This window comes from Pongo pygmaeus, chromosome 1, assembly GCF_028885625.2.
Source record: "Pongo pygmaeus isolate AG05252 chromosome 1, NHGRI_mPonPyg2-v2.0_pri, whole genome shotgun sequence".
NCBI classification, from domain to species: Eukaryota; Metazoa; Chordata; class Mammalia; order Primates; family Hominidae; genus Pongo; species Pongo pygmaeus.
This window is the reverse complement of record NC_072373.2, coordinates 200,757,850-200,902,028: the sequence shown is the minus strand read 5'-3', so window position 1 is coordinate 200,902,028 and position 144,179 is coordinate 200,757,850.

The following is a 144,179-nucleotide window of genomic DNA, read 5'->3' as shown; positions in this document are numbered from 1 at the left end:
AGCAGAGTGGTAAACAGTGTGCCGGCTGGAGTCCGTCAGGCCAGGACCTAGGCACTCACCAGAGGAGGGCTTGGCTTATCTATGCCTCAGTATCCTCATCTGTCCAGTGGGGCTGCTGTGATAGCATCCACCACATGTGGTCGTTTGAGGATGATTTTCCTGATTAGGTTCAGGAAAAGCCTTTTTACTTCACCTCCACTGGAGATCTCCAAAGCTCTGCCTTGCTGGGGGAATTAGGAGCCCATCATCATTATTCCTTGTTACCTAGGAAGCCAAACTGCCTTTGATGTTTTATTGGCCTGACATTTTCCTTCAAAGGGTCTCTATCCACTGCTGTGAGAGTTTCTGGCTTCTACCAATTTGATGAGATGAGCATCTATCACCTCCCAAAGGGAAGTCTGACTCTAAAGGCTCTACAATAAAAGGGGAAAAGGTATGATTTCACTGGGGCTGGTCTTGGAGGGACTGGTCTTGGGGGCTGCTCCTGAAGAGTCTGTATGTAAATTCCCAGCAGAAGCAGTGGGAGGTCTGGGCTCTGCAGCCACATCTGGTGGGTGACAAAAGCTGGATGGGGAGGCTGTTCCTAGGAAAACTAATCCCCGTGCCTGGCTGTGTGTTTCTATGTGACACCACACAAGGAAGCCCAGGTTATGGCCCTGATCTCGCCGACCAGCTCTGGTCTCTGTGATCTGCCCCCAGCTTCTTCCCAGGATTTCATGAAACCTCAAATCTATTTGTGCAACCTCAATTCAAACAAGTCTATTAACTTTCACCCAGTGAAAGTCATTACTTGTTGCTGGCTTTGCTGGCTCACAGCATTTTCTTTTTTTTTCTTTTTTTTTTTTTAAATTCATTTATTTATTATTATTATACATTAGGTTTTAGGGTACATGTGCGCAACGTGCAGGTTAGTTACATACGTATACATGTGCCATGCTGGTGTGCTGCACCCACTAACTCGTCATCTAGCATTAGGTATATCTCCTAATGCTATCCCTCCCCCCTCCCCCCACCCCACAACAGTCCCCAGAATGTGATGTTCCCCTTCCTGTGTCCATGTGTTCTCATTGTTCAATTCCCACCTATGAGTGAGAATATGCAGTGTTTGGTTTTTTGTTCTTGCGATAGTTTACTGAGAATGATGATTTCCAATTTCATCCATGTCCCTATAAAGGACGTGAACTCATCATTTTTTATGGCTGCATAGTATTCCATGGTGTATATGTGCCACATTTTCTTAATCCAGTCTATCATTGTTGGACATTTGGGTTGGTTCCAAGTCTTTGCTATTGTGAATAATGCCGCAATAAACATATGTGTGCATGTGTCTTTATAGCAGCATGATTTATAGTCCTTTGAGTATATACCCAGTAATGGGATGGCTGGGTCAAATGGAATTTCTAAGCCAGAAAAGATTTTGGATGTTTTAGGACCCTACCTCCTTCAAAGACTATATGGCTCCTTCACTGCTTCAAGACTTCTAAAGGGCCCCCTGGCATTTAGACAGAGTCCGATATCCTTAGCACGGCATTTGATTACTTGCTGATCCAAGGGCACATCCAGCCTTGCCTCTGTCCTGGCTCCGCCTCTGCCCTGCATGGCTCCTCACCTCTGGCTGTGATAGAAATTGTCTCAGTATATCAGGCACCTCCTCAGGTCTGGGCGTTTGTACCTGTGTCTTCTCTGTCTGGAACACTCTTCCTCTCTCCCACCTGGTGAAATTTTCAGCACCCACCAGAGACAAGCTCAGGTGTCATCTCCTTCTTGAAGCTTTCCCTGATCCTACCAGGAAGAAGTAGCTGTTCTGCCTTCCATTCCCTAGACACCTCTGCCAGAATAGTGACTCCTGGCGCTTCGTTGGCTGCTTGTCTTAGTCAGCATAGACAGCCAGAACAAAATCCCATAGCAGAACAAAATCCCACAGCCTGTGTGGTTTAAACCACAGAAACTTATTTTTTCACAGTTCTGGAAGCTGGAAGTCCAAGATCAAGGTGCCAGCAGGATCAGTGTGTGGTGAGGGCTCTCAGCTTGGGTTGCAGACACCTGCCTATTTGCTATGTCCTCACAAGGCCTTTTCCAGGTGTCTACACGTGTAGAGAGAGGGGAAGATCTCACTCTTTTCTCTTCCTATAAGGCCAATCCAATAGGATTAGGGCCCTGCCCTTGTGACCTCATTTCACCCTAATTATCTCCTAAAAGCCTTAACTCCAAATACAATCACACTGGGGGTTAGGACTTCGATACATGAATTTTGGGAGGACACAATTCAGCCCACAGAAATAGCGGGCCCTTTAAATTGGGGGTTGCTTTTTAGTTTTGTGTTCCTAAGAGAAACTTCTATCCTAGGACAAGTAAAAGAGCCTAGCACAGGGAAGCATTGAGTAGCCAAGTCATTTGACAGCTGAGCTGAGTAGAGAACAACAGACTGAAGACTTTTGAAGACAGAAACTTCTATGAAAAGGAAGCTTTTCAGTTCCTAGAAACAGAAAACAAAACACAAACTCCCCAAAACAATAGAGGGAGTTTACTGGCCAATGGAACTAAAAAGTTCCAGAGGTGAGCTTCAGGACTGGTTTGATCAGGGTGTCAGGTTTACCTCTTGATAGTTTTCTCTACTATACCCACCTTCAAGTGTTGATTTTGGCCTCAGGCTGGCTTTATTCATGGTGATAAAGTGGCTGCATTAGGTTTCAGTTCAAGGTCCTTATCCCAACCATTCAGAAAGACAGAGACAACTACATCACAGAATTCTCAGCAAAAATCCTAGAGTTTGTACTGATTGAACCAGTTACTGTAGCAAGAGGAATGTGATTCCCTGAGTAGCTTAGACAAATTATGTCCCACCTAGTTTTTTGGATGGTCACTCTCAGTGAATCCTCAAGGCTGTACATAATGGAGTATTGAAAAACATGAATTTTAGTGTTCTTTCTTCCCTCCCTTCCTTCCTTTCCTTCCCTTCCCTTCCTTCCCTTCTTTCCTCCCTCCCCTCCCCTCCCCTTCCCCTTCCTTCTTTCCTTCTCCCTTTCTCTTCCCCTTCCTTCTTTCTCCCCTTCCACTTCCCCTTCCCCCTCCTCTCCCTTCCCCTCCCCTTCCCCTTCCTTTCTTCCTTCTCCCTTTCTCTTCTCCTTCCTTCTTTCTCCCCATTTTCCCTTCTCCTTCCTTCTTTCTCCCCTTCCCCTTCCCCCTCCCCTCCCCTCTCCTCCCCTCCCCTTCCTTCTTTCCTCTCTTCCTTTCACAAATTATATACAGTTATTATTATTATTATTATTTTTGAGACAGAGTCTCACTCTGTCGCCCAGGCTGGAGTGCTGTGGCACCATCTCAGCTCACTGCAAGCTCTGCCTCCCAAGTTCATACCATTCTCCTGCTTCAGCCTCCCGAGTAGCCGGGACTACAGAAGTCTGCCACCACGCCTGGCTAATTTTTTGTATTTTTAGTACAGACGAGGTTTCACCGTGTTAGCCAGGATGGTCTCGATCTCCTGACCTCATGATCTGCCTTGGCCTCCCAAAGTGCTGGGATTACAGAGGTGAGCCACCTCGCCCAGCCTATATACAGTTATTATAAGTCAGACTCTGTACTAGGTGTTGAATGCATATATGAGATTAGGACAAGATTGTAATCTCAAGCTGTTGAGAATCCTACTTAAAAGGATTTTGAAAATTATCCAGAAGGCAATGAGGAACCATAATGGGATTGTAAGAAGGTGAATGACTATATTAATTATCTATTGCCGCATAACACACAACCTCAAAATTTAACATCTTAAAACAACAAACATTATCTCACAGTCTCTGTGGTGCAGGGATCTGGGCAGAGCTTACCTGGGTGCCTGAAGCCCTAGGTCTCTCACATGGCTGCAATGGAGGCCGTGGCCAGGGCTCTGGTCATCTCAGGGCTGACTCTGTGAGCATCTACTTCCCAATCTACACAGGTGGTCTCTCCACAGTGCTGTCTTGCAACATGGCACCTGGCTGATCCCATGATGAGCAATTCAAGAGCTTGAGAAAGAGCACCCGAACAGAAGCTGCAGTCTTTTATAATCTAGTATTAGAAGGAAATCCCATCTTTTCTGGAATGTTCTATTTGACACAAGAGAGGCAACATGTCCAGCCTGCACTCAAGGAGAGGAAATTATCCAGAAGTATGCAAGCAGGAGGGGAGGATTGTTGGGACCATCAGAAAGTCTGCTTGAAAAGAAAATAAAGCAACGATTTACCCACAGCTCAACATTGCAGAGTGATGCCAGCACCAATGTCATAGCCTGCAATGGCATAGTAAGGGCAATGATTAGTAAGGGAGGGTTTAGGGGTTGAAAGGAGAAAATCGTGTTGGACTGGATGGACTCATTTATTCATTCAGCAAACATTTGCTGAGTTCCCACTGTGGGCCGGGACTGTGCTCGTTGCTGGGGATGCTGCCACGACTGAGACAGATCCCCCATGTCTCCTCTCATGAACATCAGTGTGTGGGAAGAAAGGTTGAATGAGTGGTCATGTACTCCTTGAATGTCAAAGAAAAGGGCAAGGGGTAAGTCTGTGAATAACATACCTCTACCCTTCCAAACAGGTCTGGGGGATTCAGGGAAGGCTTCCTGGAAGAAGGCACATTTCAACTGAGCCCTGATGGATGAGGAGGAGTCAGGGGAAGAGTTGGGCAGAGAGCATTCCGGGGGGAGTGTCAGTTTAGGCCCCCTTGGGGGTAGGTCTCCCTCCTCCACTTATCCACACCCCTTTCTCCATCTCTGTTTCTTCTCCTGGCTCAATCTTGGCCCCCACCACTGCCCATGTTTGGCCTGTGCATTAGTCCATTTTCACACTACTGATAAAGACACACCTGAGACTGGGCAATTTACAAAAGAAAGAGGCTTAATAAACTTGCAGTTCCACGTGGCTGAGGAGGCCTCACAATCATGATGAAAGATAAAAGGCACATCTCACATGGTGGCAGACAAGGGAAGAGAGCTTGGGCCGGGCACAGTGGCTCATGCCTGTAATCCCAGCACTTTGGGAGGATGAGGCAGGTGGATCACTTGGGGTCAGGAGTTCAAGACCACCCTGACCAACATGGTGAAACCCCATCTCTACCAAAAATACAAAATATTAGCCAGGCGTGGTGGTGGGCACCTGTAATCCCAGATACTTGGGAGGCTGAGGTGGAGAATTGCTTGAACCTGGGAGGCGGAGGTTGCCCTGAGCTGAGATCGAACCACTGCACTCCAGCCTGGATGACAGAGCAAGACTCCGTCTTAAAAAAAAAACGAAAGAAAGAAAGAAAAAAGAGCTTGTCAGGGAAACTCCACTTTTTAAAGCCATCAGATCTTGTGAGATTTATTCACTATCACGAGAACAGCACAGGAAAAGCCTGCCACCACGATTTAATTACCTCCCACTGGGTCCCTTCCACAACACGTAGGAATTCAAGATGAGATTTGGGTGGGGACACAGCCAAACAATATCATCCTGCCATGCCATCTGTCATTCAAATGCCTGTTCCTCTTTGTTCTTCAGATCTCAGCTTGAAGGTCACTTCTCAAAGAGAATTTCCCTGTCCCCACATTCTAAGGTGGTGTCTGTCTAACCCACACTGTGAGTCAATCTCCATAGTGTCACCCAGTTTTCCTTTCTTCCCTGAACCTGTCCCTACCCGGAACAGTCTTGCTGATGCATTGTTTACCTGTATCTTGCTCCCCACTCCATAATGTCTGCTCCTGAGGGCAAGAACCTTGTCTGTTCATTGCTGCACCTCTAGGCCTGCACACAGTAGGGCCTCAGTGAGCCTTGGTGGAATGAATGAGCCTTCCTGAAGATCCCAGCTTCTCTCTTTGAGGCCTCTGACAGGAGAGGCACTTGGGCGTGCCATGAATTCAATGCTTGTGTTCCCCCAAAATTCTTATGTTGAAACCTCATCCCCAAGGAGATGGTATTTGGATGTGGGACATTTGGGAAGTGACCCAAAGGTTGAATCCTCATGGAAGGGACTCGTGTCCTTATAAAAGTGGCTCTCATGAGCTCTCTGGACACTTCTGCCATGTGAGGACACAGGGAGAAGGGCCACCTCTGAACAAGAAGCAGGTCTTTACCAGACCCTGAGTCCCAACCCGCACTTTTCAGCCCCCAGAACTGTGAGAAGTGAATGTTTGTTGTTTAAGCCCTGGTCTATGGTAGTTTGTTATGGCAGCCCAAACAGGCTATGACAGGTGGCTACCCCCGGGTGGCCGGTGTCCCTGAACAGTTTTAAGCCCCCAGCAGGGTGACCCCACCCCACCCAGACCCTCCCCTTGGCTGCCTACGCCAGCCTTCCCCACAGGGCAGCACGAGGAGCTCAGAGCTCCAGGCTGGATCCAGCCAGGCCGCTCCTGTGTGATGCCTTATGGCTCCTCTCCGGGTTCCTGATATCAGACACATTTTGAGAGTTTGGAGAAGGAGCATTAAAGCCAGTCAAGTGTATAATTCATATTTTTTAAAAATGGGCCAAACATGGGTTTACACAACAGCCTATGACAAACGCAGCTTCAGGGGATGATCTTGCAGGAAACGTCCATTTTTCCAAAGGGCACCACTGCCCTGGGAGAAATAATGGCGCTTTTTTGGGATTCTGATCATTCCCAGGTGCTGACAGGCCAAAGCGCCGAGAACTGCTGAGGCTCAGTGCTCACGCGTGCACCCAGCAGAGCCTATTCTTGGGTGTCTCAGCTAAGCATCCAGCTCCCGGGTTGGCCTGTCCTGTCCAGAGTACAACTTTTCAGTTCCTGCCTCCCTCCTGCTGACATGTGCCCCATCTCCACTGAGGTATCTGTGACAGCTCCTAGGCGATCCCACCTCTTGTCACCCCTGGACGCTCAGCACCTGGTCTGCTGCCAGCTCAGAGGAGACAACAGAGGCTGTGGAGCCAGACAGACCAGGGTGTGGGACCCTGTTCAGGAAGAGGTGACGAAGGGCCAACTGCATTGCTGCTCGGCTCTGCAGTGATGCTACCAGGGGTATGTGTATGTGTGAAGCAATTAGATGGCTGCTGTTTTAGATACAGGCTTCATGGCTGGGGACTGTATGGCTTCCCAAAGTCCCCACTAAAGCAACAGTCCTCAGTCTTTTTGGCACCAGGGACCGGTTTGTGGCAGACAATTTTTCCACAGACCGGGGTGGGGAGTTAGGTTCTGGGATGATTCAAGTGCATTACATTTATTGTACACTTTATTTCTTCTATTATTACATTATAATATATAATGAAATAATTATATAACTCACAATAATGTAGAATCAGTGGGAGCCCTGAGCTTGTTTTTCTACAACAAGATGGCCCCATCTGGGAGTGATGGGAGACAGTGGCAGATCATCAGGCATTAGATTCTCATAAGGAGTGCACAACCTAGATTCCTCGCTCCTGTAGTTCACAGTAGGGTTTGCACTCCTATGAGAATCTAATGCCACCGTTAATCTAACAGGAGGTGGAGCTCAGGCAGTAATGTGAACAATGGGGAGTGGCTGTAAATACAGATGGAGCCTCTCTCACTCATGCTTGCCCGCCACTCACCTCCTGCTATGTGGCTGTTACTAATGTGGCCTGGGGTTTGGGGGCCCCTGCACTAAAGGACATCACAAGAGGCTCATGGCTCTCATTTGTGCCCCTGCCCTGATCCTGCCTTCCCAGCCCCTGGCAGGCCCAGTGCCCAGTGCTCCCTCTCCAGCATCCTGGCATGCTAGTCTCCTGGCATCCCATCACTAGCTCAGAGCTGGGATCTTGGCCCTACAGTCTCCCTGGTCTGGGGCCACAGGATCCTACACAAGCTCAGTTGTTCTGGCTGTTAGTCCTGCCTGACCTGGGCCCCATTCGTCTCCACTGCCTCCATCTTAAACCAAATCCCATCAAACTCTGTGGAACCCTGCAGTAGCCCCAATATGTTCCCCATTAATTCTCACCCCATTTCCTGTCCCTCCTCCATGGCAGGCAGGGACATCTTAGCAAACTTTGGATCCAAATTAAGCCCTGCTCCTGTTTTAAATTCCTAGTGTTTTAAAACAATATCTGAATTCCTCATCATGGAGTGAAAACCACGGTGCTGGCAGGGAGCAGATGGCCCACGTGGGAAGAACTGAAAGGAGTGGAATGGAGGGAGGGTTCTCCAAGGTGTGGCAGGCATACAGGAAGCCAGCAGGGGATGGTGAGACCCCTGGGGCCAGCAACAGTGGGAGGCTGTTTTCATCTTAGTACTGAAGGGACAAAGGAGGAAGCTGTCACCAGACCCCAGAGAGAACTGCAGCCTTGGGAAAGGAGCCGTGTGATGGAGCTGGGGCCGTGGGAGAGAAATGCAGCCATTGCTGCTGTAGCTCGGAGGGAGGGAGCTGGGAAATAAGCACTCGTCCTCTCTCTACTCCCGTCCTTGGTCTCCTCTGGTGCTTCCAGAACCCACAGAAGCTGGGGCACAAGAGGGCACGAGAGCCCTATTGATGCCATCCATGCAAGTCAGTCTCCTGGCAGGAGGCTGAGGATGGGTCTGGAGGGCACTCAGAGGATGGCAGCACATGTAGCCCCAAGGCCCACCGGATCTGTCCCTGCCTGCCCCTCTGACCTTATCTCATGCCCTCTGCCCTTCTTACTGTTTCCACTACACTGACCTCTGCTCAGTAATATGGTTTGGGTGTGTGACCCCACCCAAATCTCCTGTTGAATTGTAATCCTCAGTGTTGGAGGTGGTGCCTGGTGGGAGGTGATTGGATCATGAGGGTAGTTCTCATGAATGGTTTAGTACCACCCTCCTTGGTACTGTATAGTGAGTGAGTTCTCGGGAGCTCTGGTTGTTTGAAAGTGGGTAGCACCTCCCGCCTTGCCCTCTCTTCCTCCAGCTCTGGCCATGTAAGATGCGCCCGCTTCCGCTTTGCCTTCTGCCATGATTGTAAGTTTCCTGAGGCCTCCCCAGAAGCAGAAGCCTTCATGCTTCCTGTACAGCCTGTGGAACCGTGAGCCAATTAAACCTGTTTTCTTTATAAATTACCCAGCCTCAAGTATTTCTTTATAGCAATGTGAGAACAGGCTAACACACTCAGTTTCTCAAATACGTGGAATCCATTCCTGCCGCAGGGCCTTTGCACCTGCCCTTTCCTCTCCCTGGGAGGCTCTTCTTCCTCATCCTCTCATAGCATTGAGATCTCAGCACAAATGTCACTTCCTCCTAGTGGCTCTGCAGACACTCATCCAGCTCTGTCCCCACATCCCCCACTATCCCTTCTGTTGCATTGTGCTCCTTTATTTGCACGTAGTGTGGATCTCCATCTGACATTTGTGATTTACTTCTTTGTACAGGTTAGAATGTCAGCCTCCCCCTGTCCCCAGGGCAAGGACTGTGCCTTGATTATTCCCCTCTACATCCTCAGCACCAACAGCACACACCAGCTGCTTAAAGATTGCTTGTAGAGTGACTCTCTGATCACAGGCAGTAGGTCAGTGTGACAAGCCCAGCCTCTGAAGCAACACTGAGTTTGAAACCTGACTTTGACATTGGGCAGCTTACTCAACTCCTATGGGTCTCAGCTTCCTCTTCTTTGAAATGGGGACAATAACTATGGAATTAAATGAGTAAATGTGGGAAATATTTTCACACCTGGCTCCTAGCAGGTGCTAATGAAGCACTTACTATTATTCTTGTTGTTGATTTTGGGGAGCATCAAGCCCCCAGGAAGGCTCCCTCCTTTATTCCATGGGGGCTGAGCTGCTGCTTCTCTCCTGAGACTCTAGTCTGTGTCTCCTTCAGCCCCTCAAGCGTGGTCTGACCACCCACCATTCCCATCAATGCTTTCCCTTCCTCTCCCCTCCTTCACAAATGCCTTCTCAGTTCAACCATCACCTCCTCAGGGAAGCCTCCCAGGATCTCACCTGGGACCAGATCAAATCATGTTATCCATCTCCTCCCTGGCTGCCTGCTGGGATCATTCATTTCACTGTAATTAACAAGACAGTGTCTGACTCCCCTGCCAGGATCCGTTTGTCTGGTTTCCTGCTGTAGTCCCAATGCCTGGCTCTTTTTGGCATTCAATCAATATTGCAACCTCCTGGCCTCTGAGTCCTTCCAGGTCCCCACTCCCCCACTCCAGCCAGGTGTTCAGCTCCCTTTGTGGGTCAGGCTTATCTATGATGGAGGTGGAGGGGTTCCTGAGCAGGAGGGCTAGCAGGCTTTCAGCTCAGGGTCAAGATGCCTCCTCACAGCTGGTAACACTGCCTGGGCCTGGCCCTGCCTGGTCACTGGCCTGGCTCCCATCCCCTGGTTACGCTGACCTTTTTGTCCAAGCCTCAGTTCCTCCCTCCCTCCTTCCCTCCCTCCCTCCCTCCTTCCCTCAGCATTTACTGAGCCCCTCCTCTGGACTGGACACTGAGGCTGTAAGTTGCTGCTCTTGACCTCAGCGCCTCTCAGCCTCCTAGAGGTGGGAAGTGCTGTGAGAGCATTGAGAAGGGGACACAGAAGGAAAGCCAGGGAGGCCCTAACCCAGCCTGCTGGGTTTCTGGGGAGTGGTCAAGGAAGGCTTCCCAGGAGAGGCATCCCCTGAGCTGAGTTTTGAAGGATACAAAAGAGCGGGCCAGGGGAAGTTGAGGGAGAAGCATTCCTGGTGGGGAGCAGTGCACGCCTGCCTGTGTGTCCAGTGGTGAGAGAAAGGTGAGTACCTTCTGGGAGCCCCACAGCAAACAGGTGGGGAGAGGTGGAGGGAGGTGAAACTAGAGACTCAGTGTGGCAGATTGCAAAATGCAGCCACAAATTCCTCCCACCTCTGAAGCCATGCCCTTTGCTCTAGGATGTTGCTGTTTCTCCACACCTTGAATCTGGACTTGGCCTGGCTGACTTGCTTTTGCAAAAAGGGGCGTCAATAAACACAAACAGCAGGTTGAAAAGCCCTAGCCTTTTCCAGTACTGGGAACCCTGCAGGCACCACCACGTGGATAAGTCTGAGCTGGTCTCCTGGAGGATGAGAGACCATGTGGAGCGAGGCCCCAGTCATCGAGTCCTCCCCGCTGTCCCAGCTGAGACCCAGACAGGTGAATGAGGCCACCTGAGATCATCCAGCCCCAGTGGAGCCTGTCGAGACAGGAAGAACTGCCCAACCAACCCATGGAATCATGAGACATAATAAACGTTTGCTGGTTGAAGCCACTGTATTTTGGGATGGTCTGTTACACAGCAGAAACTAACTGATACATGGGAGGATGGACTCCATCAGTGGGGGGTCTTTTGTGCTTGGCTGGGGAGTCTGAAGTTGTTTATCACTGTGATTATGAGAATAGACTCTGGGACACAGGATCAAATCCTGGCTCTGCCACTTATTCACTGCGGGACCTTGGGAAGTTCACTTTACCTTTCTGTATCTCTCATTTTTCATAAGCTACAGAGGGACAAAAAATACCTCGAAGGACACTAAGAGTAGTGCACGTGTAAACAAACACAAAGTGCTGAGAATATTACCTGGCACATGGTAACAGCCCAGGAAATGCTGCCTTTTTATCATCAAATTCATATTGTGACTTACCCCCCTGGAGCTCAGCCTTCATCAGCTGACTCAGCACGCCGCTCTTGACTGACAGGACACCTGACCTGGGCTTTTGTCTCTACCGATAGGGTGTCCAACCACCCCAGTGTGCCCAGGACTGTCCTGGTTTTAGCACTCATAGTCCCCTGCCCCAGGAAGTCCCCCAGTAGTCCCAGGTACTTGGTCACTCTACCTGCCAGGCAACCCCTAGGTCTAAAGAAATGTCCAGTCCCAGCCCACCCAACTGCCCTAACATGGCAGAGTCTCCTCTCCCTCACACAGCTGAGACTCTCTTGGTTTTAAAATAAGAAACACGTGCAACATGCACAGGGCTCTGAGGGAACAGCATTCCGCATGCACATGAGGCAGTAGCCATATTGTTAGGTTATTCTCAAAATACCTGGGGGCCTTTGGGTAATGACTGTGTCTAAATGGGGCATTGGAGAAATTGTCAATGACACCAGTGTTTCTACGACAGGCTGTTTGGCTTTATGAGAAGTTAGTAAAGCATTAAGCCGACTGCTGCAATGAACAGCTCCTGGTCTGTTCTCAGACAGAGGCATCAAGACCCTTTGTTTTTGCCTCCCCCATGCCAGCTTCAGAGCTTGGGGATTCCAAGGCCTGGGGGCTGGTCCCTCTTGGGGACTTGAGAAAGGGGAAGGTAGGGGTTACCAGTGCCCCTGGGAGGAGTGAGGTGAGTGATGTGAGAATCAGGGGATGTGATTATCTCATTTCATCACATCTTTATAAAGGATTCCCCACTTCTCTCTAGTATTTGTGTTTAAAGGGGGTCAGAGACAGACCTGTTCTGACAGCCCAAAGGAAGTCTACCCCCAGAGGTTCAGGGGAGAACACAGAATAGGCTGCAGAGCCCACTCTGGTCTGAACTAAAAGGTAAAAGGGACTGAGAGGCTCAGAATGGACATGGCCCCCTTTTCCAGGGCAGGAGGCCCACCAGGCCACCTGGCTGGCCCCTGTGACCTCCTAGAAGATGAGCCTGGAATGACCTGTGTGTGCAGATGTCCTGAGGAGGCACACAGACCAGAAGCTGGGATGATAATAGCACACCAGGAGCACTAACAGCCAGACCCCTTCATTAGATGCCAGCCACGAGGGTGTGCCACACACAGCAGGCCACACTGGCAGTCTTCCCCTTCATCGGGGGCCCTTTGCCTGAAGCCCTGGGGGAGGGGCAACACTGCTCCCTAGGTGGCATCTTGCTGCTCCCAGCCCACCACCTGCACCAGGGCCAAGGGGGCACCATCTCTGCCTATGTGTGACCCATCCACAGCACCAGGGCTGGGCAGTGCTGGGGGCAGGGAGGTGAAGATGACAGGCAGGCCATGCGGCAGCCTGGCTGGGTGTGAATCCTGGTAATTTCCTGACCAGCTGTGTGGCCCCGGGGAAGTAACTCCATTTCTTGTTCTTCAGTTTCCTCATCTGTGAAATGGGAACAATCATGGTCCCACTCATCAAAGGATGCTGTGAGGATAAAATGTGTTGACACCAGTACGGAGCTATGAGCAGGTGCTTCCCCCTTAGCCCTTCAGATAAGAGGCTGGGAAGGAAAACGATCTGACAAAGTAATTCTCGCTGACAGACAGTGCAATAATAAACTTCATCTGTTGGTGTAAAGAGCTGGAAAGCCCTGTGTCCATTTTTGCCATGTGGCACTATCCTCCCTCTGGCCATAATCATTACATTACTTTCACATGCAAATATCCTCAGGATCTCCCAAATCTCACCCAATTACAGCATAAACCAGGATGTCCTGGATCTCATGATCAAATCAGGTCCTTGTGGCTGAGGATCCCTGAGCATGACTCTCTCAATCAAGAGATCCAGAAACTAAAATGACAAGAGAATGGTCCATATCATCTTAGAACCCTGGTGGGCAAATATTGCCAGGTTCTGCCACTGCAGAGGCAGGGATGCCCTTGACTGGGGCCCAGGTCTGCCTTCTGGGAGTGCATTGTTCTCCATGGTCTTGGCCCCCTCCTTGGGCTCTTGGCTCCACTTCCCCTCCCCACCCTCTGTAAATATAATAAAATTTCTTATAAGGAATTAGCTCAGGCCAGGCGCAGTGGCTCATGCCTGTAATCCCAGCACTTTGAGAGGCAGAGGCAGGTGGATCACTTGAGGTCAGGAGTTCAAGACCAGCCTGGCCAACATGGTAAACCCTGTCTCTACTAAAAATACAAAAATTAGCTGGACGTGGTGGTGCATGCCTGTAATCCCAGCTACTTGGGAGGCTGAGGCAGGAGGATAGTTTGAACCTGGGAGGCGGAAGTTGCAGTGAGCCAAGGTCATGCCACTGCACTCCAGCCTGGGTGACAGAGCAAGCCTCCATCTCAAAAAAATAAATACATAGTAAAGTAATTAGCTCAGATGATGATGATGATGAAGGCTGAGAAGTCCCCAAATTTGCTATCTACAAACTGGAGACCCAAGAAGCTGATGGCACAGTGTAAAGGCTTGAGAGCTAAAGTGGTAACAGTGTAGACTCTAGTCCAAGTCTGAAGGCCTGAGAACTAGAAATGCTAAGGGCAAGAGATTGATGTCCCATCATGGGCAGTCAGGCAGAGAGTGAATTCAACCTTCCTCTGCCTTTTTATCCTGTTCAGGCCCTAAAGGGATTAGATAATGCCCACCTACATCAAGGAGGGCCATCTACCTTATTCAGTTCACCAATTCAAATAGCAATCTCTCCCAGAAACACCCTCATGGGCACACCCGAGTATAACGTTTAAGCAGACATTTGGGCATCCCCTGGCCAGTCAAGCTGACACATAAAATTAACTATCACAGACACTTTGACCATTCTTTCTGGAAATTGTTTTGCCAAGGTCTGTGGGTTCATTCCATATACTTTCCATCTTCCAAAGCACTGTCCATTGCTCTGCAACTACATAACATGAGTCTTCATTTTTCAAACCTGCTGTAGGAGCTTCCTCTCTGCCTTTTCCACCTCCCCTAACAGTTTTCTTACCATTTTTTTTTCTAGACTTTGCTCACAGATTTCTTGCCATGTTTCTATCTGTGCACAGTGCCAATTTTACTTCATTCTATTGATCAACCGAGTCACAAGGTCAGCCTGTGTTTCAGGTGAGTGGCGGCTGCCACTTGGGGAGAAGAGCTGCCAATGACTGTGGTTGGATCTGCCCTTTTTCATACCCGAGGAATCCATGGTCAACACTGCTCAGCGCATTTTAAAAAAATTTGATGCATCAAGTGCTGATTGCCATCAATGTGTCTTGCAGCTCCTGAAACCACTGGAGGGCTTTGTTTGTTTTGTTTTGTTTCTTGTTTTTTTGTTTTTTTTTTTTGAGACAGAGTCTTGCTCCATCACTCAGGCTGGAGTGCAGTGGTACGATCTCGGCTCACTGAAACCTCTGCCTCCCAGGTTCAAGGAATTCTCCAGCCTCAGCCTCCTGAGTAGCTGGTATTATAGGCGTGAACCACCATGCCTGGCTAATTTTTGTATTTTTGGTAGAGGTGGGGTTTCACCATATTGATTAGGCTGGTCTTGAACTCCTGACCTTGTGATCCGCCCGTCTCTGCCTCCCAAAGCGCTGGGATTACACGTGTGAGCCACTGCACCCAGCCTGGAGGTTGTTTTTAGCCATGCGTGGCTAAAAATCACTGAGCTGCAGAGCCCTGGACACCAGGTTCCAGACCCCAGTCTCCTAGTGTGTCATGGGGTATTCCGACGGGAGTCACTGCTTTTCCCTGCTTCACCTTTGAGCACGCACTCATTGAATATTTACTTGGAGCCAGGAATCCTGTTAGTCGCAGGTGGAAAGAAAAACTAAGCTGTGGTTCCGACTTGCCAAAGATTGTGGCAGAAAGTGGTAGTTTCAATTCAATTGTAGCCTCGGGGACACAACCTATTTTTCCTCCCATGCCTGTTTTACTTTTAATTTTTAAATATAAGTGCTATCCATTATCCTACTCACTGAAATTAACAATAAGTCCTTGGGTATCTGCAAGTATGCAGACAATATTCAATTTTCCCATGGTTTCATAGATGTTTTGTTTTTGTCTTTGTTTCATAATTTGTTTGACTAAGGGTTCAAATGGATTTGACACATGTGATTGGTTGATAAATCTATGTCTTTTTAAATTGAGAGTTTCTCCTTCACGCTTTATGTGCTCTTACAATTTATTTGCGGAAGAAACTGGGTCGTTTATTCTATAATTTTCAGAACAACACTTTGAAGAAGCTACTTAAGGTCCACAATCCCTACCCTAACCCTGGGCAAACCCTAGCAATGGAACCCAGCAATACTTCTTCAGCATTGAGTGGTTTAAATATAGACTATAAATAGCCTCAGATCAGTGTTGGTCAGTTTTTGCCATCAAAGTAGTTCTAAAGACAAATTAAAGGAAAAAAAAACCCCAACTTTCTCTTGGGGGACTTTGGGGATTTGGGAGTTGCAGGTAAAGGACTGGGAACCCAAATTACCCAAATGTGCAGTTGAGAAGACTGAGGCACCAAGAAGAGAAGGGTTCTCTGAGGCTGAGGTCACCTGGCTAGCAAGGGCAAGATGTGGGATTCACAGCCAAGGATTCCGGTGCACATCCAGGTTCTAAACTCCTGTGCTGAACTGCCTCTCTGCCACCTGCTAGGTCCCGGGTATAGACAGATGGGGCTCTGATCCTGCCTGGGCCTCTTGTCAGCTGAATGTGATCTAGGCTGGGGATCCTGTTGAGCCCCCACTTTCCTTGTCTACAAGATGGGAGTAGGGCTGCCTGTCCCTGGACTGCTGTCAGGGAGGATGCTGTCGTGGAAGCAGTGGGAAAGGCGGATGCATGGTAGTTACCCTCCAGTTGGGCCCAATCCTATCACTTGTAGGGCAAGAATATGTGTGGGCCTCCTCGTTGCCCCCCTCCTCTGCCCATCCCGCACTCTGTCCTCAACCACTGGAGCCTGGCTCCCATGGGATGACACAACCTGCAGGTCTAAGAACTATCCATCCATTCCATGCTCTCCCTACAGCTGTCCCTGGGCCCGCCTTGTGGCCTAGGGCTGCTCACGCAGGCAGTGCAGGTTGTTCTTGGGAGAAGGAACGTGATAGAGGCTTGCATAGGATCTGAAGTGGGCTTGGAGCATCCAAGAATCCCAAGGCCCTGGGCAGGCAGAGCAGGGCATAGGAAGGGAGATGCAAGTTCCAAGCACTGTGTCCCCTGTGGAGTCCTCAGGTCAAGGGGCTGTAGGCAGCCAGGGGGTGGCTGGAGTGGGTCCCTCTAAGGTGGGAATTCAGGGCAGGGGCCCTTTTTAGAGGCAGTGGGGCTAAAGGCAGGGCCACTGTACATGCTTCTCCACCTCTATCCCCCTCCCCTCCCCTCGAGGCATCCAGAGCTGCCCATCTCCTCTCCCTCCTCACCCCATTGCCCAACTCAGCTCAACCCCACCCCAGTCCTTACCTGCCTGCCCCTGCCCCTCTCAGCCCCCAGGCCACTTGGCTCTGCTCAGTGGGTGCACGGCTGGGGGAACTTTATAGAAACTGCTAAAAATGAGTTTTCCCTGTGTGTCAATCCTTCATCTTCTCACTGCGCTACTCCCTGAGCATTTTATAGCATAGAAAAAGAGAAAGAAAAAGTCACTCTGGCATTTATTGAGATAAATAGCGAGAGTCTGCGAGGCTGAATTGTTAAAAATGCATCTTCACCTGTGCCGATGACAAGACTGCAGCTGATAAGTCCTGTCTCCTTTGTCTTCCCAAAGTGTCTCTGCACAGAGAGGGGGCTTTGTTCCCACCTCCTCCGACAATCTGGCATTCAGGCTGTGGGAATCTCTGAGACGCAGCAATTCCACAGGAACCAACCTCGAAACACCTTTCCCTTGTGGCTCTGTGAAGTGCACTGGAACCCTTCTGATTGATTTCTCATTGTTGTCTCTCCTGGGAGAGAGCGGAGGCGGTGATGCTTGCTGGCAGCCTGCTGCATTTCAGCATTTACCTGTTCAATGAGTTTGCTGCTATGGGGTCACACCTCCCCAATGCAGATTCGTCTAAAACAAGAAGCACTGATTTCACTCTCAAGTCTGGGAGCCCGGGACCCCCTTGCTCATGTACCTGCAGATGCTTAGTGGGTAGGCCTAGCTGGTTTGACTGGGCTTTCTCCTGAGTCTGGGGCCTTGGCTGTTACGGGTTGACCGGTATGGCTCTGGTCCTCATGGCCTGCCCTAGGCTGGCCATATTTGCATGAGATTACAAAGTGCTTGGAGGGTGAGGGGAAGGTACATAGCTTCTTGAGCTCTAGGTGCAGAACTGGCATGACGTCACTTTTGACACATTCTTTTGGCCAGAGCAAGCTACAAGACCAGCCCAGATTTAAGGAATAGAGAAAAAGACTCCAAATTCCAATGTGGGAGATGCGAAGTCACATTGTGAAGGGCCAGACAAGGGGGGTGGGTAATTACAGACATTTTTACAAACAATCTACCTAATTTGCTTTATTGCACTGAATCCTTGAAGCCACCCTGTGAGGGAGGAGTTATTAACACCATTTTTTCAGATGAGGAAACTGAGGCTGAGATAATTTCATTTGCTCATTCCTTTGTTTCTTCCCTCTTGATTGGGCATCTCAGGCACTGGGTACTGCTGGCACCGGTGACGTGGCTGTGACCCAGCTATGGTCAGCCTCACACTGGGGAAGACATAGGAAGGGGCAGACATGTGAACGGATGAGGACTATATGGGAAGATTCTTGCTAAAGGGGCACGGGGCTGGGGAGACTCAACATACACGAGGGTGAGGTGGGAGAGTCAGGGAAGTTTTCCCAGAGGAAGTTCTAGGCTGACCTCAGAGGAGTAGCTGGAATTAGGTAGGCAAAGAAGGGTGGGAAAAGTTTTACAGGTAGAGCGAACAGCAAGAAAAGTCAGAATTGTTCAGTGGACAGAAGGTCACAGGGCTAGACGAGCGAAGCTGGGATCCTAGCCCAGACACAGTGGCTGCTAGCATGGGACTCTCAGGACACTGTGAATGGGTGCTAGCGTGGGACTGTCAGGACACTGTGAATGGGTCAGCAGAAGGGTTCTCAGAAGGGCTGGCTGAGAAGGGTTCCTGGAAGTCCAGGGACACCGTGGGTTGTCAGGGAGTCCCCACCAAGCCTCCCTTCCCAGAGCCTGGAGGCCACATGAGAAGGTGGCAGCATCTCAGATGGAGAGAACCTGGATCCTTCATCTCTGCTGGAGGCGTTGTCTACCCACAGGGAGCCCCAGCCAGGACCTCCGCTTGGGCTTTGCTCAAGAGAAACCAACTTGCATTGAGTAAAGCCACTGGGATTTGGGGGCTCTTTGCCATTTCACCCACTCTGGCTGATGTAACCCAGTCCCACTCCTCATCAACCTTCATCAGCAAGTATTCATTGAGCTCCTCCGTGCGCCAGCTCTGTGTCACCAGGGCACAGCCATGGATGAGAACAACAGGAAGTCTCAGATGCATTTGGGGAAGCAGCCAAAAAAAATGACTAAATGAACAAATAAATAAAATCATCACCTAGACTGAAACTTGCTGTGAAAGAAATAAATAGGGTGTTAAGATAGCAAATGCCAGATGCAGGGAGGGTGTGTGGGAAGGGGAGGGGACTTCTGGAGGATGGTTGGGAAGTGCCCGAGGGAAGGAGGGAGCCGCAGGGCAAGAGGAAGTTCCTGGAGAGAGGACAGATGCCAGCTGCTCCCAGCTTTATGCAAATTACTTCTCTCCATCTTCCCAACAACCCTGGAAGGGGCTATTATTGGCCCTGTTTTACAGGGGAGGGAACCGTGGCTCCAGAGAGGTGGAGTGAAGGGGCCAGGTAGAGTTCAATCCCACTCTCAGGGAGCAGGGATGGGTCAGGGCAGGTGGGGTGGGGGTGGGGGAGTGAAGAACTTGACGGCCTTACTGGGCCAAGTACCGAGATCCTATGGGTGGCCCTGGGAGTCCCTGGGACCCCAGGGATATGACCCCAAGGGATGGAAAGGTGCCTTTGGAGCCAGAAATTCAACTGGGGGAGTCATGAGAAGAGCACAGGGCTGGGATCTGACCTACACTGTCCTGGTCTAGCTGTGTGCCCTTGGTCAATGTGCTTAACCTCTCTGAGTCTCCTGTACTCGTCTCTAACATGGGGAGCAACACCAACTCTCAGGGCTGGGGTGGGAGTGAGGGAGAGGAGGTAAGTCAGTGCCTCCAATCTCAGAGCCCAGGGCCTGGTTCTCTGCTGCTGTCTTTCATCCCATGGGGGTTTACTGAGCTCTGATGACACACAGGCTCTGTGTCCATGCCCATCATCCAGATCCCCCCAGGCACGGGACACAGGAGGATTGTTCACTAGATGGAGTGCCATGGGAGCAGGGTCCCTGTCTGTCTGCACTGCTCTATCCCTGGTACCTAGGACAGTGCTTGGCACACTCCGGGTACCTGATACATATTTGTTGAGTACCTGATACATATTTGTTGAATGAATGCAATATTCCCATTTTGTAGATGAGAAAACAGAGGCCTGCAGAGTTAAAGGGAAGCGCTCCAGTCACATAGCTTGTGGTCAGGGCAGCCAAGACTGATCCGGGTGTGGAGAGTCCCAGAGCCATGAGGACGCCCCAGTGAGTGTTTCTCTGGTGCTTGGGAAGTGAACCCTCAGGCTGGGCTTGAGTGTGATGTGCTCAGGAAACCACCAGGAGGCCGGTCCTGGTACTTCTCAGGGATTTGGGGCCCAGCCAGTCCCGGCTCAGCCCACACCCTTAGACAGGCAATGCAGATCTTGGGGGGACAAGTAGGGATCAGCCCCAGCTGGGCCCAGAGACAGCCTGTGGGCAGGGCTGGGAGGAGGGGGTGGCTGAGGGCCCCTCTGCTTCCTGGGGCCTGGGCAGGATTTTGGATAATCGTGACCCATTGCTGTAGTAGAAGTGGACCAGACATCCAGCCCAGGGCCTCTGTTCTCTACGACGCTGTGCTAGGATTTTCTCCTGCCTGTGGCATCTCTGATGTGTCCAGCTGAGCATGAAATGATGCTTATAAAGCGTGTTTCATTTCAGAAAGCTCTTCTGAGATGCAAACTCTGGCCAGTTCTCATATCCACCGAAGGTGCAGAGCAATTTGTCCTTGGTTAAGCAAAATGTTATAGGTCACAGTGTGACCATTTTAAAATCTTTCATCTCTTCTGCTTTTTCCACTTCACAAACCATTAATTTTCACTTGTCTTCTCTGCTTCCTACCCTCACTCTGTGCCTATGAAGCAAGGCCCTTTCTGTCTTTCTCCCTCTCTTTCTCCCTCCCTCCCTTCCTTCCATCCAGTATTTTTCATCCTGCAGTGTGTCCCACAGTGTTCCAGGCCCCAGGAAAACAACAGTGCATGAGATGCCTGCTCTTGTGCAGCTTCTAGTCTGAAAGGAGGACAACAGAGGAAGGAGATTAAAGCTAGACATCATCCCTGCCCTCCTGAGTCTCCTTCACGGGATGTGGCAAAGGCTGCTGGGGACCTGGGACCTCGTGATAGTCGATTTTGTGTCACTTAACTGAGCTAAGGGTGTCCAGGAATCTGGTAAAACCTTATTTGTGGGTGTGTCTGTGAGGGTGTTTCCTTTCCAGAAGAGAATGTGATCATGTTTCCAGAAAAGACCAGCATTTGAACGGGTAGACTGAGTCAAGAAAATCACCCTCACTGTTGTGAGAAAGGCACCGTACAATCTATTGAAGGCCTAAATAGAGCGAAAAGGCGGAGGAAGGGTGAATTCATTTTCTCTGTCGGAGGTGAACTGCCCGTCTTCTCCTGCCCTCGGATATTCAATACTTCTGGTTTTCTGGCCTTTGAATTTGGGGACTGAATGGGACTGAATTATACCACCGGCTTTCCTGGTTTTCCAGCTTGCAGACAGTGAATCGTGTGGGACCTCTCAGGTGAGAGGCAAGTCAATTCAAGATTGTGTGAGCCAATTCCTATCTGTCTATCATCTGTATCTATCTATCTATCTATCTATCTATCTATCTATCTATCTATCTATCATCTATCTATCGTCTATCAATCATCAATCTATCTTGTCTCCTAGTGGTTCTGTTTCTCTGGAGAATGCTAATGAATGCATGCATAAATCAGCGATGTTCCCAGGGTTCTATAGAAGCAAAAAATGGGAGGTAACTAATTGTGAGGATCAGGTAAGCTGTCACTTCAGGGCATCCCCTGATTAGTGCACTTCTCTCCCAAGATGACCTTCCCCCAAGGGCTAGAATTTGTCTCAATCATCCCCACAGTCTGGGGCCCCACTTCAGAGCCTATACTTAATAGGCAACAATAAATATCTATTGAAAGACTGTAGGGAGAGTGGGCAAGAGACAAAGGGGATTTGAGATTTTAAAGAATTGCAGACTCAGCTTCCTCGGTTTCTGTCTGAAAAGCTGATCTTGCAGAGAATCGATGTGTCTCCCACCCATAGAGGCAGCTGGCTCCCAAAATAGTAGCGATTTTGCCGGCCCCACCCGCACATCAAGAATATCTTTCAGCAGCTGAGCTGATGTGTATTTTCCTGCCTGCCTGATGTTGTTTAGTGTCTGCGGCCTCATTATGGGAAAATAGACTGTCAACATGGGCTTCAGAGGCAGAACAGGGAAGAGAAATGGACTAATTTTCCCAACTGTGGACATAATGGGGAGATTCTTACCTTCGAAGGACGCTGCCGGCATGGGGAATTTGCAAGGGAAATCACAGGGCTCATTGGCTATGCATTTCTCTGCTGATGAAACACTTTTCAGGGATGGTCTGCATGGCTGCTGGGGCTGACTGGCTGATGGAATGTCATCTAATAGCCTTATCAAAGGCATTTGAGAGACCATAGTCCCCCGCGCAGCAGATGGTCAAGGATGCTACTTTCATTCAGGCACACCTGGGCCCAAAACCAAGTGAACACATTCCCAGCAGCTCCTATTTCACTCTGCCACCACCTCCTACCTGGGGACTGCCTCCCCCCTGGGCCCAGGTGCAGCTCCATCTGCTCTGGGGAGAGGGTCCTGGGCAGACCTGCCCCAGGAAAAACTTGAGCCTCTTCATGGAGAATTCCAGACACAGAGGCCTAAAGATCTGAGAGCAGCAAACTGCAGGCTTCACCGCCCTCCCTGCATGCTCATCCCCTTCACTGTGTCCCTTAGGGCCCAGCTTGAGCTCCCCCTCCTCCAAGAATCCCTCCTTGATGCCTCCAGATCATGCTGGCCTCGTAATTCCAGTAGGGTAGCGTGGAGTTGGGGAAAGAGCATAGGACTTAGTGGCAGAGCTGGAGTTTGAGCCTCTTCTGCCGTCCTGGACTGTGTGAGCTTGGGCAAATCACTTGGCTTCTCTGGGACTGCATTTCCTTCATTAAAGTGTGGGCAGTAATAGCAGGGACAGCTGCCATGCTGCTTCCTCTTTGATTTCAGGTCAGCCTCCTTCATGGGATGGTGACGTTCTCCTCAGCAGGTACCGTATTTCCTTGGTCCAGCACTTTCTCATTCCAACACATTCTCATTCTAGAGAACTTTCTACCTTTTCTTTGTTCAGCTTCACTTAGTAGTATCTCAAGAGCTGGCCTGAAACATCAGAAATATGAGGAAATGCCATTTCAAAAGATCAAAAATAGATATCACTGGTAGCCACTGAATTAATCAGTCCAGCCAGCGTGAACACTTACTGTGTGCTAGCCCCTGGGCTTTACAAAGAGCCAGGAGAAGGAGGCTGGTGCATAGTAAGCTCATGATAATTCTTAGCTGTTATTCTAATCATGATGATGATGATGATGATGATGATGATGATGATGATGATGATGAATAATGGTGATGGTGACACTTGTTCCTCATTTCCACAACCACTTTCCAGTCATCAGTCTCAGCCCCTCCTCACTGGTGCATGTCCGTCCCCCAAGGCTCTGACATCAAAAAGGGTCTTCATTCCTTCTCACTAGCTTAGGTAATTCTATGACTCACATATAAGATGACGGGGCACATTTATTTTGGCTCAGGTCTTCATCTTGCTCAGGTCACAATGGGCATTAAAGCTCCCTGCAGCCAGGCCAGTGTTGACCAGGATGACACTGTGATTTTTGGTTTCTGGTCATGGTGTTGGTGACTTGTCATCAGGCTGATGTTTTTCCTCTGTCTCACTTCTCATAAAAGAGACCATCATAATAGAACTAATGCCTTTTTTTTCTATGAACATCTGGTCAAGATTTTCTTCTATAGAATCATAGAAGAAATATATGGTCCATTTCTTGAACCACCAAATCGAGGATGGTACTAGATCATCTGATCCAACTGTCTCATGGTACAATTGGGGAAACTCAGGCCCAGAGTGGGCCCAAAGGTCACACAGTAAGAGTTCATGCATCATTTTCCTGACTTTGTTTAGTTGCCTATCTGTATTCTCTCATAGCACATTGAGCTTCTTTAAGAAAATTATTTTTGAGCTGGGCACGATGGCTCACACCTGTAATCCCAGCGCTTTGGGAGGCCAAGGCGGGCAGATCCCCTGAGGTCAGGAGTTCGAGACCAGCCTGACCAACATGGTGAAACCCCGTCTCTACTAAAAATACAAAAAAAATTTAGCAGGGTGTGGTTGTGGATGCCTGTAATCCAGCTACTTGGGAAGCTGAGACAGGAGAATTGCTTGAACCTGGGAGGTGGAGGTTGCAGTGAGCCGAGATTGTACCATTGCACTCCAGTCTGGGTGACAAGAGCAAAACTCTATCTCAAAAAAATAAAAAAAAAGAAAAAGAAAATTATTTTTAATTCTTTTTTAGTTAATTAATAGATCTCCATTTCTTCAGGGTTGGTTTCTAAAGGTTTATTATTATTTGGTCATGTTTCTCTGTTTCTTTGTACGTCTTGTTATTTTTGTTGTTGTTGTTGAGATTTTTGCATTTGAAAAAACAGTCACCTCTAGTAGTTTTTATTGACTAGTTTTATACAGGAAAATCTTCACCAATCAGTTTGGCTAGAGATTCTGCGGGTCTCGTAAACTGATAACAACTTCAATTGCCTACAAAAGCTCTACCCCTTTACATATCCCTGCTTTTATGTTATTGATGTTACAAATTACACATTTCTACATTTTGAATACATTAGCATAGTTTTGTATTTATAGTCTTTATGATTTTATCTTTTTAAATTCTGTACCTAAGTTAAAAATGATTTATATACCACCACTACGATATTACAGAATTCTGTACTTGCCTATATATTTCCCTTTACCAAAGATCTTTATATTTTTATATGCCTTCATATTGCTATCTAGCATCCTTTTGACAAAGACCTGTCTTGAAGTTTTCTGTGGACCCCAACACCACCCCTCAGTGGCCCCTTTCTCTCCCTCTCTACCCCCAGTCACCCCTGAGCAAGTGGACATTTAGAAATGGAGCTAATGTGGACCTCAAACACAGGCCTAGCCTTTCATCTGCATTACCTCATGAACCCACAATGCAGTTCTAAAAGGCAGGTGCTGTCATACTTTTTATGTTGTACATGAGGGAAATGAAGCACAGAGAGGCTGAGTCACTGATCTGAGATCACCTTACGAGTGAGGAGCAGAAATGGAGCTTGAACCAAGATGTGTTTGACTCAAGCCCATGCTTGTGACTCTCCACATCACCAGGAGGAGGGAGCATGAGGGTACCAATGTGGGACGGGGATGAGGCAGGCACAGGCAGCCCCGACTCTAGGGTCCAGCCTTTTGCTCTTTTGCACCTCTCTTCTCAATCCTGCCTGGTTCTTCTGTCTGACTCTCTCTCCCAAGCCAGCCCACATCCTCTCTTGGTCTCTGGTCTCTGAAAGTGAAGGACAGAGACCCCCAGTGATGATGGCACTATCATTATCCCCATCCACGAATGAGGAAACTGAGGCACAGAGAGATTAAGTAACTTGCCCAACATCAGGCAATTGACTCCAAAAATCTGTGAACAAGTTCACAGTTTTTCTAAAATCCCTCCTATCTGGGTACCTAAGAATTGGCCACTTTTCAGCTCCACTACCCTAGAATCTGGCTCTTGATCTTCTGCTGTGACTGAAGCTCTGGGTCTGGTCAACCCTCAATGAAGGCGGTTCCTGCCTCCAGGCCTTTGCTCATGCTGTGCCCTCTCCCTTTCCCTGGAACACCCTTCTCCCTGCCTGTCCATCACTCTTACTTATACTGGGTCTATTCAAGACCCAGACCAGACATCATGTTCTGTGGACAGCCGCCACCCCACCTCCATGCATCCCTGCACCCAGTACATCCTTCATCACAGCACTTAGTGGGTGGGGCAGAGGGAACATGATTCTGTCCTCAAGACCTGCCTGTCCACTCAGTTCACTCATCCCTTCCTTCCAGCAAGATTCATAAAATGTGACTTCTGTCCTAAGACCTGCATTTCTAGAAGGATGACCAACCCCATGGTGATGGTATCATTACCTCCATTTTAGAAAATCCCCCACTCAGGTTTTGTAATTCCTGAGACCACAGGCCCCACTAGAAGTGAGTAGTCTGAGAACTCTGACTCTGCTCCAGGCTGCCAAGGTCACCTTGGAGTTAATGAACGAGCATGGAGGACATAAGAGCGCCCACTTTCTTCATCCATGTCAACTCCTTCTTCCCGCAGCTTTGAGCGCAGGAACCGTTCCTCCTTTGTGTCACTGGGCTGGGTGAGGACTGAACCCCTGTGCAGTGCTTCCAGCAACACCATTGCCATACGATCAGCAGTGCCATTAATTAAACATGAGTTGATTGTAAGAGCAGTACTTGAGATGTAAAAGTGATACACTTAGGCACCAGGTAATTAACCGAAAACAACAAGCAATAAGCATGGAGCCAGGTTACTACAACAACCTGGCAGACATCATTTAGATTCTTTTTACCCCTTGACTTTGAGGCTCACCTGTGGCTGCCCAGTTCTTATCGATTAGCAATCCGTTAAAAATGTATGACAAGTTGAAATTAATTGGCCCCAGTGAGGGGTGAGTTTGACCCAGGCCAAGGTTCTGTGGTCTGGCTGAGGCGAGACTGGAATGGAGAAAGCACTGTAAAGGAAACACCAACCACATGGACATTCTCAGGGGGCATCAACCCTCAAATGGCTCTCACAGGCTCTCCCTCCCAGCTGGGGTCCAGGCTGCCATTCTCACTCACCTTCACCATAGCCCCAGCCTCCAGTGTTACTGGCTTCAACCCAAGCATCCCTCCAATGGCAAACCTGGCTGGAAGCCAGCCATGGCCCCTTCTCCCCAGGTAGCCTTACCCCAGCATTCAAGGTCCTTCTTGATATACCCACCTTTTTCCGTCTCCATCTTTCTCCAAGCACCTACCTTGTATCAGTCCACACTCCATGATTCCTGGCACTTTTCCTGAACTGTTTTTCAGGACTCCGAGCCTTTGAATGTGCTGGTTCTTTTGTTCTCCTTTGTTACGCCTCTGACCGTTTCCCTCTCCCTTAGCTGTCATCTTGCTTCACTCCACTGAGGTGGGACAGCTCTCTGCCCTGAGTCTTCCCTTTCCCCCAGCCCCTGACTTCTCTGGGGCTCTGAGCTTCTCCCCTGCCATCAGATGACTCCCTCCCACAGGAATCAGAAACAGAATGAGGCCCAGACATTTGGCAAAAGCTAGAGACAAGGCTTCCTGGCTGCAGGAAGGAGATCCATTCTGGGCCCACAGTCCTGCTCCCAGGCCCTTCCAGTAACAATAACAATAATAACAGCCTTGAGTGTCCTCTGCAGCCGAGTAGCCCCATTATTGTTAGAGTTCTTGGGCTGCTGGGGTCAGAGTTCTCAGACTGCTCCCTTCAAGCAGGCCCTGTGGTCTCAGGAATTACAAAACCTGAGTGGAAGATTTCCTAAGGAGGTAATGATACCGTCACCATGGAGTTGGTCATCCCTCTAGAAATGCAGGTCTTAGAACAGAAGTCAAACTCTAGGAATGTCGCTGGAAGGAAGGGGTGAGTGAACGGAGAGGACAGGCAGATCCTGAGGACAGAATCCTGTCCCCTCTGCCCCACCCACTAAGTGCTATGATGAAGGTTGTGCTGGGTGCAGGGATGTGTGGACGTGGGGGTGGGGGCTGGCCACAGAACATAATGTCTTGCCTGGGTCTTGAAGTATAAGTAGGACTGAAGGACAGATGGGGGAAGGGTGTTTCAGGGAGAGAGCACAGCATGAGCAAAGGCCTGGAGACAGGAACTGCATTCGTCAAGGGCTGGCCAAACCCAGAACTTCAGTCACAGCAGAAGATTGAGAGTCAGATTCCAGGGTACTGGAACTGAAATGTGGCCAATTCTTAGGTACCCATATAGGAGGGGTTTTGGAAAACTTATATTAAGTGTTTGAACTTGTTCACAGATTTTTGGAGCCAACTGCTTGATGTTGGACAAGTTACTTAACCTCTTCATGCCTCAGTTTCCTCATCTGTGGGTTGGCATAATGGCAGCACCCCCTCACTGGGCTGGGGTGAGGACTGAACCCTTGGGCAGTGCTTCCAGCAGTGCCCGGCTCCCCGCAGGTGTCATGAGGGCCATTGCTGGGATCAATGATCATGAGGTGCCCAACACTGGTGTTTCTCTCCAATCCTCAGAACCACTAGGCAGGTGGGTGGATAGGAACATGGGTCACACTGAAGAAGCTGAATCCCAGGGAGGTGAAGTGGCTTTTTCAAGGTCACATAGGAAGGTGCCAAGATCTGCCCCCATCTGACACTGGAGCCCAATCAGTGCCCAGCACAGTGTCTGACTGCTGGTGGGGGCTGGCTTGCTCCCTCCAACCCTCTTGGGGCGGTGCCCATAGCCCCAGTCCTGACTGAGCCAGACAAGGTGGTTCACACACAGACCTCCAGCCTGTCAGCTGAGAATAGCCCCACCAATGCACACAGCCAGCCGGGACTTTCTAGAGTGCTTTCACTCCCATCCCTCCATCTCAGCCCCCTAGCTCTGCTCACAAAGGCCCCTTCTCAGGAGATGGGGGCCTCCTCCCTTCTCTGAGCTTGCTGTGAATGCAGGAATAGTGCCTGTGTTAAAAATCCGTGTCTAAATGTGCCCCTGTAGGAGGAATTAGCTCATGTATACACAGAAAATCTCTGCAGACTGGTCTTCTAATATTTATTCTGGAAACTGAAACATGCAGATAAGACAAACACCTGATGCTAAAACTGCAGAATAAATTTACATTGTCTCAGCCACAGAGAGCTGCATCATATGCACCCACTTCATGAGCCACGAAGAGGGAGGGACCCACTCCTGGGGATGGAGGGTTTCGGTAGGTGCTTCTCCAGCAGCAAAGGCCACCACTGTGGAATCCTGGCCTCTCAGGACCTAACAGCCCTCAAATCCCAGAGTTTTAAATTTCCAAGTCTTAGAATCTTTACTTAATAGAACCTTAAAACTACAATTTCTTGAGGTGGAACCCAGGATCTCAAATTCTCAAGTCTTAAGTTTTTGACTTAATGGAATCTTAAAAACTATAAAACATTGGGTCAGAACCTCAGAACCCGAGGCTCATGGCAATTCTCAGAATCTTAGAATTTCCAGGTCTTTAACTATCGGCTTGCCAGTTGCTCAGCCCACAGCCAAGTTCCTTCCACACTATACCAAATAGCCTCCTGGCCTCAGAGTTTCCTCTGGTGCCCCCTCCTTCAGGAAGCCCTCCCTGATCTCTAAGTAGATCAGAGTCCCCATTACAGGTCCCATGACTTCATCTGCATTGCCTTGTTAGAACCCCTACAGGTTCCAGGTTACATTTATTTTCACGATTATGTCATTGAGTTTGTCTCTTCCCATCTCCTGGACTGGGAGCCCCTTGGGCATGGGTTTGGTTTCCTTTGCTCCTGCTGCATCCCTAGCACAGGATCTGGCATGTAGCAGGTGCTCAATCAGTATTTGTCAAATGAATAACCAAAGTAATGAATGACTTCAATGAACGAGTCGATGACTGGCTACCAAAGCCTATGCTCTTCTTACAAGGCTATAGGGAAACCCCCAATTGCCACGTATCTGCCCCAAAAGGCTGGGTTAGTGTAAGCAGCATGCTTAGGTAACTGGGACCCTACTGAGCTCACATGGGTGAGGGTGTGATTAACCCTCCCCCAGGCCTATTCTCATCCACTGAGAAACTTCTGGTCTCCAGTGTTAAGAGTGGCCACGTGGTCACCGTGGCTAAGAGCACAGGCCATGGTGTGAGAAGCCTGCATTCAAACCCGGCTCCTCCATCTAACAGCAGAGTAGCCTCAGACAAGTTACTTGACCACCCGTGCCTCAGTTTCCCCAGCTATAAAACTGGGATTGTGCAAGTTCCTATCTCTTTTTAAATGAACTCATTAAGCTCCTAGCACAACACTGAGTGCACAGTTGACACTCGGTGTGACTCTGCACATGCAGCCATGTTGGTGTTCCCAGCCGATTTGGAGGTAGAAGCTGCTTCACACGGGGCCCACATGGCAGGACCCCAGGGAGAGAGAAGCCAACCTCAGGGAGTCAAAGAGACAGACTCAGTCACAGGGTCTGGGGGCAGAGGGAAGCCTAGATCCCAACAGTATGGAGGTGGAGCCTGAACTGAGGCTGGCCCACCCCAGCAGAGCCTGTGTCTGCCCTTGGAAACCGGCCGCATAGGCTCACAGAGGCTGGGCCTTTAGAACCCAAGCTGCCCTGCTCTAGAACACATAAGGGACCTCGCAGTGAGGAAATACATTGAACCAGGGGTCAGGGAAGTCCTGTCTGAGGAGGGGAAATTTGAGCAAGGACCAGAGTGAGTGAAGAAGGAGTAAATCATCCCAAAAAGCCTTCCAGACAGAGAACAGAATGTGCAAAGGCCCTGAGGCAGGAATGTACTTGGTGTATTCAAACAGCAAGACCTGGTTTGACCTCCCTGGGCTGGGAAGACCCCAAGACTCTGGGGCACATCAAGAATAAGGGAGAGGACTCTTCCCCCAGCACAGTTGACTTTAGGGTGGATTCTGTACACACAGTGAATGCTTAAGAAAAGTATAAATGTGTTCAGTTCAGGACCCTACATGGCCAGGGAGATCCTGACACCAGATGCATTGAGAAAGAGGGCTGGGGTGTGAGGAGTCTGGAGCCCCTTTAAAAGACCTACCTCACTCAGTCCTCCAAAGCATGTACTTGTGAGAAAGTCCTAATATGAACCCATTTTACAGCTGAGAAAACTGAGGCCCAGAGAGGCGAGTACCTTGCTTTTATCACACAGCTAGAAAACAGCAGAGTCAGGATTCAAGCCTGTAACCAGTAGACACAACAGACTGGCTGATCAGCCCCACCTCACGCCTCTCCCTAAGGACAAAGTGTTCTCAGTGGGTGATGGGAACCCGCCATCCTCTATGGGGACAACAGAGCAGGTGTTTCTATGTCCAGAGGAAGCTTCAGGGTCAGGGAAACTGGGTCTGAATTCTGCCTCCTTTACTTGCTTTCTGTACGATTCTGAGTGTGTTTACTGTACTTTCCTGTGTCTCTGTTTCCTCCTCTGTAAAATGGGAATGACAGCCTCTACCTTGGCTGGCTGCTGCAGTGATTAAATAAGAGAAAAATGTAAGGTGGCCCTAGTCAGTGTTAAAAATGCTCTTCAGCGACTGGGTGCATTGGCTTATGCCTGTAATCACGGCACTTTGGGAGGTTGAGGCAGGTGAATCACTTGAGCTCAGGAGTTTGAGACCAGCCTGGCCAACATGGTGAAACCACGTCTCTACTAAACATACAAAAATTAGCAGGGTGTGGTGGCACATGCCTGTAATCCAAGCTGCTCGGGAGGCTGAAGCAGGAATCGCTTGAACCCAGGGGGCGGACGTTGCAGTGAGATGAGATCGCACCACTGCACTCCAGCCTGGGCAACAGAGTGAGACTTTGTCTCAAAGGAAAAAAAAAAAAAAACCCTTCAGGCACATAGTAGGTGTTAAAAAGTTTGTCCCTCTTTTTAGGGACCAAGAGCTTCAATATTCTCCTATCTCTCATTGATTTCAGAAGATGTTCCTTAACCATACATACAGGGTGAGAAACACACTGGCCAGAAGCCGCAGGATGCTGAGGCTCTAGTCCCCCTGCTGTGTGGGCTCCGTCAGGCCACTGCTCTTCTCTGACCCTCGGTTTCCTTTTTGGTGAAACTGGAACATGATACCCCCTGCAAGGCTGTTGTAGGTTGAATGTGGTAATGTAAATTGAGGGCCAGGCTTGGAGCTGGCACAGAGTGGACACTAACATATGCCAAGCTGCTTCCTTTGCTGAAAGGAGCTCCATTCTCTCTTCGAGCTGAGAGACTTTTCTGGCTTGAATGTGCAGTGGAACAGGAAGGGCAATGAGACCGGAAGTGGGAGGAGCCTGAGATGGACTCCTCTGCCCCAGCCTCACTGTGTCCCGTAGGAGGACACCACACTTCACTGACTCTGCATTTTCTTCTCTTTAAAACAGAGAAAATTATACTTGCCCCTAAACTTGAGCCAGGGGCCAGGTTTCAGCGATGCCTCGAGGTCCTTCCTGGACCCAGCAAACCGCATCAGAATCTGGAAAATGAGGCAGACGAGGATTGCCTCTGTCAAGCTGCGCAAGGGGCCCAGATTGATATACTGAGAGGCACCCCATTTGGAAGCAAACACTTCATTACTGAGCAAGTTTTAATAGAAGTGATTGCATCGCCTGTTCTCTCCGTTTTTAAATTGCAAAACCAATTAGCTTTCTGGCAAGGGGAAGGGAAGGCAGAGCCCCGAATGGCTTTGCCAGCTCTGCCTTTTACGATGGCCCGAGCAGGAAGCCAAGGACATGGCCATGGAGGGTGGCTGTGGCAGAGAGCTGCTCACCACAGTATCAGCAGCCCCTTTCACAGGACCAGAAGACCCTCTGAGACTCTGGGGGGCCTAAGGCTGGGGGAGATCCCTCAGAGCAGGCCGGTGGAGACTGGCTGGAGCTCCCTGGGGCAGGTGAGCTGAGCAGCCACAGATCAGATAAAAGAGTGTACACTCCCCAGTGGTGGTCAAAAGTAGCCCCAGGCGGGACGCAGTGGCTCATGCCTATAATCCCAACACTTTGGGAGGCTAAGGTGGGTGGATCATGAGGTCAGGAGTTTGAGACCAGCCTGGCCAACATGATGAAACCCCATCTCTACTAAAAATACAAAAATTAGCCAGGCATGGTGGCGCGCACCTGTAATCCCAGCTACTCAGGAGGCTGAGGCAGGAGGATGGCTTGAACCTGGGAGGCGGAGATTGCAGTGAGCCAAGATGATGCCACTGCACTCCAGCCTCGGTGACAGGGCGAGACTCTGTCTGAAAAAAAAAAAAAAAAAAAAAAGTGGCCCCACATCAACCCCGTCTCTGCCAGGACCTCTGGCTTTTTCCTCATCTGCCTCCATGTATATTTCTTTGAACACAGGCAGCTCCGTGACTGTTCCCTGCTGTATCTCTGGCACCCAGAACCTGGCACGTAATAGGTGTCAATATGAGTGATGGCTACACGAAGGAAGGAAGGGAGAGACTGCGGCTTATTGGAAGAGAGGGGTTATGTAATCAGAGCTGGTCTTGGTCGCGGGAGTCCTCGGGATGGGGAGTTTGCTCTGTCACTGGGAGTGTTGGGAGTGAGCTGGGAGATTCAGTGAAGAAGATCAGACGGAGGCAATTCCAGCACTGACCAAAGGATATGTTTGCACTTAGGATCCTTAGCCTGCCCAGCTCAGGACCCTCTCCTCCGCCCCTTTGCAGAGATTTTGGATTCCTTTCTCTGCGGGAGGCAGTAATTTGTTGTGAATCAAACATGAGTTTCATCCCAGCTGCCACAGCTAGCTAGGTGGAAACTCTGCAAGAAAGCAGTGTGTTTCATTTGTCTCATCTGTAAAATGGGACTCATACTTCATCCAGCCTCTCTGGTTTGTGGAGAATGGGTAGAAAAAAAAGTGTTTTGTAAAAGATTCAATGCATGCACGTGCACACACACACACAGCGTGAATTAAAGTGAATTAAAACCCTTCCAACTCCTCCCAGTGAATGCCCATGGTACAGGATGCAGCAGAGATTCCACTAAGAAGGAGCCTGAGCAGCCTGATTCCAGTGGCCAAGGCACAGCAAAGCCCTCATTAAACCTCAAGTCCAAATACCCCAGGAGAGGGAGTGGGAAGCAGAGAGATGGGGAGGGAATGGGTAAGGAGTAGGGAAATGTTAAGTGCCTCCTCCTCTGCAGAAGCCTCCCTGTCCTGCTGGAGCTGCTGCAGCATGTTTTAGAGCAGGCATCAGATTCATCAGCACAGCAGGGGATGAGAGGAGGAGGAGAGGATCAAGCCCCCAGGGCAGCTGGGGTGATGGGCAGGGTGGGGTTAGGTATGCCAGTCCTCCTAGGTGTGCCAGTCAACAGACAGGCCTGAGAGGTAGAGTTCTTGTTCCCGGGTTTCTTGAGAGCCTCTGACCAGGCAGGGAGAGGAGCTGGCGGTGGAAGAGGGAGAGGGTGAGAAGACATGGCGCTAGGAAAAGTCATTCATTTGTGAGGCAGGGAAGGCTTCTGCTTTTGAGGGTCCCTTGGGTTATAGTCTCTCCTGCCTCTTGTTTGCTTTTTGCAGAAGATGTTGGATGCAGAAGCAGCTCATGTGAGCCACAGGTTGGTTACCAGGCAGCCCTTAGGCTGTCCATCCCTAAGCTAAGCAGCCCCAGCTTTGAGAAGACACGTGGATTAACTCAGAGGACCTTGAGGCTGACCCAGTTGAATGGAGTCATATGGGGGTACCTGCAGGCAGACCCTGGGCTGGCTCAAGTGGAGAACACTTCTCCCCTCCCCACAAGCAGGCATGCAGAATCCCCACAGGCCTCAGGCAAGGACATTGCCGGGGAGATGCCAATAGCCTATGGCCCTGTCTGCATCTCTCCCCAGCCCCAGACCAGCCACTCAGAGTAGAGGTAAGAGGGTGGGGGATAGAACTAGCGCACCTGCATCCACCTCCACTATTATCTTGAAGAGACACTGCCAACCTCCTCCTCCTTCTCTTTCTCCTTCTTCTTTTTGAGACAGGGTCTTGCTCCATTGCTCAGGCTAGACTGCGGTGATGTAATCATGGCTCACTTCAGCCTCAGTCTCCTGGGCTCAAGTGATTCTTGCACCTCAGCCTCCTGAATAGCTGGGACCACAGCCATTTGCCACCCTGCCCGGCTAATTTTTACATTTTTTAGTAGAGCGCGGTCTTGCTATGCCACCCAGCTTCATCTTGAACTCCTGGGCTCAAGTGATCCTCCTGCCTCAGCCTCCAAGAGTATTGGGATACAGGCATGAGCCCCTGTGTCCAGCCTCAATCTTCTTATCTATAAAATGGGATTGATGATGACATCATCCTCATAGAGGTAACGTGATCTGCAACCACCACACCTCCTGTAAGACTCATGGGATTCCTTTTACAACCTGCCAAATCACCCTGAATCTGGAGGTTAAATGCCCACACTCAGCCCTGCCTCAGTTCCCCCAACTTAACAAATATAAAGAGTTGGGATCGGCCAGACCTGGGTTCACACTGTGGCTCAGTGGCTCAGCCCTGTGACACTGGACATGTCACTTAACATCTTTGTGCTTCATTTTCCTCATCTGTGGAATGAAGACAATGGAACCTCCGCAGGGGTTGGGGTGAATCACAGTATGGGGTAGTACGGAGCACGCAGTAAATGCTCAGTACAAAGCCACCATCTCCTTCCTCCTCTTCTTTTCCTTCTCCATCATCATCATCTCCTCCTCCTTCCTCTTCCCCTTTTCTCATCCTCTTCCATCTCCTCCTTGTTCCTCTCCCTCTTGTGGTTCTTTCCCTCTCCTCCTTTCCCTCCTCCTTCCCATCCTCTTATCTCTCACTGCACATATTGAATTTTATGTAATTGGGATCATACAATTTATTCAGCTATTCAGGTTTTTAAAAAAACTCACTGTATATCATCAGCATTTTCCCACATCATTGAAAATTCCTCAAAAGCATGATGTTAATAGCTTTGTAATTGTACCTCATTTAGATGCACCATCATTTACCTCACCATCCTCGACTGTCAGATGCTTGGAGGCTTCCGGGGCTGTTCTCAAACACATCAGGCTGCCATGAACATTTTGGGTACCTTTTGCCTGGCTCCCTGACCACTTCCTCAGGACAGATTCCTGCAGGTGGGATTTGGACATCCAGAAATGGGACACTTCCCAGGCTGGGGGGCTTTATCGCCCAGTCACTTTCCTCAAGTCACCCTGACTGGCATCTCCAGCAGCCCATGAGGGGTGCCTGTCCCCACTGCCAGAGCCTTGGCCTGGGGTGCTTGGCTCCCAGCGACATGATCATCATATCAAATCCCCACGTGCCCAGGAAGCCTTATGACAAAGACAAGAACTAGGCTGGGGTTGACAGCCCTGGCAGGGAGTCAGGGCAGCTGTCCTACCCCTACCCTCACCTGCTATGTGCCTGGGCATGTCTTTTATCCTTCCTGGGTCTCTGTGTAGCCACCTGTGCAAAGCCTCCTGCTGCTGTCCCGCCCTCCAGCCCATCTGGCACCAAGAACACTACATGGCACACAGTAGGTGTTCAGTAAATATTTGTTGAAGCCTGAACTGCCAAGTGCTCTTTAAACACACACACACACACACACATGCACACCCCTGCCTGTGCACACACACACATGCACATTCCTGCCTGTGCACACACACACATGCACATTCCTGCCTGTGCACACACACACACATATGCACATCACTGCCTGTGCACACACACACATGCACACCCCTGCCTGTGCACACACACATATGCACACCCCTGCCTGTGCACACACACACACATGCACACCCCTGCCTGTGCACACACACGCACGGCCACCACATCCTCCCCTTTTCCTTTGCCTGAACTCCCATGACTTGCATTTCCTTCTTCCTCCCTGTGCTCTGCTGAAGACAGCGTAGGATGGTAGTTGACAAGGCAGATTTTGGAGCCACATGGCCTAGGCTCGAAAGTTACTTAATCATTCTCTGTCTCGGTTTCCCCTCAGTAAAACTAGGCCTGTAATGCTTACTGCATAGAGTTATGGTAAGAATTAACTAAAGTGTCATAGAGGAAATTTTAGAATGATACTTGCAGATAGAAGCCCTAGGTAAGTGAATTTGAGATACTGCTTCCTGTATCAGGGTTACAGACTTAAAGTCTATAGGCATAGAGTAAAGATGTCCCCTGCCCACTCATATGTGGTTTTCCATGCCTACTTGGAGCAAGGAGGAGCCCACCTTTCTGATCCCCTTACATTATTTGGGTTCATGTGACCAGATCTCCATAATGAGTTGTAAGCAGAAGAGGCTTAGGATGCCTCCAGGCTGAAGCACTTAATTTCTAGTGTAAGACCCTTCAATGCTCTCTTTTCTTGGCCTGGGCATCTTGGAGGAAGACTTATGCTCTGGTGGTGGAACTGCAGAGGCAGCCCGAATTGCCAAATCTCCTGGACCTACAGTTTGAGCTGTGTGAAGACAGTGAGATTTGGAATTGTCACTGCAGCAGAGCCTCACTTATTCTATTTACAAGAAGCCAAGCAGGGACATTCATGTGTGGTGGCTTCCTCGCAGGTGGTTGCAACATGGAGAGCACCTGTCACCACTTGGCCTCAACTCCTGCAATAGGAAATAGGGTCCCAAATGATCACATATTCTCATTTTTCAGGAGAGACCAGAAGTGAAGATTTTTATTTCAAATCTGAAAGTTTTTCTTGGGAATTAAATCAAATGTTTTTAAAATTTTGAATGAGCTAAACAAATCCTGCTTGCAGACTAGATATGCCCAGAGGCCACCTCTGGCCTAAATGATCAAATCTAACCCCTCTATCCTGGCATTTAGAGCCTATCATGATTTGACTCTGACTGGCTCCTCCCACAGCTTCCAAACCCTGACCCTGAGCTCTGGCCATACTAGGCCAATGAAGGGCCACTTACCTGGACCTCTGTCCATGATGCTCTCAGGGCCAGTGTGGTGCCATGGACAAGGCATGGAATTTTCTATCAGTCCACTGGCTAGCAGCCGTGGCTCACTGCCATATGATAACGAGGTGGCCTCTCTGGGCATCAGCTTCCTCCTCAGTAAAATAAGGGCAATGTAACCACCTTACAAAGTGCCCTAGAGAGCTATATAAACACTGATATATAGGGCCTGGCTCAGAGTGGGTGTTTGGTAAATGTGAGCTCTTTTTTTACTCTCTCCTTGAAGAAGAAACTTTCTAAAAGCTGCTCACCTCACTCCCTTCACTACCATCTATGATACTCCACCCAACCTTCCCTTCCTTCTTTCTCCTTCACAAGCATCAGACCTGAATTGTAGCCTGATGGCTCTTTTAGGCTTCTTGGAATCCCTTTGCATTTGCTCCTCACAACGTTTGCTAGACTTAATCTTGTTTGTGTATAATTCCATTTTGCTGTCTGCTTCTTGGAAAACTCAGACTCACAAAAGTTAGTGGTCTGAGGGAAAAAGTGGTCCAAGAAAATAAGTGATGAGAAGGGGTTAAGAACTGGCTCACCCACCCTAGGCAAAGAACTCCAACATGGTGGAAATTTGGGCACAGATACTACTTGGCATAAAGTGGTGGCTTAACTGCTCAAGATTTTTATCTGTGGTTACCTGGGAAAATGTCCCAGTGGAGGACCACCCTGGCGTAGGTGCAATGATTCAGGCATTCAAAAGATGTGAGGTGGCAGGGACAATGCCTATAAAGGCAGCAGAGTTGGCTGGTTGCTTCCTCTACCTACCATCTGCTAAGACAATTCAAACATTTTTACTTTGTTGAGAATTGAGTCTAAGTTGTATTCATACCCTGTGGAAGGGTAATGAGAGACAGGAGGCTCTTAATAAGCCCTTAATGGCTAGGAGTGAGAGCCAGCCATTATGGTGGCTTACAAAGAGGCCTTTATCCCTTGCAGTGGAATGGCAGACTCTGCTGAAAATCAGATCAAGGATCTAATTGTCAGAGTCATGGCCTTCTAGACATATTTGAAGGCTGCTCAGCCAAGGAAGGTCTGTTATACAAAGGTCAGGGCCTTGATGGGAAACATCTGAAACTCTGAAACATAGGATAAGGATAGCAGAAGATATTAACCCTGTAACCCTCCTCAAAATCCTCTGGGCTCTCAGATATGGCTACCATTCCCTATAAAGGTCCAGAACTTCTACTTTGCTGAAAGATGCTGTAGAGGCCTCTCCTCCATAAGGTAGCAGGGGCCTCCTTCAGCACCTGACTCACCCCCTCTTCTGGCTGCCAGGCTGTTATATAGGGATTCAGTTCTAGCATAATCTAGCTTGGGAGCATTCTGGGCCTGATAAGAGAAGAAAGAAACTATCCACCAAGAGTAGCAAGAATTAGCTAACATGTACTATTGGAAGCAGGGGAGTAGATTTAATGTATGTTGATCAAGGAGCCATCATACAAGACTGCGTGAAGAGAACTTATTGACTTGAGGGCATGTTGGGTGTAGAGACAAAGTGACTCCATCTTGGATGCTAATCTGCCATGTTGACTTCTGATTAGCCCCAGTCCCGTGAATGTTTTCTGATCCCTACTTTATTTACTGTCCCCAGTGTAACAGCACGTCAACCTTGTTGATGTTATCAAGTATAGGCTATGATGCACACAGCATTGTTGCCTGTTCTAGAGGGCTGCCTTTAATTGTCTTGCACAGAGCACTCACCCTTTCCCTATGGCATATAAGCCCTAGATCTGGGGAGTAACAGCACAGAGATCTACTTGTCTTGTGGCCACCCAAGACCATGCTTCTGTCTGTAAGTTCCCCCAATAAAACTGAATCTGCCTGCCTTGTTCTTTGGTTTCTTGGCTCCTTCAGGATTTGGGAGTCATATTGCATATATGGCCCTCTCATGGAACATTGAGGGACACAGGATTTAATAATGCAGCAAGGCCCCCACAGTATGCCCTGGAAAAAAAGCGATTGCTGATTCTCAATGATGTGAAAATGCCTTGGCAGGTGGTAGAGGAAGGAATAGAGGCTGAGTGGAGAGAGGAGGCTGGAATGCCCACAGGAGGGCCCTGAGGACACGTCATTCACCAAAGCTATCAGGAATACACTGGGGAGAGGGGTATCCATGTCCCTGAGAAGTACAGTGGTGGCTCTCCTCTCATGTGGGATGAGGGGTCCCTGAGTAACAGAGGCTGGGTACCCTGAGTAATGGAGGCCAGCTGGTGGCTCTTACCACTGGAAGCAAGGGGGCTGCAGTTACTAAAATGAATGGTAAGATCAGTGGGAAAGCCACAGGAGCTGGACCTGTGGGAACGTGTAGAGAAAGATGGCCACAATTGTGTCACCTAGCATTGATGGCCAATAATAGACAAAGACAGACACTCGTACCACACAATACCACTCAGCAATAGAAAGGAGCACACTACTGATACCGGAAACAACTTGGATGGATTTCAAAGACACTATATCAAATAGAAAAAATGTCAGTCCTAAAAGGTTACATACTGCATGATTCCATTTATGTAAGTCTTAAACTGACAAAATGATAGAAATGGAGAACAGATTAGTAGTTGCTGGGGTTAGAAATGGTGGGAGTGGGAGGATGGTGGGAGTGACTTCAGAGGGGTAAATTGAGGAAGATCTTTGTGGTGATGAGATAGTTGATGCTGATTGGTGTGGTTACAAAAATCTACACATATGATAAGATGGATATATAGAACTATACATACAAATCGCACCCATGTCAATTTCCTGATTTTGATATCGTACTAGAGGTACATGAGTTGTGACTACTGGGGGAAACTGGGTGAAGGGTATGTGGGACCTCTCTGCTATTTTTGAAACTTCATGTGAATATGTAATCCTCACAAAATAAAAGCTTAATAAAAGACAAGAATGGTGAAGGGCTTACAGAAGCCACTCCATTAAAACATAACAATCAGTTGCTCAGTTATCAGACCATAGTCAATTTTCAGATCTGGAACCAGTTGAAGTTGTGGCCAGGTTCTCTTTAATATGGTAAGTATAGACCATGATGATTCCCCTAGTCCTTCTCCAAAGGGACTGACAGTGAGTGAGGCTGGTGACTGTGCGCTGGGGAAAGGAGAATAACCAGACATTTTGAGGACTGTTGGGCACAGAGTCTGAGATGGCATTGATTCCTGGAGATTCAGTGTCATCATGACTCCCTTGTTAGAGTAGGGGCATATAGGAGCTGGGTATTAAATAGAATCCTGGCTGAAGTCTATTTTACACTGGGCGCACTGGTTCTACAGAACCACCCAGTGGCCCATTCCCCAGTCTTACAGTGAATAATTGGAATTAATACACTTGGCAGTTTGGTTAACCCCACATTTGGGCTCCTGGCTTGTGAGGTAAGAACTATCACAGTGAAGAAGTGAAAGCCTCTGAAATTATCCCCTTCCTGGCCAAGATTACCATGAACACAATATCACATCTCAGGTAGGGGGTAGAGGATAGTGAAGATTAGTAACATCATTAAAAATCTAACAGAGACAGTGTTGTTATCATGTCTCCATTTGATCTGCAAGTCTGGCCCCTGCAGAAATAGAAAGAGCTTGGAAAATGATCTTAGACCACTGCAGGCTCCATCAGGTAGCAGCCTTGATTGGAGGCGACATGTGGACCACAGTACCATTGCTAGAACAGATTAAAGAGTTCTCAGGAAGAAAGTACACAACCGCAGACTTAGGAAATGTGTTCCTTTCCATTTCTATTAGGAAAGGGAATAAGAAACAGCTCACATTCACATGGAACAGACAGCAATACTTATTTACAGCTCTGCCACTGTTAGCTCTACAACTTTGGAGATCCTGGTCCCCAAAGACACATACTCTTGCTAGGACACACAGCAAGGGTCCCATTGAAACTACAAGTTATGGCTGCCCCAAAGGCAATCTCCAAAAAAATGGAGTCACAATAGTGGCTGGGGGGATGAATGTTGGTCTGTAGGAGAGGTAGGGCTACCTTTTTACAAGGGAGCAGGGAAGAAGGCTTGTAAACCCGGGTAATCCCTTGGGTGTCTGCTGGTACTCCCTGGCCCCATGGGCACTGTGAAGGAGTGTGAGCAGTACTCCTGGCTCGAGAAGGGTATGAATAGCAAGGGTTCATCAGCCTCCCTTCCCAGGAATACAGGTTTATTCTATGACATACTGGGCGAGAAGTGCTATCTGAGACTCAAGGCATTTCAGAAAGCAGAGGAGGAAGGTGGGAGGATGAGGTGGGGTGAGGTCAATACGGGAAATGGAGCTGTGTTTCCTGTGCTGAGCTGCCCTTCAGGAAGAGAGGCCATGGGGGCTCTGGAGGCATGCAGAGGTAAAGCAGTGCAGCACGCTGGGGAGCGGGGGGAATGGAGGGAGACTGGGCTGTACCGAAGAAGGAGGAAGAGGGGGAGGGGAAACAAGAACCTACAAGAGGAGGGGATGGGAACAGAATCCGTTTGAGGCCCACGTGGGCTGGACAGCAATGGTGTTTTCTCATCAGTCTCCAGTGACTTGCTGTGTAGCCTTGTTCACTTCTGCTCTCCAGGGCCTCAGTTTCTCTATCTGTTGGTTGGTCCTAAGTGTATTGTGAGAGATTGTCAGGCTAATATATGCAAAGCATCTAGAATAAGACAATGAGAGCTCAAAATACAGCAGTGATCATAGGGATTCTGAGCCCTGTGGACCTGGCTGAGCCTGGAGGTGGGGAAGCTCTTCATCCTGGAAAGCCCACCCTGGCCAGCAGTGAACTGTGGTTCCCACTGGATCTCCTCCCTGGGGGCTGCAGTGGCTCCACCTGCTCCTCCCCTTCCCACCCTGTCTCTGTTCTTCTCCCACTTAACAAACAGCTTCACTTAAAAAGCCATCTGGGAGGATGGATGGCACAAGGCACATTTTACAGAATAAGTTTCCAGGGAGAAAAGCCAAGAAATTAAAGGCATAGCACTTACGATTCCAATCTCATTAGGTGCCATAACTCTGACTGCTGGAGAATTGTATTTCTGAATTATGGATGCATCCCTCACCCCCCGCATGGCCCAGTGTTCTAGGCTTTGTCCCATTAGTCTTCCAGGGGGACTGCTCCCCATGCCTCCAGTTGCTTCCCTACTTCAGGGTAAACTCCCTCATCTTTCACCAGGTTGGGCTGCATCTGGGCTTTCCTCATCTGAGTCTCTTCTCCTGTGTAGTTGCTGCCCCACCTCCAATAGCTGCTCCGTCTCCCTACGAGAGTCCTGAGTGAAGGTTTGTCTTCTGTGGGGTTTCCCAGGGGAGGTTTGGGGACAATGAGTGGATGCTCTGAAAAGGAAAAAGGTGTTTAAAATTGGGAAGGATGGAAGACCCTGGGAAGGGGTAATGAGCTCCCCATCCCTGGAGGTGTGCACAGAGGACGGGTGAGCACTCAGTAGAGGGGCTTTGCAGGAGGCAAACAGCAGAGAGGCTGAGTGCATGGGCTTCAGAGACTGAGAGGTCTGGGCTGAACCCTGTCCATGTTGCCTACAAGGTGTCTGACCTTCTGCAACACACTTATCCTCACTGAGCCACAGTTTCTTCATCTGGAAAATCAGGCAGAATAATAGTTCCTGCTTCCTAGGATTGTCATGGAGACAAAAGGACAGACTGTGTGCAAAGCGCTGAGCACAGAGTACATTTTATCATACCCAGGAGGAGGAGGGGCTGGGTGTGACACCCTTGAGCAATCTAACATACAATATTTCTGTCGTTTTAAAAACCGAAGACTCTGAGATCCAATGATTCAACTATCCTAAGATTACAAGTCTTTAAAATTCTAAGGCTTTAAGAAATGATGATTTTGTGTTCTACTAATTCTACTCACCTAAGGCCTATTAGTAATCTGAAGCTGTGTGCTTCGAAGATACCTGCTCTGGTATCAGCCCACTGGCGGTGCTCATCTCAGTCCCACACTGTAGAATGTCTGGGGAATGTTTATCTCTGACCCTCTGTGACTTTAAGTCTTCCATCTTTATTCCTACCAGCTCTTCTGTTCTGCTGGAAACCACTTTTCCTAACCCCAGCCTTACCTATGGGATCCTTCGTCCTCAGCCACACCTGACCCCTCAGTGTTTCTGAACCTTCTGCACTCCTGCTTGATATGGTTTGGCTGTGTCCCCACCCAAATCTCATCTTGAAATGTAGCTCCCATAATCCCCATATGCCATGGGAGGGACCAGGTTCGAGGTAATTGGATCATGAGGGCAGGTTTTTCCCATGTTGTTTGTGTGAAGGTGATTAAGTCTCACGAGATCTGATGGTTTTATAAACGGCAGTTCCCCTGCACACACTCTCTTGCCTGCTGCCATGTAAGACATGCCTTTGCTTCTTCTTTGCCCTCCACCATGATTGTGAGGCCTCTGCAGCCATGTGGAACCGTGAGTCCATTAAACCTCTTTTTCCTTATAAATTACCCAGTCTCAGGTATTTCTTCATAGCAGTATGAAAATGGACTAATACAAGCTCCTTCTGCCCCCATCCCTCAACACTGAATCCATAGCTGCCCACTGAAATCACACCTCCAAGATCTAGGTTGAAAGCCGAACTTCTCAGAGGCTTAGTTCACCTCCCAGTTGAAATCAACAATAATTGATGTCCTGCTTGGTGTTTCAAGTAATCACTAATATAGCAACAACTATCACAGTGTGACTCATTATTATTGCTGGGGAGGAAACTTCTGACCTTCATTTTGTACCAGACCCACGTGTGGTGCCCTTCTAAGACCTTGTTCTACTCCCCAAGAAAGGAAGACATTGGTCAGAAGTGGACATTGATTGGGCCACCATCATAAGCAGGCAGGGTCAGTGCATGGAAGGTGATGGTGGCCAACCCAGCCCTCTCCCTTCCACACCTCCCTGTCCACCACCTGCAACCAGGAGGCAAGTCAGCTTTGCAGACCCAGCCACGGTGAAGCGAGGGTGGGGGGAAGCAGGAAGTCTCACTCAAGTCTCACTCGGACCTCTAGTCATGGTGCAGTTGGCAACAGAAAAACTGCACTAGAGATTCAGTGAAGCGTCCGATACAGGAAACTGGTTATAGGTAGGAGAGGGATGAGCTGTAGAGCCAGAAAAATGATGAGGCCACCCTAAACACAGCAGTAGTGAAAAGCAGCTGTCCTTCCTAGGACTGAAAGGACACAGAAACAAGGTGGCATGCCTGGGGCCCAGAAGCTGGGATGAGCAGCTGGAAGCCAGAGCCACGGTGGAGGGGGACTGTCAAGAGAGCTTGGAGCCACGGAGACAGGGGCTGTCCAATGGGAGCTGGATTCACAAAGGAGAGGCAGCTGCTGTGAAAATGCCACCTGAAGCAGAAAAGCAGCATACTACTCCAGTACCTCTTCCAGCTTAATCTATCAGGAGGCCAGAAGGCCAAGGGCCCTGGAACACCTAGATTCCTGAGACACGGGGCATGGAAAGGGGGAGAAATGAACAAATGAACTGGAGAGCAGATGGGCCATTGGTGGGTACAAGGTTTGAGCTGGGACCTACCAGAGGCCCCCAAATGGGGGTTGTGGCAGCTACATCAGGCATTTACATAGCTATTAATAAGACTTCTTAAAAATCAGTCAAGGATCAATCAGAGAAGCAGAAATGCTCTAAGTGCTATAGAAGAAAAGGTGAGCTTGCACAGGTGGCCCTTGCTTTGGTTGGGTGCCACCGAACGAAAACCATGAGAATGTGTAACAGGGGAAGAAAGAAGAACCAAAATTCCCAGGCCCTGTTTTTTCTCGTAAAACTACTTTAAAAATGAGATTCATTTGTATTTTTGATTTACATTTTATGTTTTTGTATAGATTGTTAGGGTCAGCCATTTCTAATGATCTGGAATGACCAAACCTGCCTTCAGAGCATTCTCTGTCCTGCTTCTGACTTTACTTGTGGTATGACCATGTTTATTATAATATCAAAGGTGGAAAAAAACTTGTAAAAAAAGTAGCAACAACAAAAACCCAAACTTACTTTGAGCATTCCAGTAACTGCTTTTGTGAATGTTCTTAGCCGTACCACAAGTAGTTGGCTTGTATGAGATGGTGAAAAAGGTCAAAGATAAAAACAAGTAGTTGGTTTGTATGAGGTGGTTACAAAGTCATTTTTTGTCGATACAGTTGCTGTTCATTTATGTATTTATTTTGGCCTGTTTGATGTATGTGTGAAACAATGTTGTTTCACAACATTAATAATAAACTGGAATTTTATTTTGCTGAGTTGCCGTCACAGAAAAAGAAAAGAAAAAGGTGGGTTTGTTTTTGTTTTAAGAGGGGCTAGATCTTATGCAATTGTGGGGCTGGAGGAGCAGCCTGTGGAGGCTGTTTGCTGCCTCTCACTCTAGTGCTGAGGCTGAAGTGCCTTTATGTCAGCTGGTCAGGGAGGCACAGATGACTTGGTATTTCTTGTGGACAGGGGACAGGGCCAACTGGAAACCATGTGGGGAAGATAATTTGGGAAACATGGTCCTGATGAGCTTAGCTGATGCAGTCTGAAGCCACCACAGGGTGATCCCCTGTGTCCACTCTGCTCTTTCTCCTTTGAGTAGAGCTGCTTCCCTGTGAAGCCCTGAAAGCAAGGGGAGGGCTGGGAGTGTGGATTGTCAAGTGGGATCCAGACATTTCTGAGATCCGGCTGGAATCCCCCACAATACCATGGAAACCAGTTGTTTACAGTGATGCTCAGCGTTCCAGCATTTGCACCATCTTGGGAGGTGCCTGGCATTGCTCAAGATGAACTAAGCTAACACTCGGCATGGGGAGGGGCACATGCTGCTCAGTCTTCCAAGCTCCCCTGGTGATTCTGATCCAAGGTGGAGAACCACAGGTCTAAAGACACCCATATTTCACCCAGGTCCCCTGACGGTTTATGGTTTATGGGGGAGTCTGTGATTATTTCACACCGAGATATGACAAAAGATCAAGTATGGGCATGCTTATACACTGAAAATGTGTTTTAAGATGGCAAGAGTCAATAGATCTTCATTTCTCAGGCAGCTACACGTATTTTGCAGTAACAAGAAGCATGAGCCAATGAGCCGTATGACCCTCTTGTGCTGCAACAGCCTTGCCTGTGCTACGACATCCTCAGAAGCTGTGGGGCCCTGGCTCTGAGGACAGGGCAGGAGGAAAACATCCTGAGGAGCCCTTAGGTGCTGAGTGGAGAGGGTGAGGGCGCAGTAGAGGCTGCCTGTGGCGTCACAGGAGGCTTCGAGATCCCCTATGGCCCCTCGGCATCCCCTAACAGAACTGCAAAGGAGGACCAGCAGCAGGCAGGCATCCAGGACCCATCTCCACCAGCCTCAGGTGGGCACCTAAGTCTGCCCCTTCTGGGAGCCGAGGCCAGCAGAGCAGGAGGGCCAGGCCCTGGGTCCACTGCCCTTGCTTCCCTCTGACCACAACACCCCATAATGGCCCTGCCTCTAGTGCAGTGATAGGGCTGGGCCAGGCCTGCAATGTGCCGTCTCAAAGCTCCTGGGTGCTCCTAGTGTGCCGCCTGCTGAGGACGCTGCTCTAAAGCCAGGGTTTGGGCTGTGTAAACTGGGGACCAGGGGTAGAGTGGTCCCCAGTATCCTCTCCCCTCCATGCCTCCAGGGGGTCAGTGGCTCTGCTAGAAACTCACTGTTGAATCCCCCACTGCTCCCAGCAGGATGTGCTCTTCAATGTGTTAGGGAGTGTTTGCTGAGCACCTGCTATGTGCTGGGCCATGCATAAGGGGGCTGTGTGTGTGTCTCTGTGTTTGCATCTCTGTGTGTGTGTCTCTCTCTCTCTCTGTGTGTGTGTGTGTGTGTGTGTATAAGAGAGATCCAGGTTTTTACCTGATTCCACAAGGACTCAGATGCCCAACTCCTCCCTGTGGGGTCCTCCAAGCCTCATCCCAACCACTCCATCTGCCCCAGAAGACCTAGAGGGCCTCCTTCCTCACCACCATAGCAGAAATCCCAGCAATGGGTTTCCCTGACTCAGCTCGGGTTGCCTGCCTGTCACGGATCCACTCACTGCATGGGGAATGGAAGGAAGACCCCACCTGGCTGTGCCTGGACCTGCCGCACAGAATCACATGAACTGAGTAGGGATGGGAGGGACCATTCCCAAAGAAGGATGGGGTCCTAACACCACAGAGGAATGGGGGCTGCTGGGCAGAAGGACAGCTGGGCCCTGGCAGGGCACTCAGGGTGGCCAGTGGTTCCAGGAAGCAGACAGGGCCAGGGAAGACTGGCTGGGCTCAAGTGCTGCAAGGGCAGCTTGGACACAAGGTGGGAGCTGGCGGCTGTGGGTTTCAGGATCCAGGACCAGCCTTGGCCATGTGGGCAGATGGTCCGGAAACTGGGGCCAGCCCTGCTGTGGTCTGCAGGCCAATGGGACACACAAGGGCCTGAAAAGCCTGGCTAGGGTTGGAGCTTTGTATGTCAGGGAAAGGCATCTGCAGGGAAGTTGGGGCTGAGCACGACGACCGTGGGTCTGCACTGCCCACCCCTCAGAGCCTCAGCTCTCTCCAAGAAAAGGAGCAGAGGTAGCTGAAGGCCTCTGGGCCATCACAAGCTCAGTCCTGGTTCTTTCCGGGCTCGTTCCAGTGGCCTCTGTTTTCAGCCACAGCAGCTTAGGTCTCTAAACCTGAAGGTGCCCAGCTGGACCTGGGCTCTGCTCATCTCTGTGGGCGGGATCTTGGTAGTGAACTTAGGCTGCTCTAGAAGGAGCCTGAGTCCTCTGCCCTGCGGGGTCTGAAGGGACAGGTGGCTTCCACCTGCACAAGGGGAATAAGGGTCACAGAACCCAGGGGCCAACACTCTACCCAGGCTCAGATCGACCAGGCTCCGGACACTGGAGCCTGGCTGAGGGGCCTCTGCTTAGGGCCAGCCTTCCCCAGCCACCCGTTTCCATGGCAACCAGAGCCCTCTGGCTGTGGCTGAGCCCCAGGCCCACCCTGGCCCTGCCACTGAAAAGGGACAGCCTGAGGGCTGGCTTTCCTGCCCAAGGCATGTACCTTGTCATAGGCCATGATAGGTGGGGGGCCAGGTCATTACAGCCAGGCCTGAGCAGATCAGATAGGCTGCGAGATCCGTAACCAGGTGATGTGTTGGCGCTCATTACAAATCCAAGCATCCCTCCTCTCCCCTGCTTGTTTTTAACGAAAATCAGGGAGGCGTTAGCACAGGGAGATGTGGGTGCGTTTTCTCAGCCTGTGGAGCAGAACGCACCGCCCTCCTCCAAGATGTCAGAACAGGGCTTAGGACAGTGCCAGGTGAGGCCTGTGCACTGGAGTGGATGGGCTCTAAAGGCTGCTGGGGCACCAGGGCCTGAAAGGGGAGCACTTCTGGGTGGGAGGGAGTCCCAGCATCAGAGGCATGGCTGCTCCCTGGCTCACCTCTGCTTCTGTTCTGGAGGCCAAACAGAGCCCTGCCCTGGCTCCTCCCCAACTGTGCCCTACTGATCCCTCCATAGGGTGGGTGGTCCTTGAGAGAGCGTCAGGTAAGACTCAGGCTTTGGGGGCAGCAGACCTGGGGTTGCTGCTGCCTCTCCCCGTTCCTCATGCTCTCCCCTCACCACACACTGCCCCAGGGCCTGCTTTATTCCTCCCAGCACACTCCTTCCCACCCCAGGGCCTTTGCACATGCTGTCCTGCTCCCTAGATCACTCTATCATGCCCCTACTCTTCACCTAGCTCTTCTTCAGGTCTCAACTTAAATATCTGCTCCTAACATCACCCCTATCTGAGTTAGTCTCCCTCATCTTCCCACAGCCTCTTGTATGTGGCATACTTGGAGACATCCGAGGTCTAAGTACACACTTGCCCGTGTGCCTCTTCCTTGAAAGTCCATGTCCCCTCCTGACTGTGAGCCCCAGGAGGGCGGCCCCTTGTCTGAGTTGTTTATTTCTCACTCCTGCCCCCAGCACATGCCTGGCACATAGTAGGTTAGAGCTCAGCAAATGCCCTGGGTGAATATGTGGAACTTTCAGAATGGAAAGAGTAAACCACACAAATGCCCGCATCTCTTTAAGTCGGGCAGAAATAACAGAGAGTGTTGTTAATTGTTTTTATTTGGGGGATGTTGGTTTTCATTTTATTTTCTTTTTTAATAACTCACACTGCATAATCAGCTGGTAATTACAGCTTCCATCTCTGGTTTCTGCCTCCCTGACTCGGGCTCCGAGGATGGGAAGCGTTTCATATCTAATCAGTATTTGAGCTGGAATGCTCTCAGGGGAGCCAGCTCATGGGGTGTGGAGTTTGATTCTCAGTCATGTTAATTAGAACAGGAAAACAACTTGAGCTCAGAGCGGAGCTTCTGTGGGTCTCAGTGACAAGATGAGAGGCCACACTCCTGCTCACTGCACCCCCTTAGCCCATCCCTGCCCAGGGCTGGGGCAGAACCGGCTGTCTCTCCTGCTCCTGGGGTGCCTCTGCCAACGTGCCCATGGAGGCAGGACAGCCACTGATGGCCAGAGGGGGAATCGGCTGCCTCACCTGCAAGTCCTCCTCAGGAGCTTTCTGGAAAGACCCAGGTGGTGAGAGGAGCAGGGAGAATTTCAGGGAGAGACTAGGGGCATTTCTAGACAGTTGGCCCTATCTCGTCTCCAGGGGGGACAGGATTTTCCTTAATCAACCACCACTGTCTGCTCTCATCTGCCTGCCTGCGTTGGCTCCAGCCACTGTCCTCCAGCCACTCCCAGGAAGGGATCCCTGTCCACCAGCCACTCCCAGGAAGGGAGCCCTGCCCACCAGCCACTCCCAGGAAGGGAGCCCTGTCCTCCACCCACTCCCAGGAAGGGATCTCTGTCCTCCAGCCACTCCCAGGAAGGGAACCCTGTCCTCCAGCCACTCCCAGGGACGGAGCCCTGCCCTCCTGCCACTCCCAGGGAGGGAGCCCTGCCCTCCTGCCACTCCCAGGGAGGGAGCATGTCCTCTAGCCATGTCCTAAAGAGATGCTTTGAGTTCAAAGCATCTGCACTGGGACCAGAGGAGCACAAGAGCTTGCTACAGAGCAGAGGTTAGAGCCTCATCTTCTTCATTTGTGGACCAGCGATCCTTCCCCGTCCCTGACTGGAGTTCCAAGGCTTCCTTTTTAATAATAGTTCTAAATTTATTCAAGGGAAGAGCAGGAATGATGACCTCAAATGGCTCCTGGGGACTTGGGTTGTGGTGCTTACCAGCTTGTCCTTCCAGAGAGGAGAAAAGCCCTTCTTTCTGCGGATTGGGGGCTGGACCCTGGTGCACGCTTGTCAGCTTTTCAACAATAGAGCCATGGTTGGGTGCACGCAGGTTGGGGGTACGCAGGAATGGGACAGAGGGAACAGCTGTACAAAGTGGGTCAGTGTGACCAAGGCAGGTAGTAGGGGAGGGGTGACTGCTGAGGGACCTTGGGGGCCACATGGAGAAGTTTGGGCTTGACCCTGAGTGCCGTGGGGAGCCCTGGAGGGCAGGAGGCCTTGGGGAGACTGGGTGAACGATGCCTATTAGAAAGATCAGAGCTGCTGCATGGAGGGTGGGCTGCAGCAGGAGAGATGGAGCAGGACCAGTCGCAGGAGGTTGTTGCCTCATCCAGGCCAGACATGATGGTCCCTGGAGCAAGGTAGGGACAGCTGGGATGCAGAGAGGGCCTTGTGAGCAGAGAGAATGGGGTTGGGAGGAGGGAGAGGCTGAGGAGACAGGATGTGGCCATCATTAGATGTGGATATGAGAGGGAGCGTGGCAGAGGGTGTGGTGACCAGATCTCCAGCCTGGGGAGACAGCAAGGTCATCAGCTGGGGCCACTTGGAGGCCTCTTAACTATCAACCCATTCATCTCCTAAAAGGCCCAGGCTAGAGCCCAGAAAACAAGAGTACCCTGAGGAATCACACTGATTCTCATTACCCTTGATGGGGGTATCCTAAGGTCCCTGCAAAACCTCCATGGCAGCCTGGAAACTGCTTAAGGGGCACCTAGGCTCCGTCCCTCCTCCCGCCCACATATGGCAAAGAAAAAACTCCTCTGAACGTAAAAGTTTGGCTGGAAGTAAACAGATTAGTGATGGTGATGTGCTAGCACTTTATTAATTACTTGCCGTAAATATGTTTAAACCCAGGCCTTTAATTTAGATTTATTGGGATAATTCAGATTTATAAGACTAGCTATTATGCATTAAGTACATAAAATGCCAATTGGTTTTCATAGGAGATATTTATTGAAGTATAAAAAGGAAAATATGTAAAATCTAATTGCCCTTGAGTTTTTGCTTCAGAGTTGATGGAGAAGTACAGGAGTGGGGCAGATTCACCTCACCTCACGAGACGGTCTCATCTCTGTGGATTGTAATTTGTCCTCCCCTTGCTGTTCATTTAAATAAAAACCAGACATCACACCATGAATGAGACACTCACCTGACCGCAATGGAAGCTGCTGTCTGGGGCTGTGTCTAAACCAGCGTGAGGGTGAAAGGACAAGTGGGGTCAGGGAAGCGTGGCGGAGCGAGCGCTGGATCGGGGGTCCGGAGCCCTGGGCTGTGGTCTCTGCTCTGATTCTGGCTCCTCTGGGCAGATCCATGAACTGGGAAGGGCTGCGACTCGGTGGTCTGGATGTCGTCTCCAGCTCTGGAGTGTGAAGGATCTGGAAAGGTGGTCCTAACCCTAATGGTGGATGGTCACTCATCCTCACCAGCTGTTGCATGACATGGCCAGAGCAGCTCAGGGGGCACTGTGCCGGGCAGGCCTCCCTCCAGTAGGATTAGCCCCCAGCCACAGGACTGTGTGGATGAAGAGAATGAGAGCTTGAAGGCCAGGCTCTGGGCTGGGGCTCATGGTCTGGTTGGTGAGACATGACTCCCAACCAATTAGGATCTGGCTCCCAAATCCAGGAACTGGATTTGGAAGAGGCTGGTAGGCTACGAAAATATCTGGGAGCCGCCATTAGGAAGGGCGTTGGTGGTCATTACTCCAACCTCCCTCTTTTCCAGGGGACTTTTGCACAAGTCCCCACGGCCTGGTAGTGACAGGTGGAGAAACCTGGGATCTCTGGCCAGCTCTGCTGTCAACCAGCAGTTTGACAAACCACTTCAGGGTGAATGTTGGCCTCTGCCAGCAGCTTCTCCCCAGGCTCTCTCCTGGAGCCCAGAAGAGTTACCTACACCCACCCCTGGCCCTTCTTTCTTTGGTCTCCAGGAATTGGCTCTGCTGAACCAGCCATTTCTCAGGACTCATGGACAGGAGCAGCCCCAGCAGGGGGGAGCTGCAGGGAGTGCCTGGGAGCTGAGGGAGGATGAGGAGGAGGAAGTCTTCCTCCCAGGACTGCTTCCATGATGACAGCAACAATGACAGCCACGGCCATTTTTGATATTCACTAAGAACCACTTTTCATACATTGTCTCCTCTAATCCTCCTGACAGCTGTCTGAGCAGGGTGCTATGGCCCCACCAAGCTGCCAAGGAGGGCTCAGAGAGGGTAAGTGCCCTGGCCAAGGTCACACAGCTAGAAAGAGGTACAGTGTGGCTGTGTTCCTGATCTGCTGGCCCCAGCTCTTTCCCCAGCCCAGGCTGCCTCTCTAACTGGTCTGCCTGCAGCATCTCTCTGCTACCCGCAAGAATGAGTCTTACCCCTACCTGTGGGTACTAATCACCTTTCCCAGTCTGGCTCTGACCCTTTCAGCCTCTTCACCTGCCTTCCTCTTCCATCACTCCCACACTCAATGACAAACCCTTCCCCAGACAAGCCCTGGGGTTTCAGTAAAGGAGTCATTAACACCACCATAATAGTTCAATGAGCAGCCCCATGGTCCACCAGAAATGTTGCCTTTAGTTGGCATTTCATCCCAGACAGCCACAGGCACTAATTTAAGAAATGTTGATGCCACTGCATCTCAGGCACTACCAGACTCCCATTTTCCACTGGTAATGAGATCCTCACTGTACGCCAGACAACTGACATCCAAATCCCATCCTTGATGGTTTGTTTCCTGGGATCACTCCTAGAGACAAGTGCTGTAGCCATCACGGTTCATTTAGGGAAAGCCTGGGAAAAATAAAGACTTTGAACTTGGGAGATTTGACTGAGGGAACTCCCTACAACTGTCTTAAAAGAGCTGAAAGAGGAAAGAAGGTGTGACAACCCCAAGATCAGTGACTTAGGAGGCACTGCCACCCCAGGGCTGGAGGCACAAATAGCAGGAGGTGGTGCCACAGGCTCAGGACTGCATGTCCCGCTGACTCTGGTCAGGCTTGTGCCATGCTGCTGCTGCTGGTGTAATCCATCACTGGGGCCACTACTGCCAGAGCCACCCACTTCCTGGGCAGCTGCAGTTGGCCCCTGTAGCTGCTGCCAGAGCCACCGAAGAAGCAGGAACTTCTTTCCTTTGCGTATGCCAGGAAAAAAGAGAGAAGGAACAGCCAGTGGCAACTCCTCTGCTCCTGCCTTCCTCTGGAAGCACCTATTGGCCAAAGTGAACTGCAAAGCAGGGGCCAGAGAGCCTGGGGAAAAGGCTGCAAGAAATGGCAAGTAGAATAATGAGGTGCACAGTGACTCAGGGTTTGGGCTTTTACAACAAAAATGCATGTGTTTGAAACTCAGCTCTGTGACTTACTAGCTGTGTGACCTTCAGCAAGCACTTGACCTCTCTGAGTCACGGTTTCTCCATAAGTAAACTGGGAGGTAATAGCATCCACTTCACAGTGTTCATATGAGGATGAGATGAGATCAGCTCTGCAGAAGTGTCTACCACAGAGCCTGGCATATAATGTGCTCATATTTTACTCCGTGCCCTTGAACAAGTGCCTGGGCCTTTCTGGGCTGTGTTTTCTCATCTATTAAATGAATGAGGTTGGACTACAGGCTCCCTAAGGTTTTTCCAGATTTGATGGCTATGAATCATCCCTAGGTGAAATGGACAAAGTCGGACTACCAGGAGAGCCAGAAGGAGGGTCTGGCTGCCTGAAAGTAGCCTGGGGGAAGAACCGAGAGGCAGGAAGCAATGGTCTGACTGTGTCTGGGTGTTCTGAGCTGGGCATTTTGCTGGAGAGTGTGTCCAAATGACAAACCGATTATACTTCAGTGCCCTCAATGCTTGTTCTAACTCTTGGCTAATGCTGCCCCTGGCAAGGGCACCTGTGCTCTCCATTCCCCTTGAGATGCTCACTGCCCAGACAACAGGAACTTGCCTGGAGCAGCATGTTCCACACACTATGCAAGGGGAAGAACAGTGGCCTCCTCTAAAATCCCTCGTGTAGATTTGGTTTGTAAACTCTCACACCTTCCAGGGATCTGGGCTCCTGAGCGTTGAGAGTCTGAGTCATGACTTGAGGCTCAGGTTTAGGAGCTGGTTGAGTGGTTAGGAGCCTCATGCCAAGGAGTATGGGGTTTTTTGAGTCAGGCAGAGGTGGGTTTGAGGTTCTTCTGACTATCATCATTTACTAACTTCTCTGAGACTCAGCTTTCTTATTTGTTAAATTGGAGGCTGGCTGTGGCAGCTCATGCCTGTAACCGCAGCACTTCGGGAAGCTGAGGTGGGAGCATCCCTTGAGGCCAGGGGTTTGAGACTAGCCTGGGCAACATAGTGAGACTGTCTCTACAAAAGATACAAAAATCAGTCAGGCGTGGTGGCTCACACTTGTACTACTGGGGAGGCTACTGGGGAGGCTGAGGCGGGAGGATTGCTCAAGCCCAGGAGTTGGAGATTGCAGTGAGCCGTGATCTCACCACTGCACTCCAGCCTGGGCAACACAGCAAGACTCAGTTTCAATAAATTAATAAATAAGAATAATAATATCTACAGTGTGTGTCCTCTCAGTATCTTCTTCATCCTTTTGATGCCTGGATACCCCGCTCCCTCCATGTCATTCTGTCTTTAGGGAAGCACTCACCACCTGCTCTTCAGACCACACAGTTCTGGCAGGATCACCAGTCACAGACCTGCCTTATCTCCTGAGATGAGAGTAAAGGGCCCAAGTTGGACCAGTCACAGTGTCTGTGCCCCATGCCTGTGATGGGTCTAAATGGCCAGCATGTGACTAACTTGATTCCTTTCTGGGATTATAGAGAGGAATATTGGGAAAGAATAACCCTGTCTTCCTTCTAGAGTCACTAAGTGAGATGATGTGAATTTGAAGTTGCCAATTGTTGTGATTCTCACTTCTCTCCCTGCCTCCTCTTGAAGAAGTTCAGGAAAAAATGGAGAGAAAGTGCCTCCCACCACAAGTCCAACAAGCAGAGGCAGCAGGAGGTGGGGAGGGGAGAAAGAGCAATCCAATGACCGAATTGGAGTTCCTGAATCCAGCTCTGTTTGAAGCTATTTGTCTCTATCTTTTCCACTTCTATAAGCCATTACCTTTCCTATTTGGTGAAGCCAGTTTGAGTTGGATCTTTGCATTTTCAACCAAGTACGTTCTAACTAATACATGTAATTCTTTATTATGTGATCAAGATTAAGTGAGATAATTTAAGTAAAGGGCTTAAAGTAGCTCATAGTCCTTGTCCCATAAACATTAGCTTCTACTAGGGTTGCTCTTATAGTTACTTGTCCATTCTATCCATCTCTGGCCTGTGAGTTTCTGTGACACAAGACCTTTGCACCTGCTGTTGCCTCTGCCCAAAACACTCTTCTCAGATCTTCACACAACTTCTCATCATTCAGGTCTTAGCACATCTGTTCCCTTTTTTGAGGGGCTCCTCCTGACCACCTACCTTTGACCTCCTCATCAATCACTCCCTGGGGCACGACCCAATATATTTCCCTCATCACAGGTTTCATACTCATTCATTGGTGGTTTGTTAATTGTCTGTCTCCTCTAACCAGGCTGTGAGCTCCAAGAGGGCAGGAGATATGTAGATGCTGTCACCTGCATGCCCCTGTGCTAAACACAATGCCTGACATCTGCTAGGCACTTGTATCAGTCAGCTATTGCTGTGTAACAAACCACCCCAAAACCTGGTGTTTATAATGACAATGTACTCTGACTCATGTAGCATGGCTTGGCTGTGGTCAGTGGCTGTAGGGGCTGGGTTTGGCTGGATGGATCTTCAAGGTGCAGGTTTGCCTGAGCTTGTCTCTTTGCTGTGTGCTGGGCTCACACCTCCCATGTATGTTGCTGAGCCAGTGCTCCTGTAAACTGCACAGCAGCACTAGCAAATCTCAGCCTGAATGACCTTAGCTACTTGAACCGCCTCTCAACCCTGAGCCAGGCTGTCTTCCCCATCCAGACTCTAGCCAGGCTCTAGGCCGGCCAGGCCCCATCATCAGCAGCCTCTCCATGTCCAGGGCTGGTATGAAACACTGCCTGATCATCCCAGTCTGCTGAATTATTCTCACGGCGAGGGTGGCCTGAGTCAGCAGGAGCCCAGGAACTGAGAACTTGTTTTAAGAGAAAGGAAACTTGTCTAAGCTCACCTCCTACTCTCTCCCTGGGGTGAGAAAAGGGAGCCTGCCCAGAAATGTCATTTTCTGCTAATTTCAAAGTGTACAATGCACTTTGCTGGGCTGTTTATTCTCTTAATGCATTCTGTCTGAAAATAGCTGGGGGCAGTCCCTTCCCTGAGACCCCAGACCACGTTCAGTCCTGGGCAGTCAGAGAAACCCCTGCTGCTCCAGCTTCTCCTTTGCAGAGTCCTTTGCTGTCCTCCATCCTCCCCAGCCCTCCCTGCCTGTGATGCTGTCTCTTCCGCCTCTCCTCCCATCTCAGTCCTCAGCTTCCTCTAGTTCCTCTCATCTTGGCCTCTCTCTTTGCCTCCTCCTCTTTCAGATCTATCTTGAGAATGATCTGATTGCTGTGCAGATAAGAATTTTTCTGAGAACTTGACCAAAACGAAGCACTGAAGAACCCCTGCTTTGATTCAACCAACCCCTCCAGGGGTGCTTTGTGAAGTGATGGCTTGGAAGCAGCCTACGGTATCTGGGATCTATGCCTCCCTCATTTTACAGATTAAAACCACTAACATCTGAGCTTCTCTAATCAGCTTCCAAAAAGTTTTTCCACCATTAGTACCCAGTATTTCTTGGGATCCTTTGAGAAGCCTGCGAGTTTGGTTGGACAAATTTTACTATCATTCGAATCGGTGGAGGCCCAGAGAGGGGAATTAACTAGCCCAGAATCAAGGAGAAAGTGAGAGGGAGAATTGCAACAAGAGCCCCTTAACTATGGCCCACACTTCCCATGATCTAATGGATGGAGAGAAGGTGGGAAGCTAGCAGGGTCCTGTCCCATTAGCCGACATTCTCCTCGTGCAACCCCTGAGCTTGGATCAGCTACGGGGATAACCGTATGTGTTGAGGACTGGTCCCTGTGTGTTGAGCAGTTTTCAGCACACAGTAGGGCTGCAGAAAACACTACTAAATGAATCAGTGCCTGATGAATCTACAAATGGTAGGGGTGGCCTGGGCTAGCAGAAGCTCAGGAGCTCAGAAAGCTTTGTCATGAAAAATAAAATGCATTGAAACTCTCCTCCCACCCTCGCCCTCTCTTTGGAGTGGGAAGAGGAACCTGCCCAGAAATGTCATTTTCTGCTCATTTGTAAACGGAACAGCCTCAGCTAGTACCGTATCACCCATCCCTCCTGTGTCTTTCCTATGGTCTCCCTCACCCTCAAGGATGATTCCCGGCTACTACCCTTCTCAAACCTCACCCCAACTTCCTGGGCTCTCCTTTGCTGCCAGTCATCTGCCTCCTCTGATATTGGGACAACGAGGCCATGAGGAATACACTCCTTTTCCCTTCATGTGCTTCTTCCCCCATCCCAGGGTCAGGGGTGCCTGTCCTGGTGGAAATTCATCCCTCCAGCCAGTCTCTGGAGCCTCTCCCCTTCCTCCTCTGCAGGCCCAGCTCTCTCCAGCATCCTACCTCTCTCCTCTGACCCTTTTCTTCTGTTCCTCCACCTCAGTTGCCCGAGGCTTCTCTCATCTAAGCTGCCCAAATCTCTCCCTTCCTCGGCCTTAAAACAAATCCTCCAGAGCTCTCCTGGCCCTCAAGATATTTCTCTCCTTCTTGTCATTGGCAACATCCTGCCTCCCATCCCCAGGAGACTCCAGCTGCCTGGATATGCCACTCCCACGCCTGCTTCAGCTGAAAACTCTTACTTATCCTTAGGTCCACTGAAAGGTCACCTGTTGGAGGAAACACTGCAGCAGATGCCGGTGCTACCCTACCCGTGTCCCTTTGACCATCCTCAGTTGTCCTGCAGCAGTGGGATGTTTCTTGTACACTGACAGCCATTTTCTTCAAACGCTCCCTTCTTTCTTCTCCTTTGCCTTTGGGCTTGCTCTGGCACCACAACATCAAAGTGCAGGGCACTAAATCCATCCTGGGGACAACTCTTGAACTGTGGGGGATGAGATTCAGTGGACAAAGGCCCTAGCCTCCCCAGCCACCAGGAGGACAGTCCTGAGGTGTGCTCCAGGGGGGTTCCTCAGGGGCCCCCAGTGGGAGGAGCCCAGCTGTCCACACAGCTAGCCAATTATGAAGACACCCTCTGTTGGCTTTTCTCCTTTCCCTGCACTCCTTTACTTGTGCTTCCTGGAGTCATAAAATCCCTCCCCAAACCTGCAAACCCAAGTCCTTGTCTCAGGTCTGTTTTGGGGCACTCACTCTAAGATAGATGTCTTTCTCATTTACCCCTGCCCAAGGGAGTTAAGGATTCCAATGTCTATTCGAGCACATGTCATGACAGTTTCCCTCCTGAACAAGACTGGTCTCCTCAAGACTAAGGGAGAGTTCCTATTTCTCTGTGTCCCCATCATCCAGCAAATAGATAGTGCATAAATGTTTCTTGAGTGAGTGAGAAAGTGAATGCATAAATGAATGAGTGAATAACAAGTTGTGTCTCTGGGGTACCTAAGCCCAGGTGAACAAGTCCTGCAAAACAATTATGGATTTATGCCAATGTGCCTGGCCCTTTCAAAGCCAGCCTTCTCCTCCCACATCAAAATGTCTATAAACTGTACACTCCATTCAACTCCAGGGGCCCTTCTCTTTGCCTTCCCATTCTATTATCCATAATGCAATCATCTGCATACTGCCAGGACAGCCTCCTGTTAGAAAAACTTTTCAGGCTCAGCTGGAAGTCCTGACTCTAGTTAAATAAAGGTTAAAGAACAGAGGGAATTTCTATGATAATATGACATAAGTCAATGTGACCTCCCAGAGAATGCCACTCCAGAGAGATAGATTTTTCCCAGTTGGACTCCAGGGCTTATTCAGAAGCGCTCAGACAACTGCCTGTTCAGAGCTGATGAGAGCAGCCTGGGGAAATAGTCATTGAGACACATGAATTTATTGAGCCCATATATGTGCATTGGGGTTTCCAGCAAAAGGAATCAAATCATCGTAGAGGAATTAAAGTGGCTGCTGCCTGGCTGACATCACCTGAGTTGCACAGACCATATAGGGCTTGGATCTCCCTGGGGAGATGAGATACTCTAAGCACATGTGGCATACCCTGGGAACTCTAACTCAATACCTGGTTCAGCAAAAATCATTCATCAAATGAGAAAACTGAGGCTACATACACTGAGTCCTGGGAATCTAAGCCTGAATCCAGACAGCTTCTGTTCCACCCATGGCTTCTCTAAACAGCAAGCAGGGTGGGAATCATGCTGCAAAGACAAACAAACAAAACCTTGGACCTATTCACAGGCAATGTTGCCCATGGGGAACTGGAAATGCAGAGCCCTGAGATCTAATGCTGGCCACCTTGCCAAGTTGCTTCCCTTCTCTTGGTCTCCTTCCTCATCTGTACAAGAAGAAGGTTCATAATCTCTAAGGTTTCTTCTACCTCCAAAAAAAAGTTACTCTGGGCCTCAGTTTCCCATCTTTCAGGTGAGCATAATATTCAACTTCCCCAAATGCTGTGAAGATCATATGAGGTCCAGAAGCTCCTTGGCAGAGATGTGTGAAATAAACCCTGGTACAGTATTATCATGGCTCACCATGTACAGCAAGGTGATGCGTGGAGCACAGCCAGGGTCACATCTGAACCACTGGAAAGAACCAAGGGGGAAACTGATGTTAGTTCTCAGAAAAGCAGCTCTAGAATCAGGGGAGAGGTTTCAGGCAGCACTATAGTGACTGGAATCTCTGGAATGCTCCTTGTAGAATGAGGGGAGACATCTTCAAGGCAAAATTTCCTTCACTGTCATGGCAATTTAGTTGGAAGCACAGATCTCAGGCTGCCTGTCCAAGGGAGAGTTGGAAGCTCTGAGCTGTGGACAGAGAACTGGTGGCAGTTGGGGGAATGAGGAAGAAAAATAAAGGAATATAAAGCAGGAGGCGCAGAAAGAGAATAGTACCCTCTCCATAGTACAAGATGCCAAAAGTATGTTTTCTAGGGTCAGAAACACCTGAAATCAAATACCCCCATCATTCATGAATTAAATTATTGAGGAGAACCCACTCAAGCTTTCTAGACTTCAATTTTCATATCTGTAAAATAGGGAAAAAATGGTACCTCTCTCATAGGAATAATGCTGGCAAATTACTTAGCATTATGTCTGGTCCAAGAAATTTCTAGCAGTGGTAGCAACAGAAGCAGGAATAGTTGCTTGAAATCTACAAAGCGATGTGTTTTTTAAAGAGGGGAGGAAGAATCCATATCACTGATGGGGGGACAGCAGGAGAAAGGGCCATGTTTTGGGGGAGAGGCGGATGGGTTGGCTCAAATGAATAAAACCTGAAGAGGCACAGATATCCAGGCCTTACAAATGAAAGAATGCAGCTAACAGCTTTTTATTATGTTAATGAGAGCAAAGATTATTCATGTCAGTCTAACAGCAATTATATTAGTGGGAGAACAGTTAAAAATCCATGTTCTAATGGTGGCTGTAATGAGTATTGTAATAAGAACCTCAAGGCAAATTTTATCTAGTAGATCAATCAAGAAGAAATTTAAATTGAGCATTATGAGTAAGTCATTGTCTTGTATGCAAAACAATGAGCGCAAATGTTAGAGCAACAGGAGAGGGGAATTCACATGACTCAGCCTGACTGTGAATGACTTCCCAATGAGGTAAGCATTCAATCTCAAATAATGCTTCGAAGATGAATGACATCTCTAAAATTCCACAGAGAGTGAGTAGTGGAGCCTGGGCCCAAATTAGATTCTGTCTGATACTAAAGCCCCACACACTTTTCAAAGCTGACTGACTTTGAGCCTTTGTCTATGACTGTCCCTGGCCTCCTTTGCCCAACAAGACTGGGTACCAGAATGGCTCAGAAAAAAGGAGTGTGGGCAACCATGACAGGGAAGGTTTCCTTCAGTGATGATAGGCTATACAGAACAAATAACCAGGAGCTATAGTTTGCAAAGTGTATCAGGATTATATTTAAGATGGAGGGGAAAACCCACACACACTGTAATATGGAAGTTGTAAAATCTTTGTATTAAAGAGATTGTTCCTGGAAAGGCCCTTAGAGATCATCTGGTGCAGGCTCTCATTTAAAGATGAAGAAAGTGAGGCCCAGATGATGAAGTGACTTGTCCAAGGTCATGGCATGAGTAACTGATAGGAGTCAAGGACCAGACCCAGATTTTTCTGATCCGTCCCTTGCACTTTCCCCACCATGGCCATGATGACAGTCTCTGGATGTTTGTAAATATGTGGCTGTCTAGATAACACGCTATGCAGAATAAATTAACTGGACCAGGTGACCTGTCATAACCTGTCATGAACTGGGTTCCCCACGTGTCTTGACACCCGTAGCCGGAAGACACCAGGTTCTTTCCTGGGCTTAAACAACGCAGACATCTCCCAACCCTTCTTCCCTGGGGAGGCCTCTGTCCATGGTACTGAAACAGGATTCTTGCTGATGCATTCTTGTCATAAGTTGTGTATTCTGTTCCCACCCTTTGAGAGATGAATGGAGACTAGATGAACCGGGTGCTACTGCGGGCTGGGGAGTACATTTTTTAAATCAATCTTATTACATTGTAATTTACAGGCAACAAAAAATTGACACATTTCTAATGTGTAGGTCAAGTACTTTTGACAAATTTATACTCGTATAGATATTATTCCAATCAAGATATGGAAAGTTCCTTCAAGCCTCTTAGCCATCAACTTCTCCCCACCGTTCTCTGTTCAGTATTGTAAGATATTATGGTATAGAACAAGCACAGTGGATGGTGAAACCATGGGAAGGAAACATGAGTGTCAGAGAAGTCTTCCTAGGGAGAATGAGCTTTAAGTTGAGACCAGATTGAATAGATGTCAGTCAGGCAAACAAGTGGTATAGAAGAGACTCTAGGTCTGTATTTTGGGTTGATACCACTTATGCATCTAGGTGTTTTTAGCCTTGCTGCTTTGGAGAATAAGAATACCTCTTTACCCCTCTGGAATCACATCTCACTCAGATGCTATATTTTCAAGTCATCCAAATTCACAACTAAGTCTGGGAAATATCAGCCAATCCTTCTTCCCAAGGACCATGGTTTTATTCTTAAGTGGCTACTCCAAATGAGAAAGGGGCAAAAGCAGCCCCATCCACCCTCCACCCTGGGACACACGGCATTGAGTTGGTCTGCTGAGAAGTGGAGAAAACCACATCTGCCACCATAGACACAAAAAGTCTTTTGGAAGAGCAGACCCAAAGTGGTTGCTGAGAAATTTAGAAGAAAGGTTGTAGATATATAATAACAAAATGTATGCATACACCAGAACATGCACATAGAAGCACATTGACATGGCTACCCATATGCAGGTATGCATTACCACATACACACACGTGTGTACACCCTTTGTCTCACATCAAGTGAATAAACAGACTAAACATTTCATGACGCAATCCAGCTCTCTAAACTCCATAAACTTAGCTCCAGGTACAAGTAAACCACAGAGACTCAATAAAGCCATAAATTGTGAGTCAGGGCAGCCACTTGTATTTTGGGGTCCTCAGGTTCCTCAGTTATAAAATAGGAGCTGGAGTGGGTGAGGATAGAAATTGAATTGGATTGATTCCCTAAGGCCTTTACTAGTATCACTATAGAGGTTGGGACTTCCTCACCAGTAAAAAGTGAGTAAAAATAGAATCTTTCTTGACAGGTTGCTGGAGGATTACATGTGAAATGTTTAGTGTCAGGCATGACAACTAAAAGGTGTTCAGCATGGGGGAGTTTATCATCATCAGCTAGGAAGTAGTTCTACCCTTCAACGGATGTGGTGATAGGGAGAAGACCAAGCTGCTGATACCAGTTCTGTTCTGATATGCTGTGTAGTTTAGAGAAAATCCCTTCCCCTCTCTGAACCTCAGTTTTCTCATCTGTAAAATGAAAGTGATTCGATAGGGTGATGGAAGGCCTATCCAATACGGACAGTTTTTTTTAAACTCAAACTCAGCTTGTACTCTTAAACCTGTACCTCTTTTTGCCTTGTGTAAATCTCACCTCCTTTTCTCTCTTTCCTCCCTATTTGCTTTATCCCAAACTAATAGTGCCATTCAGGGCTTCTGTCATCTGTGCTGGGAACAGGCCCCTTATCCCTGATGAGCTCTGGCTACTGCCTTGCCAGAGGCATCAGTGAAGGCTCCCAGGGCAACCAATTAAATGGTTGTTGTCATGGAAACCCTTGCAACTCTCCAGATATTTTTCCCCTCAACAACTTTGTTGAGGAATAATTGTTATACAAGCAACTGTGCATATTTAAGTGTAAAACTTAATAATAAAATAAGCACCTTAGACAAGTTAGTGAGCATATCTATCATCCACAACAATTATAGATGTAACCCTTTTTAATCACCCCCTCTCAACTACTCCCCTCTCCCTCACCATCATCCCAAGTCAACCACTGATCTACTTTCTGTCACAAGAGATTAGTTTGCATTTTCTAGAATTGGAATCATATAGTATGGCACTCATTATCTGGCTTCATTCATTCAGCATAATACTTTTGAAATGTATCCATATTGTTGAACATATCAATCCTTGATTATTTTTTATTGCTGAATAGTTCATTGTGTGAATATATCACAATTTGTTTGCCCATTTACCTGTTGAATTGATGGATGTTTGGAGTTTTCCAAGTTTTTTGTTTGTTGCTTTTATTATTGTAAATGAAGCTGCTATGAATATTTGTGTGTGAGTGTTTGTGTGAACATATGCTTTAATTTCCCTTGAGTAAATACCTAGGAGTGAAATAGCTGGATCACATAGTATGTGTATGTTTAATCACAAAAGAGCTGTATCACTTTATATTCCCATCAGAAGTGTAGAAGAATTCTAATTTTTCCATATTCTCACCAACACTTAGTGTGATCTGTCTTTTAAATTTTAACCATTAAAATAGGTGAATTTTAGCAGCTCACTGCAGTTTTAATATGCATTTTCCTAATGACTACAGTTGTTGAGCATATTTTCATGTGCTTATTTGCCATCCATATATCACTTTGATGATATTTGTTGAAAGCTTTTGCCTTTAAATTAAGTTGTCTGTTTTCTTATATCAGGTTTTGATTTATATATACGAATACATGTCTTTTAGCAGACATGTGATTTACAAATGTTTTCTTTCAGTCTATGGCTTATCTTTCCATTCTCTTTAAAAGTATCTTTCAAAGAGAAGAAATTTTTATTTCGATTATGTGTTTTATTGGTTTGTTCCTTTGTGAATTGTGTTTTTGATGTTATATCTAAGGAATCTTTGCATAAACCAATCTCATAAAAGTTTTTCTACTGTGCTTTCCTCAGATGCTTTATGGTTTTAGGTTTTACATTTAGTGTGGAACGAAGTTCATCTTTGTTTGTTGGAATATGGATATCCAATGGTCCCAGAGCCAGTTGTTGAAAAAAAGCCCTATCTCTTTTGAACAGAATTATTTTTACTTCATTGTAAAATGTCAGGTGTCTGTATATGTGTGGGTCTGTTTCTGGACTCTGTTCTATTTCACTGGTCTATTTGTCATTCTTGATGCCAGTAGCACATTGTCTTGATCATGCAGTTTTAGAATAAATCTTGAAATTAAGTACTGTTAGTCTTTCAACTTTGTCCTCGTGTTTAAAATTGTCTTAGCTATTCTAGGTCTTACATTCACATATAGATATTAGAATAGTTTTTTTCAATTTCTGCAAAGCAGACCACTGAGTTTCTGATTGAGATTGAAGTGAATCTATAGAACAATTAGGGGGAAACTGACAGTGTTTTGTAATTTCCAGTGTGTAGAATTTCTGTGATATTTTATGTTACTGTAAATGGTATTGTTTTTTAATTATTATTTCTGATTGTTTATTGCTAACATATAGAAATACACCTGATATTTGTATATTGTTTTATATCCTGCAGCTTACTAATCTCTTTCTGTAATTCTAGTAGCTTTGTTTGTATTATACATTCCATCAGATTTTCCACCTAGGTGTTCATGTTGTATGTGAATAAAGAGTATTATTTCTTTCTTTCTATACTGAATGACTTTAGTTTTATTCCTTGTCTAATGGACTGGTCAGAACTTCTAGTACAATGATGAATAAAAGTGATAAGAACAGACATCTTGTCTTTTTCCTGATTTTAGGGCAAAGCAGTTACTCTTTCACCATAAATAAATATAATGTAAGCTATAGTTTTTGTAAATACCCTTTATTATGTTGAGAAAAGTCACTTCTATTTCTAGCTTACAGATAGTTTTCATTAGGAATGAATGTTGGATTTTGTCAAATTCTTTTTCTGTAGATATACTGTAGGGTTTTTTTCTTTTTGAGTTCGTTAATATGATAAATCACATTGATCTTCAAATGTTAAACCAACCTTTTATTCCTGGAATAAGTTTCATTTAATTATGATGTATTACACACTTCATATATTGCTGTATTTGATTTGTTATAATTTTGTTTAGAATACTGTCATTTATTTTCATGATGAATATTGGTTAGAGTTTTCTTTTCTTGCTATGGCTTTGTCAAGTTTTGGTATAAGAGAAATACTGGCCACAAAGAAAGAGTTGGAAAGTATTTACTCATCTTTATTCTGGGGAAGATTTTTTAGTAGACTTGGTATTATTTATTCCTTAAATTCCTTTTATTCCTGGCCAACATGGTGAAACCCTGTCTCTACTAAAAATACAAAAATTAGCTGGGAGTGGTGGCTTATGCCTGTAATCCCAGCTACTAGAGGGGCTGAGGCACAAGAATTGCTTGAACCCAGGAGGTGGAGGTTGCAGTGAGCCAAGATCATGCCACTGCACTCCAGCCTGGCAACAGAGTGAGACTCCATTTCAAAAAAAAAAAAAGTCATTTTAGTAGATTTACTAAAGATTACTTTAGATTTAGATTTGCCAAATTTACTTGGGTTTTTAGTAGATTTACAACTATTCAAGTTATATATTTATTCCTGAGTGAGCTTCAGTAGTTTATATTTTTCAATGAATTGGTCCATTTCTTCTGACTTGTCAACCATATTGGCATAATGTTGTAAATAATATTCTCATATTATCATTTTAATATCTGTAGAATTTGTGCTAATGTCACCCCTCTCATTTCTGATATTTGTTCTCTGTGTCTTTTCTCTTTTTTTTCCTGATGGTCTGGCTAGAGGTTTATCAATTTTATTGATCTCCTCAAAGAACTGGCTTCTGGTTTTATTGGTTGTCTTTATCATTTTTCCTTTTTTATAGCATTGATTTCACTCTGATCTTTAATAGTCCCTCCCCTCCTTTATTCTGCATTTCATTTGCTCTTTCTTCACAAGTTTCATAAGATTGAATCTGAGATCACTGATTTGAGACTCTTCTTTTCTATTATAAGTCATTAATACTAAAATAAAGGCTCTAAGTACTGATTTAGTGGCATCTCACAATTTTTGATATGTTGTTTTTAATTTTCATTCAGTTCAAAACATTAATACTAAAATAAAGGCTCTAAGTACTGATTTAGTGGCATCTCACAATTTGTGATATGTTGTTTTTAATTTTCATTCGGTTCAATACACTATTTCCCATTTTTATTTTTGACCTATGGGTTATTTAAAAATGCGTTATTTAGTTTCAAATAGTTGGTGATTTTCCAGAGAGATCTTTCCATTATTAATTTCTAACTCAATTCCACTATGGTCAAAGAACATACTTGTGTTGTTCTTTATGGGACATCTTTATGTCCCATATTAATTGGGACATCTTTATGTCCCATATTAATTGGGACATCTTTATGGCCTAGAATGTGACCTATCCTGGTAGGAGATCAATGTGCATTTGAAAAGAATGTGTATTCTGTTATTGTTTGTAGCATTTTATAATTGTTGATTTGGTCGAGTTGATTGATTGTGCTGTTTAAAACTTCCTAATCCTTACTAATTTTTGTTGTTCTGAATTCTTTGCGAGTTTATCTGCTTCTTCTTGTCGCTCTATCAGTACTTTTTTTCATGTATTTTAGAATTCTGTTATTAGGTGCATACACATTTAAGATTGTATGTCCTCCTAATGAGTTGACTTCTTCATCATTAAGAAATTGCCTTCTTTATCCCTGGTAATATTATTTTCCCTGAAATATACTTTGTCCGATATTAATATAATCATTGATATGGTTAGGCTGTGTCCCCACCCAAATCTCATCTCGAATTATAATCCCCACGTGTCAAGGGAGGGACTTGTAATCCCCAGGTGTTGAGGAAGGGGAGTGATTGGATCATGGGGGTGGTTTCCCCCATGCTGTTCTCGTGATAGTGAGTGAATTCTCATGACATCTGAGGGTTTTAAAATTGGCAGTTTCTTCCTGAGCTCTCATTATTTCTCTCTTGCCATCTTGTGAAGAAGGTGCCTGCTTCTCCTTTGTCTTCTGCCATGATTTTAAGTTTCCTGAGGTCTCCCCAGCTATGTGGAACTGTAAGTCAATTAAACCTCTTCCTTTATAAATTACCCAGTCTAGGATATTTCTTTATAGTAGTGTGAAAATGGACTAATACAGTCACTCTGACTTTCTTTTGATTAATGCTTGTGTGGTATATCTTTTCTCAACCTTTTATTGTTAACCTATATGTGGCTTTATATTTAAAGTGTGTTTCTCGTGTAGATGGTATACAGTTGGGTCTTTTTCTTATCCAATCTGATAATCTCTGCCTTTTAATTGACACATTGGGTTATTATGAGGGTTAAGATATATGCAAAGATAAACATCAACTAACTCTTCCCCCTACCTCCTCACCCTCTCTGTTATACATCTTTTAATCATTTACAATTGACTTCTCATCATGTCTCCTGTTGTGGTCCTTATTGCAATACATACGTATATGTTTCCGTGTAATCCTCTGTTCATTGCCCATTTTCCATACTAGCAACTTGAAGTCCCAGGCTGGAAGATGCTAGTAAATGTATTAATGACTGAGCCTCCCTGCATGGGTGCCTCATCATTGTCTGTATGAGACTGAGGGGCGAATTCCTGACCTTGACTGCCCAGGTCAGCTGCAGCTAGAGAGTAAACGGTTGAGCTTTTTGGGGATTTCCCTCACTCTATAGCCTCACTGTGGTTCAGTGAGTCTTCAACAAAGATAGAGGTTGTGTGCAAGCTAAAGCCTCTGCCATGCAGCCTGCATACAAAATCTAGTCCTGTGAGACTTCCTCCTGCTGTAGCATTGGGCCAGGGGCTCCACGTGGCTCTCAGGGTGGACAAATGGAACTACAGCTGTCCCTGTCAGCATCACGCATGGCCTTGGTCCTGACAGGTTAGAGCAGGAATGTGCAGCTCCCACAGTGATCAGTTAACAGCCCCACTGACACATGCTCTGTGCCAGGCCTGTCCTGGGCTCAAGGGCCATAGGGATGGGTTGGACACCACCCCTTCCCTTTGGGAGATCACAGTTTAGGGGTTGATGGATGAATCACAGTCTAGACCCAGAGAGTGAGTATAACTCAGCACAGGCTCCATAGCCAGGTAGTGGGTGCGGTTGGGACAGAGCCCAGGGCTCCTGAAACCTGGGCTGCCCGACCAGGACTTGCTATGCAGTTGCCAGGCTAGCATTAAGGGCCAGGCAATGTTTTCTGTGGAAAGATCCTGACTTACAATTGTGTCCGGAGTTGGTTCCTTCCAGTGGGTTTGTGGTCTTGCAGACTTCAAGAATGGAGCTGCCGACCTTTGTGGTGAGTGTTACAGCTCTTAAAGATGGCACGGACCCAAAGAGTGAGCAGTAGCAAGGTTTATTGTGAAGAGCGAAAGAACAAAGCTTCCACAGCTTGGAAGGGGACCCGAGTGGGTTGCCCTGCTGGTTAGGGTGGCCAGCTGTTATTCCTTTATTTGTCTCCTCCCATATTCCGTTTCTGTCCTATCAGAGTGCCCTTTTTTCAATCCTCCCTGCAATTGGCTACTTTTAGGGTCCTGCTGATTGGTGCATTTTACAGAGCTTTGATTGGTGCGTTTTACAGAGCGCCGATTGGTGTGTTTTACAGAGCGCTGATTGGTACATTTTACAATCCTCTTGCTAGCTACAGAACACTGATTGGTGTGTTTTTACAGAGCACTGATTGGCGCATTTTACAATCCCCTTGCTAGCTACAGAACCCATATTGGTGTGTTTTACAATCCTCTGGTAAGACAGAAAAGTTCTCCAAGTCGCCACTTGGCCCAGGAAGTCCAGCTGGCTTCACCTCTCACAATGACAATTGTGAATGCAGATGAGATCAGGATAAAACAGACTTGACCAATAGCCATCCCTCACCAGGTTCTAGGCACCCGGTGGCTGTTCTCTTTGTCCAATGTTATCAAGTTTTGTCCTCAAGAAACGCCCTGGACCAATCAGGAATTTTTTAGTTGAAAGTAACAGAATACAAAACAAAACAAAAACCAATCAAACAAAACCAGCTTAAACAAATGTGGGAAGTCAGTGGCGCAGCTGACCAAGAACTACAGAGCTTTGACCCCGGGTTCAGGCCTGGGATCCAACTCTCTGGCATTCTCTCCTCTCTCCATGTGCTGCCGTCCTTGCTGGTCTGTCACACCCTCACTCTGCAATGACCAGAACAGAGAGTCTATTCTGGGAGCTCCCTCTGAAGAGAGGGGTGGCTCCTTTTTCCCAGAAACCCCAGCAAACGTCTCCTCCTCTTTCATTGGTCTGAACTGGGTCATGTGCCATTCCCTTAACCAATCACTGTACAGCAGGATAAGATAGAATGACGGCTTAGACCAATCAGAATCCATCCCTGGAGCTGAGGGTAGGTCGTTCAGGCCACAGAGGGAGAGCACAGGGTTGGTCTGGAGGACTTAGTGGAAAGCCGTGAAATGGAAGCTGGGGAGAAAACAAAGCCCTAAGACAGACGCCATCGCCTGAGATCATGAATATGATCCAGTCAATCAGAACCCCCCCACGCTGTTCCAGCCCTGTCTCCATGTCCTGCCTTATGGCAAGGCCTGCTGCTTAGTGGTGTGGAGTTACCCTCCTCAGTACTGGCTCATGACTCCATTCATTTGCCCTTGCTGTACCCTCCATTTGGTATTTCTCTCTTCCCTGACACATTAGATTCATAGTATGATGTCAAGTCACACATAATTGGGTCCTTGTTGGGAGTTCCCAAGGCTTCTTGTACCCACCACCATCACGTCACTTGCAACAGTTACAGTTATGTTTCTAGGTCATGTCTGCTCTCTTCCAGCCCCCAAATAAGCACACAGAGACACACACACACACAGCTGGTGAGTTCCTTGAAACTATGGGCCAAGTCTTAATTAATCTCTTTACTCCCAGCCTCTAACTACTATCTAGTTTACCGAAGAGACTCAGTAAATATTTGTAGAATGAATGAACATAAGTTATTTTTGTTGAATACATGGTTGTTGTGAGGTATTTGCATTTTATGAGGAAAAAGCCGTAAGCCAAAGCTCCAGCGGAGGGATTTCAGGCACCAGTGAGCTAGTCCTGGAAGTCTATTCTATTGTTTAGTGCCTGGGGAAGGATATGACTGTCACAGCAGGTGGAGTCTTCCATTCATTGCTTTCCAGTGCAAAAGTGGGAAAACAATCACATTGTCTCCTGAAAACAAAAGTGTGTCATGGAAACAAACGTTTCCGTTTGTCTTTCTTGCGGGGAGGAAAGTTCTCTAGTCTTACCAGGTTTTGCTGCCATAATTTGTGGACAGAACGCTCCTTCCTGACACCCCTGTGGGGTGTGAAGGCAATGAATGCCCTGGCTGACTCTCCAGTCATCTTAGCTCTCCAACCTCTCATCCACTGAGCCCCGTCTGCAAGCAGAGCCCTGCCTAGGTGGGAGGAGTCTGACGTTAGCTACAGGTTGAAAGAGCCACACTCAGTATCCAGGACATTTCAGCATCACATCCACAAACTTGGCTGCTTCTCCTGAGCTGATTGTGGCCTAACTTGATCACCAGGCCCCTTCCTGGTCCTCCAGCTGAGCCCTCCCGGCACCAAATCTCCATGACCCGACCAGCCTCTCTACCCTCAAGCTTGTATCTTCCAGCCTCCCCTCTGTTTGGCCCAAGAGTGCTCCTCAGCAGCACAAAGGGGCCCTCTCAGCTGCAAACCCTTACCAAGCCCCATGGTGCTCCTTGAGTCACAGTTCATGCAGAGGCACAAACATCAGCCAGGTACACAGCGGGCAAGCAACCACCCCTGCTTTTGCACCTGCCCTTCTCTCCTTATCAGACTGGTGAGCCCTTACATCTCAGAACCCAGCCCCCATGGAACTGTCCCTGTAAAGTTTATAAAATTAATCAGGAAAAAGGGGAAGAGGAGAGATGAAAATAAACCAAGCTCGCAGCACATTCAGCATTAATCATTAGGTCAGCGTCCTCTCTGACCTACTCCCTCCTAGTTGTTTGCTGCCTATTGCCCAGAATCCCATAGAACCTAGATTATAGTTCCCCTTAACTTCTCTGTAGATAACAACTTGAGCATTTTGAAATGTTAAGTTTACCATTTGAGATATTCTTTCAGGACCTGCTTGCTGATGAAACTACTGACGTCAGCTGGTCTAAAGAACCCCACAAGGAGCTGACTGTGGAGAAAAAGTTAAATATTAAATTTGAACTCAATTGAACATGGACACAAGCAATGGTCACCAAGTGCTGGAACAGGTTGTGTGAGCTCCTTGAGGCGTTCATCCAGCGCTGTTTCAGAGAAATCTCTATTTCAATCTATTCCTATATGTTAGTTATTAAAAAACAATAGACAATCACAAAAACAAGTTGACCTTTTTGTGTTCCTTGAGCCCAGTCGGGAAGGACCCTTGTGACTGGGCCTCACGACAAACAACTCATTAAAGAAAGAGCTAGGGTCCCAGACTGCCCTGAAGCTTCATGAGACCTCTCCTCGTGTGTGCACAGATGAGTGGCCGACTCTGGAGCCAAGGCTGTTGCTTCCCAGTCTGGTGGTGAATCCTCCATACGCTGGTGAGTTCAGTATCTGACTCTGGAGTCTGGGCTGTTGCTTCCCAGTCTGGTGGTAAATCCTCCATAGTCTGGTGAGTGTGGTGTTTGACTTTGGAGCCCAGGCTGTTGCTTCCCAGTCTGGTGGTGAATCCTCCAAAGTCTGGTGAGTGTAAATATATATATATATCTTTTCCCTTCTCCCCTTCCCATTACAATTTGTTATTATATCATGTGCTTATTATATCGATTTGCTTATTTATATTAATTTGCTTATTATATCATTTGCTTATTAGATTTTCATTGCCATTTACGTGGCACAAAGCTTGTTTACCCTTAAAGGTATTATGTGTGTGCCTTTTCTTCTCCCCTCGTGTGTCTCCTGTACAGAACGCTGACTCACCAAAGAATGCAGTTTTTGCATCCTGATGAATTCATCCCTCTTACCTCCTCCAATCAATGACCCCAATTTTCTAGCCCCTTGCCCTCTATGGTCCCCTTAAAAACCTCAGCCCAGAACACCTTGAGGACAGGAATTTTAGGGTTCCTCTCATCTCCCTGCTTGGCCACCCAGTGATCATGAATCTCTTTCTCTGCTGAAAACCCTGCTCTCTCAGTGTATTGGTCTGTTACTGCACAGTGAGCAAAAAACCTGTTGGTCCTGTAACACCGACATTTTGTCTGCATAACAAATAAAATAATTGCACCAAGCCCCTTCCCTACTACCATTATAATAATAGTAGTAGCAGCAGCAATTATATCTGTCATTTCTAAAGCATATTCTATGTGCCAGGACCCACTCTTGGCACTTTGCCTGCCTCAGTTCTTGACCACTTCACAACCCCTTTGTGAGTTTGACATGATTAGCAGGTCCGTTTCACAGATGAGACACATTGCGCTCAAAGAGGTCAAGGATCTAATCCAAGGTTGCACCATGAGGATAAAAAGAAGCTGGGGTTTAACTCAGAAGTGCCTGGCTCCAATCTCTTCATTTGCTACTACTGTGGATCTGTGATGTGCCAAATGTTGTCCAATGGCCTTCAGATAGAGCAGGAAGGAGAACAGCCAAACCCCTGCCCTTGTGGAGCTCACAATCTAGTATATGGTGTGAAGATGGGACAAATAATAAACAAATACATATATAAACAATGTCGGGGTAATAACAGCTATAAAGAAAAATAAAACAGCATCAAGAGTGCAAGAAAGTGATGAGTTGGGATAGATGAAACTTCAGGGATATCTGAGACCTGAATGAAGATGAAACTTCAGGGATATCTGAGACCTGAATGAAGTGAAGGAACAAGCCCTGGTTACAGCTGAGGGAAGCATGTTCCTGGCAGAGGGAACTGCAAGTGCAAAGGCCCTGAGGTCAGAATAGGCCTAGTCTGAAGATTGACAGGAGGTCAGCATGGCTGGAGCACAGTGAGGCTCCAGGAACAAGGTCACAGGGAGGCCTCTAGGGGGAAGGGAGTAGATCTGGGCATGGGGGAGGGACTTGTGAGCTATGCCTGGGACTCTGGTTTTTCCTCTGAGTGTGAAGGGGAGCCATGGAGGGCTGAGAGCTAAGGGGGCTCAAAGTTGGAATAGATATTTATACCTATTTCTGTCTGCCAATTCCAGGGACTATAAGCTCTGTGAGAACAGAGAGCATCCTGTTGTATTCCCTGTTTCTAACACATAATAGATGCTAAGTAAATATCTTACACAAGAGTGAGGGAATTAATGAATAAAGATGAAAAAAATTTGAAGATCTTAAATAGGGCAAAAACTACAAAAGAAAAAAATCAATAAATTGGATTTCATCAAAATTAAAAACTTTGCCTTATAAAGATATTTACAAAAATGGAAAGGTGGCTCATAGACTGTGCAAAACATATTTTGTTTGGCAAAATACATGCAAAACATATATTCAGTGAAGAATTTTTATCCAGAATATACAACAAACTCTTAAAACTTGACAATATAGAGGTAAACATCTCAAAAAATGAGCAAGAGATCTGAACAGACACTTTATTAAAGAAGATATGTAAGAGGTCTTCAAAAAGTTCATAGAAAGAACTATGCGTGGATTTCTAAATTTTTTTGCACCAAAAAAACTTGTTTTAACTTGTTATAACATGCCTGAACAAGATCTAGTGTAAGGCACAAAATCAGTTCGAAAAGAGTCCCTATCAAAATTAAAGCAAGAACAAACATTACATTTATAGTGAAGTTTGGTGGAAGAGTGGTGAAATTGTTGATGCTTTATGAAAAATTTGTGGAGACAATGCCCCAAAGAAATTGGAGTTTACAAATGGATAGCTTGTTTTAAGAAGGACAAGACTACGTTGAAGATGAATCTAAGGTGGCAGACCATCCGTGTACATTTGCAAGGAAATAAACAATCTTGTTCATGCCCTAATTGAAGAGGACAGATTATTAACGACAGCCAACATTATAGACATCTCAACTGTGTCCAATGTACATAACTCTGACTGAAAAATTAAAGTTGAGCACACTTTCCACTCAATGGATGCCAAAACTGTTACAGCCAGATCAGCTGCAGACAAGGGCAGTGTTTTCAACACATATTTTAAATAAGTGGGATCAAGATTCTGAATCATTTCCTCAAAAAATTGTAACAAGTGATAAAACATGTCTTCACCAGTATGATCCTAAAAACAAGGGCAAAATCAAGGCAATGGCTACCAAGGGGTGGAGGTGGTATTGTTAAAGCAAAAGTGGACTGGTTAAGAGAAGGTCAGCATTTGGCGGGGAGGGAATACTCAGGCATTTTGCTTGTTAACTTTCTGGAGGGCCAAAGAACAATAACATCTGCTTATTATGAGAGTGTTTGAGAAAGTTAGCCAAAGCCTTAGCAGAAAAACAGCCAGGAAAGCTTCATCAGAGAGTCCTTCCTTACTATGACCATGCTCCCACTCATTCCTTTCATCAAACAGGTAATTTTGCAAGAGTGCTGATTTTACAGTGCTGATTTGGCTCCTTTTTACTTCTTTTTGTTTCTTCATGTTAAAAAAATCAGTGCATCAATTTTTTCTTCAGTTAATAATGTAAAAAAGACTGCATTGACATGGTTAAATTCCCAGGACTCTTAGTTTTTAAAGGATGGACTAGATGGCTGATATTATCCTTCAAAACTGTCTTGACCTTGATGGAGCTTATGTTGAGAGATACAGTTTATGTTTTTATTTTTATCTTTTAATTAAAATTTTCCATGAACTTTTTGAAGTCCTCCTGTATGAATAGCAAATTAGCATGTAACAGTTTCTCAATATCAGGAGTCTTAGGCAAATAGAAACTAAAGTCACAAACCCACTAAAGTGGTTAAAACTAAAAAGGCTGATAATGCCACATTTTGGCAAAGATTTTGAGGAATAGGCACTGCTGTAGGCTGCTGGTGGAATGTAAAGCTGTACAATTATTTTTAAAAATGCTTGGACAGTTTCTTTAAAAGTCGAACATACACCTACCATATGACAGGGCCATTCCTCTCCTCTGTATATAGCTGAGATAAAAGAAAGCACGTGCTTAAGCAAAGTCTTGTATATTACATGTTTCATTACACTTCGTTCATTACATTTTTATTTGTAACAGTCCCACATGTCCACTAATGTGCAGATGGATAAATTAATTGTGGCATATTATTCCTATATTATGGGATATTACTCAGGAGTAAAGGAACAAACTATTGATAAACATATCAACATGAATAAACTTTAAAATTATTGTGCTGAGTGACTCTATAATTCCACTTATAATTCTAAGAAATGCACATTGACATACAGTGACAGAAAGCAGTTTAGTTGAGGGAAGGGTAGGAGGCTGACAAAGGGGTACAAAGAAAACAGGAAATGGGAGGAGATGGATATGATCATTATCTTGATTATGGTGATGGTTTCATGGGTGCAGACATACGTCAAAATCATCAAATTTTAAATATGTGCAGATTTGTGTCCATAAATTTTACTGCAGTAAAACTGTTTTTTAAGCCCTCAGAGCCCTTGAATGACACTGACACTTGGGGCAGGGTCCCTAGGAGTGCCTGATGCTTTCCTCAACCTGTGTGTGACCCACTGATGATCCCATGGAGAGGGGAGGAATGACTCTACGGTGATATACTGAGGAACATGAGAAATATTTAATCCACTTGATTCCATTCATCACTTCTTTCAGGAAGATCATAACATTTTTGACAACTTTGATGAACTTGATGACTCAAGTATCTATCAAAGTGCCACTAAAACGTCAGGCAGGACCCCACCTGTGTGCCTTGAGGTGGGGGTGCCCATAGGAGCACATTTTGTCCTGAGCTTGTCAGAAAGGCTGTTTTCCAAGGTGAGGGAGATGGGGAGGCCTGTGGAGGCTCAGGGTCATTGAGAAGCTACAGACGCCCCAATTCTAGCTGTCTCCTAATAGGAGTGCCTATCAGTGCTCACTGTGTGATTGGCTGAACAAATGAATTCATCTGATTGGTCCATCTGACTGGAGGCTGCTTCTGATTGGTTCCTCCTGTGATTTGCCTGCTGCAATTACAGACAGCTATCTGATTGGTTGGCAGTGATAAATGCCTCATGCCCAACCTTGGGTTATTATAAGGCACCCATTTTCCTATTTTTATTCATTCTGTCTGCACCCCTCAGGCAGCCTAGCAGAGGCTGAGCGCCTGAAAGCTCCTGGGTTATCACTTCTTGCAGGGGCTAGGGGAGAGTTGTGGGGGTCGAGTCCTGCCTCCAGTCTTTCCAGTAATCCTTTCTCTTCCTGTCACCACGCAGACAGCCCAAGGGCTGATGAGGCACAGTCGCGTTTTTCCCCCTCCTCTCAATGCCTGTTTCCACCTCCTTAATCTAGTTGTATATCTGTCTTTGCCCACGGTGCTTGGACAGAGTAGCTGGGCCACCAGCTCCCTGGACTCACTCTCACCTTGTGTGAGCTTGGGTGGGGGTGCTCCAGGCATGCAGGGAGACCCTCGTTTTCTCCATACCATGTAGAAGAGGTGTGAGCGCTTCACTCCCTAGCACTGCCGCGGCCACCACTGAGATTTGACATGTGGGCACTTGGAGAGAAACGGTCCCTCCTCTAGAACTCCAACCTGTAAGGACCATGGAGGCCTTTTCTGATGCATCTTTTCCACAGTGAGGAGAAAGCCTTCCTAAGGAGAAAGCAAAGCTAAGAGAAGAGAGGAAGGAGACATAGCCCCAGGGAAGCCGTTTGAGCCCTTGACTGCAGCTGTCCCAGAAGCCAGTCCACTCCCCTCCTCCACGTATTTTCCAATTATGTGGGCCAATAAATCAGTCTAGCTTTCCTTAAAGTTACTTGTTTTTGCCACTTGCAACAAGAAGTTCTGCCTAAAACAAGCCACAATAAAGGGTCAGAGCCAAACTCCAGAAGGGAAGCAAAGCCTAGAGTGAGATGCCTGGAGCTGTGGGAAGGTGCGGGAGGGCGGGCGGGGACGTGGGCGGAGCTAGAGGCGGGTTCGGCGGTGCCGATCAAGGGAGCCGGCCAATGGGAGCCCCGCCACACCCGCTGAGAGACTGTGCATTTGCGCTTTGCCTGTCCCGTTTCACTCTTACAAGTTCCCTGCCTGGCCCCTGTCCCTGTGGGCATTCGGAGCTAGTATCCTTGGTGAACAGTAATAACAAATTAGAATTCTTGAATCACAGGCATAGACTCTTAGAATCACAGGCATAGACACTTAGAATTATAGAATGTTAGAATTCATTACTTCATTCAAAAGCTATTTTCTGAATGCTCCATTTGTGCCCTGCGCTGTGACGGGAATAGAGGATTGAAGAAGGCAAGTGTGATTTCCACCCCCGTGGGCAGTCCATTCCAGAATCATGGAAACTCAGAAGTGAGGGGCCCGGGAAGGGCTTCTCAGCTTTATCTTTTCATTTTCCCAGAGGAAGAGGGAAGGGCAGGCTTGTGGAGGGCCTGGCATGGGAGGGGAGGTCAGGAGCATGAATTGGGAAGATTCTTCTCATCTCGGGAGAAAATCAGTAAGAAAGCATGGCTAGAGAGTGGGCCCTCGTCCCTGTCCCATGGAGCTCAGTCCCCACAGCGTTCTAATTGCCTTAAAGTAACTGCTCTTGCCCCAGGAGATCCACCCGGGTGTGAGTTGGTGCCAGGAAGGCCATTGCAGAGAAAGGCAGACGTGGAGTGTCCTCTGCCAGAGGCTGCCTGAGCTCCATGGAAGGAAGCCAGTGTGGCAGTGAGGTGCCTGGCTGCCCGCCCCTCCCCTCACTCCTCTAATAACCACCATTTCTGTCTCCACCAACTCTGGGACACCCACCTGCAGGTTCAAGACCACTCACACTTGGGCACTGATGGGCCTCTGTGGGGGTCATAGAAGGAGCCCTCAGGCAGTGGAATGTCTCAGGTGACCCCTGCCAAGGGGCCAAGTCCAGCTTTTGTTGCTTAGCCTCCTCCAAGGAAAACCCTCCCTGGGAAAGTTCTGATGACCACCACCTCTGACCAAGCCATACTTCCTGTAAGCTCCAGAAAGAAAGTGATTCCAGGTTCTATTATTGAACTTTACACTATGGTTTCAACAAAATAAAGTATATGGCTTTTAATGCTCAACTTTCTTAGTTATAAGGATGAGATTTTATTTTTAAAGTAATTGTGCTCTTTCAGCTGAGTCAACTTAAGGAACTGAAATTATGTTGTGTGCCAACCTTACTGTTGTATATTTCATGCATATATGGTTCATGCATACGGTTTTAAAAATATTAGGAATAAAAAGTAGTGGCTCCTTGAACGTCTCACCCTGACTTCCGCTCCTCAGAGGTAACCAGTTTTCATTTGTTTACATGTGTCTCCTACTCATTCCCTCATAAAGCTAAATAATATGTTTGTACCACTATCTCCTAACTTCCTGCTGTGATGCTTATTTCTATACTAATCCATCTCCCCTTCTTCAGATATTATTATATTTGTAGTTCTTCTTTTGGTTGCCTTGGAAACTTTACTTAATGGAATCATACACTTATTTCTGTAAAAGTAATGCTACATGTTTTCAGATACAGGGAATTACATTTGCTGGCTCATGTAACTGGAAAGTATGGGGAGTAGAGCTCACTTGGTTTCTGGCTGGACCTGAGGCTCTATCTCCTTCCTTGCATTTCTTATCTCCACTTTCCTCTGTGCTGACCTCATTCTCAGGCAAGCTTTCTCCATGTTGCAGGAAAGATGCTTAAGCTACTTGGGTTCTATCCCTTCCAATGAGAGGGTCTGCCTAAAATAAGCCAAATTCAAGGGACCAACCCAAATACCTAAAGGGAAATGAGGCCTGGAACTGAGACATGGGTCACATTTGTTGAGGCCAAGCCCCTGACTGCCCAAGGCCCTGGGGATTTCCATGTGAGCCAAGACAAACAGTCTCTGATCTCATGGAGTAGATAGGTCTAGTATGACAGACAGACAGATGCCACAGAATATCATAAATTAGCATGAATTTCCAACAGTCATAACTACTATGAAAGAGAGGGCTGAGGTGCTATAAAGGCATGTCAATATGGGGAATTGTCTTGTCACAGGAGTTCAGATAGGACATCCCTGAGGGGAAGACGACTGAGCTGAGATTAAAGAGTGAGAAGTGGACTGGGGAAATGGGGTCAGGGGAACATTGCAGCAGAGCGAACAGCCATGCAAAGGCCCTGTGGCAGAAAGAAGGGTGTCACTCAAAGGAGACTAAAGATACATGAAGATCTGGAGATTGGTGGGGAGGGAGATGGACATGTTAGGTATTAATTATCCCAGAAAGGGAAGGAGAATGGATGTGACAGTGCAGAGCTGTGCAGATCAACATACTAGGTCTATTTTGTACCCTAAGAGAAAAGGAGTCATAGAGCAAGGCAAGAAAGACCAGGGAAAGGGAAGAAGTAACCAGTTATGTGTTTTAGGAATATTCCTGGGCTGCCATATTGGCCACAAATTGCAATGTGGAAGTAGTGGAAGCTGAGAACTCAGCTAGGAAGTGGCTACTTCTGGACAGGCTCCTAAGCTAAGGAAGGGCCTCCTGTTGCCCCAGCTCATGCACCAGCCCCCTGAGCCAGCAGACAGGAATCATCCTCTTTTGAAAGAATCCAACATCTTTATAAAAGCAAATAAACAAAAACCTTTCATGATGTCCAGGATAAAGTCGAAAATTATCAGAAATATGAATAATATAAAAATGTGAACCAAAATTAGGAAACTGATAATCAATGAAGAACAATCTTAAAATAATCCAGATGTTAGAATTATCAGACACAGATTTTAAAGCAGGTATTATAATTAACTAAAGGTTATAAAATATATATATTTTCAGAATAACAAATGAAAAGATAGGAAATCCCAACAGTGAAATAAAAACTATAAAAATGAACCAAATGAAAATTATAGAACTGAGAAATATAATATTCTAAAAATTTCTAGATGATGTAATCAAAAATTGAAGGCAGAAGAAAGAACAAGGAAATTCCAGATTTGGTGAAAGACAGACATTTACAGATTGAGGAGACTCAGCAAACCCAAACTGGGATGAATGCAAAGAAAATTATACCAAGGCACATCATAGTCAAACTGCTAAAAACCAAAAAAAGATTTTAAAAAATTGAAAGCAGTTAGAGAAAAATGACACATTACATAGATGGAAGAAGCACGTTGATTGGTTGCTGACTTCCAATAAGAAGCAGTCGAGGCCAGAAGATGGTGGAATGACGTATTGAAATCATGAGCAACACAGAATTCTATACCCAGCAAAAATATCACTCAGAAGCAATAGTGAAATGAAAACATTTCAGATAAAAGAAAACTAAGATAATTTATTAGCAGTAGATCTTAACTGCTGTAGAACAGAACTGCTATACAACTGCCAAGAACTTAACTGTTAGTTAACTCAATGTATAAGAAAAGCTAAAGAAGGTTTTTTAGACTGAAGGAAAATGTTAACAGAAATTCAAATATTCAAGGAAGTAATAAAAAAAGAGAGATGATAAATGTATGGGTAAATATTAATATAAAATTCTATTTCTCATTTTACTTTCTTTAAGATACATTAGATTCTTTAAAGTAAAGCAATATAATATTGCATTGTGGAGTTTTTTTTTTCTTTTTTTTTGCCCAATCTCTTCTGTATGTGTATATATATAAATATATATATATATATAATTATACTTTAAGTTCTAGGGTACATGTGCACAATGTGCAGATTTGATACATGGGTATACATGTGCCATGTTGGTTTGCTGCACCCATCAACTCATCATTTACATTAGATATTTCTCCTAATGCTATCCCTCCCCCAGCCCCCCACCCCCCAACAGGCCCTGGTGTGTGATGTTTCCCGCCCTGTGTCCAAGTGATCTAATTGCTCAATTCCCACCTATGAGTGAGAACATGCAGTGTTTGGTTTCCTGTCCTTGGGATCATTTGCTGAGAATGATGGTTTCCAGCTTCATCCATGTCCCTGCAAAGGACATGAACTCATCCTTTTTTATGGCTACATAGTATTCCATGGTGTATATGTGCCACATTTTCTTAATCCAGTCTATCATTGATGGACATTTGGATTGGTTCCAAGTCTTTGCTATTGTGAGTAGTGCAGCAATAAACATACGTGTGCATGTGTCTTTATAGTAGCATGATTTATAATCCTTTGGGTATACACCCAGTAATGGGATTGCTGGGTCAAGTGGGCAGGGCATAGCTGAACAAAAGGCAGCAGACAACTTCTGCAGACTTAAACGTCTCTGTCTGACAGCTCTGAAGGGAGCAGTGGTTCTCCCAGCACAGCGTTTGAGCTCTGAGAACGGACAGACTGCCTCCTCAAGTGGGTCTCTGACCCCCGTGTAGCCTACTAATTGGGAGACACCTCCTAGCAGGGGCCAACAGACACCTCATATAGGCGGCTGCCCCTCTGGGACGAAGCTTCCAGAGGAAGGATCAGGCAGCAATATTTGCTGTTCTGCAGCCTCCACTAGTGATACCCAGGCAAACAGGGTCTGGAGTGGAACTCCAGCAAACTACAACAGACCTGCAGCTGAGGGACCTGACTGTTAGAAGGAAAACTAACAAACAGAAAGAAATAGCATCAACATCAACAAAAAGTTCATCTACACCAAAACCGCATCTGATCAACATCAAAGAACAAAGGTAGATAAAACCACAAAGATGGGAAGAAACCAGAGCAGAAAAGCTGAAAATTCTAAAAATCAGAGGGCCTCTTCTCCTCCAAAGGATCGTAGCTCCTTGCCAGCAACTGAACAAAGCTGGATGGAGAATGACTTTGACGAATTGACAGAAGTAGGCTTCAGAAGGTCGGTAATAACAAAATTATCTGAGCTAAAGGAGGATGTTTGAACCCATCACAAGGAAGCTAAAAACCTTGAAAAAAAGATTAGATGAATGGCTAACTAGAATAAACAATGTAGAGAAGACCTTAAATGACCTGATGGAGCTGAAAACCATGGCATAAGAACTTCATGACACACGCACAAGCTTCAATAGCTGATCCAGTCAAGTAGAAGAAAGGGTATCAGTGATTGAAGATCAAATTAATGAAATAAAGCGAGAAGACAAGGTTAGAGAAAAAAGAGTAAAAAGAAATGAACAAAGCCTCCAAGAAATATGGGACTATGTGAAAAGACCAAATCTATGTTTGATTGGTTTACCTGAAAGTGACGCGGAGAATGGAACCAAGTTGGAAAACACTCTTCAGGATATTATCCAGGAGAACTTCCCCAACCTAGAAAGGCAGGCCAGCATTCAAATTCAGGAAATAGAGAGAACACCACAAAGATACTCCTCGAGAAGAACAACCCCAAGACACATAGTTGTCAGATTCACGAAGGTTGAAATGAAGGAAAAAGTGTTCAGGGCAGCCAGAGCAAAAGGTTGAGTTACCCACAAAGGGAGGCCCATCAGAATAACAGTGGATCTCTTGGCAGAAACCTTACAAGCATTGAATGGGCAAAAACTGGAAGCATTCCCTTTGAAAACTGGCACAAGACAGGGATGCCCTCTCTCACCACTCCTATTCAACATAGTGTTGGAAGTTCTGGCCAGGGCAATCAGTCAGGAGGAAGAAATAAAGGGTATTCAATTAGGAAAAGAGGAAGTCAAATTGTCCCTGTTTGCAGATGACATGATTGTATATCTAGAAAACCCCATTGTCTCAGCCCAAAATCTCCTTAAGCTGATAAGCAACTTCAGCAAAGTCTCAGGATACAAAATCAATGTGCAAAAATCACAAGCATTCTTATACAACAGTAACAGACAAACAGAGAGCCAAATCAGGATACAAAATCAATGTGCAAAAATCACAAGCATTCTTATACAACAGTAACAGACAAACAGAGAGCCAAATCATGAGTGAACTCCCATTCACAGTTGCTTCAAAAGAGAATAAAATACCTAGGAATCCAACTTACAAGGGATGTGAAGGACCTCTTCAAGGAGAACTACAAACCACTGCTCAATGAAATAAAAGAGGATACAAACAAATGGAAGAACATTCCATGCTCATGGATAGGAAGAATCAATATCGTGAAAATGGCCATACTGCCCAAGGTAATTTATAGATTCAATGCCATCTCCATCAAGCTACCAATGACTTTCTTCACAGAATTGGAAAAAGCTACTTTAAAGTTCATATGGAACCAAAAAAAGAGCCCGCATTGCCAAGTCAATCCTAAGCCAAAAGAACAAAGCTGGAGGCATTATGCTACCTGACTTCAAACTATACTACAAGGCTACAGTAACCAAAACAGCATGGTACTGGTACCAAAACAGAGATATAGACCATTGGAACAGAACAGAGCCCTCAGAAATAATGCCACATACCTACAACTATCTGATCTTTGACAAACCTGACAAAAACAAGAAATGGGGAAAGGATTCCCTATTTAATAAATGGTGCTGGGAAAACTGGCTAGCCATATGTAGAAAGCTGAAACTGGATCCCTTCCTTACACCTTATACTAAAATTAATTCAAGATGGATTAAAGCTTTAAATGTTAGAACTAAAACCATAAAAACCCTAGAAGAAAACCTAGGCAATACCATTCAGGACATAGGCATGGGCAAGGACTTCATGTCTAAAATACCAAAAGCAATGGCAACAAAAGCCAAAATTGACAAATGGGATCTAATTAAACTAAAGAGCTTCTGCACAGCAAAAGAAACCACCATCAGAGTGAACAGGCAACCTACAGAATGGGAGAAAACTTTTGCAATCTACTCATCTGACAAAGGGCTAATATCCAGAATCTACAAAGAACTCAAACAGATTTACAAGAAAAAAACAACCCACCAACAAGTGGGTGAAGGATATGAACAGACACTTCTCAAAAGAAGACATTTATGCAGACACATGCAAAAATGCTCATCATCACTGGCCATCAGAGAAATGCAAATCAAAACCACAATGAGATACCATCTCACACCAGTTAGAATGGCAATCGTTAAAAAGTCAGGAAACAGGTGCTGTAAAGGATGTGGAGAAATAGGAACACTTTTATACCATTGATGGGACTGTAAACTAGTTCAACCATTGTGGAAGTCAGTGTGGCAATTCCTCAGGGATCTAGAACTAGAAATACCATTTGACCCAGCCATCCCATTACTGGGTATATACCCAAAGGATTATAAATCATGCTGCTATAAAGACACAAGCACACGTATGTTTATTGCGGCACTATTCACAATAGCAAAGACTTGGAACCAACCCAAATGTCCAACAATGATAGACTGTATTAAGAAAATGTGGCACATATACACCACGGAATACTACGTAGCCATAAAAAATGATGAGTTCATGTCCTTTGCAGGGACATGCATGAAGCTGGAAACCATCATTCTCAGCAAACTATTGCAAGGATAGCAAATGCCATAGGTCTGAGGAGGTAAAAGGGCCTAGCAGAGTCAGCCTCAATAAAGACCCACAGCCAATATCATGCCAATCTCCAGAAACACCCTCAGAGGCACACCTGGGGCAGCCCAATCATTCCAATCAAATGCCAAACCACCTGGAGTTCCCTTTCAGCCAAAGAGGCACAGGCTGTGTCTACTGAAGCACTGAGAATAATTAGTGCTTTCCCAGCTCTCCAGGTATCCCTTAACCCAGTCACACTGACGTGCAAATCAACCAGCACAGGTAGTGACGATCATTCTGTGCAGAGGCCACAGGGACCCTGGGATCCAGGATAAACACACCCTCTTTAAACATAGCTCTCATGGGCTGAGATCCCAGATTTCCATCCTGACTCTCCACTAGCCTAGGGTGCAGCCCTGGGCAAGTCACTTCCCTTCCCTGGGTCTTAGTCAGAGGACAGAGGGGCATTTGCTGACCCTGTGGCCTGGGGCAGGTGCCCTCACCTGAATGTGGGAAGGTTGGTAGGACCAGGGTGGTTGTAAGTAACAGAGGAGACAGGAGTCCCTAAACCCAGCGCTGCCTTCTCCAGCCCCACCTCCTTAAAGGGCCCTCTCTCTCCAGAGCACACCAGTGAACACGCACTTAGGCAGAGCGTGCTCCTCTTGCATGGTGCAAAAACTGCTCCCTCAAAGGCAGAACAGGTACTTCGGTGGGTGCTGCAGTGGGAGCATTGTGTAGATGAGGACTCCACCTGCCCTTCAACCAGATTAGGCCAGGGGATGCCGCCCTGACTCCCCCACTCCTAATTATGTAAGGGAGAGGTGGCTGATGTTGCCTGTGGCTCTGACCCCTAAGATCAAGCACAATGTCTGTGCACAGCGGATGCTCTGGCTATCCCTGACATTTAGGGGATCCAGGGCAAGAGCACAAATGGACATCCACATTCCCAAATATTTAAAATGATAAACCAAACGAACAAATTGGTGAATAAAAGATGTCCTACCCTTTTCCCTCAGCAAATGCAACTTTATAACGACCTAGAAGGCCAGTTTTCAATTTAAAGTTCTCAGGCCCCCCTGGGGTCCCACCCCAGCTGTGGAGGTGCAGGGAGAACCAGCCTTGGCCCCTCCTTGACCCACTCCCTTCTTTTCCTACCCCAGGTCCCTCCCACACCACGAGGGGCTCACATGCACGTAGACACCAGTGCACGTGTTCAAACTCCTTTCCTTACCCGCACAAATAGCTGGCCACTCCTCAGGCCTGGGTGCACACTGACAGTGCAGGCCACCCTCAGGAGGATGGACCCAGGAATGAGGCCCACTTGGGCTCAGGAAGTGGGCTTTGGGATATCTGGGCAGGGAATGCTGTAGTCCCAGGTATCAGGCAGTGATCTGGAAGGGTGGGAGGTGTCAGGCAGACTCCAAGTGAGCACATCATCCCTTTGGCTCCATGGATTCCTTGTCCCTTGAGGAGATGCATGGCCAGAGTAGGGTCCTCTAAAGTGTGGGACCCAGGGCACAGGCCTCTTGCCCAGGTCTGAGGATGGTGTGAAATCAATCCTGCTCCACTAGCCAGGCTGTCTGCCCATCTCTATGGTGGGATGGACCCAAGAGGATGTTTCAAGCCACTAGGGAGAGCAAGACTCAAAGACCCCATTCCAAAGACCATGGGCAAGGGTCCAGAGACAGGACCCAAGTTAGGGCATGGAGGCCTAAGAATAGAGTCAGACAGAAAAGGGGCCTGGGCTCCAGGAAGCCATACAAGTGAGAGGGTACTGATGACCTGGCTGCTTTACCTGGCGACGCAGGGCTGACAGACCCACATACACTGCATCGCTTCCCCAGGTGTTACAGTTTAAAGTGGAAGCTATGAGCACCAGTTAGGAGCAGGTCATTACAGACAGCTCTGCAGCAAAACAATTCAGCCCTGCACTGTAATGGCCCCATGAAATTGCCTGGGTTTACACACTCACAGAGACATATTTCATGCTGCAAATGAGTATGTTTTTAGGAGCCACAACTTTCTAGGAGTTCATGTATTCCTAGAATCATCACTCTTTTGATAGCTTCCATGAGACAGAAGAATAAGTAAGGATGTTGACATTTAAAGAAAACAGAAGGGGGTAAAAAGGAAAGACTCACATTGTGGAAGTTCTGCTTTTTACATAATGTGTCTTCAGAGTATTGGCTGCATTTTCCCAAATTGTCAAAGATGAGTCCCTCTCTGGTGAGGGCGGCCTGGGAGAGGGTGATGCAGCTTGAATTGCTCATGGAGACACAAAGCAAGCCCCTGACACGTCTGAGCTCTTGTCATTCACCAGGTAGAGGAAAATAGCAATTTCAGTTGGATTCACAAGGTCATGAGCACAGAGAATCCATTTCTGCACACCAAGCCCAGACCAGACCCACACTGGCAACCTGGGTAGGGAGTGAGAAAGAAGGTATTGGGGGCAGAGAGAAACAGCTGTCATGTGGGATTCTGGAAGGGACAACCAGAATGAATGATAGCTGTGGGAATGACAACCCCTCCTTCACTGTCTAAAAGGTCCAGACTTCACTGTCTAAAAGGCCCCAGCAGACCCCCCAGCTCAGGGTGATACCCACTGCCTTTGATCAGGCGTGTTCTGTACCAGGCCCTGTGCGAGGCACTTGATGAGGATTATCACCCTGAGTCCCCCCCCTCAAGTTGGAGGAAGGTGCTATTAGCATCCCCATTTTGAGAAGAAACTGAGGCTCAGGGAAGGAGAGGACTTGTCCCGGGTCACATAGCCAGCAGGCAGTGGAGCAGGACACAAATCCCAGATGTGCAACTGCGGAGCCCATAGTCCTGACCCCTGGGTAGTCCTGGCCGGGGGATGGGGAGGGAGCCTGTCTATCAGGCGCTGGGCTGAGCATGTTACCCATTTCTGCCTAGTGATCCATTATTGGAATGCTAAGCTCGTGGGCGTTATTTATATCCTACTGCTCAAGGTCATCACCAAAGTCTGATTTTTCACACAAAAGACTTGCAACCTCCCGCGTAAATGGGTTGTTATCTCACTCCCCACTGCAGTCCTGGGAGAGGGTATTCTTATCCCCAGCCCTGGCTCAGAGCAGTGAGGTCATGGCCGCCTGGGGCCAGGGAGCCTGTGCATGGAGCAGGGTCCAATTCCCTCCACTCACTCCACACCCAGGGGCTCTTCCCTGCAGAGAGTGGCCCCTGGGACACAGCATTTCCTGGGCACCCTGCCCCCCTGTCCCTCCTCTGCCTGCCAGCATTGGGGCTCTCACCACTTACCCTGGTGCTGCTGCCCAGCCCCCTCCTGGGCTTGCTCTGCTCCTGGGCCACCTGCTGAGCTCGCTCACCATCTCCACAGCATCTCTGCCTGGTCTGAGAGGAGTCTCTGCTGCTGGGCTGATGGGAGAGGGGCTGGCTCATCCCTTGCAGGCAGCGTGAGCTTTAACAGGTGCCTCCCGGAGACAGCGCACTCGGCTGCAGTGGCCACACACAACTTCTTAAGAGTTGGACCTGGGCTACCATGTTGTCCAGAGGCGCGATACCCTGGTCAGGGGACAGAGGTGGTGGGAGAGAGGAAGAGTCTCTCGTCTGTGGTAAGGGTCCCTGACTGTGTGAGCTTGGAAAGGTCACTCTCCCCTGCTGGCACCTGATGCCCTTCCCAACTGCCCAGACCTCAGTATCTCTGACTGTAAGTTTATGTGGCTGGGTTAGCTCAAGGGGCCTTCCTAACCCCAATTCTCTTTGAGTCCTTGAGCCCTGTATGAGGGGTTCCATTACATTCTCACAATCCAGGATGGCCTGGGCCCCTGGGAGTTCAGGGAGCACACGAGAGAGCCTGAGAGAGGTCTGAGGTCCAGGCTCTTATGCCTTGGAGCTGCCAGCATCCCTCACCTGCTCACAGGTGGCACATCACACCTGTGGCCCACTATTTACTATCTTATTCTCTGAAGCCTCAGGCCCTGCTTAGACCAACCTGCTCCTCTGAAGCTCCCAAGTCCTCTCCCATTCACTGCCGTACTCCACCCCTCAAACCTGACACTGGGCGCATCAGCTCCAGCCCCTCCCACCTTTGGGGGCAACTCAACTCCATTTTCTTCCTTATTCCCCAGAAAACAGGCCCTCCCTGCCTGACTGGGAACCCAGGACACCCCCTAACTTCCACCCCACCCTCTTTCTAGCCCTGAAGCACCAGGTCCCACAGAAAGATGCAGTTGTCCTCATTGCAGACTGCACAAGGGGAATTGAAAACCAGAGCCATGCTGTGAGGTTCAGCCCTTGAATTGAGAGCCTCGAGATCTGCTTTACTTCCTCCCTGATCCGGCAACGCATCTGGAGGGGTTGTTGATTTCACATGACTAGAAACCCAAATGTGTCTGTGCTTTGGCTGGGTTTCGGTGGCTCTTCCCACAGCCAATCTCTTCTATTTTCTTTCCGGCCTCCAGCCTCCCATTGTGGTGCCCACAGGCTTTCTCTTCCTAATGCATCCTTTCACATTCCGGCAATTGCTTTTGGTCCCAGCAACGCAGGCTTCCAGCTTTGCAAAAGTGCATACGCTCCACCCTTGGAGGGTAGATCCCCACCTACCTTCAGCCTCCTCCCACCCAGACAGACGCCCTGATATCCTGAGCCCCAGTCAAGGTGAAATAGGATGTTTTCTGTGAGAGAAAGGTCTTTTCCATCGTCATTCGTGTGGCTCTTGCTGAAGTCCATGACCCAGCCCAGGAGGCCCACTTGCCATGTCTACTAGTAAACACACTCCCAACAGAGAGATGCAGGCAAGGAGATGTGATGACCATCCTAGTGACACTGGCAGGAGCCAACAACTACACCATGGCAATCACCAGGCAGGCCACTGAGCTGGGATCCCTTGGACGCAGCCTGTTGCCTCTCAACAACGCTAGGAGGGTGCTGGCGCTGGCTGCACCAACTCACCTAGGCACAGCTCCATTCTCTCTTCTCCTGTGTTTCTCGTTATGAGGGGTGCACTCACGAGAGATGGTGGCAGAAGAACAACACCCATGTTGTAGTAGCCACGTTGTTGCTGATCTGCCGACCCGCTGAGCACAAGGAGCTGGGCCTGCAATTGCTCTCCATTCTCTCCAGATCCTGCCCCGCTTCTTTCCAATCTCCTGTTGGCTCTGCTCCTCTGGTTGAGCCCTGACTGATACATACAAAGTGGGAACTATTAATATCTCTGTTCTACAGTTTACAAGTGGAGAGGAATTTTGCCCCAGAATGGGCCATATGAGGAGTCTCACTAGATACCTGTTTTAGATGATTTTGATGATGAGATTTGGGGTTTTTGAGCTGAAGAGATTTAGATGAGATTTTGCACTTTGAGTTGATGCTGTAATGGGTGGAGACTTCGGGAGATGTTGGGACAAATTGAATGCATTTTGCATTTGGAATGGATGGGAATCTTTGGGGGGCAGAGGGCAGACTGTGGTAGGCAGAATAATGGCCCTCAAAAGGTATCCACACCCTATATCCCTGGAACCTGTATATATGTCACCTTGCATATCAAAAGGGACTTTGTGGATGTGATTAAATTAAGGATCTGGAGATGGAGAGATTATCCTAGATTTTCCAGATGGGCCCCGTGTAATCACAAAGGCCTTATAAGGGAAAGAGGGAGGCAAGAGAGTCAGAAAAAGAGATATGATGACAGAATCAGATCAAATGATGTGGGGACATGAGCCAAGGCACGTGTGCAGCCTCGAGAAGATGGAGATGGAAAAGACAACAAAGGAAAATCAAGGGGAAAAAAGGCAAGTTCTCCTAGAAACTCCAGAAGGAGTGGAACTCTACTGACCCATTTGAGACTCCTGATCTCCAGTACTTGAGGATGATAAATGTGTGTCATTTTAAGCCATTAAAATTGTGGTGGTGATTTATTATAGCAGCAGAGGAAACTAATAAAGATTTGAGTACTGTCAAGTTCGCTTAATCACATCACATATGTTGATAAGCCAGTGGGAGTTCATGTCTAACCGGATGCTCATTCACACACCAAAGAGAATACCTGCTCCCCGGGACCTGCAGACACATTCCTGCCACACTAACCAACATACATCCCTGTGTGCGCTGATGAAAGACCTGCATGTGTGCACGGATGGGTGTGCCCTGTGTATACCAATGATGCCCTCCCCTGTATACAGCTGACCCTGGTCCCTAGGCACTCTGGATCCTGCCCGGCACTGGGCTCCGTGATGAGCCCATTTTCAGTACACCTGTAAAACCCCTATCTAGGAGTCCCATTCCAAGCTCAAAGGTGCTGTTGTGGAAATGCTAAGAAATGCATTCTTCCTGTCTCTTTCCTCAACAGTAAAGCTCTACAGACACTGGAGGGACTTCACAAGTTTTGCCTCTTCCTCTTGTTAATTTGATTTGCCCTTTGACGAAGACCCTAATACAGTGAGTGGAGTGATGGCAAAAAAAAAAAAAAAAAAAAAAAAAAAAAGCCCTGATTTGCCAGTTTCTGTGGTGTAAATATTTCCACCATGGTCAATTTCAAGCTGTCAATGGTTTAACAACTGGCTCGGAAAATTTAACATTTGGCTCTCAGTTGGGTTTTGTGAACTCCAGTGCATGCCCACTGCCCAGCCTGAGAAGTCAGCCTCACTCCAGCAGCAGAAAAAGACAAAAAACTGCAATTGTTTGGGCTTAATCAACTCCAAACACAGAAAGATAATCATGAGGAAAGGAGGCCCAGGTTTGAGAGAATGTGAATTATATGCTCCTAGAGCTTTATTACCCTCAGTTACTGGTCTTATTTGTCTTATCTTTATTCATTCTTGCAAATTAAATCAGCACTGTCTTTCCAATCTCATTCTCCCAGCAGAATTAAACCACAGCAGTAGAGTGAATTGTTCATAATGAAGGTGTTTAGCACACTTTTGACCTCTGCTCCCCACCTCTTAAAGTTCCATAACCCTGAAAAATACCAGACAGGCACACCTCCTAGGGAAAGTGGTTTGGGGCATTGGGTGAGACGCTTGCCTCTTCCTTATCAAGATGGGAGAGGGGTCTGCAATGCCAGATCCAGGGGTACTTCTCCAGCTACAGGAGCATTCTGTGCCTCATTTGTCCCAGCAATGAAATGTGCCCAAACCTGGTATCAGTATTAAAAACACAGGCCCCCAGGGGCTAGAATTTTAAATACGCACTGGCCTCAGACATGATGCTAGGTGAACTCACAAACTGGCAGCAGGGAAGATGAAGGGCAAGAAGGAGAGTTTAGCTGGAGTGGCCTCTTTTTAAAGCTGGAATGATCTTTGAGGCATTTCATAGCCCTCTGATATGGCAACCCTCCACTCCAGAGGTTGCCAAATCTGTCTGCCCATTCACCTGTGAGACAGGTTAAAATACAGATCTGGACCACAGAATATCACTCTCCGGGACTGGCCTGGGTACCTTTATTTTCCACAAAGTCTCCTAATGGTGCTGATGCAGCTGGTCTACAAATATAGATTTAGAATCCGCTGCTTTGACCCAAAGCTTCTTGACTCGGGCCATCGAAGTCTTGTGGCAGACAAGACCCATGCTCTCCCCTATCAGGGTCTCCTCTCCTTTCTGAGTGCATGAAAACTACACTTCTCAGTTTTCCCTGCAGGTAGGCAGGCCACGAACCAGTTCCAGCCAGTGGGAAAGAGACATGTATTACTTCTGGGCCAAGGAAGGGAAAGGTCCCTGCAGGCCTTCTGGCCCTCTCTTCCCTGTTGTGAAAAAGTATGGAGGCTTTGTATTAAGGTGGGCAAGACACAACATTACAGCAGCCTGGATCCCTGGGTCACCCAGGACAGCAGCCTCTGGGTGTCACCTGACATACAGTAGAGTTTATCACGGGAGAAAGTGAACTGCAGGTATTAAATTACTGAGATTCCAAGGTTGTTTGCTACTGCAGCATGAGCCTAGCCTAGGATCATTAGATCCCTATCCCTTTGAGAATCTGGTAATTCTGCCCAGGAAAGTGCTTAGATACCTGTAAACATTATTGCCTGGTGAGGTGTCAGAGCCCTGGCATCAGAAAGTGGTTGACTCACAGGTTGGTTAAAAGAATTTACCAACAACAGGATAGGTTTAAAAGGAACGTTTTCTGTTTTTGTTTTTTCCATGCAAATATATACAGCTGTATTTTCATGGCATCTGTTTACTTGGTCTGACATTCTGACACTCTAGCAACATTCCTTGCATTTTTAAAAAATATATTATTTTAAGTTCCAGGATACATGTGCAGGATGTGCAGGTTTGTTACACAGGCAAAAGTATGCCATGGTGGTTTCCTGCACCTATCAACCCATCACCTAGGTATTAAGCCCTGCATGCATTAGCTATTTATCCTGATGCTCTCCCTCCCCCAGCCCTCACCCCCTAGACAAGCCCCAGTGTGGAAAGGAAAGTTCTATTAGAAAGAAAGAACAGTGCAGAAGAGTGCAGCGGGGCGTCTCAGCAAGAGAGGACTGAGTGCTCCCTGGTGGATTTTTCCTTAGGGGTATTTATGGACCTTGAATTGGGAGCTTAAGGGTAATCTGGACCATATTAGCCACATAGCTCAGGATAAATGATTTCATTTGTAGACATTTTGGTCCCTTAATATCAGCAAGGGTTGCACAATGAATTTTGACATGCATGCATTCAGAGATGTATAGAAATTTTAGTTACTTATGTATATTTTTAAAAGCCTGGTACCAGATGCCTGCTTTTTTTTTCTTTTTTCTTTTTTTTGAGACGGAGCCTTGCTCTGTTGCCAGGCTGGAGTGCAGTGGCCCGATCCTGGCTCACTGCAAGCTCCACCTCCCAGGTTCAAGTGATTCTCCTGCCTCAGCCTCCCGAGTAGCTGGGACTACAGGTGAGCACCACCACGACTGGCTAATTTTTGTATTTTTAGTAGAGACAGGGTTTCACCATGTTGGCCAGGATGGTCTTGATCTCTTGACCACGTGATCTGCCCACCTCGGCCTCCCAAAGTGCTGGGATTACAGGTGTGAGCCACCGGGCCCGGCCCAGATACCTGCTTTATATAAGAGGGAAGTATAATTACTTCTGAATTCCTCAGATAAGGAGTTTTGCCTCTGGACAGTCTGCTTGATGGCCACCAGGTGATCTTTGCTTTCCTTGATTATATTTGGGGTTCCCTGGGTATCTGCTCTGGTCCCCTTGCCTCCCTAAAATCTAGGCACTATTGGCTTAAACCCTGCTGGTTTTACTCTCTTTTGGTCAGATTTATGGCAAAGGTGACATTTGCTCCCACCGTTGCTCCTCCTCTCAGCACTGCCTCACCTTCAGTGGTGGCCTCTGGAGCTCCGCCCCCTGCAGAACACCCCTGCCCTCTGCTGCCACCCTACCTGGGATGGGCATCAACTCACTCACCAACAGAATGCGTAATCATTGTTACATTTACACAAGCGTAGGGGCTCAGGGGGTTTGGATGTCCCTAAAGCTCATTCACAGACCTTTGGTGAAGAACTTCAGCTCCCGGGGTGTCCATGGGGAAATTCTCCAGGACCTACGCCTGTCCAGTGCAGAACGCTGAGAAGATTTTGCAGTTAGAGACTGAGCCCAAATTTTGAAACCTCAGGCCTGATGAGGACAAGCCCCACCCCACCCAGTGGCACCGGCAGCTGAAGCTTGGGCCCCAGGTTCTAGTCACAGAGGGGTCCCACTGCCTCCTTGGCCTGCTCCCTGCTGACTGAGCAGCCAGTGGGAGACTCCCCTAAGGCCAGTGGTTATTACGCTACATCCCATGGGGCTGATGGAAACACAGATTGGCGTCATGGTCTGAGGCTCCCCCTGAGCAAACCTGTGTGCTCCCCTTTTATCACAAGTCGTCCCTATAAATAAACTCCTGCTTTCCAAATTCCCTCTCAGTGTCTGCTTCCCAGAGAACCTGGGCTGACAGGCATGAGGTGGCTGCTCCATAAAATGTTTCTCTGAGCTTCAAAGTCATAACGATGCCTCCTGCATGAGGCTTATCTCCACGGTTTCAGCTGCTGGAAAGCACCAATGCTATATAGACCTCCTACCTGAGTTTCTGCCTCCCCTGGAGCCTGGCAAAGGGGCGACTCCCTGAGTCACCAGAACCTAAATTCAAATGCTGGGTCTGCCTCTTGCCAGCTGTGTGAGCCTGCTGGCCTCTGCTGTGTGGTCCACGTGTGTGTGTGTGTGTGTGTGTGTGTGCATGTGCACACCTGCCAGCCTTTGTCGTGTGATCCACGTGTGTATGAGTGTGAGTGTATGTGTGAGTGTGTGTATGAGTGGGAGGGTGTGTGTGTGTCTGTCTGTGTGGGCAAGTGTACGTCCTTCTCTGGGTGTGCATGAAGCCTACGTCAGTGTCTCTTCTCTATTTATCGATGAATCAATGAATTTCTCTCCCTCTCTTACTCGCTTGCTCCCCCAATCCCATATTTGCTGCTGGTACCAACATGGAAATCTGGGAGACTCAGATGGGGGTGCCTTGAGTTCCAAGGGAGGAGGAATCGGTTTTTGGGCAGGCAGGCAGCTCTCAGCTGGGCATCAGGAAGGAAGGAACATGTTGCAAATCTGAGGGAGGGGCCCTGAGTCACGTCATCTAGAGGCAGCGGGAAAAACATCCGACTTTGAGCCAGAGAATCAGAGCAGGAGCCTGCTTCTTCCACTTCCTGTGTGACCTTGGGCAAGTTACTGAACCTCTCTGACCTCAGTGTCCTCATAATTAAAATGGGGCTATTGTAAAGATTAAGCGAGTTCATTGCTATAGAACTGGAAGCCCAGTGCATGGCACAGTGGGTGCAATAAATAGATGGACGAGTCCAGACTCAAAGGCTGCCCCTGTGCAGATGCAGGCCCAGAGGAGGACGATGGACAGAGGAAATTCTAGAAATCAAGGAAGGAGCTGAGCATGCGTCCTGGAAATGAATGCAGAGGACAGGCTGTGGGGACACTGCACACTGTGGGGTTTTTTCTCTTTGGCCCAGCCTCGGGCCTCTCCCTCCCCTGACCTCGTGCACTCACAGTTCTCCCCACAGAAGGGCCACTCCCAGGGCTCCACGGAGGTAGAAAGCTCATGGCTCACTGACCCCACACAACCAAGCTGTGAAGGATACTGCTGTTACAGGATCTTTGGGGTGTCACTTTTCCAGCCAGAAACCTCTGTGGCCAGTGGCACGTTTGCCTGAGTTCTTGTCGTGCATCCGGGAAGAATGATGTAAGTGGGCAAGTGGAGGGTGAGCTAGATGAAGAGGAGCTTTATTGAGTGTTGGAACAGCTCAGAGGAGACCCACTGTGGGTAGCTCCTCTCTGTAGGCAGGTCTTCCCATTGAGTGTTCAGCTCTCAGCAGAGGAGGCCCTGGAGATGGTAGCTCCCCTCTGCAGCTGGTCATCCCATTGTCTCTCCATTTTCTGCCCTGCTCTGGCTGAGCCGGGGTTTTTATGCACCTCAGAGGGGAGAAGTGCGTGCCGATTGGTCCATGGGCAGCCATGGGTGGGCCCAGAAAATGCACCACAAGTCCCCACTCAGGTCAGCAGGTCTGGCAGCCTGGCCTCCAGCCTTCAGGCCCTCTCTGGCCTGAAGGTGGGGCTTTACCAGGGACCTGCCGCCTTCCACCCAGGAATCTGTTTGCCTCCTGCTGCTGTTCGTGGCATCTAGGCTAGGCTCTGACTTTGCTCAAAGATGGAGACAGTGCCAACAGCAGGGAGAAACCAGGCAGAAGGAGCAGGCACTTCAGAGCCTGCAAGGGCAGGGGGGCCTTCCTGGGCCCCTAAGAGTACAGGGATGCCTGAGGCTGCACCTACTGGTTTGGGCGGCCGCAGCTGTGCCTCGGGAGGTGGGGATCCTGCCTGCTCTGTGGAGCAGGAGGCCTTGGTCTGCAACCACTGTTTGGATGGCTGCAGCAGCGCCCAGGAGGGCTGGGCTCCTGCCTGCTCCCAGCTCTCCAAGAGCACGCAGAGGCCCAGGTCTACTAACCGAACTTAGGCGGCTACAGCCATCAGGGGTGGTGGGCAGGTGTCCAGGGCAGGGACAACATCACCAGGAGCTCCCCCATTGCCCTGGCACTCAGGGGTGGCCAGGGCAGAGCAAATTGCAGCTGGGGCCTGGCCAGAGTGGTGGCTCAGTGGTAACCCTGACGTGGGGCAACCTTGGGGATACATCCCCAGGCAGCCCCACAAACAGTCTCCTCCCAAGGCCCAGGAACCTGACACCCTCGGCAGGGTGGGTGCAGTACCTGTGCCGCTGGCCAGGTCCCTGAAGACGGTGCCACTCCCACTTCCTGCCCCAGGCCCCTGAAGTCCAGCCCCAGCTCTGCATTGGGGGCCCTTTCTGCCTGACTGTGCTGCTCACCTGCTGTGCTGCTGGCAGGTGACCCGGCCTGGTCCCGTCACAGTGGCCCCCGTCTGCCTCCTCCCCATGCCCTCCCTGCAGGGGCCAGCATGATAGCAGTGGCCGCACTAGATGGCCCGCTGCTGCCATCACTGCTGTCACCCATTTTACAGATGAGAACACTGCAGTGCGGGTGGCGGCTTGGCTCTGCCCTTCACCACTTCCAGGCTCCTGGCCCCTCCCTCTGGTGTCTCTACCACAGTGAATCTGCCTCCCGCTTCTCCTCCCTTCCCTGTCAATATCATCATCATCATCATCATCATCATCATCATCATCTCCCTCCTCCTCCTCCTCCTCCTTCTCTTGTCACTCTTGGTCTTTACTTTTCCACTTGGCCACCCTACATCCCGGCTCGGTGCCTCTGTTCTACTGTCCAGAACTCCAGCCTCTGTCTGTTGTCCCCTCGGTCTCGGGCTTTCTCTGTCTCCCTCTGTCTCTGACGCTGTGTGGATGTAGATGTGTTTATTATTATTATTATTTTATTAAATAGAGACAGGGTCTCTCTATGTTGCCCAGATCATCCTCAAACTCCTGGGTTCAAGTGATCCTCCTGCCTTGGCCTCCCAAAGTGTGGGGATTACAGGCGTGAGCCTCTGTGCCTGACCAGGCGTGTGTGTTTCTGGCTAGCTCTGTCTGCTTGTCTCTCTGTATGCATCTCTTTTTATTTTTGTCTCTTTCTCTCTCCCACCACACACACACGCGCGCACACACACACACACACACACACACACACACACTCGTCTTCCCCACCCCTCTCCTGGCCCCTTCCTGCTGCCTGGACACCTGGCCCTTCTCTAGTGGCTGCTTGGTGGCTGACTGGGCTCCAGGTGTCTATTTCACTCTTGCCTGGGCACAGAAGCAAAGCAGGAGCCCCCAGATGTGAGGGAGGGGCAGAGAGCCAGGACTCAGCAGGAGGGTCCCAGCCTGGACCTGAAACTTTGAGGGAAGGTTTGGTTTTCCAAATCCAGACATACCAAGCATTTCCTTTGTCTTTTTCTCTGGTTTCTTCTACTGGCCAGCACCTCCCTCTCTTCCTCTCTATCATCACCCCAAAGGGCACCCGGCCAGGCCTTTAGGATATCTGTGGGGCAGGACTCCCTGGGTGCAGAGCTTTAAACAGGTGGGAGGAAAGAGGGAGGAGGGGAAGAGAGAACCTGAAGCAGGGAGGGCCTCTGCTCAGCCATGCTGAACTTATCCAGCGCTCTTGGGCCGCCCCCAGGCACCCTCTCCACGAAGACCTGGCAGACATGAGCCCAGGCCCGAGGCCTCCCCTGCTCTGTGGCTCCTCCAGCATCTGGACATATTGCCTCACTGTGACCTTCAGTAAGATGGAGCAAGCACGTGTATCACACCATAGTTTGTAGATGGAAAAATTAAACAGAGGAACAACTTGTTCTGCACCACTCAGAAAGTAGGTGCAGAACCTGGACCTAGGACCCAGGTTCCCTTACTGAACTTTCCAGATTCCCCAGGGCCTCAGGTCCCCACTGTCCCCTTTACTCTCACCAAATCTTCATGTGCTGGCTTCTTTTCCACACTCTAGTCTCTGCTCAAGTGAAGCAGAGACTAGAGTGTGTCCAGTCTCCTTCCTTCAAGAAGCCCTCCCTGACTAAAGCAGCCTCCTCTCCGTGCCTGGCACTTATTAACATCCCATCCTGTTTTACTCTGGTCACAGCCCTTATCACATCTGAAATCAGCTTGAGCACTTACTTGGGCAACTCACTTCCTCTGAGCCTAAAATCTTCACTACTAAAGCAATGTCTACAGCGGCCCCACCTCACAGGGTGGAGGAGAAGAGACAGCTCCATGGAGTGCCAAGCACCTGCCAGGGGCCCAGTGAGGGCTCAGAGACCGCTGGCTGCTGTGAAGGAAACAGCAGCCCCGTGTCTTGGATGCTTGACCCTGGGACACAGTGGAGACAGAACCTGATTTGGGGGTACTGCCAGGAATGTCTGTAAACAGCCATCCCACAAGGAGTGAAGCCTCGACTGAACAACAGCAAGAACCAAAGGGCTGCAAATATAATCAGTGCAGCCTGGAGGGCGAGAACCTTGATCTCATTTGGTGACCAAGAAAACAGAGGCTTAGAGATGGGAGGTGATACATGTGGGGTTGCAAGATCATTCTGCTAGTAGGTGACAGAGTCCGGATGAGACTAGGCTGACCCAGCTCTGAAATCAGCTGTGTTTTTAAATTTTAAGACAATAATCCATGGAGGAAGTCGAGGAGGTCCCTGGGGAGCTGGCTGGGCAGGAGGAAGGAAGCCAGTTTTGCTCATATCACTTACTGAAGGCGACGGTGACCACTGCTGGGCTTGATGCCCCTCCACAGGACGTACTGCAAGACAAAGAGTTGACGTCTGGCTTCTCTGCACTGGTAGAGCTGCCTCCAGCCTCCTGGAGCACAACCAAACTCTGAAATGTTCTCTTACCCAGAAAGCCCTGTCCACTCTCTTTATTAAGATCATAAATCTCTGAGCTCCCCATCAATGACTGGGGTGTGGGGTGGTAAGGGAAGTGGCACCAGCAAGGCTTGCCAAGCCCCACAGTCTTAAACCTTGCAGCCTCTGAATATGTCACCTTTAATACCTCGTGCCGGCATTGGGGGCTCATTGACTTTCCTTCTCAGTCACCATCTTCAAGCTGCTCTAGTCCAGTCCTATGTGACACAGCATCTGCTTCTACACCGAGGAGGAGCTCGCCCCGCATCTAGACTCTTCCAGGCCAAGCGCCACTTTGGAGCATGGAAGTGGGAAGGGAGGGGAGGCTCCTAAGGGCTAGGGATGCCCAGGCAGTGCAGAGGGAGCACAGGCCCTACTGCTTAGGGGTAAGGCTCTGAATGGGATTCCATTGCCTCCAGATTAAGGCCAGCTCCTCCTCTGTCCAGCTGTGTGAATGAGTCCACTGTGCCCTCTGTTACCAGGAGTCATGACAGTGCCTACTCCAAGGGAATGTGGTCAGGACGAAATGAGACATTGACTCCAAAGTGCAAAGCCTGGTGCTTAATAACTGCTCATTGTTGCGTAAATGAGCTTGGGGATATAGCCTTGTCCCATGATCCTCTTCCACCACTTAACAACACTTTGAACAGATGGCACCACCCCAGTTGACAGATGAGGAATCCAAGACTGGAGCAGAGAAGAAGCCTGCCCAAGGCCACATGCAGTCCCATGGCAGAAGACAGAGTTTCCAGCCCTAGGCAGACTCATCCACCCACCCTGGTCTCTCCCCGAGCTGAAGAAGGCTGCCATCTCTCAGTAGTTCTCAGCATATTCTTCTCAAATGGCATCTGATCCACATCCCCTGAGGTTGCACTTTGGCAGAGGAAACTTGCAGTCAGGGCCTGGCTCCATCAGAGCAGGTGCATGGGCCTCAGTTCAGAAGGGAGTTGGGCTCAGATGGTTCCAGAAGCTCCAGATGGCTCCAGGAGCCTTTGAGGGCTCAGAGCTAAAATCTGGCCCTGGCCTGACTCCTGCATCTGCCCTTGAAACTTAACACAACTCCAGAGGAGGGACTTCTGGGGCAAGGAGAGCTCGGGGTGACTCAGGACTTCAGATACGTTTTCAATGGAAAGACCAGGAAGAAACGATGTCAGAGGAAAGCCCACATGGCTTTGCCTGTGTGCTGAGAATGATATTATCACTAACTGCTGACTCTTGCCAAGCCCTTAGTCCGTGCAAGCCACTGTGCTGTGAACACTTGGTGTGTACTATCCTCCGTGAGAGCCCATTGAGATAGACTCAATGTTTATGCCCATTTAACAGATGAGGAAGCTGAGGCCTGCCCAAGGGCTCAAACTCAGGGCCAGAAGGAGGTGAAGCTGGGATTGAAACCCAGGCCCATTGTCCTGAGGATGAACTGTCACTTTCTTACTTAAGTACCCAATATAGAGATGCCAGTTGGAACTTCCTCATGGTGAGTAGCAGCAAATTGAATCTAGAGTCCACTGGGGAGGACACCCATTTTCCGGAGAGCTCCTGAGTCCGGAGGATGATCAGAGGTGGGCTCAGGAGGGCATAAAGGGGTCAGGGTTCCACCACTCATTCCGTCCCCTACCCTCAAGAGCTCTTCCTTCATCTTAAAAGGCAGGAGAAGCCTGGGTCCAGCACCTCGGTGACCTCTCCTGACTCAGCCCATGGGTACAGATGCAAAGGGAAGGATCTGGAGTGTGTGCCTTGGGGACAGGGCAGCCTAGCAGTTAGGAGCACTGGCACTGGAGTCTCATGGAAGAGTTTGAGCTCCAAGCTCTGTGATTGACAAGCTGTGCATCGTTAAACAACTTACCTTACCTCTCTGTGCCCACATTTCCTCACCTGTGAAATGGCATTGAGGATATCTGTAAGGAATTACAAATAAGGAAATTAAACAAGTAGAGCTAATATTAAATAAGGAAATAAAAACAAATAGAGCTAATATTATAAAATGTGTACTTTATAAGAAAATTATTATTAAATAAGGAAATGAAAACAAATAGAGCTAATATTCTAAAATGTGTACTTTGTGCCAGACACTATTCTGAATGCTTTAAACTGAATTAGTAGATGCTGAGATATGGATGGCAATAGAGGCAGGCTGAAGCCATGGTCTATCCTCTGAAAAATTGTGCCAAAATGAAGGGACAGTACTTAGAGCAGGCCAGGAATATCCTAAAATCAGCATTTCTCCATGTTTGGTCTGCACACAACCTTTCATCAGAGTCACCGGGGAAGAGAAGGGCAGTGGTAAGGTGGGAGGTGTCTACCTGAATTACAGATTCCTTGGCCCTGTCTGATACAGAATCAGAATCAGCATGGGACCTAGGGATCAGCATGTTGAATAGACACATCAACTCTTGGCCAGGTGATTCTTAAGCCTCCTGAAGATTTGGACTCAGGGACTGAGTGTGCAATGAAAGTGGTTATGAGTTTATGTCACAAATTTCAAGGCCAAACAGCTAGAGCCCTGGATTCTAGAGCAAGCCCTGCCACAAACAAGCCACAGCACCGTGAAGGTATCCACATTCCCTTGCCTCAGTTTTTCTTCACATATGACAGGGATTCTGCTCCCCACACCACCCAGCTCATGAGACACACATGAGTGTGAAGGAGCTGGCGACGGTGGGTATGGGCTGGCAACTGTGCAGGAGGCCCCGAGTCACCCTGACCCAAGATTTAATTCTAGCTCTGCCATTGATGTCATTTTAATTTCCTTGTTGTTTCTTTTACTATATTTTAAAATTATTATTATTATTATTGAGATGGAGTCTCGCTCTGTTGCCAGACTGGAGTGCAGTGACACAATCTCAGCTCACTGCAAATCTCTACCTCCTGGGTTCAAGCAATTCCCCTGCCTCAGCCTCCTGAGTAACTGGGACTGCAGGTGTGCACCACAACGCCTGGCTAATTTTTTGTACTTTAGTAGAGACGGGGTTTCACCACGTTGGCCAGGATGGTCTTGATCTCCTGACCTTGTGATCCACCCGCCTCGGCCCCCCAAAGTACAGGTGTGAGCCACTGTACCCGGCCGAAATTATTTCTTAGTGGTTGCCTTGGAGATTATAATGAACAGAGTAGTTTAAAACAATTTAGCTCAGATTAATACCAATTTCATTTCAATAGTGTATAAAAACTTTGCTCTCAGGAAGCTCCATTACCTCTCCCTTCCTTTGTGCTATTATTGTCAAGCAAATTATCTTCATACATTAGAATTCTACCAACACAGATTTATAATTACTGCATTGTTTCAGTTCTTTAAAATCAGATATGAGAATAAAAGAGTTACATGAAATACATTTACTTTGTCTTTTACACTTACCGTTTAGAGATACCTTTTATATTTACCTTTTGGAGATATCTTTACTGGTGCTCTTGTTTTCTTCCTGTGGATTCCAGTTACTGTCCTTTCAAAGTCCTTTCATTTTAGCCTGATGCACTCTCTTTGGTACTTCTTGTAGAGCGTCTCTGCTAGTGACAGATTCTCTCTGTTTTTGCTTATCTGGAACATCTTAATTTCTCCTTCTGTTTTGAAAGATAGTTTCCCTGGATACAGAATTTTTTTATGTTAATACAAATGAGTTTATTATTATAACTTTAAATGAAGTAATAACTGTATGTTTTTAAATTCCCAATTTTAATTTTTAATATGGTATATGTTGATAGATATGACCCACCCACATTGACAAAAGGTCATCACTGATTTTTTTTTTAATTTGGTGCCCTCTCTTTTTTAATTAATTAATTATTTTTTATTTTGCTTTAAGTTCTGGGATACATGTGCTGAATGTGCAGGTTTGTTACATTGGTATACATGTGCCATGGTGGTTTGCTGCACCTGTCAACCCATCATCTAGGATTTAAGCCCCACATGCATTCATCTACAACCATCTGATCCTCAACAAACCTGACAAAAACAAGCAATGGGGAAAGGATTCCCTATTTAATAAATGGTGCTGGGGAAACTGGCTAGCCATATGCAGAAAACAGAAACTAGACCCCTTCCTTACACCATATACAAAAATTAACTCAAGATGGATTAAAGACTTAAACGTAAAACCTAAAATCATAAAAACCCAGAAGAAAACCTAGGCAATACCTTTCAGGACATAGGCATGGGGAAAGACTTCATGGATACAGAATTCTTGATTCACTTTCTTTTTCTTTGAGCACTTTGTATCTGTTACCCCACTGTCTGCCTTTATGGTTTCTGATGAGAAGTGCCAGCATTAATCTTATTGAGACTTTCTCATATATAAGCAGGAGTCATTTCTCTCCTGCTGCTTTCAAGATACTCTCTGTCTTGGTCTTTTTGACAATCTGACTATGTATGTCTAGTGTGTATTTCTTTGCATTTATCCGGAATGGAGTTTGTTGAGCTTCTTGGGTTTGTAGGTTGATGTTTTCTTCAAATTTGGGAAATTTGCAGCCATTATTTCCTAACAATGTCTGTTTTTCTCTTGCCTCTCATTCTGGAAGTCCCATTATGTGTATGTTGGTATGCTTGATAATGCCATATAAGCTTCTGAGCTTCTGTTGTTTTTCTTCTTTTTTTCTATCTATTCCTCAGGATGAGCAATCTCTAATTACTTATTTTCATGTTCACTATTTTTTTTTCTTCTGCCAACTCACATCTATTATTGAGTCACTATTGAAATATCCATTTCAGTTATTATAGCCTCCAGCTTCAGGATTTCCGTTTGACTATTTTAAAATGTAATTTCTTTCTCACTATTTGGAGAAACATTGTTTGCAGACTGTCTACTAATTATTTGGACATGGTTTCTTTTTGTTGTCTGGACGTATTTATAATAGCTCTCTTAAAGTCTTTGTCTAGTAAGTCCAAACTCTGAGCTTTCTCAAGGATGGTTTCTATTGACTACTTTTTTTTTTTAACCTGCATATGGGTTGTATTCTTCTGTTTCTTTGCATGCCTTGTAAAATTTTTCTGTTGAAACTAGACACATTAAATAATCTAATGGGACAACATATGAAATCAGATTTCTAATGCCCTCCTTGGACTTTGTTTTTGCTGTTCCTGCTGCTGCTTCTCTGTTGAGTGGCTCTCTTGAACTTAGTCATTAAAGTCTGTATTTCTTATTATGTGTGGTGGCTGAATTCTCCACTCAGGTAACTTAGTGGTCTGTGATTCAACAGAGATTTCCTCAAACACCTTGAACCAATAATCTCTCACTCTTTGCCAAAAGGCCCTGTGTGATTTCAGGGCACACCTTCCACATTCTAGTAGTTCACAGTTCTTGCCTTGACCCCACACTTCCTGCTTGCACAGGGCCTCAAGGTCAGCCAGAGATGAAAGAGGAGAGCTTTCACGGGTCTTTCCTGGGTGTAGGCTCAGCCCTGTACATGCACAAGGCCTTCTGGAGCCCCAGGAATATGCTGACACTTTTCAATGCCCCCTACCTATGGATATGGATATTTAACTTTCCAGATCCTCCTTTTAAGTTTCTTGGCCAGCATATTGTTTGCTTCAACTGGTATTACTGTCTTCTCAGCTGCAAGGATAAACAATTTCTGCTGATTGTTTTTAGCAAACATCCTGAAGATAGGGCTTTCCCCAGTGAGTGACCTCTGAGTTAGGTCAAATAATGATAAGCCTTGTAATGGGGCTTATCCAGTGAGCTGCCAGACAGAGAAAATGGTGACAGTTCTCTGAGTCTTTGGAGGAGCACCCAAACTGGTCTTCCCTCTCCAGCAGCTGCTCTGCTGCTGGTGCTCACAGCTACCATGGCTGCTAAGTTGTTGCTTTTCAAGGCTACTACACAGGAGGAGCAGAACAGGGTAAGTTAAACCACCACAGAACTCTCTGTTCTTACTGAGATTCAGTAGTTGTTCTTGAACAGATGCTCCTTGGATTGTTGCAAGCCTTTGATTAATTTCCAGACTTTCTGAAAAAGTTGATTTTGACAATTTTACCAGTGTTCTTGTTTCTTTCATAGAGGAGCAGAATGTTTAAAGGCCCTTCCTCTGCCACTCCAGAATTCCTACCTTAAAGGCAGCTATTTGTGCTATTATTTTTTATAATAGCTTTATTGATGTATAATTCACATATCATAAAAATCACCCATTTACAATGTACAATTCAGTGGTATTTAGTATATCACAGATATGTGCAACCATTACCACAATCAGTTTTAGAACATTTTTATCACCTCATAAAAAAATCCCATACCCTTTAGCTATCAAACCTTTATTCTTCGATCCCCCAAGCCCCAAGATTAGATAACCGCTAATCTATTATGTGTCTGTATAGATTTCCACTTCTTGACATTTTATATAATGGAATCATGTAATATGTGGTCTTTTGTAACTAGCTTCTTTTACTTAGCATAAAGTTTTCAAAGTTGCTTCAAGTTGTAACATGTATTAATACTTCATTCCTTTTTATGTTCAAATAATGTTGTTTTCCATGGTTAAACGTTTTGTTTATCCATTAGTCAGTTAATGGGCATTTGGGTTGTATCCACCTTTTGGCTATTATGGGTAGTGCCACTGTAAGCATTTGTGTACAATTTTTGTGTGGACATATGTTTTCATTTATCTCGGGCTCATATTGAGGAGTAAAATTGGTGGGTTTTATTGTAACCCTATGTTTAACACTTTCATGAATTGCCAGACTGTTTTCCAAAATGGCTACACCTTCTACATTCCCACCAGCAGTGTATAAGGATTCTAATTTCTCCACATCCTTGACACTTGTGACACTTTTTAGATTCATCTGACTTTTCTAGTAGGTATGAACTAGTATCTCATTATGGTATTGAATTGCATTTGCCTGATGACTAATGATGTGGGGCATCTATTCATGTGCTTACTGGCTATTTGTATATCTTCTTTTTTTTTTTTTGGTGGAGTCTCGCTCTGTCGCCCAGGCTGGAGTGCAGTGGCACAATCTTGGCTCACTGCAAGCTCCGCCTCCCGGGTTCATGCCATTCTCCTGCCTCAGCCTCCCTAGTAGCTGGGACTACAGGTGCCCGCACCATGCCCAGCTAATTTTTTGTATTTTTAGTAGAGACGGGTTCACTGTGTTAGCCAAGATGGTCTCGATCTCCTGACCTTGTGACCCACCTGCCTCAGCCTCCCAAAGTGCTGGGATTACAGGCGTGAGCCACTGCACCTGGCCTGTATATCTTCTTTGGATAAATATATATTCAAATCCTTTGCCCATTTTAATTGAATTATTTGTATTTTTATTGAGTTATAAGAGTTTTTATATAATCTGTCCTAGATATATGTTTAGCAAATCTGTTTTATATATATATATATATATATCTGTCATAGATATATGTTTAGCAAACACATAAGATATATGTTTAGCAAACACATTGTCCCAGTCTTTGGCTTGTCATTTAAGTTTCTTGGCAGTATCCCTTGAAGTACAAATGTTTTTAATTTTTATTGAGTTGTTTAACTATTTTGCTTTAATAACTCATGCTTTAGGTGTCATATCTAAGAATTCATTGCCAAATCTGAGGTCATGTGGATTTACCTGTATGTATTCTTCTAAGAGTTGTATAGGTTTAGCTCTTAATTATGCATGAGCCATTTTGAGTTATTTTTCATATATAGCCTAGGGTACAAGTTCAACTTCATTCCTTTGCAGATGGCTATCCAGTTGTCACAGTACCATTTGTTGAAAAACAGTTCTTTCCCCCATTGATTTTTCTCAGCATGCTTGTCAGATATTAGTTGACTACAGACACATGGGTTTATGTATTAGTCGGTTCTCACATTGCTATAGGGACATACCCAAGACTGGGTAATTTATAAAGAAATAAAGGTTCAATGGATTCACAGTTCCATATGGCTGGGGAGGCCTCACAATCATGGTAGAAGGCAAAGGAAGAGCAAAGGCATGCCTTACATGGTGGCAGGCAAGAGAGCATGTTCAAGGGAACTGCCCTTTATAAAACCATCAGATCTCACGAGACTTATTCACTATCACGAGAACAGCACAGGAAAAACCCATCCCCGTGAGTCAATTACCTCCTACCAGGTCCTTCCCATGACATGTGGGGATCATGGGAGCTACAACTCAAGATGAGATTTGGGTGGGGACTCAGTCAAACCATATCAGTTTGTTGCTGAATTCTATATGTCTCAATAAGGACATATAGATTAATGGAAGACATTAATCTATATGTCTTTATGCCAGTTCCATGCTCTCTTTATTACCATTGTAATGTAATAAGTTTTAACATCAGAAAATGTCAGTTCTCTTGCTTGTTCCTCTTTTCCAAGATTGTTTTGGCTATTCTGGGCCACTTGCAATTCTGCATGTATTCTAGGATCAGCTTAATTGTTACAAAGAAGTCAGCTGAGATGCTAACAGAAATTATATTTAATCAACAGATCAATTTGAAAGTATCGCCATCTTAACAATATTGAGTTTTCTAATACGCATATATAGAATGTTTTTTCATTAATTATGTCTCCTTTAATTTCCTTCAAAAATGTTTTGTAATTTTCAGAGTATGGGTTTTACACTTTTGTTAAATGTATTCCTAAATGTTTTATTCTTTTTGATACTGTTGTAAACAATTTTTGATGCTGTTGTAAACATAATTGTTTTCTAAATTTTATTTTTGGGTTGTTCATTGCAAGTGTGTAGAAATATAATTGATTTTTATATATTAATCTTGTATCCTGTAATCTTGCTGAACTCATTTATTAGTTCTAGCAAATATTTAGTGGATTTCTTAGGACTTTCTATTTATAAGATAATGTCAGCTCTAACTAAAGATAACTTAACTTTTTCTTTTCCAATCTGGATTTCTTTTATTTCTTTTTCTTGCCTAATTGTCTTGGCTAGAACTTCTAGTTCAACGTTGAACAGGAGTGGGTATGCCCATAGTCACTCTGGGGTTACTGTGGTTTTTGCAAGACTCTCTTTAACTGTCTCTTTCTCTGACTATACCCAGTTCTTAAGCTCCACTAATTGCCAGTTGATTGCTCTGTCATTTTCAACAATAAGCTGGAGCAGAAATTGCTTCACAGGCAAATTCCAGTCAAATTTAGGCTTCTTCCAAGATATAGTTCCAAATCAGCATCTGAGATTTGTTCGGCCCCCAGGGGGGGTCTTCCCACCTGTCTCTTCCCCTAATTCTCTCTGGCAAAATAGCTGGACCCCAGTTTAACCTATGTCTCCAATTAACCTATCATTCTCTTCTCAGTTGCCTTTCACCACAACTTCTACTGATTTTGACAGTTCCCTTAGATTTGAACTTCCCCACACTCTGTTGCAAATTAAGTCAGTTCTTTGGAGATTTACTTGGTGCTTTCTATTCTTTGCCTAGCTTCCACCTCTGAGAAAAATCTCTCAGCCTCAGCTCTGGTGCTGAGGTTGGGGACAATGGCATTCATCTCTCTCAGTGACATTCCCCCTTTAGGATCTGGGTGTTTAGTAGACAAAACAATAACAACACCAGGTGTCTTGGGCTCATCTCTCTCAGTCTGGGACCCTCACTTCATGATCCTGAGACAAGTGCAATCAGGGCCTCTTATTCTCAGTGACACTGCACTCAGGGTAGAGCCTTGGTCCCACAGGTTGAGGCTGGGCAGAAGACAGGAGCTTCCACCTCTTGGCTGCACTTGCCTGGAACTCAGTCTTAGCAATCAGTAGCTGGGGCAGGATGAGAAATGTTGACATTCTGCCTCTCCTTGGAAGATAGGTCTCTAACTGGAAGCTGCAGGGAGGGGAAGTTCTGGGTTTTGGATTTACCAATCTTGAGTGGAATTTTTATCTTGTGGAGCTGGGAAGAAGTGGGAAAAATATGGATCTTGGTTCAAATATTACAGAGTCTAGCAGTTCTTATCATTTTTCAGTAGATTTTATTGAACACATGTTTCTTCATTTACCATATGGCCACTTCTAGGCACTTAAGTTTTTTTTCCAGTAATTTTCACCTGTTTCATAGAAGGTGGGGACTGAAGAGCTCCTCACACTGTTGGGCCAGAAGTGAAAACCCTTTGTTATTACTTTTCCACTTTTTCAGGGTTCCCACTGAAAGATGCTATCATCCACTGAGTCACCTAGACAAGCACACTTGGTGTGGGAGCCTTTGGTTTTGCTCACTTAGCATCTCAGGACTTGACCTTTCCCAATATGTGGTAGGATTGATTTCCTGGTCCTCAAGCTGGCTGGGACTAGTTAGGTAACTAGCTCTGGCTTATTCATTGTGAGTGGAAATGACATGTTTCAATTCTGGGTCAGAGCCTTTGATATGGATGTGAGACACGCCACCACCATAGCCAACCTCCAGAGTTGTTTATCCCTCTGCCCTGGTGACAGTCAACTTTATAGACTGCAGTGACTTCATCAATCTGGCACCCTGAGGGGTGGCACATGGAGCAGAGACACAGCTGACCCTTGATGGATATGCAGACTGGGAAAGAAATGACCCTGTGTTTTTTTAAGCCACCGAGGTATGGGGATCGTTTGTTATTGCAGCAGAGTCTCACATATCCTCACTCATACATCCATGGAATCTGTAAAATTACTTCTCATCCAAGCAGATAGAGCCACATCTCTCTGGGAAAAAAACAGAGCTTGCTGTTGCCAAGTGATGTTAAGCCTCATCACTTCTCTGGGTTCCTAGAGAAGCCCCTTACTAATCACCTGCTTCTAGTTTTGCTCCTTTCCAACCACTCTTCTCACCAACCATATTAGTAACAACCCTAAAGCCCCAGTATCTAATATCCATGCCACAACTGGGCTGCTATAGCCCTCTATGCATATCCTTATTAGGGCACTTAATATACTGTATTGTAGAAAAATTAATTTATTCAAAATGTTTATGTTCTGGGCACTGTGTTAGGGGCTGGAGTTACAGTGGTGAAAAAAAGGTCATGGTACTTGCCATCATGAAGGGATGCTCTGGAAACTGAGACCAAATGTTGGCTGCTGTATGATTGGTTTCCCCATAATTATCACAGTGGTTGTGACAATATTTTGGAAAACCAATTAAAGTGATCAGTTTCCCTGCCTGTTTCTGAACCAACCCAGAGGATTCAGGGCATGTTAGATGAAAACGAACCTTCCGTTTATTACTGATGAAGCTATTGCTGGAGAATGGAGCTCACCCATGCAGGCATATGAACCCCCCTGTGGACCCCCTGGAACTAGACAGGGAGAAACCCATCATCAGAGGTGTGCTGACCACCCCCACCCAGGTCCCCCATGGTTGGGGTGTGAAGACTGTTGCTATAAAACCTCTGGCAGTGGGAGAGCAAGGCAGACATGAGCTCCCCGGGCAGCCAGACCCAAGGCAGAGTGAGAAGGATGGGCCCAGGGAGCCTGTTCTGCTTTGCCTCAAACTTGTCACCTTTGGTAGAGGTGGTAGGGGGTTACAGAGCTGAGGTATCAGGGGAGATCACTCCAGGGGAAATCAAAATGGAGAAATTTTATCCCCAACTCTAAATAACAAAATAACAGTGTGACCACTCACGGAGCATTACTCAATGCTGTCACAGCTGTCTGTCACCAACTGACAGAGGAGGAAGCTGAGGCTTATACAACTTATCTCACTGGCCTGAACCCCTAGGAAGGGGGGAGTCAGGAAGTGAACTCAAGTATGAACCAAAGCCCTTGTTCTTAACCGCCCCTGACAGTGACCACACCAGGCTCTGGACTCAGCCAGTCTCACCTGAGCTTCCTGGGACAGCTCACTCAGTGCTGGCCAGCTGTGTGACCATTAGAAAGTGCTTCTTCTCTTCAAATTCAAAACTTCCTCTGGTGGATTCTACCAACCGATTCTTCTTTTGCCCTCTGGAGCTACACAGAGTTAGTCTAACCTCTTTAGTAACTGCAAAATAAATTTAATAAAAATTCTATTAATTTGTATAATCTTGTACACAGGATGCAACATTTCTGTGCTTCAGAAATTTTGTTCATAATTACTAGCACCATGGAAATTTCAGGGATTAGAGACTCGGCTGGAAATAAAGACAGATTATGTCACCAAGAGTTCAAATGAACCAAAGCCCCTGCACAACAAGACAGGCTTGGATTTACATTAAATTTAGGAGGCAAGTCCAGGCCCTTTAACTCCATACAGACTTACAGTGACTTTCTAGGGTTTGCTTAGGTAACTCAAAAGCAGGAAGATTTGAGGTATTTGTTGTTTGTTTGTTTGTTTGTTTTAAAAAAACCATTACTAACATTATACTCAATGGTGAAAAACTGAAAGATTTTTTTGTCTAAGATCAGGAAAAAGAGAAAAGAAAAGGATGCCTACTTTCAACACTTCCATTCAACATAATACTGAAAGTCTTAGTCAAAACAATCAGATAAGAAAAAGAAATAAAAGGAACCCAAATTGGAAAAGAAGAAATAAAATTATTTCTGTTCACAGATGACATGATCATATAGTAGAAAATCCTAAAGATCACACACACACACATACACACACACACACACACGCAGAAGCTGTTAAAGCTAATAAACAAATTCAGCAAAGTTGTAGGATACAAAATCAACACAAAAAAATCACTTGCATTTTCTATACACTAACAGTGAGTGATCCAAAAAGAAAATTAAAAAGACAATACATTTACAATAGCAAATGATTCATTTACAATAAAAAATTAAAGTACTTAGGAATTAGCTTAACCAAGAAGGTTAAAGACTTGTACATTGAAAACTACAAAACACTGCTGAAAGAAATTGAAGAAGGCACACATAAATGGAAAGATACCCCATGTTCATAGATAGGAATGCTTAAAATTGTTTAGATGTCAATGCCGCTCAACTTGATCTACAGATTTAATGCAATCACCAACCAAATCCTAATGATTGAGTGATTTTTTTTTTGTCGAAATAGAAAAACTCATCCTGAAATTTGTATGGAATCTCAAGGAATTCCAAATAGCCAAAAACAATCTTGAAAAAGAAGAATGAAGCTGGAAGTCTCACACTTCCTGATTTCAAAACTTATTACAAAATTACAGTAATAAAAACAGTGTGGTTTTGGCAAAAAGACAGACACAGAGGCCAATGATGTACAATAGAGGGCCTAGAAATAAGCCCTCACATATATGGTTAAATGATTTCAACAATAGTGCCAAGACCATTCAATGAGGAAAGGACAACCTTTTCAACAAATGGCAATAGGAAAACTAGATATCCACATGCAAAATAATTAAGTAGGACCCTTACCTTATGCTGTATATAAAAATTAATTTAACATGGACCAAAGACTGAAATGTAAGAGCTAAAACTATAAAACTCTTAGAAAAAAATACAGGGAAAAATCTTTATGACATTGGATTTGGCAATGACTTCTTGGAAAGGACACTAACAACATAGATGAAAAATGGAAAAAAATAATAAATTTGGCCTCATTTTTCCATTAAAATCTTTTGTGTATCAAAGGACACAATCAACAAAGTAAAAAGGCAGTCCACAGAATGGAAGGAAATATTTGCAACTTAATTTCTGATATGGGAATAATATCCAGATTACATAAAGAACACCTACAATTCAACAATAGCAACAAAATTAAAAATGAGCAAAGGACTTAAATATACTTTTCCCCAAATAAGATATATGAGTGGTTAATAAGCACATGAAAAAAGGCTCAACGTCACTATCACTAAAAATTGCGGAAATGAAAATCAAAACCACAATGAGATACCACTTTACATTCATTATGATGGCTATGATATTTAAAAACAAAAAGAAAGAAAAGAAAACAACATGTGTTGGTGAGGATGTGGAGAAATAGGAACCCTTGGGCATTGCTGGTGGGAATGTTAAATGGGATAGCCACTGTGGAAAACAGCATGATGATTGCTAAGAAAACATTAAGCATAGAGTTTGATCCAGGAATTCCACCTCTGGGTATATACCCAAAAGAACTGAAAGCAGTTGAACAGATATTTGTACAACAAGGTTCATAGAAGCATTATTCACAATAGCCAGAGATGGAAACAACCCAATTGTTCATAGATGGATGGATGGATAAACAAAATGTGGTACCTACATACAATGGGATATTATTCAGTCTTTGAAAGTAATGAAATTCTGACACTTGCTACAATGTGGATGAACCTTGAAGACATATGTTAAGTGAAATATGTCAGACACAAAAGGGCAAGCATTGTATAATTCTACTTGCATGACATATCTGAAACAGTCAAACTCATCGAGACAGCAAGTAGCATGGTGGTTACCACAGGCTGGAGGGAGGGAAGAATGGAGAGTTATTGTTTAATGGATACAGAGTTTCAGTGTGGGATTGTTCATATGCTGAAATCTTTACCCCCAGTGGACTGGCAATAAGAGGTGGGACCTTTGGGAGGTGATTAGATTTAGATGAGGTCTTGAGAGTGGAGCCTCCATGATAAAATTAGAGTCTTTTTAAGAAGAGAAAGAGGTTAGTGTTCTCTCTCTGCCATGTGAAGACACAACACAAAGACAGCTGTCTATGAACAAGGAAGACAGTCCTCACCAGACACCATATCAGCAGGTGCCTTGATCTTGGACTTCTCAGCTTCAGAACTCTGATAAATAAATGTTTGTTTTTAGGCTATCCATTCTGTACTATTCTGTTACAGTAGCCTGAACTAAGACAGAGATGATGAAAAAGTTTTGAGATGGAGAAGTGGTGATGGTTACACAACAATGCTTAATGCCACTGAACTGTGCACTTTAAAATGGTAAAAATGGTAAATTTTATGTTATGTGTATTTTACCACAATTAAACATGTAAAATACATACATAAATTTACATTTAAGAAACAATATACAGAAAAAAATGTATTAAGTGTCTGTGTTAGAAGGATTCTTAGGAATCATCTAAGCTTATCCCACTTTCCAGATTGAATATTTACACACTACTATCATCCCCTCACCTCTACTTTCTACCTCCGGGGAAGCAGAAAGGACATGCTTGCTCAAGGACCTGCAATCAATCCACAGGACTGGAATACAGCCTTTCTGACACTCTGCCAGTGACCTTTCCACCACACAGACTCATCAGGGAAGCAGGGAACACCATATTAGCAATAGCAGACCTTTCTGCTCATATGCCTGTGTGGTCCACAAGAAACAGTGGGATGTGGGTGATGAAGCAGGGCCTGAATCTCCCAACCTCTCTTTCACTCCCCAACTCACATATGGCAGCACACACATCACTATTTCCCATCACATGCCCATGACAGACATGATTAATTGATTACAATACCTGCCCCATTAAGTCTGAACCTGACCTCACAATCTTAACTCAGTACCGGAGTTGACACATGGATGAAACCTGTCTACTTTCCTGGGTCTTCATAAACTGCATCCATCACCAGGAGAAGAAGGATGTAGAATGAATTTTCTCATTTCTTTCCAAAACTGTTATCAGATATCTGTTATAAACTTTATCCACATTACCTCAGTAATCCCCTCAATGAAGACAAGTGATCCTACTTTACACATGGGAAAACTGAGACTCAGAGAGACAAATATACTTACTTGCCTAAGGCCAGCCTGTTAGTCATTCACAGAGCTGAAAGTGAAACCCAGGACTGTCTGACTTTAGCATCAACATTTGGAGGAGCTGGAGAGTCTGTAATGCTGGTCTAGGAAGCAGGTTCCCTTTCACCAGCTAATGTTGCTTTGTTGGTTGTGTCCTGTTGATTGATATGTTGCCTTGACATGGGGCTTAATTCAGGATGAGAAAGAAAGAGTGCTGTGATTGATTGGTGATATCTGCCACAGGAGTGCAGAGCAGGAAAGAAGTGTCGCATGCTATTTGAGCTGAAGTCTCACACATGCCAAAGCCCAGTGTATGAGAACGTGCTGGGTCCCACATCAGGACTTGTCCCTGGGGTGGTGCAGGGTACATGTGAGCACTGTCTGCTCTTACCTATGATGGATGACCATGCAGGCTTGTTCAGCTCTCGAGTGCTGGTCCTCCAATTCTCTGTTCTGCTCCCAGGGGACACAGCCTTGCCCACTTTCCTGGGTTGGTGCTGGGATTGAAAGAGGTAATGGATAGAAGACGATGTCCAGGTGAAAATGTTGGAGAAGACACATTCATATTTCATTCCTCTCCCTCAAAACCAACCTAAAACAACAACAACACAAATGCAAAAGGGTATGTTTTTATTATGACTTATACTAGAAATTTCATCCACACAATCTGAAACATATCTACCAAGTATTAAAAAATCTATACCAGAACAAATGAAAAAACTGAGAATGGACGTGAACATCCTCAGGCCTTGAGTACCAGCCAGTTTCATTAAAATAAAGGATCTTCAACTTGAGAAGTTTGTCCAAAAATCCTTAGCTTAAAGTGCTGAGACCCAGAAAGGCCCCCTAGGGACTGGAGGTCATCCTTGGGGAGACCCAGTTGGATGCCGCAGGTCTGCAGAGAGGTTGAGCTTAAGGAAAAGCCACACTGATGTGCCACTTCCCAGGCCCAACCCTACCTACCCAGGGAGCTTCCAGAGGCTAAGCAGGGAGAGGGAGAACAAGGGCCCAGCCAGCCCTGGGAATAGTCCCTAGAGGCTGTGACTTAAACAGCTTGGCTGAGGCCATGCTGACCTCTGGGATGTCAAACACAGAGCTCTGCTCCCACTGCAAAGAAAATAACTGCTGTGGTCAGAGTGTCTAAGACAACAAACTCAAATGGAAGCTGCTAACCACCTGAGCCCATCTTTCCCATCCCTTCCCATACTATCATCCCACACAGAGCTGGCCCCATCCAGAAATAAGTTAAAAATAAACTGATTCAGGAACTATGAATAGATGCTGTAAAAAAAAAAAAAGAGAAAAAACATAAAGACAGATGAAGAAAATAAACTACAAGAGGAACTGCCCAAAGAATCAGGGGAAGACATGAGAAAAATTGTTTTCCATAGTATTAACGAATAACAGACAACGTGATATCTCTTAAAAAAATAAAATGGATTGAAATAAGAGCTACAAAATAACAGCACAAAGTTAAACCAAGCTGTCTGTGCATAGGTATGAAATGGAATAGAGAAAAAGAAACAGGAGAGATGAAAGCTACATTCAAAACACCAAAAAGGAATAGGCATAATTAAAATACTGTAAGGAATATTGTGAACAAGTTAGAACTAACTAGAAAAGAACTTTGTTTCTTTTCCAAATTAGGAAGACGGTGATACAGTTGCAAGACAAAGACTTTCAAACATATGGGTATCCAATGACGCAAATGGCACAACATAATATAAGAAATAATGCAAGAAAACAATCCTAAAATTCAAACAAATGAACAAAAATTCCTGAATCTGTAGATTAAAAGTGTACAAGACATTTTACGGAGAAAAGCTGATAAAAATATGTCAAGCAGATTGGCATGATACAACTGAGATTCAAAACTAGAGTCTCATTGGTCAAGCCACAACGATGGGGGGAAATTAGTTTGGTGCAAACTTGCCCACAGCAATACCAAAAGGTGGTAGAACAACATCTACCAATGTCTGAAGGCAAGAAAATAGAACCCTATAATTTTATACCCAACCAAATTGATTTTCCAGGTGTGATGGCAACAGCTATTCTGTCTCAATTGTGCCAGGACACAAGAAACAACCTTCCCGACTCTTGAAAAATACTACTAACAAACCCATCCAAAAATATAAAGAACTCAGGTAAGACAAGGCCAGCAGAGTGTGTGGTGGGGGAGAGAAGGAAGAGAAGGAGGAGGAGGAAAAAAAGAGGATTCCTGCTGAGTATTGAATCTGTATAAATGTATAGAAAAGTCTAAGCTTAAAGAGCCACAACTGTGGTTTCAGAAGAGCTTGAAAAAGTGTAACTTTGACACAATACGACAAAATCAGGAGGTGGTAGAATGAAGGGTGAGAAGAAGTATAGGTGTGCTAATTTCCTAATCTTTTTTTACCCAGCGTTATCACATTCAGTAAAAAAAAAATTTAATCAGTAGTTATTTCAAAATCATGACCATAATGCCTTAATGCTTTTCAAAATGTTTTCTGCATAGTTATTCAAGGATATGTTATTGTGAAGCAGAATTCATCTGAAGCTTGTAATTCCTTCAATTTTATCACAATTTACATTTCTTCTCTGAAATTCAAAGAAACATATGATCCTATATATTTTTCTGTCAGTCGATCTCCTCTGTCACATCCTGTTTATGCTCATGGAGATATGCCTGGAATTTGCTCACCAAGAGTTTATCACAGTTGTTTCTGGGTCTTAGAGATGTTTATTTTACTTTCTTTTTTGTATTGTTCCATATTTCTTGAATATTTACAGTGTGTATTTCCCACTTTTCTGGAAAAAAAATCCTTATTTTTTAATTAAAATAGAAATAGAAGTGTCAACTGTTGCACACCTCTGAGGCTTATACATTAATTATGCCTCCCTCTATTCCTGTAAGCCATTGAGGCAGCTTACCAAAAATACACATAACGCAAAATTATAATATAAATAGCTGGAAACTGGAGGAAAGAGAAATTGGGGGTGAAATAAGCACACAGAAATGCATGCCATCTATTCCCATTGCTGGGCTTAGCCATGGACCTGGCCTTGGGCTTCCAAGTTGCTGAAACAAAGAAATGAAACCAGCCCAACTGTCCTATAGAAGCGATGTTTATGGTTTCTTTTGAATAAACATAGAAATTTACCCTCCCTGTGTTAAAACCTGAGAAAGTTACATTTCTTTTTTTTTCTTTCTTTCTTTCTTTTTGGGACAGAGCCTCATTCTATTACCCAGGCTGGAGTGCATTGGCACAATCTTGGTTCACTGCAACCTGCACCTCCTGGGTTCAAGTGATTCTCGTGCCTCAGCCTCCTGAGTAGCTGGAATTACAGGCATGTCTGCATTTGTCTTATCTGAGTTCCTTTCTCAGGAAACCAACCATCAGGGCCCCCAGATAGTATCAAGGAGCTGAAATTCACCAGATAACTGAAGCTGGACAATAAGGTGCCAGACCCCTCACTCCTTATGATTGCCTAACCCACTGCCTGCTTCCTCTTGACCAACTCCTCTTTCTTATTCCTAAGTCCTGTTTTCCACATGTAGTTGCATTTCTCCCCAGCTACATAAATCCCTAACTTTAGTTGGTTGAGGAGATGGCTTTGAGACTGATCTCCATCTCCTCAGCCACAGCACCTGAATAAAGCCTTCTTCCCTGGCAATACTTATCTCAGTGATGGGCTTTCTGTGCAGCGAGCAATAGGACCTTAGCCAAAGCCCTGGCATTTTGGTAACAAAAAGAACAATGTTCTTTTTATAAATTATTTTTTAAATTCATGCATAATAGGCATACATCATTTCAGGGTACATGTGATAACAAGACATCCATATAATTTGTAAATATCAAATTAATGTAGTTTGGCTATCCATTACATTAAATATTTATCTATTCTTCATGCCAGAAACATCCAAATTACTTTCAGCTATTTTGACATGTATGATAAATTATTCTAAACTGTATTCACCCTATTTCTCTGACACTAAGTCTTATTTCTTCTATCAAACTATATATTTGTACCAATTAATCAACTTCTCTTCATCCATCCCTCTCCATATTCTTCCCTGCCTCTGGTAACCACCAATCTACTATCTTCATGAGATCCACTTTTTTAGCTCCCACATGTGAGTGAGAACATGCAATATTTGTCTTTCTGTGCCTGGCTTATTTTGTTTAACATAATGCCTCCAGTTCCATTCATGTTGCTGCAAATGACAGGATTTCATTCTTTATTATGGCTGAATAATACTCCATTGTGTGTGCGTGCCACATTTTTTCTTTTCCATTCATCCATGATGGGCACTTAGGTTGATTTCACAGTTTGGCTATTGTGAATAGTGCTGCCATAAACACAGGCATGCAGATATCTTTTCAATGTATTGATTTATGGGACTGTCAGTGTCCAGCACCCAAACGGACTCTCTCTGCCCTTTGATGCCCCTTGCTGGCCTAGGGAGAGGCTGCAGTTTCTCACTGGCACATCCTCAAGGCTGATCTCAGCCCCTGCAGTCCCAGACTATTTGTTCCACCTTCTCTTACAAGCTCTGTTTCCCCCAGTGACTCAGCCCCAGTTTCTACCTCGGTGCAGTCCCTTGAGCCTAGCTTTAGGGCAGACAGGCTGACTGTTGGGTCTTCCCTTCCTCTAGTACCCCTGGACATGATCTGCTGTGTTTCCCAGTGCCTCGGGCTCAGTCACATGAGCCAGCTCTGCCCCTCTGAAGCTTGCAGAGCCTGTGAGGGTCTCTACATGCTTCCATAGGTGTGTCCAAGAGGCAGGGGCTCGGCACCTCTGGAGGGACTTGGTTCTGTGTCCTAACCTGGGGTGATTTGAAGGCAGAACCTGAGACAAGGGCTTGGGAAGGGTTCCTAGGAAGCAAAAATGAGGGGTGTGGGGAATAAGACAGAAGAGGGTATAATTGGGCCTCACTCTCACTGGCGACTCTGAGGAACCCATGCTGAATGCACCTCAGGACAGTCCACTGAGGGACCAGAGCTGGCGGTGTTAATCCCTTGCTTGGGAGTCAGATGTCGATAGGAGTTCCAGATGGCTCCACAGGAGGGCTGAGCCAGCTCCCACAGCCCCAGAAGAAGCCCTCAGGCCAGAAGGCCGGGGAGAGTAAGCCCTTGAGGTGGGCCGCTACCTGCTGGCCTGGGAACTCACCACTGCAGCTGCAGGTGACCTCAGAGGCGGCCGAGGACGGAATTAACCCTGGGCTTGGGAACAAAAGATTCCCTTTCCACTCCCAGTACTCCCTTCCCCATCTTGAAGACAATTCATTTTTTAGTGTCTTGGTCCCTTGAGCTTGCTTAGGAGCTTGACAATAGTCTCTCCTATCCCCTTCCTAGCTGTGTGTCCTTGGACAAGTTCGTCAACCTCTCCGAGTCTTTATTTTTTTTTTTAAAGAGTAATAAAAGAACCTCCTTCAGAAGGTTGTTATGAAGATGAATGAAAAAGGTACAGATAAAGGGACACAGCAAGTGCCCAAAAGATGGGCCCTGGCACTGGTATCACAGCTGCAGCAGCTTTGGGTGACTGAGGTGCCATCAGACTCTATGAGGCAGTCACAGAACCTCCTCTCCTGGGCACTTGCCCCTCTGAGGTCCCTCCTGATGGCTGCCTGGTTGCCTGTCCTCGGCCGGGCTTGGGAGACAGGCCCTGTCAAGCGTCCCCCTTGTTCCCAGGCCCACGTCTGCTCCTGCTTCTCGGCATCCTCGTGCCCTCACTCCTGCCTCTGCTGCATCGACAGCATTTGGTGGTTGTCACTCTTCTCCCATATTGTGTCATGCTTGGCAGAAATCAAAACTGGCGTTTTGACAAAAGGAGAGAACTCTGCAAAAATCCACAGGGAGGATGTCAGGGAGCTCAGTGAGACACCGCCATGGTCAATCACAGGGTGCCCAGCATGGGAGAGACCCGGGGGGCAGGGAAGACATGGCACAGTCTGGACAGCGAGACCCATGTGGCACCACCCCACCCCCATCTGTCAGTCCCAGTGATGGACGAGGGCCACCCACCCCTGCTATGTGTGGGTATTTCCTCCCATCTAACCCCACACCCCACTGAGAGGCTGGTAACACGGCTCTTCCTGTTGGACGGGTGAGGACTGCACCTCCTAGAGGCCATGAGACTCGCCCGAGGTGTCACAGCTCCGTTGTGCTAGACTTGACCATGGAGCACGTCTGCCCTCGGGACCCAGTGGCCAGAACCCTGAGCCACACAAGGGTTATGGCAGCCTCAGTCCTCATGTGGCTCCTGCATTCCAAAGCAGTTTCCCACCCAACCACACACTCACTCAATCTGCATCACAATCATGTGAGATACCAGGCAGGATGGTCATGCCCATTTGTCAGATGAAGTAACTGAGGCCCAGGGAGGTGAAGCGACTTATCTGGAGCCACCCAGGGCATTGGGGTTAGTGGTGGAGGCAGAACTAGAGGTCCAGTCACAGGGCTTGTGAGCACTAGAGAGAAGCTGAAGGCAGGGACGCAGGTTCAGGGGTGAATCAGGGAGGGCTTCCTGAAAGAGGTGGGCTGAGAGGCTGGCTTAGGAGGCCTGAAACGATGAGGCCTGCTGAGAAAGGGCAGGCCTGATGAGGGGCAAGGTGAGCTCAGATACAAATGCCAGGAGGAAAGAAGGCTGCTTTCTGTGTGGATAATGCAGATGATCTGAGATCCTCTGGGGGCCTGAGTCAGGGCCAAGGTTTTAGATGAGAGCTGAGACCCTCGAGGGACTTGTCTATCCTGAAGCATGTTCTGTCTGTAAATAGGTTATTCAGATACCCTCACGTAACACTCGCTGTGTGCCTGTCACCCCAAGCAGCTCTGTAGCTGATTTATACTGCACCTCAGGCTGTGAGATAGGGACTCTTGTTAGTGTCTGACTTACAGGTTAGGTCACTGGCCCCAGGTCCAACGGCCCTGAGTTGTGCAGCCAGCGTCTGTGTGGCCACAATGCTACCTTGCTGCTGCGTGCAATGGCCACTCCCCTGCCCTTCCCCTCCCCTCCCCTCCTGGGAGGTCATATAAAGGAAGATTCCACCCAGGCAGCCATGTGTGGTCATCCAGAAGTGTCCAACATCAGCTCAGCCACCACACCTGACCACACTTGAGTCAGGGGCACAGGGCTGTCTGGAGAGATTGGAGATTGAGCATGTGGAGATGTGTTCAAGCCCTGGCTTAGCCCTGTAATGGCTGTGTGACCTCAGGAGGGCCACTTAACTTCTCTGGGCTGCCCTTTCCTCCTGGGTCCTGCTTCCCACTAAGTGCCATGAGATGTTCAAGCAGATAAGAATGCATTTTACAAAAATGAGAGAGATTATTGTGAGCCCGTGGGCATCACTGTCAACATGAGGATCTCCTGCTGTCCTTGAGCAATCCCTGGGCTCAGCAAGAAGCTCTTTCCTCCCCGGCACAGTTTTTCCTGAACTAGATCTCCCAGCAGGCATGTAAGCGACAGCTAAGATTGACTTGACATTGTCAATATTCCTCCCACTGTTTGCCATCTCAGCATCCCTGGGGAACCTGGGGAATCGGCAAGAAAAATCCCTGCCTGACTCTGAGAGCTCCGATTCTCACCAGGCCCTCGGGTTTCATAAAAATTTGGAATGCCATAGCTGGGTCTGCCGTTGGACTTTATCCAGCCCAATTCCTTTACTGCATAGATGGGGAAACTGAGTCCTGAGGGTGAGAATAGCAGCAGAGGACTATTAACAGCTGCATCAACACCTGCAGTTACAGATGATGAGAAGAAAATGCAACACAACTGATCTCACCTAGAGGGAGGCAGAGTCCATGCAGAGCTCTTGCTTCAGGAATGGTTGCAGCAGCTCCAGCCTTCACATCTCAGGCTCAATTCCAGAGCGAAAGATTCAGTGTCTTTGTCCTTCCATCTCCAGCAAAAGTTTTGCTGCATCTCATTGGCTCTTACTGGGCTATGTGACCTCCCTGAACCAAAGGATTCTGGGTCACCTGAGTCTACCATGCCTGCACTCATCAGATGCACCTGGGAGGTTGTTTAAAACACAGATTTCTTAGCTCTGTCTTAGAGATTCTCTTTAGGTCTGGGCTGGGGATTGGAAACCCAGGGGAATTAGTCACTGGTTCCCATTTGGGCTTTCCAAAACAACAGCAAGCAAGTCATTGCCAGCTTGCTGTGTGGCCTGGAGCAAGTCACTCTCCCTCTCTGGGCTCCAGGTGCCTCCCCTGCACAATATTTAGAGTTAACTGTATGAGCTAAAGGATTTCTTTCCAGTGCTCCAATTTTGTTCCCCCAGTCTGTGCCTATGAAGTATTTTATAGATGAGGAAATTGAGGCCCAAAGTGAGAGGCAGAGGTGGAGTCCCAGTCCAGGTATATCTGGCTCCAAAGACTGGTGTTGCTTCCCTGACTAGGCCACCCCCAGGGCTTCTCAGGTTCCTGCCTTCCCACCCCTGCCCTGTGCCATCCATTAGGGTCACTCTGTGACATCATCTCTCCCAATCAGAAAGGCCCTGACCCTGGGTTGGACCAAGTCACGGCCAGTGAGACCTCTAGCTCCCAGTACCAGTCATGTTAACAGCTGAGGCTCCAGGTGCTTTGCTCTGGTTCCTGCTGGCCTGTGTGGAGTCTGTGACTATCCCTCCCACACCCACGGGCAAATGTCACCTTCCCAGCAGGGGGGTGGACAATAGACGTTTGTGCCATGTGGGGTTCTGCCTGCGGCCAACAACCAGGCAGCCAGGCGGGAAAAAGGGGGCACGTAAGGCCAGGGCTGGGGGAGGCTGTGTGAATGGGAGGTGGGCAAGGGGAACCTGTGTGAGTGGGAAGTGGATGAGCTAAGACCTCAGTTCTCATGCCAGTCCCACCTGTCAGCAAGCAGCACGTGCTCTTGCCCATCCGTAGACCAGAGGTGAGGTTTCGGTCACCTAGTCCCAGGTAGTGCTCACATTCTGGATTCCCACTGGGGTTGGTGGAAGGATTAGAATAATTACTAGGTGTAAAGCTGAGAACAGGGTGGGGCACACAGCAGATACCTACTAAATACTTGTGGTGGTTGTTAGTCTTGACTCTAGGGAAGAGATTCGCTCTGAGCAGCGTGTTCACCTGTTGTCATGCGCCAGGCCCTGGGTGAGAGAAGCTGAGTGATCAGCTCATGGTCACGTGGTTGGAAAAGCAGAGCCAGGCTTCAAATCTCCATTTGCTCCCAGGCCTGGGCTCTCAAAAAGTCCCCTTAGTGGTGCCCACTGACCTGAATCACTGGATCCACTGCTCCCAGGGGGGCACCAGCCACCGTCTTCTGGGGAAGGAGCAGCTGGAAGCAGGCTGCCCTCTCTGACTCACAGCATGTGGACTCTGCCCATGTGTCACCCTGGGCCAGGCCTCTGTCACCCCCGACCTCAGCCCTACAGCTGCCTCTTCTCTGGCCTCCCTGCCTCCATCTCCTCTTGGTGATCTGACCAAGTCATTTCCATGATCCCTACCGGCCTGAGAATGAAGTCCACACCCCTTATCCTGGCATCCAAAGCCGTTGTCACTCTGGCCCTGACATCTCTGGCGTTGTGGAAGCCACAGCCCCATGCACCACTTTGGTCCAGCCTCACTGGACCATCCCCCACCACTCCCGGCTTCTGTGCATGCTGCTCCCTCCACCTGGGATGCCCTTTTCTACCTTCAATGTCAGGTAAACTCCTACTTATCCCTCAAAGCCCAATTAAGATTTTACATCTCCTTCTCTAACAGCCCCAGGGCTGACTACCTGCCCCATGTCCCCTTCTCTCCCACTCACAGGTTCCTCATGTCCTAACCCTGAGTGGCTGTCATTGTCCATTTACAAGTCTGCCACATTGGAGACTATCAGGGCTGCAATGGCCGAAGCCACATCCACATAGTGCACGCCAGGAGGGTTTTGTCACATTTGTTACTGGGACCTGTTGCCCTTGTGCATAATGTCGTTTAAGATTTCTTCCCACTTGTTCCCAGAGCTCTAGGTCTAGGGTGCCTTCTTCTGGGAACCATGGATTATGGAAAACAACAGTTTGCATTATGTCCCTTAATTGGGCCTCTGAGACCAAGGCTCCGCTAGCTTTAAGCAGCTGTTTCAATACTTTTATATACTGTTGTTGTTGAGCTGATAACTGTTTTCCCATGATGAAACCCTAGCTTGAAAATCCCCTCGAACTTGGAAATCCAAGTAACTGGAACCCAACGGGCACCAATTACTTACTGCGCAGTCACTTCATTTTCGTTTCCAAGGGGTCCATCGCAGTCCATTGCAGACTTCCTCACACAGGGCCCACCTGCTGGGTCTGTCCTGCAGACCCTGGGCAAGAGAGGAAATCAGTACTCAGACACAGGTATGCAGTGTAAGAGCAGCTCGGTGACTGCCTGGCTCTAGTGGCCAGAGAACAGCCCCGAGAAGCTGGAGCTGCTTACTTTTATTCAGTGCAGGCACAATGCCGAAAACCTGGAGCCAACACAACCTGTAGGTAATTAACATTTATTGTTCCCCTTTCAAGGAACCTCATGCATTTGGATGATCAAAGGTCAGTTCCTGGTCAACGTAAGTAAACAAGCCTGTTTAAGACAAATTCCCCCACATTCCCTTGTACCTACTGCTGCCTCAGCGTTATAGAACAGCTGCCTTCAGCTATTCTACCCCAAGGCTCTGCAAAACCTTCCAACCTTTCAGAAGGTTTGTGCCCTTTCCCTATAGTTTTTTGCATCACTCTGACCAGTCCTCCACAATCATCCACTCATTCATTCATCCACTCATTCCCAAGCCTGCACTGAGCACCCACTCCAGGTTCTGGGCCAGGTTCCAGGAGCTGGGGCTACGGTACTGCAAGTCAAAGCCTTCCCACAGGGGTCTGTTCAACACACCCCCTAGAGAGCATGTGATTATTCCTCGAGTTAAGTGCTCTGAAGGAGACGAAATGGACACTCCAAGAGGGCAAACACATTTAGATCAAGGCTGGGCTGCTGTCAGACAAGCATCCTGAGGAGACCACAGGATGTGCAGACTTGACGGGAGAGGGGGCCAACCTGTCCACGCAGGGGGCAGGCCCAAGGTGGAGGAAGCAGGTGAGCAGACACCCCAGAGGGATGAGAAGAGTGTCCAGGAGGGACCTGGGGCCTGGGACCTCCAGGGAGGGGGACTGGGGTGGGAGCAATGAGGTCAGAGCAGTGGTGGGGGGGTCAGGTAACCCCAGTCCTCATGGCCCTGAAGGGTGGAGACCTGATATAAAAGCAGAGGGAGGCCCTGGCAGGCTCCGAGCAGGAACGCGACTTGATCAGATTTTCATTTGAGCCAGTCACTCTGGTGATGGGTGAAGAATGGATGTGGGGCCAGGTAGGAGGAGGCCCACAGGTGAGGTGGCTGTAGGCTGTGATCAGGGTCAGGGGAATGAAGAAAACAGGAGACTCAAGAGGAAACTCAGAGGAAATTCAGGAAATTCAGAGGTTGGTTGGAACAAAGAATGAATGGCCTCTTGAGTGAGGGGCTGATGGCAGTGTTATGGGGGTCAGACAGCAGAACTGCCCCTCAGATTCCCCCACTCCCAGCACTTGGCAGTCCAGCTCCTGGGGTGATCAGGGTCCCCAGCGTCATGACTGAGGAGCTCTTTCCACCTCTGAATAATCCCCATGTACTCTCTCAGGTGGAACTTGCCCTGATGGGGCTGAGACACACAGCTGGAGGAGGAGCCAGGCTGGGGGAGCGAGGTGTCTCCCTCTGAATCTTCCTTGATGGGCTGGGTGACCTTGTGTAAGACTCTGCCTTCCTCTGGGCCTCAGTTTCCTCTCTGCAAAATGAGGCAGTCCCAGCTTCAAACTTCACTGGTGAAACCCGTCTGCTACCCTCAGGCCCCCCACCACATGAGCAAGGCTACAGGAGGGCACAGGGTTTTGGGGCAAGGTGACCACTAATGAAGTTCAAATGGGGTCTTCCGGGGAGGACCCAGAATCCAGTGTCCTCCCTGTGGTGGTCTTGGTGAGGACTGAAGGGGTTACTGCTTGTGATGTTCAGAAAAAGCCCCAAGTACTCTCCCCACCTACCCACCCTGGGATGAATTCAGTTTGGTAAAGTAGTAGTTATGCTGGAAATTTAATCATCATTTTGGATGATAAGGGAATTGAAAAATAAATTGAAAGTGTCAAGTACTGCACTGGGGGAGTGAAGGAGTAAGGCAGGGGGCCGGTCACAAGAAATTACACAAATTTTTGTTTTCATAATTGTAGGATTAAGAATCAAGGGTGACAGGGCCAGAGGAGTGGGGGCATCCCACATGCTGGGTCCTGCTCAAACCAGCTCGTGGAGCTGATGTGTAAACTTTAAAGAATTTTGTCAGCAGGTTATTAAACACAGACCACTATTAAAAATTAAGTTATATTAACATCTGATGAAAAAATCACAAAGGTAACAAGTACTCAGAATTCATTCCCAATTCTCTTTTAATACTGTACTATTGCATATGCCTTTGAGATGATTTACATCTATCTTATCTATTGAGGTTAATCTGTTTGAGGTTAGTTACAGCTATTGTATGGTAGAAACACTATATCATTAGGGTGTTACTCTGTTTCTCTCCCAAACTTCCTGTTTAGTGACAATTCACTGAGAGCTTGAAATTGACCATGGTGGAGGTACTTACAACACAGAGATGGGCAGACACCACCACTCAGGGCTTTTTTTTCCTAAAGAGCCAGAGCAGGAATGGTAAATGTTAAACATTTACCAACATACCACTGAGTTGGGAAAGCGGAGAAGGCAAAGGCAAGAATAGAAGGAGGAGATTCCAGTGTGGAGGTGGAGTCAGCATTAGAGACCATCCAGCCCCAACCCTGAGCCACCATCCACACACTGCTTCTTGGGCAGGCGGCCCTTGATGAGCCACCAGGTCAGATGGGAAACACCTGTGCAGGTGCAGGCCACAACCATCAGGCCACCTTGGGGGCCTATGGGCAGGTCACTATGCACAGGGTGAACCGGGCCCTTAACCAACGCAAGCTCTGCTTCCTCTTCCCCACAACCTGACCTCTCATTGATGGCAGTGGTGGCCCATCTGAAGCAGCCACTGCCATCACACTGGCTGCAGCAGAGAGGCATGGCCGGGCCTTCACACTCTGTGGAGCCGGCAGGAGCCTAGGACAAGTGGGAGCCCTGCCCCTTCAGAGTTGGTGGGGTGAAAGCTCCCCATGTGCAGCTGCAGCCACCCAAGTCATGGCTGCAGACTTGGGCCTCCCTGTGCTCTTGGGGCACTGGAAGCAAGCAGAAGCCCCACCCTCCCAGGGGCAGCTGGCCTCCCAAGTCAGAGCTGCAGACCCAAGCCTCTCATTCCACGAAGCAGGCAGGAGCTCTGCCCCACTGAGCACAGCTGCAGCTGTCCAAACCACAGCTGTAGACCCAGATATCTCTACATTCTCGGGGGCCTGGGAAGGCCCCCCTGCCCTCGCAGTTTCACATGTGCCTGTTCCTGCTGCTTGGCTTCTCCCTGCTGTCAGTGCATGCTCTGATCTTAGAGCAAGTTCGAGCCTGAGCCTGGGCACTGTCACAGCCTGACTGGGTGTGCACATGCTCAGGGCAGTGTTGAGACACTAGACCCCTGCCACCTAGGCCCCCTCTGGACTTTGGGCACTGATGAGCATAAGAGGGAAGCTGAAGGGGACTGAGGGCAGCTTGGTACTGGCCTGCAGACATCCCTTGGCACCTACAGCCTGGAGTCCATGAAAGGCAGCAGAAAGCAGACAGTTTCCTGGGTGGAAGGGGGCAGGTCCCTGGTGAGGCCCTACCTTCAGGCCAGTGAGGGCATGAAGGCTGGGGGCCAGGCTGCCAGTCACATGGATCAGAGTGAGAACTTGTAGTGCCCTTTCCAGGCCTGCCCATGGCCACCCATGGACCAATCAGCATGCACTTTCTCCCCTCTGAGGCCCATAAAAGCCCCAAGCTCAGCCAGAGCTGAGCAGATGTTGGGATGACCAGCTGCAAAGAGGAGCTACCCACTCCAGGGCCTCCCCTCTGCTGAGAGCTGAACACTCATCAGGGCACCCTGCCTGCAGAGAGGGACTACCCACTCCAGGGCTTCCTCTGAGCTATTCTATCACTCAATAAAACTCCTCTTTATCTTGCTCCACTTGTCTGCATACCTCGTTCTTCCTGGACACAGGACAAGAACTCAGGACCTGCCAAATGGTGGGGCTGAAAGAGCTGTAACAGAAACAAGGCTGAAACGCCCCTTGCTTGCCACATTGCAGGTGAAGAGAAAGAGAGAAGAGCTATGGCCGTTTGGGGAGCCCAGATCTGGGAGATCCCCAAGCAAGGGCTGTGACTCCCTCTTTGGGGCCCTGTGGTTCCTGGAGTCTCCATGCTTCTGGACACCACCATGTTCCCCAGTGGCAACTGTAGAAGCTGCATGTGGTACACCTGGTCCAGCTGCAGCCTCACAGAGAGCTGGCACCTGTGCCAGCACCTGGAGCTGCCCATCTCACTGCAGCAGCTGGCATGCGTGACAGCACAGTGGCCAGACCCCATGCTCACTTGCTCACACACCCCTTGCTGCTCCACGTCTGGCTTGCCCTTGGCAGGCATGGGATCCACGTTGGTAGCATAAGCCAAGTGCAGCCTGACAGGCCGAGTGGACGGAATGAGCCCAGCAGGCCTGAGCAAAACTTGGGCAAATGTGCCACCAGCCACAGAGGTTTCCAGCCAAAAAAGCCACACCCCAAGGATCCCGCAACATCATCACCCACAGGTCATGCCCTGTCACCAGAGAGGTCACCACACTGACCCCCACCCAAGTAGGATGGCCAACTGTCCAGGTTTTAACACTGAAAGTTCCATATCCCAGAGAACCCCTCAGATATGGTCTAACTGGCATGGCTGGTCACCTTACCCCCTTCCCTGCCACCTTGAGGTGGACAAATACTAATAACTTACCCTCTCTGAGCACTTGCCTGTGTGAATAGCCCACCACAATTCCCACAACTCACAGTCAGTCTGGGGCAGGAGGTTTGCAGGTGAGAAAAAAAGAGGTTTAGAGGTGAAATAAACAATCAGGAAGTGGGGCATCTGTAACCTCCAGGCCCTGGCTGTTACCCCAGGGACAGACCGGCATCTGCACCCTACACCCATCACACACACCCCAAGTACCCTCACACCATCATCTATCACTGACCCCACCTTCCGTGCTCTCCCCCTGCCAGGGTGCTGCCTGCCCCCCACCAGCCCAGTCACTGCACACACAAGCACATGCCCCACAGGCACAGGCTTTCAGTCACACAGTGCATATGGGTACATGACTGAGGGGCCCTTCCCCCAGTGGGGTTCCCATGTTCACATTCACACCTGCCACCTTCCTGCACAGACCATCCCTTGGGGGCCTCCCCTCAACTCTTGTCTCCAGGTGTGCCATGAAGTTCCCCATCACATATAAAGGGAGAAAACAGGTAAAGTGGAGCAAAATCTTATTGTAATTATCTGCAGCAGGAACCCAGTTTTTCAGATGATGATTATAATCATTAACAATTCTCTTATCAGTGGTGGGGAGTGGGGCTCTGTAAGGAAGGCCTGGAAGCGGTGTCAGGGGAAGCTATGAGTGCTCTGATAAAAAGATCCAGCTCCCCTCCCGCCATTCCTAGGCAATTCTGCAGGAAGTTCTGGGGCTGGGAGTGGGTGGGGGAGATGGGAAGCTTAGAGACAGGAGATGAAGAGCTGCTCTTCTGGGGACCCACTTGACCAGGTGACCTTCATCTGCCCAGCCCAAGGGCTTTGGCTAGGCCTGAGGTAACAAAAGGAGCCAACCAGGGCTTGGCCTCCACCATGTTCTCAGAGAAAGGGTGACTTCACTGGAATGAGGGAACTGAAAATCAGTAGGTGGTGCAGTGAGTCTCCTGCCTGGGTGGTATCACATGTTTCCCCTCCCCTAGCCTGTCCAGGGCTCCACTGGTGGCCTGTCGTGTGGCCTTGGATAGGTCACCCACCTACACTGCAGTGCCTCAGCTCCTGGCAGCTAACGGACACCTTCCCAGCCAGCTCCATACTGCATCCACCCCAAGAAAGACCCACAAGAGCAGGGCCCTGTCTCTGCTGCCCACCTCCACACCAGTCCTCAGTGCCCAGACCAGGGCCTGGCACACAGCAGGCTCCACAGAAACACTTGATGAAGAATCAAAAGAGCTTGTTCATGAAGAGAACAAGGATGACAGGTAGGTGCTCTTATCCCCATCTAACAGAGGAGGAGACTGAGGCTCAGAGGTGAAGTGATCCACCCAGATTCACACAGCTGGTCAGAAAGGGGAAGCTGAGGGCTGCTCTTCCAGGGGGCACACAGGACTGGAACGGGGCTGGGAGCAGCATGGATCCTGGGAGAGACAGCTGAGCTGCCATGCACCTAGATAAGAAGTCAAATGTTTTACAAGGATCAGCCCCCACCTGGGAAACTCAAGCCATCTGGGAGACCCCAGTGATGGTGGCCTTGGGGAAAAGGGGGAGGAGAGAGAGGGGGCAGCCTCATTTGCATAAAGGCCTCACCTCTGCCAATCAACTGGGCTTTCAGGGGTGGGGATGTCAGGGCCTGGCCAGTCACCAGGAGACTGGGGGCAGAGGAGGGTGGAGCAGGGCCAAGCCCTGACCAGGTCAGCAGCCAGGCCCCGCCCCTGTGCTCCTGGCTGCTCTTCCCAATTGGCTGTTCCCTCCCTGACCTCAGCAGGTCCTCCCAACACACCTGCATCAAGGGCAGGAATAATCATCTCCACTTTGCAGATGAGGCAACTGAGGCTCAGAGAGGCCACATGACTTGCTCAAGGTCACACAGCAAATTCGCAGCAGACCCAGAACTGACCAGGTCTGAACTCCCAGCCCAGGATGCTGAGTTCTGCTCCTCTGGCTTCCTCCTGGCTGCTGCCCAGGGCCACAGCCAGGCACACCCACCCTATCCTGTCCTCTGCTACCACCAGAGCCTCCTGCGCCACCAAATGCCCCACCAAATGCCCCACCGAATGCCCCACCGAATGCCCCACCAAATGCCCCACCAAATGCCCCACCGAATGCCCCATCGAATGCCCCACCGAATGCCCCACCGAATGCCCCACCAAATGCCCCAGCCAGGGTTTAGCTCAGAGCTGCTGGGGACTTCAAGCCCCATCTCCAGCCTCCATCCCTGAGCCCAGACCCATTTCCTCAGCTGTCCCCAGACACTGGGTCAGGGAGACACAGAATTCCGGGGCTGTCAGGGACCCCAGGAAGCCTCTGGCCCAATCCCCTGGGGTGGCAGGTGGGAGCAGTGGTCCCTCAACAGCCACACTGTGCCCCTCACCTTCATCTCAGAAGCCCTCCAGGGCCTGGCTTGGGGAGCTGCTCTTCTCCCTGCATGTGCCCCTTGCTTCCTGCCTTATTTATTTCCCGGCAGATTATTTGTGTCCAGGTCTAAGGTTTGATTTATAAACTTCCAGGGGAGGGAGGGCAGTTGGCTGCACCTGCAAGTACTAAGGTGCCTCAGTGATTTACTCTGTCGGGAAATGTTTGCTTCTCCTGAGGGATCATCTCAGATCCTCCTTATTGAAGGCTGGGATTTACTGAGGTTTCTTTTCCCTAGGGAGCTGCAGGGCAGCTTTGCAGGGATAAGGAGGTAGATGAGAGGTGGGGGGTGGGGGTAACAGAGGTGGAGGGAGCCACAGGCACCCCTATGAAGTGAAGAGTGAATCTAGACAATGTGACTGGGAGGAAGAGGATGGACTTCAGGCTCACCAGCTGGGTTTGAATCCCTGTCCCTATTACAGCCAAGGAGTGTGACCTTAGGCAGGTCAGTTAACCTCTCTGAGCCTTGATATCCTCATCTGCACATTGGGCATAATCTCACAATGGCAAGAGTGACATCTGCCTACTGAGATGGTGAGGCTTGGATGAGGGGTGGACTTAGATGCTAGACACATAGCAGGGGCTCAGGAGAGGTGAGTTCTCCCCTCTAGCCCATTGGAGGTCTCCCTTTTCCTGCCCAGACACCCTCCTCTGTGCCTGCCCCGTGGCTTTCCTCCAAGTCCCCTCCTTGCACATGCCTCTCTGCCCTCAGGGAGAGCAGAGCCTGCCAGTCACAGGTTCTGCCTCCACTGCAGTTCAGGAGAGAACACGGAGCCCCCATGGGCAGGACTGGCCTGGCCACTGCCACTGTATGCTGGGACATCAGGCACAGGTGTGGCAGATGTCCAGGGACTGTTGGAAGTATAGCCGCTTCCCTGTGGATGAGTTAATAAATCTTGAAGTTGGAAAGGAACTTGGCAGAGTGAGGGGGCTCTGGGGCCTAAAGTTCTGCTGTGATCTAACGGGTCAGCAGAAGTCTTTCATGTGTCCAATTTCTTTCTTTTTTTTTTGCCAGGGGAGGGGGGTGCAGTGACACAGTCTTGGCTCACTGCAACCTCCCCCTCCCAGGTTCAAGTGATTCTCCTGCTGCAGCCTCCCAAGTAGCTGGGAGTACAGGCGTGCACCACCACACCCGGCTAATTTTTTACATTTTTGGCCAGCCTTGTCTTGTAATTTTTACATTTTGGCCAGCCTTGTCTTGAAATCCTGACCTCAAGTGATTCGCCCACCTCGGCCTCCCAAAGTGCTGGGATTACAGGCATGAGCCACCGCGCCCAGGCAATATGTCTAATTTCTAATAAAGTGAGGTGGAACAGGGGAGGGGACTGGCCCTATTAGCTCAGATGACCCAGTGTCCACTGAGACTGGGGAGACCCCTGGGGAAAGGAAATGGGATTCTTCCAGGCTTAACCCAGAGGCCCCAGCCCCGATTCGTGGCCTTCTGAAGGTGTCTCCAGGCCCCTAGGAACTGTCATAGTGAAGTTCCATCTATCAGAAACTAGGAAACAAGCTTCCTCCCTACCCCACCCAGCAGGGCACACTGTTGGGAGGAGGAGGCTCTGGAGCCAGACCCCCAAGAACCCAGCAGGGCCACAGAGAGCTGAGCTGGCCCTGGGCAAGTCTCTGGCAGCCCCGTTGTCTCCTGAGCCTCAGTCTTCTCATCTATAAAGTGGGAGCGGTGAGCACTCCCTTACTCAGTTGTTGCTGGGGTTACATGACGTGAGTAAAACCCCTTCACAGTGCCTGACACACAGTGGGGCTTCAACAAATATATGGTACTGTAGGATGGCGGTGCCATGAGCCCAGTTTTAGGAAAGTGTGCATTTGGAAGCCATACAGCCAGGACTCAAAGCCTCCTCGGCCTCACACCAGCCCTGTGACCTTGAGCAGAGAACTTAGCCTAATGTGTTTGGATTTCCTTCCTGCAGAATGAATTAATTATAGTAATTACCCTCTGAGATTGTTGTAAGGATTCAGTAAGATACTTATACAGTTCTAGAACAGAGCCAGGCTCACAGAAATCCTTAACAGAACTAGTTGTATAGTTGTGTGCTGGTATAGTTTCAAGGTCATTGTCCAGCCTTTTCTCTTAATGGCCCCTCCAGACCTCTGCAGGCCATCTCTGCATCACTGTGGCCTGTGAAGAACCTTGTGGTTTCCTCCGGTGTCTGCCCTGATCTCCTCCTGCTCTGACCCCTATCTCACCTTCACATACACACACACACACACACAAACACACAAGCACACATGCACACACACACATGCGCCCTGAATCCCGTGACTCAGGAGGGCCCAGGGCCATCTTTGGATCCTTCCTGTTGACAGTACCTCTCCCTGCCCAGGGCTGCCCATCTGCACAGCAGTGTGGGCATCGGGCAGAGGCTTGGCAGGGCTGGTTCTGACAGTCCACCTCTCCCTGAGCTGCCCCATCTTTTCACGGGGCTTGGACTCTGACAGCCCAGTGTACCCCTGGATTGAGGGGGGCTTGTTATTGTCATCCCCTACCACGCAATGGTTGTCCTGAGAGAACCTCCTTGATCATGGTTGTAGGAAGTCTTTGAAATATGGAGGCTGTCACCACACAGACACACTGTCAGGCATGCTTATAGCAATGGTGGCAGGAGCTGAGCTGCAGCCATCTCTGTGGTTGGAAGCCTGGTCTCCCTCATCCCAACTTATATGGGTCACTCGAGTTACCTACTTGACTCATGAAGACACTTCAGCTTATGTCCCAGCCTGTTCTGTACAGAGATGAGTAAACTGAGCCCACAGAGGGGCAGGGACTCTGTCCACCCTGCCCTGGAATGCCACAGGCCTGAGGGCAGGAATGGCTTCGTCCACCATTGTATCGCCAGTGCCCAGAACCAGCCTGGCACTTAGGTGCGCAATAGGCATTTGCGGAGTGTTGAATTTGTTGACTGTCACTCAGTGAGTTGGAGACACAGCCACAGCTCAGACGCACCTCCCCAATTCCCAGGCCAGAATCTCCCCAGCCCCAGCTGTTTCTCCCTTTACTGCCAGACCCCAAGACACTGCCTTCTTCCTCGTACATATGGACAGGTGCACCCTGATCTCAATCAGCTCAGATGCCTTACAGCCCATTCCAAGTTAACCCCACAGAGGAAGGCGAGCCTCCTGCAGGAACCATCATTTGTTATAATCTTTTTGACCATGAGGAATGTTTTTAACATTTAATAAAAGTGTGGGACTCCCACTTGCTATGAACTGTCCTTGTAAATTGGAGGTAGCAGAGAGCTGTGGTGAGGACCGTGGTGTTGGGCAGACCTGAGATCAAATCCTCTGTTCACCACAATCTGCCTGTGCGTCTTTGGACCTGTCACTTTAATTCTCTGAGCCTCAATTTCCTCATCCATAAAAACGGCAATAACAGCCCCTACCATCAATGGATGTTGTATGGATTAAATGAGATATCCCAAGTAAATCACTAAGCCCAGCGCCCCAGCACACAGTAGGTACTTGAGGAATGGTGGCTGCTATTATTTTATCACTAGCCAGCAGCTACCATCAGATCCCAATGATGGAGGAAATATGCAATGGGCAAAGGCTGCTAGAAATGCAGAAATGCTTCTCAGGAGCACATGTGGACAGTAAAATTGTGCTCTGTTATGTGGCAGGCCAATTATTCTGTCTACAAATAGCACTTGGTACCCAGGTGAAGTCAGGGCCCCTTGCAGTCAACACCCAGCAGTTCTGGACCCCTGGGTTGGGACCATCAGCCATTGCTGTAGTCAAAACCAGAGGAGGGTTCTGAACTTCACAGTTAGGGTGGCAGTAACATGGGCCACCGGCCCAGCCTGGCCTTCCTTCCTACCTCCAGGCCATTTCCTGAGTCAGAGAGGATAAGTCCTCCCCTGCTCACCCCTCCAACCCCAGACACTCAGGTTTGAGTGGTTCTCTTTCTTCCCAATGAATACAATATCATCTCACAGATGGACCACGGTGACGTAATAAAACTGGCTCATTACATCCCTGTACATGGAGCCATTTAATGAACACATGACTGCTGGTCCTCCATGGCCCCTGAGCCATATGCAAATAAAACAGGTTCCACAGTGTCATTTAATTAGCTGGGGAGGGCCAGGACATGGGGAGAGGGAGGAGAGAGTATGGGACAGAGGCAGAGAAAGAGGGGTAGGAGGAAGGAAAGAGGCAGTCAGGAGATGGGCAGAGAGGATGAGGAAGGGCAGTTCTGCAAGCTGTACAAGCATGGCCCCAGGATCTACTCAGCTTCTGGTGAGGCCTCAGGAAATTTTTACTCATGACAGAAGGTGAAGAGGGAACAGATATGTCACATGGAGAGAGGAAGCAAGAGAAAGAGGGGGAGGTCCCAGACATTTTAACAATCAGATCTCACAGTAACTCATTACAGTGGGGATGGAGCTAAGTGATTCATGAAGATCCACCTCCATGGTCCAACACTTCCCACCAAGCCCCACCTCCAATACTGGGGTTCACATTTCAACATGAGATTTTGAAGGAAAACACATTCAAACCATATCACATACCAAGAACTTTTGCTAAAATTATCAGGAAAGAGAGAGAGGTGAAGCCAGTGTGGCATAAATGTGGGGATTTCCATAGGATGGCATTTCCCACCCAGAAGGGAGAGCGTGGCTGAGGATTAATTCAATGTAGAAGCGCTGGTCAAGAGATGGAAAGGCAAGATTATAAGATGATAGCCCTTAAGCCACTGCATTCAGCTGTGCTCAAAGCCATCAACTCTTGGTTGAATGGGCCAGTAAGACACCTCATTTCTTCTCTGTTTTATTTAAACCTGTAGGGGTTAGATTTTCCTCCCTGGAAGTGCAAGTATACTAACAAGGAAAGCACATTTTTGGCCAAAGGAGAAGACTTGGAATAAAGATTGGCAGAAGCCCCAAATAATTCCAGTGAGCCTGCAGCGTGGTGGACAAGGCAAGATGAGCCTCTGTGTATCAGACTCAGGGGGACCAAGAAGCCTTGTTGTCAGTTGGGTAAGGGGTGAAGACCAAAGTGGAGGCTAAATGACTCAATGTACTCAGTGAGACAACTTCCAGTTTCCTAGGATAGATGTCCTCCAGGGCCATCCCCAGGAGCCTCACTTCTCCCCAGACCCAGACCCACTCCTGAAAAGTCCAGAATCAGAGGTCTTTGGCCAGTCAGGACTGGAAGGGACCATTAATACCACTCAGTTTTTCTTTCCTTTTGTATTGGCTAATTAATGTGTATGAGTACATTCTCGTGAATGTATTGCATTCTTATGCAGGTATAGGGTAAAAAGTCTGGCCATGTGGAGAAAGAAAATAGCCTCGATTTACAAATGAGAATGGGCCCAAGAAGCCGTGTGATGCATCTAAGCTGTGGAGAGGGTTCCGTGAAATGATGCACATAGAGTGAACAGTGGCTGGTACTTAATGAGTGCTGCAGAGTGTTGCCTGGTGCTGGGCTGCTCTTACCACACTGTGGACGCCCGTCTGTTTCTGAGAAGGCTCCTGCATTGATCTCAGAGGACCTAAAGGGCAAGGACCAGACTGATTCGCCTCCTTTTCCTGGGAGCCTAGAACAGTCTCTGTGAAGAGTCCAGATTAGCAAAGTTTAATGAAAAGATGAATGAAAGAGGAGTTGGGGTGCCGGTGTGTTAGGGGACCCAGAAAGGGTCTCTGAGGGCAGAGGGTAGACAGAGGGGTTGTCCCAGATTCCCCTACCCCATTCCTTATACCTAAAAAGCCAGAAGTCCTCACTCTGTGGCTGGCTAATGGAATGCATCCCCACACCTGTGGAAAGTGAGTACTGAACCCCTCTTGTCGAAGAGGAGGGTGAGGTCGCCCTCTTGGTTTCCGTCTAAGGCCAGCCTTCGACAGAAGCTGGGCTGATTCACGTGGGTCATTTGTCAGTGCAGACCTGGCCTCAGGGGCTGCGGGACCACATTGAGGTGAGGGCAGCGGGTTCCTAGGAGCAGGGGTTTCTTCTCTGCTCACCAAAGGCCATCCTGCATCTGGACTCAGTCATTCCTGCTGCCCCCATGGCGTCTCCCTGCGCACACACTCTGCAGGAGCCCCTGTGTTCTGCAGGCCCCACACCTGGAAGTGCCCTCCTGTCTCTGCCCACTTTTGAAGAATCCAGTTAGTACACATTCCATTTTCACAAAACACTCCTCTTGATATCCGTCCTGCTCCCAAGTGTGAGCATAGGCAAACCCACTCCTCCCCCACTCTTGCCACAATGTCTCAGCACAATCTGCCCCCTCGCAGATTCAAGCAATACTCAAGCAGTATTCAAGCAGTATTCAAGCAATACTCAGCACACATCAGCAGGTGGCTCTGGCCCTCTGGTCTTCATGCTGGGACAAGGCGGTCATAAAAACTTTGGCTGGTTCAACGTTCGTCTCAAATCTCTGCACAACACACCACCAAAAACAAAAAAACAAAGCCCCTTACATGATGGGTCATGTTGGGTTGTTTTTTATTGTTTGTTTGTTTGTTTGAGATGGAGTTTTGCTCTGTCGCCCAGGCTGGAGTGCAGTGGCAGTGGCATGATCTTGGCTCACTGCAACCTCCACCTCCTGGGCTCAAGCAATTCTCCTGCCTCAGCCTGCCAAACTGCTGGGATTACAGGCTCATGCCACTACACTTGGCTAATTTTTGTATTTTAATAGACACAGGGTTTCACCATGTTGGCCAGGCTGGTCTCGAACTCCTGACCTCAGGTGAGCCACCTGCCTCAGCCTCCCAAGGGGCTGGGATTACAGGCGGGAGCCGCCACACCTGGCCGGGTCATGTTGCTTTTGAGGAAAGCCATGGATGGGATGGGAGGGAACATTTACAGATAGGGAATGTTCAGGGGTTAGATAGACTTGGGTTTGTGCCTCAGACTTACCAAATACTGGCCGCAATAGTAGTACCTACCTTGCTTGGGAGATCAAGAGCTCAAGTACATGGAGGAAATTGGGATTTCCTTAGATTTCTGCTTCTACAACAGAGTAACAGAAGCTGGATTATTTGCCCGCCTGAAGCAATAGACAAAACAGACAAAATATATTTGAAAATGCTTTGCAAAACATTTGACATCAGGCAACAAAACACAGTGATCCCTGAGAGATAGGAAACAAATAAAGTGAGCCTCATGATTCCCCAGCTTACTGCCTGGAGTGAGTTTCCTAGACATGGTGTAGGGACTGAGAGTCCAGATGGAGTCTGGAGGACTGTCTGAGATGAGGAGATGGAGCTGAGAGTCTAAGGAGAGTTCACAGGACAGAGAAACAAAAGGAGGGGCATTGCACAGAAAGAACTCCAGAGATCTGCACAGGATCCTCCTGAAGTCTTCAGCTGAGTAGCGATCAGTATATGCATGTGGGGAGACCGCCTGAGGATGGAGAAAGAATCATTCTGAAGGGTTAGAATGGGAAGTCATCTGTGATGCTCACACATTGCTGGGAATAATACCGTTTCCAACCAGCCAGACTGGAAAACATCATAACTCGTGGGGTACTCGGAAGGATCTTGCCTTAATAACGGGGAAAAATTAGTCCTAGACTGAACACTGCTCTGGCCTGCCTAACAAGTCTTAAAAATGACAACCAAAAGGATCAAGCTATTTTTGAAAAATAATTTACATCTTAGAACACATATTATAAATATTTACAGAAAAAACAAAAATATCCAGCATGCAGTGAAGGAGAGGAACAGCGAGAGGATATAACAAAATTATGAAAACAAATGTGGCTGAGAAATTTCCAAATTTGACAAAAATTATTAATTCGGAGATCCAAGAAGTTCAATACATCACAAGCATTAGAAACATGAAAAAAATGATAGCAAGGTACATCACAATCAAATTATTAAAAACCTATAAAAGTTGCCAGAGAGGTGAAAATTACAAATTAGGCATAAAGAAGCAAAGATAAGGATGTAAAAACAAAGAAAAGGGTGACAATAGATTTCTAATCAGAACACTGTAAATAAGTGACATTAGGGGACAGGATAAAGCAAGAGCCTCTGAAAAATCTTATTTAAAAAAGTAAGAATACTGGCAAAAATTTTCAGAATAAACTTTTTCAGAACTTGGGAAATTAACCAAAGGCTTGCTGCAATCCAGGGCACATTTGTTCACGAAAAAAAGGTGATCTTGGTAAGACAGTGGGCTTTCAGGCATTTTATCTGGCTGTAGTCCCATCCCCTGCTCTCCAGTTTCATGGTAGCCTTGAATATCCATAGTCCAGAGTCACAGGGAAGCCAGCAGTCTGGCAGCCAGGAGACAGCAGAATGGGGTTGGAGTTTCTTCAAAGCCACATTCTCGGATAACTGGTTATTTGACCTGCCTGGTGGTTCCCTGGAAGATCCCACTTGTAAGGTTGTCTTTATTTTACCTGAATCCGAGCTCACCCAGTACAAAAAAACAAAATGAAACAAAAACAAAAACAAAAAACCTTTTTAGGGAAGCAATTGTCAAAAACAATTGCAGCCAATTGTTTGGCTTGGTGACTGCCTGAGACAGTGGAAAACAGCTAGGGTAAGCAACAGACTAACCCAAAAGCTTAAAAGGCAAGACTGGGGAATGAGTTGTTCATACCGGCTCTGAAAAGCTCCAAGGTATTCCTGGGAATCTAGAATGCCATGAGCATATGTAGGGTTATGCACATGCTCAGGAGAGACCCAACAAGATGCTAAGCTCTCACCTCTGGCTGACTCTGAGGCTTTAAGGCTTTGTGAAGGCTAAGGCAAATAAGTAAACTGCCTGGCTACGGGCTGAAGGCAAGACCCAACTCTCACACAGAGCTCCTGCTAGAGACTTGGAGACTTATTTGTTCTAGGCTGAGACAGGGGTAAACAGTTGGGGTAAGCAACAGACTAACACAAATATTTAAAATATGTTCGAATAATTCAAGGAAAATGTAAGAACCATGCTTCACCAAATAAAGAAAATCAACAAAGGTACGGAAATTATATTTTTAAAAAAGGATCAATATAAATCCTGAAATTGAAAAATACAAAAACTGAAATAAAAAAGAATTACTAAAAGCGCTTAACAGCAGTTTTAAGTTGGCAGAAGAAAGGATCAGTAAACTTGGAAAGAGGTCAATGGAGATTTTGCAGTCTGAGAAATAGAAAAGTAAAAGAATGAAGAAAAATTAACAGAATCAGAGATCCATGGGACACCATCAGGCATATCAACATATGCATCATGACAATCTTCAGAAAGAGAAAAGAAAGATAAGTGGACTTCCACCTCACCTCTCCCACCTTTGTACTATTGTTGTATGTTTTACTTCTACATGATTTGTAAATATTACACTGCATCATTAATTTTGTTCAACAGGTCAATATTCTTGTGTGTGTGCATGTATGTGAGTAAATAACTTGTTCCTCTATATAGCTGAGCTGTATTCTCTTATATCTATATCTAAATATAAGTAATGGCCAAAACTTCTCAAATCTGATTTTAAAATATTAACCTACACGTCAAATAAAGCCCAACAAATTCAAAGTAGGATAAACTCAAAGAGCTACACACACAGACACAGCATAGTCAAACTGTTGAAAGACAAAGAGAGAAACTTCAAAACAAGAGAAAAATGATTCATCATGCCACAGGTATCCTCAATAAGATTAGTAGCTAACTTCTCATAAAAAACTATGGATGCCAGAAGACATGGGATGACATATACAAAGAACAGAAGAAAAGGAAGGTTAATCAAGAATTCTATGTCCAGGAAAACTAACCTTCAAAAATGAAGAGGAACCTAAGACATTCCCAGATAAACAAGAATCGAGAGACTCTATTCCCAGCAGATCTACTGTAAAAAGGGATTCCTTTAAACTGAAATGAAGTGACCCTAAACAGTGACTTGAATCCACATGAAGAAATCAAGAGCACTGTCAGGTAACTACACAGGTGGTGCATGTGAGAGTCTCCCCTCTACTTTGATCACTATACTCCTTACTTCAGCTAATACATCAGCCTTAGGCTTCTATTTCAGCCCTTACTCACATCCATCCCTTCAATTCCATTCCCACGTCCATTCCATTCCCACTGTCATTCATTCATTCATTTATAAAAAGATGTATTTCTATATCAAAATATATCCATTTGAACATTTTACTAGACAACATTTGTTTCATGGAGATATCCTGAAATCCCAAATCAAATTCAATTGAAGTATATCTTGGTATTTTTGCATTCTGTGTTGAATTTTAGCAAAATTGACTCTTTCGAAAGTTATCATAGCATATACATAAATTTGAAATGTTGTAAAGGCTATATACAAAAGAGGGTCTTCAAGTTGCTTATAAAATTAAACATACATTTCCCATGTAATCCAGAAATCCTCCTTATAGATATTTACCTAAGTAAATTGAATACTTCTGTTCATACAATAATATGCACATGAATATTTATAGCAGCTATATGCATAATTGCCACAAACTGGAAACTACCAAGATGTCTTTCAATAGGTGAATGCAAATGGTGATATATCCATGTAAGAGAATACTGCTCAGCTCTACAGAGGAACAAGTTATTTATTCATACACATGCACACACATGAGAATATTGACCTGTTGAACAAAATTAATGATGTAGTGTAATATTTACAAATCATGTAGAAGTAAAACATACAACAATAGTAGGAAGGTGGGAGGGGAGAAGTGGAAATCCACTGCTGTAAGGTTCTTAAAGTCTGTGAGAAATGGTGTAACATCTCGGGCAGACTGTGCTAACGATGTCCACTATAAACCCTCAAGCAAACACTAAAATGTAAAACATAGAGTTATAGTTAACAAGCCAACACAGAAGACAATATGGAATCATAAATAAGATTCAATCCAAAAGAAGGCAAAAAGGGAGAAAGGTATACAAATAACAGCTAGGACGAATAGAAAAACAAAGAGATCTAAATTTAAATCACCATGACGATCTCCTTTTCCAGGGAAGGAAACCTAGACCCAGAGAAGGAAAGGAGCCTGCCCAAAGTTACGGAGCGAGTTGGGAGTGGGCCTGGCCTTCAGCTCAGCCTGTGGGGCCTGCGCTCATAACCTAATGGGGAGCTTCCCCCTTGCTAAAGGCCTGGAAACTTCTGTTCCCCAGC